Source organism: Oryzias latipes, chromosome 4 (assembly GCF_002234675.1).
Source record: "Oryzias latipes chromosome 4, ASM223467v1".
NCBI lineage: Eukaryota > Metazoa > Chordata > Actinopteri > Beloniformes > Adrianichthyidae > Oryzias > Oryzias latipes.
Window position 1 is genome coordinate 21,816,711 of NC_019862.2, and position 136,351 is coordinate 21,953,061.

A 136,351-nucleotide genomic window follows, 5' to 3' on the forward strand; every position below is an offset into this window, starting at 1 on the left:
TCACTAAAGGAGCCTGAGTCTTGGTGTGCGCACTCCATGTTCCCACCGTCTGATCTTTCCACAGACGGAAAGCCAATTACGTTTGTAAAACGCTTCCACAGCAGCCCAGAGGTACCTGCTTCAGCAGATATAATTGGGTTCAACTGAATATTCAGCTAAAAATAAACCCAGTTCAACCACCTGATTAAGACAAAATGCTCGATTGTTCTGGTTTAACAATTAAAACCACACTCATTGTGCTTGTGAGGCATCTAATTATGTAATCATAATTTGTCTGTGTTGAGTTTTATCCTGTTGGAAAATTACATCCTCTGTTTAGACGTATGCTCACACTCATTATCAAATTAATAAGTGCTTCACAACATAGTTATTATTTTATTACTAGCAACGTGCCATAAACCCAACAATCTTCCTCAGACCTGTTTGTTTATTCAAAGGCCAACCAGCCAACATGCATCACCTGACATTTCCACCTTTTGACATTTGGGGCAGACAGGAGGCGAGACTGGTGTCGTCTTTCCTGTCGGCTGACACCAGAAGAAAAGATTGCTGGCTTAGAGCCTCGCCGTTTTGAGCTTAGACAGAACGCGACGCTCCAGATTCTGTGCTGTTTTTCTCCCTCTCATTTAAGAGGTTCTTACATTACCCAGGGTGCAAATCAGTTTAGCTCACACAGATTTTAATCACGGTGACGGGGACCTTGGATGATGGCGGCAACAAATCGCTACTAACTGAGTTCTCGGGAGAAATCGTTGAATAAACCTGAGCACCAGAACACGGTGAAGCTGTTCTTTCCATTATTCCAAATGATATTACAGCAGGAATGCTCCTTTAGGTTTGGATGCTTTACTTGTATGTAAACAACGCAGAGACTTAAGTTAGAGGAAACAAGCAGCACCAAATTTTTGCTGCACTCATGGGCGTTGAAGGTGATATGTGATGCACGCAGGAGTGCACGCAAACAAACAATGCTCGCCCCCCTGGGCAGTACGCAGGGGTTAGGAGGGTTGAAAAAATAAAAAATCTGCATCTCATGTACCTCATCCTTACTTACCCTTTTGTGTTGTATACGGGTTGACTACGAACTGTCACTTGCAGCATGCCCATAGGAAAAATATGTGTGAAGATGTTTCTTTTTTTTTTTACTGAGCAGACTACAAACTTTATATTTCACATATGTGCCCCATGCAGTTATGCCCATTTTTCACCCGCAGACAGCCCGTATCCCCCCATTAGGGTTGTTACTAAAGCTATAGCAACATAGGTCTCGAGCTAAAGTTGCCCAGGTTGATTGCACAAGTCATTTCCTTGGTGTGACTGTGACACTGGCCAAATGTTAACAGGGCATCCTTGACAATAAGAGTTCACTCTCCCTGTGTAAATAAATATAAACTAAAAAGGTAATGAGAGAAATATTATTACATTAAATTGTGTCAAAATTGCTTGTAAAGAAAAAAACTGTTCAAAAATGTTTTAGATCTCAAACACTGTTTGCACATGTGTCCAAATATTTTTTACAAAGCAGAGAACAGCTCTGCTTTGTAAAAACGATTCCCTCCACCACACACTCAAATACAGAATAGAAAATGTAAACAAGCTAAAAATTCAATGCAATAACATTTTAGTTTTAATTCAACGGAAAAAAGGAAAATGTAGGAACAATTACAAAACAAACTTTAAATAACGGTTTATAGGTGATGATTGCGACTGACTGCGACAGACTGGCGAACTGTCCAGGGTGTACCCTGGCTTCGCCCACAAGTGGCCGGGATAGGCTCCTGCAGCCCCGTGACCCCGAAATGGATTAAACGGCAGAAGATGAGGAAGATGAAGATGTGTTGATTTCTTCTTTTCTTCATACCGGGCATGTCACATTGGTTCTTGACTGCGCATTTAACCAATGGTGTTCACGCTAACCAATTACAGAGGGGCTTTATTTTCTTTTGCTACTGTTTACCAGTTTATTACTACAGTTGGAAGAGGCTTGGTGTTAAATTTCAAAGCTGTGCAAATCTTGTGAATTTTGCTCCAGGCTTTTATTTCACAACTCTATACACTATAACACCAAATAATTCCCTCACCCATCCAAATGATCAGAATCAGGTGTCCTGATAACTTGGCCTGGCTACAGGTGCATACAATCAAGCACTCTGGCATGCAGACTGTTTATACAAACATTTGTGAAAGAATGGGCTGCTCTCAGGAGCTCAGTGAATTCCAGCGTGGAATTGTCATAGGACGCCACCTGTGCAACAAATCCAGTTGTGAAATTTCCTCACTCCTAAATATTCCACAGTCAACTGTCAGCTCTATCATAACAAAATAGAAGAGTTTGGGAACAACAGCAACTCAGCCATGAAGTGGTAAGCCACGTAAACTGACGGAGAGAGGACCACGGATTCTGAAACGCGTAGTGAAAGGAAGTCGCAGAGTTTCTTCACAGTCGGTTTCTACAGAGCTCCAAACTTCACGTGACCTTCAGATTAGCCCAAGTACAGTACACAGTGAGCTTCATGGAATGGGTTTCCATGGCCGAGCAGCCGCATCCAACCCACATCACCAAGTGAAATGCAAAACGTTGGATGCAGTGGTGAAAAGCACACCGCCACTGGACTCCAGAGCAGTGAAGATGCCTTTTCTGGAGTGATGACTCAAGCATTTCCATCTGGCAATCTGATGGACAAATCTGGGTTTGGAGGTTGCCCGGAGAACTCTACATTTCTGACTGAATTGTGCCGAGTGTGAAATTTGGTGGAGGAGTTGTTATGGTGTGGGGTTGCTTGAGGCCAAGCTCAGGACTTGAGCTTGGCCCCTTAGTTCCAGTGAAAAGAACTCTGAATGCTTCAGAATACCAAAACATTTTGGAAAATTCCATGCTCGCAACCTTGTAGGAACAGTTTGGAGCGGGCCCCTTCCTCTTTCTCCACTAGTGCACATAGCAAGGTCCATAAAAATATGGAACTTGATTGGCCTGATAGAACACCTTTGGGGTAATCTAGAGTGGGAGAATTTAGACTTTTAATCAAATGATGGTACTTGAACGCACATAGCCAAAGGTGGTGTGACGGTAGCTTTAGAGTCCACTTTTCTTCATGTAAAATGGGATGAATCTAGCACATATTACTTTCAATTCAGTCAAAGATCTAGGCTTTTATCGATTCATTGACTATATTGCCAAGGGAAACACTTAAAAACATCAAGCTCATAAAAAAAAAAAACTTTGTCATAGAAAACCTAAAACTTCTTATCATTATAATTTTTTGTGTGTAATATGGTGCAATTTCAAATATGAATGAATGGTTTATTGTTCATCCCGTTTAAAAGGGAAACATACAACATTAGCTATTAAATTAAACTGTTTGTAATTTAGTTTTGTGAGACAACATGTGAGGGTTTTGCAACCTTTGAAACTTAATTCCATCAGATTGGAAGCCATATAATAAAGGTTAAAGACATTTGGATGTTGGGCAAGAGTGGAGTTATTCTGTCTTTCTCACAACTTTTAGAAACAAATAAGAAAGGTCTTTAAAGTGCTCACCTTTTTGTTGGATTTGTTATGAATCCGTCTTAAACATGTTATTAATCTGTCCAAGATGAAAAATTACTTTTGCATTTCATCTGCTTCCCTTAAAAGTTGCCAGAAAGAATCATGTGCATATATCTAATCCTATCCTCTGCATTTTCTTGGTTCACACCAACTACCATGATGTCCTCCTTCATCATATATCCATGAACCTCCAGCTCCAACTGCAGCATCTTTTTACCAACATCTCAATCTGACTTCCATATATTTATCTTCAAAACCTCTAACATGTGCTGTCCCTCTGATGTACACATTCATCATCCTATCCACCCTTGACACTCCCAAAGAGAACCTCAACATCCTCAGCTCTGCTACATCAAAATTGACCTCTTAAAAAGTTTAGGCCCTCTGAGAGACAGTTTGTCATATTTACTAGATACATTTTACTGTGCATCCAAATATGTGTTTAGTGTGAACACACCTCCACACTGACACTCTGACAGCCTTACAACTAAGATACACGAAGGAATATTCCTTTAGCAATGATACCAATCTAGTTCCCAATCTGCTCTGCTAACAGAACAGATTGGTAGCAGAACAGCTGACATCGCTGACACTGTGACTGTTTAACAGTCCTTCACTATTTTACAGCCTTCACAGGGGCCATTGGAGCATGAGGCACACTAATAGCATTGCAACTGATGGGTCCTGCCAGGGGTAAGGGGGAATTGGCTGAGATCGTAAGGAAGAACACTAGTGATGAGAGAGATTTTAAACATAAAAAAGAAAAAAACAAGTGACATTCCCTGAGAGGAAAAGCTGCTATGAGCCATCATTGCCCTGAGATTGCTTCACCGGACCAAAGAAGACGTGATAAAACGCGAGCATGACTGCCGATTTTGTCAGCTTCTAAATTTGTTGTGACAGATAGTTTTAGAGATTTCTGCTACCCACTCATCCAGCATAAGGAACAAATCAAAGCAAACTCTAGGATGTACAGTGCATCAAGGCAATGTGCGTCAGACCCATGAACCAATATGTGATGAAAATGTGCCTTAAGTTAAACATAAACAGTCCAGCATTTTTATTAAAACTGATCTCCAGGAAGCTAGACAGGCCAGACAGATGAACAAAGACTGCAGCAGGAAGGAGTGCGTCATGCCGTCTCTCCCATAACACAGCAATTTATATATTCTCAGAGGCTATTCGCAGCACTTTTTATGACAGTCACTAACACTAAGATATTAATAAATTCCCATGCCTAAAAGAAACTGTGTCAGCTGACAGTCAATCAAGATCCCTGAACATCCAGATTGGATTAAAACCCACAAATATAAATAGCTCAAGGAAATGGGAAGCAGCAGAGATTAATCTGGCTCATTGAGAGGCGGTTAATGATCCTCTGAAGAGTCTAAAGGTTTGATCTAATGCTACAAAAACTTTAACTTGCACTCAGATGAATCATGAACGAATCATGAAGCATAGCATTAAAAACATTAAAAGTTGTCCAATGCCAGAATTGGATTGACCAGTTTGTGTGGTTGTAGGGATGGCTATTATTCTACTTTGAGCTTGGAGCAATCAGAGTTGATGTGGCCCGACATATTAAATTGGTCCCCCCCTTTTTTGAAAAAGATGTGGAGAAGTTTTTTCCCCACTTTGAGCGAGTGGTTACCATGTCTATCAAGCACTGCACATCTTCAGCCTATCATCCCAATTCCCAAGGGGCCCTTGAGCTGTTTCATCAAACATTAAAGACAGTTTTGATAGTTTATTGTCAGGAGTTTGGGAAGGAATGGGATGATGGGGTCCCACTGCTACTGTTTGCAGCTAGGGAAGTAACTCAGGAGTCTCTGGGTTTCAGTCCGGCTGAGATGGTGTTTGGTCATACAGTTCGGGGCCCTTTGAAGCTATTGAAACAAGGTGGTTGGAGGAGCCAGTACAGTGGGCTTTTCACGATTGTGCACAAAATCAGTGATATTGATTACATTTTTGGGGAGAAGGGTCGGGAGATGCAACACCCACCCACTGAGCCTAGATGTAACAGCCACCATGACTATTGCCATGACTATGTAAAGACACATACAGTAAAATAATTGTAATTATAAGCTGAATTCCATGCAAATAAAATGTTATCATAATAAGCATGCAGACTACACGGGAAAGCCATGATGTATCTCTGGATGACAGAAAACAAAACAAAACAAAACGCCACCTACTGCACTGGCCAACATAGTTACTGTGCATGATGGCCTCATTCTGGCTTGTTTTCCAACATTCTCTGGTCTATCTTGTTCTGATTGGCTAGACACTTGATCCAGTTAATCAGCTGTGAGTAGTGCAAAGACATCTGAAAACATGCAGACACACCGGCCTTTGAGGCTTTGAGTTGCCCGGCTTTGGACTAGACACTAATGGCCAACTCTGGTCCCAAAGAGCCACAACCTTCCCTATTTTTGAGCTATCCCTGGAGTACTTGATGCTGACAAAATCAGGTGTGTTCAGTCAATCAAGATTTGGAATCACCTGAGTCAGCTAATCAGGAGCAAGCTGGGACGGGGGAACTGGAAAACAGGCAGGGTAGAGGCTCGTGAGGACCTGACTTGGCCAGCCCTGCGTTAATGGTACAGCAATCAATCAACTCCATGTAGTATTTACAGCACATCTAGGTACAGAGTGTGTACCATCTATAGAGTGATTAATGCTGCAGACCAAACCAGTAAATATAAATGTTTCCACTGTCTTCTGTTGGTCAGCTATAGGAAAGCTTTTATAAAAAAAACTTAAAATGTAGAAGTTTGTCTTCTTTAACATGGCATAAAATTTTAAGTAACAACATTTTGATTAACAAGTCATCTCTAAAACAGTTCCAAAAAAGCCTGCTTGCTCCAACAATGTTTTTATATATATAGAAAATATATATTATAATATAATATATATATGATAAATATAAAAATATGCAATATATAAAAAATTATACTGCATTTATGCCACAATGGGAAATTTGTCCTCCGCATTTGACCCATCCCCAGGGGGAGCAGTGAGCTGAAGCCGAGCCGCGCTTGGGAGGCAGTAGCGTTAAGGGTCTTGCCTAAGGGCCCTCACTGGGTGATGTTAATTGCTTGCCATTGATATTGGAATTGCCCCATTCCCATTGTTCATTCCCCTCCGGGAATCGAAGCCTGGTTCACTGCGTGATAGTCTTTTCATGTTACCAACCGAGCTACCCAGCTGCTATTTTCCCACATATTCATACAAAAATGATAACAATAGATGAGTTATTCTCACCATAAAGTTTTGAAAATGAGCGCAACCGTTCCACCAAAAGAGGTATGGAGATTTTTCTTCATCTTTGGCTTTAAGGCAGTTGGCACTCAACTTTTTGGTGCATTTACCGCCACCTACTCGAATGGAGTGTGGACTGAGATGCATCTACCTCACAACTGACTGATCTGTTGTGTATTACTAAGAAATCTCAATAAAAATAATAACTGTGCATATGCCATAAAATGTCTTTTTTGTCCCAGGTTATGGGACAAAAAATTGACACTGTAATACAACTCTGTGTGTATTATATGTCATGCAATGTAACAACATATGTTTGAATGTTTCCTTGTCACTGCAAAGTCCACCATTGATACGTTTTCCAATGATAAACAGGTTGTAGTTCAGTTGTGTATAACTAAGTCTAATCCTGGTTAATACTTATTTCCCCAATCTAGTCCCTCCCACAAACCCCATTTTTTCCCACTACTCTATGTATCCTATAGAGCCATCTTCCCTTTCTCTCCCCTTCCAATTTTTTTTGCAATAAAATCCAAACTCTTTCTTTAGTTATAATTTGAGTTTTTGAGATTTCATGGAGGCAGCCATTTTGAAATGACCAGGAAAAGTCTATCCTCTGCATTCTCTTGGTTCACACCAACTACCTTGATGTCCTCCTTCATTATATATCCATGAACCTCCAGCTCCAACCTCTTGGAACTTGAAATGACCAGGAAAAGCCATTCTACTGCCTCTAGTGGAACAATGAAGAACTACAGGGCAGAAAACATAGACCAGGGGTCGGCAACCTTTTTTACTCAAAGAGCCATTTGGGACCGCCCCTAATAAAAAAGTAAGCTCCCGGAGTCACAACCCATTTTGACATCGTTATATATATTATGCATGCATATATTATTCAAAGGTGCTCATTACGTCGATCGTGATCTACCGGTCGATCTTCAATGACATGAGTGTAGATCGCGGGCCAGAAAAGAACTTCTTTAAAATCCACCAGCCAATCAAAATCCTCACTGAGAAGTACGGGACTTGATTGACATGGAGATTGGCCAATCGGAGAACGTCTGAAGCATGCACCGCTGCATATGCACATTATGTTCTTTAAAGGATGATACCGCGGCCGCGTTGGGAGGAGTTACTGGTTCTGGTCTGATCGCTGCATGGAGCAATGTGTTTATCAATGCATGGTAGACACTGAGAATGTGGAGAGATCAGGATTATTATTTTGAAGAGTTCTACTTGGTAATCATGTTTCCATGTTTGGGTTTATAAAATCATCCCAGAGAAAGTCTCTGCTTCAACTCCTGCAGGGAAAGCTGCGTCTGAATCTGACGCCCGTGTTTCCATCTCTCTGACAGAGTTTGAAGCCAAAGCCCCTCCTCCGCCTCTCCACCTGCTTTTCCTCTCTACCTGTTCACCTGTTCATATCCTCTGCAGCTGAGATTTGTTTCCCCCGCGCTCCTCAGTCTGTTCTACACAGAGAGCGCAAAATACGATAGTCGGGCGCTCCAGCGCCACAAAAGGATGAAAGAGCCGGACGCAGGTTATAGCGGGGATAGAGCAGGTTAAGCAAATGAATGGAAGAAGGCGCTCCGCTGAAGAAATATTCAATATTGTACACATTTTATTTTTAGTCTGAACTATCTTTTATTTAGAAAAATCTTTTATTTTATCAGTCCAGTATGAAAAAAAAACATCAACAAAAGCTGTGTTGGGCGGTTTTTGGCTGGGTCTGGCGGTTTTCAGAAGACTTTTCGGCTGGAAACCTGTGACTCTATCTGGCAACGCTGGTGCGAACTCTCAGTCTGTCATCAGCGAGTTGCTCTCTGCCCCGCGGTACGTCAAGTTCCCGGCAGAAGATCGGAGTGTTTATTGAAGCCGCCCCACGTGCCTCTCCCTGCCATCAGCTCTGCAGGTCTCGCCCGATAAATACGAGCTCATTACGAAGCTGTTTTTTTACGTGGCTCGTGCTTCGTGCGGAGCCAGCAGCGCCTTTGAAATGCCATGAAAAATGAAAAAACTAAAATAAAATTTAATTATTATAAAATACTCATTATTTTCCAAAGTCACAGGGAGCCACAACAGATGGATGAAAGAGCCACATGTGGCTCCGGAGCCATGGGTTGCCGACCCCTGACATAGACCAAGTGATATACCATGGGATTTTAGGGAAAATGTTAATCATACTGATGAGATAGGAGTCTCTGAAATGTGTTTAGCAAATACGATATGAATGGTTTTCGGTTTAAATAATCATTCTGTGACAACTAATACTTCGTCCATCTGTATAGTGTTTTAATTTTTGAATATTTTGTGTAGAATTAAACAAAACTTGCTGATTAAAAAATGGGAAGAATGTAAATATAAAAAAAAAAAATAATGAAAAACATCCAAGTTACAAGTCAAATTGAACTCAAGCTTTCACTGAGAGTTTGTGCAGCATTTCTGCAGAACCATGCAAAAAATTTCAACCAAGAGTTGTACTTGTTTATGTTAATCTTTTGGTCGCTTCTTATTTGTGCAGGTTGACAAAACATACTTCATAGGAGAACTTGGTGTTTTAGTTTCTTAATTGTACCCGAGTGGGACATCACTTGGATCTAAAGCTGCTAATTACAAGCTCAGCACTGTCCCACTGTGGGTTGTTTTTCCACGAATGTGTGTCCAATTTGTATCAAGTAGCCGCAACTTAGGGCATACAAGCACAGACAGCCTCGATGAGAGTGAACTTTTACTTTAGACACCCAAACATTTGCTGTCAAATCATGATTTCATCCTATATGTTGCTCCTGAACATGCTTATCGAGCCAGACTATCGGTTCTCTGCAAACCCTCCTCTCCACTTCTCCTCCCACTTGTCAGGCCTCTTCACTGATTGTGAAAAGAGAAGAAGAGTCTGTGGAGTTCTCACCCCTCCTCTGCCCCAGATTGATTTTACGAGGCGTTCCAAGAGGCGAGCAGGATAATGAGATCACAGCATGCATTTTTCATGGACAGGATGAAAGCCCAATAGACACGGCTCAAGATTTACATTTCAAATAAACTACAGCCCCATGTCTGGCCTGGCAGAACCTTTGGATCTGAAAATGAACTCATCGCTCAGGTTTCGACTGCTAAAGCAAGGACAAAAATCCTATCAAACGGCTCGATAAATGATCCTCGTTGTGGAGTGGCTGGATCGGAGGGTTTAAAGGAAGCAACAACAAAACAATCGGCCTGACAAATGAAGATTTGCAGCCGACCAAGAACTCCACCAATGCTGAAAGTTTCATTCATCAACCTGGTATCGAAGTAATGTCCTTAGCGTTTTTGAAGGCTCCGACATGTGTGCTTGTTCAAACAGAAGGGTTGAACTGTTGACAGCAAACTGCAGGGAGCCTGAAAATAGACTTGCAGCCATTTCCTCTGGCTGTGTGACAGTGACAAGGGAGAAAGCACAATAACAGTGATTACACTCTGATAAAGGCAGTCATTTTATTGCAACAGCTGACACGAGCGTCCAACACAGAGCTGAGAGTTCTTCCACTGGCAGCTGTGTGACTGTGAAAGCATGTTTCAGCTCAGTGAAACGCTGGCATTCAGTTAAAAAGTTGACAGGTCTCTATAACTGTTGAACACATTGCTGGTGTAAATTTGTGAGCTAGGACTAAGCCCTGAGTGGGACCGTACTGTTTTAACGGGGTATCAGATTCACATTTGCTCATGGTATAAAGAGAAGGCTGTTTCTGCAGGACAAATGTTACCAAATAAATTGTAGACTTGTTGCTTGCGCAATTCAACATCACATATACAAGGTTTCTACCTGTGGTTGTCGCCTAAGACAGTAGACACATAAATGGTACAGAAATGCATCATTGGCCTCCTCTGCCCATTTCTGCCCTATATGCCATCAGGTCAGATGTATTGGGGTTTGCTTTTACATTCATTTAAATATCAGTAGTTTATGATCTAAGTGTTTTGGTGTTTCTGAATTTTTACTGATTTGCAGAGGTGGTTTGGTAGAGATTTTTATGCCAGATGCTCTTCTTGCCCAGGCCCCACACTGGATGAAGCTCATTGCACCTCAAGGGAATCGAACCCTGGTTTTCCATGTGCCAGTCCTACGCTTAAAGAACTGGAAACAACTTAAATTCAGTCAATTTCAATCTAGGCTCTTATCAGTATGTGCTTAAAACCTGATTTAAACTGTATGGAGGTTTGTACAGCCCCACGCAAGACAAAATGTAGGAACTTTGTAGTCCTTTCTTAAGTAACACTGCAGACGATTCATTCATTGTACCATCCCAGCTGCAGTCAACCTTGAACCGTATATGAGTATTTCTGTTGTCTGTCAGTTCTTGTTTGGGATGTATTGAAGTGTATTTTCGTGCACCAGTGAAAGCTGTCCATAAGACCAATCAAAATCATTGAACCTTGTGAGAATGAATGAAATGTTGCCCTACTGGATAAAGATGTGTTGACGTACGATAAAGTGGTCAACAACATGTCCATCCATCCATACCATCTTCAAAAACCACTCCCAGTCTCTTCAGCTTGAAGATGGGGTACACCCAGTACAGTTTGCTAGTCTATCCCAGGGCCATGTAAAGACAGACTCCCATACCTTTCCAATGAACAATTTCGAGTCAAACTGTGAAACATGTTTTTGGACTGCTCTGCATTTTTCTTGCTTCATTGTTTCTGTTCTGCAACACTTTACTTTAATAGTAGAGTTAGATGGTTGTGGTTGCTGGTACTTCACTTAGACTGGGGGTTGCTATTGTTATGGTGTGTTTATGAAGTAATGCAATACAGATCCAGACAATGAATAAACAACTATGTAAGATAAATGAGAAATCCGCTGTAAGGTAATCAACAAAGACAAACTGGGGAGACACAACACATCTGGCACAAAAATCCAAACTAAAAGAGGAATTGCGAAAGTTTTAGTACCAGAGACAAAGTCAGGGGCTGTTCTGGAAGCGGTTCCAAAGAAAAAACAAAGGACCAACTGGGACACAGATGTTAGAAAATTGTCAAAATATAAACCTTTAAAGTACATTTGAGAAGAAATGTGAACTGTACACTGAAAAAGGGAAACATGGACTTTTTAAATTGATTAAAATTAAGCCAGTATATACAACGCAATGTATTGACGTAACATAACGTAATATAAATAAATAAATATTGTGTGATGAAATAAATTGTTAAACATGCTCGTTTCTATCATGTTGACTGAAAGTGATTCAATCCAAAAAGTAAATTTGATGTAATAAATTTTTCCCAAAACCAGAAAAGAGAGTCCATTAAAAAGGCAAAGGAACTGGCCAAAATCCAGTAGAAGAAGAAATATCTGTGGAGCGGGAACTTCGGCTGGCCCAGTGTCTCTTCAGTGGCCCTAAACAAGATGAAGATACAAAACTTACAAGAATCGTCTTACTATTTTATCTACCAGTCTTTTGACTGAAGACGCAGAAAAAAAGTTGACTACGGTATTTACATTTAACCAAAGAACAAAGATCTAGTGTCTCTCAGTGGCCCTAAACAAGACCTAAAAAGTGAAAAGGTAAGTTTATTAATGTTGTTATGACTTTTGGAATATTGACATTCGGGTTGATATATAATTCATCCTTTGTTAACTACTTAATTTGCTAGCTAACCACAACAAAAGATGTTGCAAGCTATATTGACTGTATTGACTTTTATTTTGAGTTATAATACATAAATGCTTCCATAGGTGACAATATTTGGAGTGATCAAAGCAAGCTTAATCCCTGTGATTTCAATTTGAAAGCTTTTGTAAAATTTCAGAAAACCAGTCTTTAACCACAGAGACTGGTTTTGAAAGCTCTCAAATATCACAGATTTGCCAGTGTTAGTGTTACATTAGCATTGGTGTGTCAGTGAGGTGGAAACATATACTACTCATTCCTCCAACACTCTGCTTTTTCATATTCTCATCCAGCTGTTCTCATTGGTAAATTGGCAGCAGTTTGGGAGCAATACATGTAGGTGCAATTTAAGCAATTACTGTGATGATGGGTGAGGGCCGTGTCTCATTTCCAACTGTAATGGGCTAAAGTGAGCACACCTCAGCAAACGGTCTGCAAACTGGAAGCACATTTGTGATTTCACCCCATGTTTATGTGAGTACAGGTTCAGAAGCTGGATGTTTTGGGTTTTAGGCATCCCTGGTTAAGTCCAACCATGGCTTCCACAGGACACATCTTACAAGGTTTAAGTAAGTGATCCACACTTTTGGGGATCATTTGTTTACCCTAACAGCCTGAAGAGGCCTGAAGAGATTTTAATTCAGTTAGGGATCAAAAACACTAAAACAATGCTCATCCACTGATGTTCCAATACAGCAGGGCTAGTTAATTACAAATGTAATTGGGCCTGATCTTCAAACCTCAAAATTTTACAGGATTTAACTAATGTCACTGTAAAAACAGGATATGACCATCACAGTACTGGGTGGATCCATGATATATTTAATTGTTAATAAAATACTAATAGACTCTTACTTTTTTTTAGTGCACTTAGTTCAGTGTTTTGCCGAGTTCCAGCCAAAGGCACACAATATAATGGCAGGCAGAACCTGACATATTTGCTGGGTTTGATTGAAGCTAATAGAAATATAATAAAGCACAGAATTCTGGGTCAGTGTTGGTTGTGTTAACTGGTGTTATTTAGCTGCAAAAACCTTTAAATTGACATGAATGGTTTTCTGCCACTTTTATTTTGAAGGATTAAACTGAGTACAATGTCACCAATAGAAAATGACTTGGGTCTGGTTCAGACAAAATCAAGCTAATTCAGTCGCCATCTTTTTGCCTTACGGACGTCGCCATGTTGAGGGCAGAAATCCATAATAAGCAGTGATTGGTCTGAGTCAGCATTTCTATGGTAACCACTCTCACTATTCAAGAGTAAATTTGATGGAAGGCCACAACCCTACCTCGGAAAGCGGGCTTGGGAGAATCTGTCAAACATTTTGAACGTTCAACATGAGACCACATCCTGTTATTGAGGCATCTGACTGGCTAGTTTATAACTTGAATAACTAGTGCAATAGCAAAAAAATATCCCAGAAATAAAAAATTCAGATTAGCACTGTAGCTGTTACATTTGGATATCTTAGACAGCAGAAACCATCTTTACGTGTGCTTCATAGTAAAAAAAATTTCGTTCTTCCTTTTATGTAATTTCTTTTCTTGCACTTTCTTGAACAGTAAAAATATAAAGTACAAACCACAAAAAATACTTTTCAAGGGCATGAACACGTCCTAACTATGACAATAACATGTTCTAATCACTTTCTAAACACATTCTAAACATGGTCTAAGATCACTGTGCTGCCATGCTTCCCAAGTTCAAAATCCAAAAAGCAAATGCCAATAAAAGACATGGTAGCTCCCAAAATACACCCAACCAATAGGAAGCCAGAACAGCTGCATGGCCAAGGAATGACAGGCGCATGCATGAAATCTAATAAATAACCTAAATTCAGCCAAATGGCTCCAACAAGCACGTTAAAAAGAAGGCATCAGAGCAAGAATGGTTCTTCTGATGGATTTAACCCTTGTGCTATAGGCACTTTGACATTGGGAGTGGGGTCATCTAGACCCCACAAGACAGTGCGCTGAACTTTTTTCTTCAATGATTTGTGATCTTCACTGGTTTCCATGGATTACACAAAATCCTCTCCACCTTTATCCACCTTTGTCATGGTAGGAATAACACGCCAATGGTCATCTTGACCCCATAGGATAGCACAAGGGATAAAGAATGTGTAATAGCTGTTTATTTTCATATAGGTCTATTGGATTTTGGCTTTTTGGGACAAGTACTTCATATTTGGAACGCAAGGGGGAAGGATCAATCAGTCCAGTTCTTATTTACAGAAATAACCTGCAAACTGTGTCATGTTAATATGATGGGCGTAAATAGAATGGTATACCCTAACCATAATATTAACTCCAAATTATTTTATTTAACTTTTACGTTCATATATTAATGATATTGCTTTTAAAAGTTTACTAAAGTGTTAAATATTTTTTATGATATTGCAAATTGACTGATTTGTCTTGGGGAATGTTCTGGGATTGATTAGTTATGACTTCACCCACCACAAGGGGGAGTCACGCTGTTTCCCTTCATTGCAATAAACACCTGCATGAGCAACACGAATAAAATCACTCTTCTGATTTTTTCTCCCTGTTCTCAGGTAATGATGACCAAATATTAATGTTTTTGTCCAGAATATCGTAATGAAATGTGTATTGGTTAGCTTAGAGTCACTTTTAGAGTTTTGAAAAGTTTGGCAGTTTTATTTGTGATGGGATTTGATGGAGCATTTATTATTTATTGGTTTATTTTGGGTTTTGTGATCTCTTTTCTCAAATTGTGACACTTACTCAAAGAATGTGTTTAAATGTTTTTGTTTTTTTTTCATTTTTGTTAATATTTTGATTGCAAAAAACACCTGCATGAGGAACACTCATAAAACCCTCGTGATTCTTTCTCCTCATGTTGTCAGGATTGGCCTGTTCCTACTGGACGCAAACAACTCCAGCGCCAATTTTTACAGGCGCTTCATCAGAGGCTTCAGTGGCGTTGCTGCACACCTCCATAAACTCACATCAGCGAAGTTACGTTTTATCTGGAATGAGGGGGCCGATAAGGCGTTTACTGAGCTGAAGAGACATTTCTCTACAGCCCCTATTCTTACTCAGCCTGATCCCTCCAAACAATTTATTGTGGAGGTTGATGCATCAGAGTCTGGGGTAGGGGCTGTTTTGTCTCAGAGAGCTTCCGATAGTAAGGTCCATCCCTTCGCGTGTGTCTCCTGCAAGCTCACTCCTGCAGAGAGAAACTACGACATTGAGAACAGAAAACTGCTAGCAGTTAAACTAGCTTTGGAGGAGTGGCATCATTGGTTGGAGGGGCCTGAGCAGCCGTTTTTGGTTTGGACTGACCATAAAGATCTGGAGTACATCCGGACTGCCAAGTGTCTCAACCCTCGCCAGGCGAGGTGGGTTTTGTTTTTCGACAGGTTAAACTTTTCTCTGTCCTACCGACCAGGGAGCAAAAACATCAAGTCTGACACCCTCCACCATTATTTCTCCACAACTGGTTTTGGGAACCACTCACTGGACTCTGGAGCGCAAAGTTAAGGCGACAGTTCCCGATCTAGCCTCCATACCTGCTGGCTGTCCTGAAGGGCGGTTGTTTGTGCCGCCATCCTTGCGCACTCTAGTGTTAAAGTGGGGTCATTCCTCCTGACTTGCCTGTCATCCCGGAGTGACCAGGACCAGTTTTCTGTTGGCCCAGCATTTTTGGTGGCCCTCTATGTCATCCGACATTAGGGCCTTTGTGGCTGCTTTTCCCGTGTGTGCCAGTGTCAAGACCCCCAAGACCCCGCCTGCTAGTATGCTTCACCCTCTACCTGTGCCATCTAGACCTTGGTCCCACGTTGCTATGGATTTTATTACTGGTCTACCCATCTCGAGAGGTAAGACGGTCATACGTACAATCATTGACCATTTTTCGAAACTGGTGCATGCCATACCTCTGCAGAAACTTCCCTCAGCCAAAGAACTAGCCGTACTTGTTTCCCAGCATCTGTTTCGTCTATATGAATTACCTTAGAACATCACCTCCGAACCCGAGGTCTGGAAGGAGTTTTGCAACCTCCTTTGGATCAAGGTTAGTCTGAGTTCAGGGTTCCATCCTCAGACTAACGGCCAGGTAAAGAGGTACAACCAGGATCTGGAGACGACGTTACAAGCCATGTGCAGCGAATACTCAGCTTTCTTGGGCTGAGTATTCGCATAACTCACTCATCAACTCCTCCGGATACTCACCCTTCCAAACAGCCTATGGTCATCAGCCACCTCTGTTTCCTCGCCGCTTCCGCTTCCAGTCCTGCTGCGTTTGTGAGTCGGCGTCGTCGAACCAGGAGCAGGTACAGGCTCGAGCTGCTGCGGAACCAAGAACGACTCTCGGCTGTGGCCAATTGTCGGAGGTCCGCTTCTCCGCAGTACAAGGTGGGAGACAGGGTGTGGCTGTCCTCCACAGATGTCCCCTTAAAAGGAGGGTCCAAAAAGCTGCTTCCCCATTACGTTGGTCCATGTTCCATCTCCAAAATGATCAACCCTGTGGCTGTGAGATTCTAACTACCTCGCTCTCTGCGTATCCACCCAGTGTTCCACGTCAGCAAACTAAATCTTGCCAGAGTCTCTCCTCTTCAACCCACTCCAGCATCCCCACCAGCCCCTGGTATCATGGATGGAGGTCCTGTGTACACCGTCAAGACCCTCCTTGCTTGGGTGGGACGAGGTTGACAATACCTGGTCAACTGGGAGGGATAAGGTCCGACAGATTGCCAGTGGGTCCCTGACCGTTTCATCGTTGACCGATCCCTAGTCTCATGTTTCCATCGTGAGCACCCTGATCAACCTCATCGTCGTCCGTCTGGTAGCTAGACATAGGGGAGGGGTTATGTCATGAAGAACCATGACTTTGCCTCTGCTGTGATCTCCTGGAGGCCCTCCCCTTCCTGAGGTCTCCTGCGAGTCACAGGTGTTCGGAATTATGTTGATTATGTTTGTCTATTTACATGGTGTCTGTTCTTGTTTCTGGGTCGGAGCGTCTTTTTCATCTATGCTCCTGGTTTCAGTTGTGGTTTTGGCATTAAAGCCTTTTTCTAGTTGGAAACTGAATCTGGGTCATTTCTTCCTGCTGCTGGGTCTCCTCCCTTTAATTAGCCGTAACAGTTTTGCTTTTGGACTTTTACTGTCCCTGTGCAAACCAGTCAAAAACCGGTAACCAACCATGTATAGTAAAAGGTGTTTGGCTATCCTAAAGGAAATGTTGATCTCCACTAACATGGATGAGCTGCTGGGTGAAATGGGGGGACGCACCTAGCAGGTCAAGAGATTCTTTTTGCTACCTCTGAACTTTGAACGCCGTCGGTTCATGTTTCCGTGTGTGCCTCAGGGACCTTTACAAACCACTGCATGTCTCTGACAAGTTGTAGCAAATCTGCTTACTGGAGTCTCCATGGCAATTGCAGAGCGAAGTAGAAGAGCGAGGCAGTTTGTGAGTAGTCATGTGGAGATGTCTATTGATCTGGAGCTGAAGAGGATGATTCACTCGTCTAAGAAAACAAGAGCACAGAGGAGTGAGAAAATATAGGGGACCCAAGCTTTTTTGGAAAGAGCCTTGCCTTTGTGAAAAAATAAAACTGAATTTTTAACTGAAGATATGCTACGGATGGTGAAAGCTTTAAAAAAAAGAACAATTTAGTTCCTCAAAAAGCATTTGCAGCATATTTGTTTCATTTACTTGTTTATGTAATGTTTATTTGACATGAACTCACTTAAAACTGAATACTTTCAACTAAATAAATTTCAGAGAATAAAAACTTTTGAAAGTTTCCAAATTGTTATTTAGTACATGGAAGGAGTGAAAGACAAATATCGGTAATTTAAAAAAGAAAGTGTTGCTGCCTATTGTTAATCTTTTTAATGCAAATATTTTACTGCAACATATTAATTTCACTTAAGATAATTGGGTTCCGCAATGCTTCCTGTATGAAAAAAAAATGGGTGTTGCATGTGTCATGCTCCCTGATCTCTCCTGCCTCTTTGGCGCTCCAGGTTTTCCAAACCATTCTTTGATGCAATCAAGCCTGAGTATTTCTTGGCCTGTCTGCTCAAAAGTCCCAGTTAGTAGATTGTGATCATTTTCGTGTATGGTCCACCCTGCGTCTATGTGCACACTGGTCTCGACAACCCACATCAAATGCAAAGTAAACGCACACATATGTGTGTTTGGGGCTTTTTAAATCAATTTTCGAGCTTTAAGTACGCCCATATTTTGTTCGCAGACAAAGTTAAAGCCTCTGAACTTGTCTCCTCTGTGGAATTGCCAGATCTTGACTGTCTTTACAAATTATGCTCTAGGATTGCTCTTATTTGATTCCGTCAGCCTGCCAAGTTGAGAGCCGTTCCTGCTACTCCGACCAGGATTCATAGCCTGCTTCTTCAGACTTCAACATTCAGTAAAATCAATAACTTTCCTCCGGCTTTCTTGTTCATTGTCCATCAGAAAAATCTCAGTGTAAAGGGAGCTGAACCAAAACAGAAAGAAGAAGGACCTCGGTTCTGAACAAAAGGCCAGTGACAGTCACGAAAATGATGATGACTGTCTATGGTTAACTTACTAAGGCAGAGGTGGGCAGGTGTGTGCCGACAAAAGAGTCAGTATTTAAAAAAAAACTGACACAGATTCCACCAGACAAACTGGAAAATGAAACAAAATCCTCAAAGACCCACTCTGATGAAAACTGTGCTTTTTACATGTTCTTGTAGCATTTTTCTGATGATAAAGGACACATATGAAGAAAATTAAGCTTAAAATTGTATATCTGGTTTAGAACTGTATGGCTGCATAGTTCCAATATTGCACACCATTTTTGTTGCACAATGTTTGGTTGGGGTTGTGAAGGGCCGTAAGCTGGCTGGGCAGCGTGTAAAAAGCTCTCCCTTATGGATGACAGGAAGGGGCGAAGGGGTTTTTCCACTCTAATGTCCCACACACAACTCAGAGGGAAATTTCGAATGAACAACTGCTGCTCTGCAGAAACGATGTCCTAGAAAACAACACAATTGTAAGAATGTCACAAAATCATACTTAAAAGACAATTGGGAATGCTTGGAAAATAGATCAAAAGATGAGTGGGATTTTAAAGGAACAAAACTTAGAGGGAGCCCTGGCGCCCACATAACCAGGTTTGCCTTTAGGTGAGGATACCAACCTCAACAATATTCTACAAAATAAGCAGGGATCTAGTTTTTGGAATAAACAAACAGGAATGCAGTGGTAAGCTGTGGTATTTGGGGCATTTCCAAAACAGTTAAAAAAACTGCTGTCTGGAAATAAATCCTCAAGAGTCACTGGCTTTAATTCATGCCATTATTGAAGGACTATATGAGGATCACAGTGCATGTGTTTAACTGGAAATGGAGAAGGACGGTCCTGATCCTTTCATTGTTTAAGGAAATGTCGCCATTCTTTCCCACAGCTTCATAAATCATGCTGCGTTATGAGCGGCCTCAGAATCTTTTTCTCATTCTCTTTGTTTTTCTCCAGTTTCTTCCCTGCCTGGCATTCAAGTAGAAACTCTGTTGCCATAGTGATCTCAATTGCCGTTATTGCTTCGGCCTGATTAGGAGAACCTGCTCCCAGTGAGGGAGATGCATTGTGTTTACATTCCTGTACGTTCACAGAGGACATACGGGTCTGCTCCTTTCCCTGGGAATGCAGCATTGCCCATCATACGCTTAACAGTGTGGAAGGCAGGATTCATACGTTCATCTCTTCTGTGAGCCATTAAGACATAACACCTTGTGAGGTGTTTCTTCATACTGCTTTCTGGGCAGGATTCCAGGCTCTGCAGTGTAGCTGATCTTTCTGCATGTCAAAAGCAATTAACGTAAAATTAGTGGAAAGTTAAGATTCATATCAAAATGTATGATTTCTTTATAGATAAGTTACTTGTTGTATAAATCCTTTGAATACCTATAATAAATTTGCCATTTAAATTTGGGGAATGGTCCAAAGACAAAAAGAGTTCCTTTCCATAGAGGTTTCAGGATGATTTGGTGGCAAAACAATGGTATGGAGGTATTAGGGGCAGTGGTATACCAGCTGGTTGGCGTTGGTTTTGGCCAGCCTGCACTTGATGCACCAGCAGAAATCCACTGAACTTCAGCCGCATGTGAGAGTGGCTGACTCGCCAGTATCAGCTAATTTTTTTGATGTAAAATAAAGGCATTAAAAGCTTATTTCTCTGAAAACTCCATTCACATGTTTTACTGCTGTCTTTGTAAAAATAGCATGTAAATGTTTTTTTTCACAACCAAAACAACATTTTTTAGCTCTGAGTCACAAAATTGTTATTAAAAAAAATCATAATCGTTTGGCAGCAGGTTAAAATTGAAAAGTAGCTTAGTCAAAGCACTGCTGAATGTTCTTATGTTACCTTTGAGTATCCACTTCATGCGAAGCTACGCAAATTTCTACAACCGTTTAGTACACACAAATAACGTACATTGAAAGTTCAAGCAGTTAAACTTTGATTACCTAATCAGTTGGATTTGGTAGTGACTTATGGATAGTGTCCCTTTTCATTCACAGAAATGCCAACCGTTTGAAAAAATTCAAGAAGGACAAATTAATAATTAAAGATAAATTTAACTTTAGTCATATTGTTTAAAACAAACAAAATGTAAAATAAATAAATAAATAAAATGAATACACAAACAGAGCCTTTTTTTTTTTACAGGTTTACACAACGCACACACTTCCAAAACAGTCTTCACAAGCTTAAACAAAACAATTACTTGGTTGTTTTTTTAAGTGATTTTTCCCATGGATGTGTTTGACCCATAGATTGATTCATGTGAGTGAAAATCCGGAGACCGATCTGAGTCTATCTCTGTTCTAGTCTTTGGTGGAGAACTTTCTTTCTTTCTTTTTGTCTCCATACCTGGAAAAAGTGAAGACGACGCAGAGTTTTTGCTTCACACTGATGCATCATAACACCCAGTGAAGCCCTGTTTCCACCCCAGCATCCCAATTTACCCCGGAGCCTCCAGCTCTCCACATCCCCCCTTGCGCTGAAATGGGCCAGTTTCCATGGCAACACTATGCAGGAGCATATTATTCCCCACTCAGACTTCAAAAAAATGATCAATTAGGAATGACGTCATTACATCAAGAGGAACACTGATTGTTTCAGAGAAGCGGCCTGAAATTGCGCCGCTATTCACGACAAAATATTCTGATCCCTATGGGTTCCATGAGAAAAAGTGAGCCAGGATTGTTTCTGTTTAGCATCTGCGGGTTGGAAGATAAAGGCAGACTTGAGGTGCTTGAGTCACTGCTGCATTCTGTGTGGGAGGGTTGGATGACAGCAGGATGAAGAGTAAGAGGAGATTGAAATTCACAGATTTCAGCTTGGATGGAAAAAAAAGAGGGAAAAACACAGATGCTGCATTTTCAGGGGAGTTTGGTCCGGAGTTCTCTGCAGGATTCCAGTGGAAAACGAAAAGATGCATCAAACACATCAGACCTTGCCCTGCCTTTTCTGCTGCAGTGCAAATTCAGGAAATAATCCAGCTCATACTTCTACAAGCCAGCCGGAAATCTCTCAAAATATCCTAACCTCTAACAGAAGGGCAAGGGGGCGTCATTTTGCTCCTACAGCTTTGACAGGTTTTCGTTTCTTAGTATTCCAACATTTATTCTTGGTTGTACATCAATTGCGAGTCTCGCCCACGCACCAGCTACTAAAAATATGAGCTTCCTGACAGCTCTCTGATCTAAAGTGTATGTTGACTGAAAAGTGGAAATTCCAAACCAACACCAGGATTAAGTAAGGTTAATGGAGGTGTAGTTCCTTGGAGACCCAGCTGAAACCCTCATTGGCCATCTGGGACATCACCAGAAGGGATGAACAGACACAAATCTCTGATGTTGTGACTGTGCAGACCTCTGTTTGCTATAATCTGCAAATTTACAAATCTATTTTGCTTAATAGCTTCACAAAGCCCTCTATGTTTATTATAATAACATTTCATTGATGGATTGTTGGATGTAGTGCGGTTGTAAAACAGCGCAATGAGGTGGGGTTGCAATGGTTTTATCAGGGATACGATTTCTGCCAAATAAAGTCCACAAAATCCACGTGTTCATAAAGACAGGGATGGGAAGAGCTTATAGAATCTTGTTTTGTGTTGATTTGAATTTCCTGCCTACTCTACTAGAAAACTACATAGTGCAAGAATATCAAGTGGATTTTAAAAGGAACTTGGATAACACACTCATGACTTATTTTTAAAGGCCAAACATGACATCACAGATATTACAAGGTAAAATCCTAGTTAGTATGAACATTTTATGATGACTATTTACGAACCTATTATATTCTGATGATAAAAACTTGTGTGGTTTATGAAAAATAAATGTAAATATATTTTTTTTCACGTGAAAAATCATTCAAATGCAATGCGTTGTGGTCTATATTTACCAGTCTAGTGAGCATCGATGCACACTAGTTTTCTCAGAGACGACACTGGATTTTGGAATTGTAGATCTGGACACTAATCATGCATTAAGTGGTGAGTAGTAAAGGAATTTGGACACAACTGGTGACGGGGCAATTGACGTCGATGGATCATTCCCATTGTAAACTTAGATGTTTCAAACTCTTTTCTTTACTTGTTCTTTCCTACAACTATGATTAAAAGGTTTTACATCAAAAGAGTGTTGAGAATCAAAAAAAGTTGGAAAACAGAGTTTAGAAATTGGTTGCATTAATCTCTTTTTCAAACATACAGTCAATAGTAATTTTACAGTTGTTGGGATTTATGGCCAAAACCACATGGCAAAATACTGCCCTAAATGTTGACATGCATTGGTATGCATTACGCATTCTGTATTATTTAGTTCTCATGATTGTGATTCCAAGTGCAAAAACCAAAACCTTTTAATTTTAAAAGACGTTAAGGCCCAGATGCAGCCACAAAGTTGTGCTATATGACATAGGCAGAGCATTTGGATCTGTTTCCAGGTCTGAGCGCCATCTATTGGTCAGGAGAGTTTACCTAAAGATACAGTTTGATTGCATTTCTGTAAACTACCGTAACGAAGCACCTGTGATGCATTAATATAGAAATCTGATCCACAAATTAGCCCCAATGATTTGAGAAGCATTCAGACCAAAATGCAGAAGCAGCGAGTCTTTAATGCTTCAAAAAGGGGGTGCAGCACCATTTATAAAAATGGTGGAACCACTAAATTCATAAAACGACGTGTACAAATAAAAACAAGAATGTTGGCCAGAAAGACTTTATCCAACTGTAAATCATTCCTAAAGACATTTCAAACATTGATTTTGTTTAAATGCCATTACCACAGAATTGGTTTGTGTGGGGATAAGGGTATCCCTGAGGGCGGCAGTGGCTCAGGCGGTTGAGCGCGTCGTTCAATGATCGAAGGGTCGGCGGTTTGATCCCTGCTCCCCCCAGCCAACTGTCGTTGTGTCCTTGGGCAAGACACTTCACCCTCCTTGCCTCCAGTGTGGCTCCACTGCTGTGTGAATGGGTATGAATGTCCCGGTGATGGTCAGAGTGGCCATAGGCGCGAACTGGCAGCCTGACAGTCTGCCCCAGGGCAGCTGTGGCTACAACAGTAACTTACCATCACCAAGTATGAATGAGCAGTGAATGAATAATGGACACAATGTAAGCACTTTGAGTGACTTGAAAAGCGCAGATAAATCCAATCTATTATTATAAGTGTTCAGCGTTGCAGCAGATTGAAGAAGCCTCTTACTGAAGGCGTTCTGCTGTTGTTTTGTCATTAGGGAGATTCTCAAGATATTTCATAATAGTTTTCAGCTTAAGCTTATATTGTGTTTTGGTCAAAAGTGATGTTTTTGTTAAAACGATTCAATTTTGACCCAAACACAATAAAAGGATTAAAAAGCAGAACTTGGATCAGCCCTTAATCAGTTTGCTAAACATCTTCAAGTCACTTGCTCCGATGATGTCACACCAGATGTGATAACACTTTCAGCAACTGACTTCTGACAATAAGGAAGCTTCTGCTGCAAACACTGAAGGACTTAACCCATTCATGCCCCAAATTGATTTCCAAGTATTACAAAAAAAATTATTCAGTGTTTAAATGGTTCTTTACAAATAAGCAACATACAATGCAAAGAGGTTAAGTTTTCTTTTTCCTAAAATTGTCTTTTTCCATGGTGCTAGGTGCATTTTGTCTGGTGTGCTTTGTGTAGCTCTGCAATAACAGGCCTGCTAGAAATAGGTCAAAGGTTCTTCAAGTTCTTCAAAAAGTTTTTCAACAAAAAAAAGGGGGGGACCAAGAATTCTTATTTTAAGAAAAAAAATCTAGTCAATGAGACATACAGTATTTTCTTAAACTAAGATAATTTTGCTATTGGGATCAATAGTGTATTAGCTGTCCTGGCTAAATTGGTCCCGATGTGGTTATATTGGTCCCACATATGCTCCACACTGTAAAAACTCAATTTTAAAAAAGTGGACAGCCTTTTGTTTCAAGAAAAAAAGTCTTATTTTCTGTCTTGCAGGAAAAATAATCTTTTCAATTAAGTTTTTCACTAATCCTAGTTTAATAAAACGTGTCTAGGGTCTCTAGAATGTTTTTACCCATTGGAAAAAAAACATTCTTATTAAAGTTTTCAAACTTTAAGAATTTTAAACTCATTTCCAGGGGCTCTGTTTTTGCAGAACTGGTATTTTTTCGTTTGTGTGCTATGATATAATTTTTTAAAAACATTATTTGACATTGGTTCTGCACCTGTGTCTGTCTGCTCTACTTGCACTAACAAACACGGACTAACAAACCTGCTGTTGTCAACAGTTCCATCAACAGACTAGTGGACAGGGGTATGAAACATGTTCATTCCTTGAGTAAAGCACCAATAGAACTTCATCAAATCTACTGTTTTAGTTGCAATCAGCCAGGCCCTCTGAAGAAAAAGGTTTTGTACGTTAAAGAACACCTTTTGGCCCTGGTGTTGTACTACATGTGAGTCAACAGATCAAAAACAGCTTCCAAAGAAGGAAAATTCGTCATGTTTGAATGTTTTTCATGATTTTCTGATCATCCTCTTATTGATTTATTCATTTTTAGCAAAAGCCTCAAAGTTTGTGAGTTTTTAAAGGTATTTATAGAAAAAAAAAACATCATTAAGTCAGCCTCAATCCTGTTGAGAGACTGGACCAGAGAAAGTTCTTTTACTAAAGGTCAGTACTCCATCAGAACCAAAGGGACCAGCCGGCCACTCAAGTTTGATTAAGATGGTGGTCCCAGGACCTCACACCCCACCGTTCCACGTTGAATCTGGATTATTTACCCTTCCATCTATCAGGCTAGATTGGATTTGTGCCTGCCTGTGCGCATTGTCAGCGCGCATGAGTGTCGATGAGAGAAAGGGAGCCAGCGGGAGAGGGGGGCTTAGTTGAAATGCGCTGCGCATTCTTGTGTGGAGGGCGAAACGATCAGGCATCTGCAGGACGGCGAGCCATCGCAGCTCAACTCTTCCTCACGCAGGACGCACGTCTCCCTCAGCATCCTCATTGATTCTGCTGCTTTCTTTCATTTATCAGGAAAAAGAAACAGTTTATATCAGCCGGAAATTGAGCCGGACGGAACCCTCGGGGAATTTCGCGCACACTGCCGCAGAACCGGAATTTTTCTTGGAGGATTTGAGGGAAATGGTAAGATTTTGAAAGAGTGCATGAATGAAAAAAGCTTCATCTCGAACCGTGTTGCACGGAGGGGCGTGAGTGTCAGGGAGGGAAACAAAAACGTGCAGGATCCTGTCAGTGAGGAGCCGCCTATCCATCAGCGGCTGCGCCCTGCTCTGTTGTCACCCCTATAGTAATAGATACATGAGTAAACGTTAGAAATTATATCAACTTTGAGGCTTTACATTCATTTACGTTTAAATTTGAATTAAAATCAATTAAGTTCTCATTTACCGCCAAAAATCAATTAATCTCAATTGTCATGGATTGATATTTGCTGAAATTCAGGTCCTTGGGGTGAGGTGTATGACCTTGCACGCATCCCGTGTCACTGAATCACAACTGCTGCTCTTCTCTGCTTCACACAGAACTGAAAACCCCTCAACCGGAGCCACCCCATCATCTACTCTCCTCTGTCCGTTCTGTCAGCACCTCATGCTCATAAATATTTAGATGAAGAAAAAAAGCAGTGAGTGTGGGTGTACTCCAACATCTTTGTGATCCCTCTAGTTTGATAAACACACACACACACACACACACACACACACACACACACACACACACACACACATATATATATATATATATATATATATATATATATATATATAGTGCTCAGTGCTCAGCTGCCTCATTCAGACCTGGGTGATGAATGAGTCCTGCATCCGCTTCATGCATCCTCACTCAAGACTCAAGGCCAAACAGGTGTTATAGGAACCACTATGCCAAAAAGGGAAAGAGAAAACACAGCAGACGTCTTTGAGTATACTCACGCTGCTGAATGTGTGCAAACAGTTTGTGTACCGGGACTGCTTAACTGTGACTGTGGCGACTCATGCTTTATTTGTTTAATTTAGCACTTCACATCTGGTCTAGAACATTTGTTAAACTGTAAAATCCTGTTTATGCTGGCCTGACGTATAAGACAAACACATCCGTGGGACGACAAGAATGAAATGTATGGGGAGTAACTGCACAGCTGTGGATGTAGAGCTTCCATTTGTCTCCCAGATCCTGAGTGATCTATTGGTCTTGCGTTGGCTGCAGATGAGACAGACAGTGAAGGAGGAGGAAAGGATGTCAGACGTCAGAGCCAGCCTCTGCAAAAAAAACAACAACATTGTAACACACCCAGGATTGTGCATGAGAATCATTCAGTCATATCAATGAGACTCAGATGATGCAAAAAGCTGCAAGGCCCCGAGATCACACATTTTTATCTCTAAGCTGCACATTTGAGGCGATTTAAAAAGAAGTTATTTCGAATTAAAAGCAAAATGTGTATCTAAAGGCAAACATATGGTGATAGCAAACTGTGTTGTTAAAAAATCACCATCTATTAACAGTATTAAGAACTCCAAATTACCAGTGTATATTAATGTATTTCTGTCATTTAGAATCAAGCAGCAAACAACTATGATGGTAAGTTATTGATCCTCTTATCGGTTATTTCATCAACCCCATTCTTGGTTTATTCATGTAGGGATATTTAAGGCTTACTTTTTAGAGCAATACCAATTCTTTGGGTTAAAGTAGTTTCAGTTTGACCCAACTAGAGGTATTTTTACTATGAAGTTTTTAATGTACGGGGGGCTCTCAGACAGACTTGTGGAGAGTTTACTCGCCTAAGAGTGGCCCATAGTGACCAAAACATCTATTTAAAAAGATGTAGCATATGGGGGGATGCCCAGAACTCCTGGGTGGTAATGAGGTGCTCGTCTGGGGCTGTGGGGACTCTTCTGGGGCCTGCGTTGGGCCCTCCCAGCGCGGCAGGGAGGCTGCTCCCCTGGTCTGGCTGGAACTGCACTCTCTGTCCCCCCATGCCTCCCTGCTCTCTGGTTTTGGGGGCCCCCGTGGCAATCCTACTGGCCCTGGCCTGGGTGGCGGATGTCATTGCCCGGGGGGCGGTTGTACTCTATCTTCAACCACTGCAGGTGTTGGGGGGTTCTGGCTGCCGCTGCTGCTGCGGCGGGGGTCTTGGTGTTGGGATGACTGGGCACTCTCCTTCCTTCTTTTTACATTCCATCATCCATTTTAGAAGAACATAAACACTCACTTGAGCACAGGTGTTAGCTCACCTTTGCACTAATATTTTGCGTGATTGAATGAAATATTTAATACTAGTCGGTTTGAAGGCATAAGTATGTGTGTGTGAACAGCATCTGTATTGTGTACATATTGACATGTGAACATTTTTGGAGCCAATAGGTGTGTTTATAACATTTGAGTGTGTGTGTGGACAGGCCCCGGCCTTAAAGACGTGGATTACATCTGAACCTCACTGTAATGAGTATGACCATCCAGCAACTTGTTGCTTTATGCTGCTTCATGGTTTCACCCCCCCCCCCCCCCCTTCTATAATCACCCCCCCTAATATCCTTCTCTCTTCTTCCGTCCTTTCATTTTCCGTCCGGTCCAACACCAAAGATTTTCAAATATGATTAAAATGAATAAAGTTTGGCCTTGATTCCAAAAGGGGTTTATTCAGACATACCTCTGATTTGTCAGAAGATTCATAACCCCTATTGTTACAATAAAATATGTCCAACACAAGAGGCCTTCAGCTCTCATCTGTTTGCCCAGCTGCTGGACAGGACAAGTAAAAAAAAAAAAAAAGATGTAGCATAAAATAGGACAGATGTTGAAGTTTACTTCTATATGGATATGTCGCCAAAAAATGGGTAAATAGGCGGTACCATCAACATAATGGTTTATATTTATCGGGTTGCACCCATTGGACCAACTGCTTTACAATGAAGGAAACTCATTCTTAATTATACATGAACTTACGATAATGACAAATTGATTGGAGAAAATTGTTTAAAAAAAAAAAAAGTTTGTGACACCATTCGTTGTTTTTTGTGTAACCTCAAAAATTTTCCACATTTGTGGCAGTTGACCAGCTCAGTGGCTCTCCGGTAAAAGGTACCAACTGAGTCCGTGTCCTTTCTTCCTTCTTGCATATGTTTGATAAATGTTGGTTTATCTCTAGATCTGACAGAATGCAAAGGCTTAAACATGATGTCAATGACTCTAAATTGAGCCACGAGATTAGAGATTAGTTTGTAACACGAGAGGTTCCATAATAAATTTTTGGGGAAATATGTCTATCAGTGACTGACGGGAAGTCAGTAAATAAAGGAAAAAGATGAGCAATGTGCTCTATCTTCTGCTCCTCATGAGATGTATGACAGTTTTTCTTATAGAAGTTTAGTTTCTGGAGGCTCTTGTTGGAGAACTCCATGAGGAGGGCATGGCAGTCGTCCAGTTTGAGGGTGAAATGTGTTAAATCAGCTGAGCGGAATCTGAACACGTCATTGATAGAGTGAAACTTTGCACATGTGTTGAGTAAGCTTGGAGGGTAAGTTGCAGATCAAATCAAAGATTTGCGATGAGATGTTGCATGTTGTGGCCTAAGAAAGTCATGCAGCAACGGAGGATGATTGAATCTGGTGGGGTGCTCAGTTGTTTTCAGATGTAGAGCTTATTAGGTGGAGATAGTTTTCTTGCATCTGTGAAATTTTTGCCTCCAGGGAGGGTATTAACCCGAAGATGAAGGATTGATGCCTATAATGTAATAGATGTTATGGTCCATTTAAGCGAATGGACCAATAGAGGAATGACATTCTAGTGTTTCTAATGATTCAACCAAAGCGATGCATGCTGGCGATAAAATTGATAGAATGCTGCTGATAAATCCAGGAGACTGAGGAGAAATGGTGAACTAGTTGCTCGATAACAGTTTCTGTATAAAGAGGAAACAAGGTTGACGTTTCAGAGATTGTTTGAGTGTTTTTGGCAGAAAGCATTTGACATATTTTTCCATGGCCCCATCAACAATGTCAGATCTGCTGCTTATCCCAGAATGTAATTTCCTTCCAAAAGTAGAACTATGAGAAAAAGAAGAAAAAAAAGGCTTTTTAAAAGTTCTAAATTTTCAAAGCCTTTATTAAAAATGAAAAATATAAATAATTAAGTATAATCAATGTTATATAAGTATAAAAATGAAATAATGTGCTGAGTTTATTAAAAAAGACAAGATTGCAGTTTCAACAACGTTTTAGCTGCTAACTTGTGGGAAGTTAATAGATGAAATAGAGAAAGGTTTGCAGAAAGTCAACTTTTTTCCTTAGCTTTTTCCATGTAATGGGGTTTTGGTGAACAAAATAGTCAAGGGAAACCCAATTTGTTAAATATGGTCAAACTAAATCTCAAAACCACACAAATTAAACTGAACTAAACTAAACTAAAGAAAACCTTGACAGAGTGAAAAAGAGGTGGTGATTGATGCATCGATCTAGCAATTTATAAAAAACCACTGAGGGTGTTCAACAACAATAACAACAACAACAAAAACAACAAAAAAGATTAGTGACTAAAATCTTGAGTGAACACGATAGGTGATTGACTAAAAGAATCAAATCACAGAATCAAAAGTAGCAAATAAAATGTTGACCCAACCATGATTAAAACAGTATAGGAAGGGTATAAACATGAAAAACAAAACCACAGACCTTCACTTCTTTTCTGGAAGGGGAAGTCTTAGATCTAGCCTTACACATAGAAATGGTGTCTTCCACTGGAAGAAAGTAAAAAGTGAAAGTAGAAATTCTAGGCTCAGTCATCTGAAGAAGAGCTGGAATCTTGCAGAAATAAAATGAAGTTTATGGAAGAATTGAGTCTTGAAGATATATTAGAGCTAGAATATGAGCTTTTTCATCAATATTTATTTCCTTAATATAAAAAACAAAACAAAACAGAAAAATGAGAAAAATATAAACCATTTGACAATTTTGGACTACCTACAGGGACAGCCTGCCATGAAATTGCAGTGGTACACACAAAGTCTCTTAAGCATAGACTGGTTTCTGTGCATGACAGGATGCTCCTGATTTTTGGAACATTATGTAGCTGGAACTAAGTAGCTTGAAAAACTTGATAAATGTGCCAGCTCACAGACATGTCCTGGTTAAACTTTATTCAATTTCTCAAAGTAGTTCTGGGTACCTAACGCAATGAAAAGTCAATTTCTGAGGCACTGAGGTACAAGAACCTCAACAACTCAGATTATAATTAAGAGGAAGAAAATTTAAATTCAACCAGGTTTTTATGTTTTGTTCAAGATTGCAGTAGATTAAAATTGTACTCTTTCACTAAGATGCATTTGTTGTCATAGCAACACAAAATGATGAAAAGAGTCATCCCTAAATTATTCTTTTGTAATAACTGAAACATTTGATGCCCTTAAGTGTCTAAATGAATGAAACATTCAGACACGAGGTTTGCAATTTTTTTACGCTAAATGTTATACATTGACTCAAGGTCGGAGGTCAAGAGGTCAGAGGTCATGGACACAGGTGTTTTTTTCCAAGGTCCTGACCAGTTTATTAGTCAGTCTTTGTGACAATATGTAAATTTAAGACATGTTTTCAGGTCTTTTGGAAATTTGAATAGTGTGTTTGTTGCCACTGCAACAGTTTCAGATTGCTGAGAGAGATCAGAACTGTTTCAGTTGAAGTTTAGAAATACTAAAGAGGACAGATTTGGATTTTGTTAAAATAATATAAAGGTGGGAGATGGATCGGAGCAACTAAAATGAATTTTATTCTGAAGAATCAGTGTAAAGGAACACAAGTTCCCTACAGGAGTTCAGTTTCACTAGCAACAAGATTGTTTGGTGAAAAACAATTGTGAGCCACTCAAATGATTCTGTTATTGTGAGACTTGAATTTTTTCTGTTGGTCTAAGAAGGCTGTGCAGGGTCAGCATTGATAGGGATGGAAGCAATGCTTCGGAGGGAACCAAGCACAAACATTACATTTGAATCCTTTAAATAAAACATCATATTTTAATTTAAAAGAGTAATAAATAAAAGCAGACGAAAACACATTTTGCAACTTTGTACTAAACCCGTTTTTTCTTGTTCATGTGTCGGTCCATTATGAGCTCACAGAAATGACACTGGCACCATCTCCTCCACATTGATGTCATCTGAGGTCAATTGTCTGCCCCCACGTGCTTCATCACATTCATTTTAATCATCTCCTGGCAGCTGTGCTTAGTGTTTTTTTCCTTCCAGTTAAAGTTCACTTTAATGTTTATATTTACAGTATTATTTGCCGTTAAAGCATTGCAAAAGGGTGGGAATGCTCAGGAGAACATTCGTTTGTACAGTTGTTTGTACGTAATATATTTTACACATCTCATATTTTTTTAGATCAATATGTAACATTTGCTGATTGTTGTTTTAAATATTTTTATATATTTGAAAAGAAAAAGTGTGATATGTATATATAAATGATGTATTGGCATTTGACAGGCCAGGAAATGTTCAGAAGGCAGCATAGAAAAAACATTTTTACATTGGCTTAATATCTTTAAATAAATATACCCAAAACACAGCAAAATGTTTTGTAACTCATCAAATAGAGTAACACTACCTTTCTAATAAATTTCTTTTACAATAATAATAACAATCATAATAATATACCTTGCTATATATTGATCTATCTCGCTCTCTCTATTAATATGTTCACTTTTTTTTGTTCAAATGGGTTTTTGGTCAATGGACCTTTTATGACAGGATAACGTCAGTAACTCTGAAAGTCAGCTGGTTGTTCTGTTTCAGTTCATTTACTCTCAGATTTTATACACAGCTGGTTTGATCACAGAGGTGTGAACATCGGCCAACCTCATCCCAGGTCATGCATTCGAATCAGTGCTGGCAGATCACCGACCAAAACCAGAATCTGTTCAGGGGAAGCTGCAGCCTCTGCTGTTTTCTCATTTGAATTTTCTATGTGACTGCACAAAAGTGCCTGGAATTCCTCCTTATGGGAGGTAAGAGGCTATTATGTAAAGTCCTGAGCTCACAGATGTGGCCTGGACCTTATCACACCTGCTTTGACCAATTTTACACTTTCATTACTGTGAACATGTGGTAGAAAAGAATGATAGAGCTCCTTTTCTGTCGAAGGGTAGTGATGTTGTGTAGGATACAAAATGTCCACCAAAATAGGAGCAGTTGTCTTCAAACACAGCTACTTGACTGGAAAACATTGTCTTTGACATATGTCGTTTTTTTTTAGTTATTGACTAGAATAGACTTTTTTCAAACTTCTTATATCAGCGGCACAAAATAAACTAAATAAAAACCAAAAAGGCAGTAAATAAAAGACTTAAACAGGAGTGAGCAGGGAATCATACAATTGTCAATAAGGATTATTTTAAATCATTTCATTTGTCTTTGAAATGCACTTTTTTTACTGGAGTAAAAGCAGAGAATTTTGTCAATTGTTAGATACGGACTGTAGTGCTACTTTTTTTCTATTTCAGGTTCACATTGTAAGTTGTGATTATGTTATAACAGTGCAACCCATTCTTTAGACTAAGCAGTGAATTCCATACATTGGTCAATCAAGGCTGAAACATTTCACAGTTTTTGTAAAGCCTAAGTCAAAATAAGGTTTAAACCGTAGAATTGCTGCTGTCTCAATATGTTGTAATGAATAATAAACTCAATCGATGAATGGATTTATGTTCTCTGAGTCACACTGGTTGAGGTTTTGGCTAAAGATGTCCTGAATCAATTTTAGGTTTGTGAATCGGATTGTTCAAAATGAACAAATATCGACTATGAATCGAATCGGCAACTACAATTTATAGAAATAGAATTGTTGTACAAATGGATTGTTTCTTCCCTAAGTTTACCAGCTGTATTCCTAGACATATTAAAAAAATTTGGGGGTAATTGTATATTTTAGAGTTTCCTAGCTATAAAGGGGCATGACAAACACTTTTTGGTGCAGTTTTAGCCGAAACAATGGTCATACATGCTATACATGAGGGAGTTTTAAAGCATGAATGTCAACAGGACTATGAAGACATCTGATAATTGGCTGTGACTCTCCATAGAGTCACAGGATCATATGGCCAGTACTGCCTCTAGATTTTTAACTCTATGCCTTAAAGAGCAACTTGCTGAAATTACTATGATTATGGAAGGCAGCAAAACAGTTTTTGATAATGTAAAACATCCAAAATTGCTGTCAATAGAACATTGTGAAATCCGGCATTAAATCAGGAAAGATAAATCATTAGAAATCACAACTTTAATTTTGGTTATAATAGCTAAACAGACATTTGTGAAACAAAGTAGATTTTATCCTTGTCATCGTGTATGTGATTTTTCTACATAAATATTATTATTTAGTAAATCCTAAGTATTGTCCTGTTTTTTTTTTGTGTGTTTTTGTCCCAATCTGTAGTATCTCTGAGTACAGCCTTTTTAATGTCCCTTTCCTACTTGGAAAATGGCAGGGCTTGAAGAAAACATTAAGCGCTGATGTTGATTCAGGACTTTACCTTGAACAACACAGTTTCCAGTGGCAACCAGAACTAAATGTCACATCTGCCATAGAGACTATGAATTACTGGAGCATCAAGCACCACGGACTGTAATTATAGAAATGTTAGGGAACAATTTGTTCTGTTTCTAATGTTTTTTTTTAATATACTTTGTATTTAAAATTAAAAAGACCCTTACTTTAAGAAAACTAGTCCTATTTTCTGTATTGTGAGTAAATTAATTTAATTAAAAAATAATTTTGAGTAGCAAAATCAATAGTAGGTTATTTACCCCTTGAAATAAAAATTCTCTGCTCCATGCCCCATAGGCAGGATTTGATTATTTTTGCTAAACCACCAAATGGTTCCTGAGAGCGGCTGTGTCTGCAGCTCTCATATTCAGTGAATGGTTTTTACATCATCTATTCACAACCAACAGCAACATTTTTTGGGGGTTGCAGTCTTAGGGGACAGAGATCAGATGGATTCCATCGTTTTCAGCTTTTAGAAACTTTCATATGGATGTGAACGTAGTCATTATTTTTGATTCAGCAATTTACAGTTTTTCTCAGTCACTTTAGTACAATTCTCAGATCAGGATTGAAGTTTGCAAATACGTGTTTAAATTTCTCAAAACAATTTGTACATACAGCAAAACACTATGGATTTCTTGCAAAAGCCTGTAACTTGCTCAAAACCTTTAGTTCATCTCTCAAAACTAAGTCTTTATGTCATTTAACATGTCAGTGCCATCAGAATGTCAAGTCCTTGTGTCATTGTCTACGAACAAGACAGTCAAATTACTTAGTCATGTTGTCAATGTAACTGTGTACTTTAGAGGGAGGTTCTGATGTAAACTATGGCTAAAGTTTTGATGACAATTATTGTTGTAAAATGTAAGTTACACCTTTTTTGTTTGATTGCAAGAGACTGGACAAGATTCACATTTACACTTTTATTGTTCATATTGTAATTTGTTGACAGATCATGTCATACCAAAATAGAAAAAACCCACTGCAAACAGTAACACAAAGGGAAAAAAAAGATAGGACAATATTCTGTACAACAGTACAGGCAGTGCAGTAGGAATTGGTGTGGTCTTCCTACACCTCTTGTCATTCCTGTATGATTCTCATTCACACAAATTCTCATCCACATCACAGCGAATATCCTCTCTTGCAATGCAGCGAAATTTGTTTGTCTCATTATGACAACTTGGTCAACCATTTTGCAGTTAATGACTTATACGATGAACTAATGACTAGGTGTTTTAAGGAGTAAGACTATTGCACAGTGAACTATATAATACATTTTGATCAACATGACATAAACAATTGATAATGTAGCAAAGAGCAGAGAATTGTACATAATCATTTGCATGGATGTACCAAAGCAATTGCAACTTGTTCAAAGAAGTGAGAAACTGTTTATATGATGTGCACAAGTGACATCATGATGTGAAGATTGAACAAGTAGTTTTGGGAATTTCTGAGAATTGTACTAAAGCGACTGAGAAAAACTGTATTATTGAAGTCTTTATATGTGGGTGCAGTCCTTTGCCCCTGTAGATCCCCATCTCTCCCCCATTCTATCAAAAGGGTTACATAAATAGAAAATACAAAAAATAAGTTAAAGCTAAGCAAAATAAAAAATAAAAATGAATTCATGTATTTGATTAAAAAAATATACATTGTCTAATTTTAACTTCCCCAATGTTCATTTGAGTCAATTTAATATCAGATGTTGCTGTTTTAGACTTTATTATATGCTGATGACATGCTGCTTCATTGTCCATTTGAATTAAATGAAATTTCAAAGCTACTGGACAGACATTTAGCAGCGACTAACAGATAATTAACTCCACTTAGGTTCACAGAGGGCCAAATGTCAGGGTAATATTCCTGTTGGTGTGATTCCACACTTCAGGCAGCAAATTGGCTCTCCCGGGTCCACTGTCCACTCGAGCCTGACAAATATAGATGTGTTTAATTAATTAATGTCTTCAGAGAGTATTTTAATGAATTCTACTGGTCAAAGTTTTACTTCTTGGAGATAATTACAAATAAAAAAAAGATTGTCTTTTATGTCAGGAATTTTTGTCATCTAAACTATTGTAATTAACTGTTTATTGAGGATGACTATGTAAATGTAAGAAAAATGTGGAATTAAAAAAAAAAAAAACTTTACAAAACATATTTTAGAGTTGAGGAAAAGTACGTCATTAAATTGTTTCACAGCAGAGAAAATGTGCTTAATACTGTAGCTTATCAGCTGTGGAGACACTCTTGGTTTTCCTGTCTCCTGGGATATTGCAATGTTATTTTTATTACTCCTCTATTTTCGCTTCAAAGTGTCTTTGTCTCTGACTTGTGATGGCACAGCTCCCAAATGATTTGTGGGAAAAATGGGACGTAATGGGAGCAAGAAACCAGGACAGTTCTCCTAGTCTCCATCTCCCTCTACCTCTGCAAAATAATGAAGTCTGTCTGCTTGTATTAATTCCTCCCATAATTCTTTAGGCTAATTATAGAGTCAGAGATGTGAGCGAATTTCAATGTTATTCAGATGGAATTAGACAGTCCATTGCTTGATTATAACACAACAGTTGATGTCTTGAAGAACTGATGTAATGTCAAAAAGGGCTCAGCATCTCTTCAGAAGCAGAGGGTGATGCAATGGCCTTTACTCTGCAAGCTCCAGCGGCTGTCAAAATCTGACCAGAACATGTCGTGGGGGAGTTAAGTGCTCCCACTTAAAACAAAAGTGGTTGACTTCTTGCTGCTGTCGCTCAGCCTTCTTCGCAGTCTAATGATGCCCCTCCATGCTGCGCTTTTCAAAGAGACTGAAAGCTTTGCTCGTTTTTTTCTGCTTTTCTCCTCTAGAAAAATAACTTTTTTCCTTTCAAGCTTTCTTTTACACAAGCACACACATTTTTGAAAACCTTTTTCTGCTTTTTTCTGTCTGGTGTAACTTTATGCAAGTATTTCAGAAAAACCTGAAGTCCAAAAGGTTTTGATTAAAGGATGAACATGCTTGAATGCGTTGTGTACATTATGATGGAGCCTCATAAATTGCAGACACACACACATACTCAGGCTGACTGTGTTGCACATAAAAGCCGCTGAGACTCATTAAACCAGTGATTACAGCTTGAGGAAGATGGTTGTGAGCAGTCGCTCAGTTAAAACACACCGACAAAAACATACAGGGATATTTTTAGTTCTTTCTAAAGCTGTGTGTAATTAAGGAACAGAACTGGGACTTAAGGAATTAATTACAAAAACACTCTTTGAGTTATTTAGGTAATTGAAGCTCTAAATGCTAGAAAATAATCCTCAAAATTCTTGAAGCCAAATTTAGAATCTAAAATGGGACATTTTTTAGACATCTTGAAACTTGGTATATTGGTTGATTTGATTTTAACCCTTGTACTATCTTAGACGTCCCCACTGACATTGACGTGTTCTTCCTGCCATGACAAAGGTGGATAAAGGTGGAAAATTTCATGTAATCCATGGACACCAGTGAAGATCACAAATCATCGAAGAAAAAAGGTTCAGCGCACTGTCTAGTGGGTAGATAGATAGATAGATAGATAGATAGATAGATAGATAGATAGATAGATAGATAGATAGATAGATAGATAGATAGATAGATAGATAGATAGATAGATAGATAGATAGATAGATAGATAGATAGATAGATAGATAGATAGATAGATAGATAGATAGATAGATAGATAGATAGATAGATAGATAGAGTACTTTATCAATCCCGAGGGAACTTGCATATCCATCCATTGCTCCTCAAATGGACTTATTATTAAGCAATTTATACAAAAGGAAAAAGCAAGATTATTATAAATAAGTAAAATCTATTAGGGATATTAGTTCATAAATGATTTATAAGCTGAAAGAACAATATGATTGACAGCATAATTGCTACAAATCATAAATAGGCACTTATTTATGCAGTACACACACGTGACACATGGAATTTATTTTATATAATCAAGTAATTGCTTAAAAGGAATTGGGAAGAAACAAATTGATATAATCTCAATCATAGTATTTTTTACTTTCCCCATAGTTACTATAACCTGGTTCTTAACATCTTTTTAAAGAAATTCTTACTTTTTCAATGCAAATGCAGATTGTTAATCAAGTAACAAAGATGAAGTTCCCTTTGAAAACATATTCATACGCTATTGCAGAAATCATCAATGCACACTATGTAACAAAAGCAGAATGCTTGATTATTTTCAAGTAACAAAGTGGAGTGTCTATTGATTTCATTTGGGATTTAAAAATGTGAACTCTGACTGCATTGTCAACAAACTTGTTTAAAGGGAACATGCTAATAATTAAAGCCTTCAATGCCGACTTCACAGAGAAAGTAAAAATGAGATTTTTGCAGCTGCCTTTAAGTCAATCTGATCATACCCGACAGACCATTTGCAATGAGAGTCATGGTTCAGCTCTTTGACATGATAAGAAGAATCCTTTGATGTTCTTTGAAGTGTTTGGAGCAAAAAATGTGCAAGAAGTCCCATTTTAGGTTGTAACCAGCATCTTCTGTGCTGTTTAATTCACAGAATTTCATGTTAGGGTCTGATGATAATGTATAGCCCTTTCTATGTTTCTGTTTTCAAGTAAATATTCTAATTTCTCATTGCAACTAAGCTTTACTCTTCCAAATGAGAACACTGAATGACATACTAATTTATGCAATTTAGGACACTCTTAACCCTTTTTAATGTTGCAGGGAAGTCTATGCTGCTTACAATGGTTTCCCCTCTAACCATAAAGCTGTTGTCTTTGTAAAGCTGTGTTCACACCAAACACGATTCACGCGGCAGTGCCTGTGTTAAGTCAATGCACAGACCCAATCAGAGGTCCTGTGGCGTGTTTTGAGCGTTGGGCCACGAGATGAAGTGAGGTTGGCCTTCACACATTTTTATTGCACCAAATCTGGCCATCTTTGCAAACGATTAGCAGTGTAGTGGTGTTCACTAATCCTAAAAGTCCTATCACTGGTCTAATCTAAACAACCAACGTGCTTTAGAAAGTCAAGTAGTGGCACATAAAGCTGTTAATAACCTGGTGGCCATATTTTCAACAGCTAGTTTACCAGTTTGGAAAATGGTAAAACATTCAATATAATTGGTGCAGCAAAATACTTCTCTAAATAAAATACCTCAGGCTTGGGTACCCTTGTGGCTACATAGTTAGGCAGTAGCGCGAAGGGTCTTGCCTAAGGACGCGCACTGGGTGAAGCCCATTGCACCCCATGTTGCTATAACACCTTCCAATTGCACCTAAAGGTGTTGGTGCATGATTTCATTTGTTTATACCAAGTCTCTCAAATATCCTTTTTTCTGCATGCTATGAAATTCTTGATTGTGTTGTTTGGGGAGGAATGTTCCCAAAGTAAACCTCACCTCTTCTGTGATCTTACACTTAATAATTAAAGATAGACCCAGCAGTGATGCATGAACAAAAAAAGTGTTTCTGCAGTTTCTGACTGAATTACATGATTGTTGCAACAAAACAAAACAACTGTAGACCAGTGCGCTGATGTTCCCACAGAGAGCAATGCAAGTGTTATGATTCTTTTCAAGCCCACAAGTTGTGTTTCTGTGATTTATGATGGGGCTTAATTGTCTTCAGAAATGGATTCCTTGGATTTCAGGCTTCAGCACACATGAAAGCTTTTCCATGGAAGATCATATTCATTACAGTCAACTAAACATTTTCAAGTGGAAGGGGGGTTCCTGTGATCCTTGTGGAATATGTCAGCGAAGGTCAGATGCGTTAGTGAAAATCATTGAATCCGAGTGAGTCTATTTACAGCAGAGAAAGAGGCAGGAGGAGGTTCCAGATCCACGTGGTTCATTTCAGATCCAAACTCTGCGGCTCGCTCAGCTGTTGCCCCTGACAACGCTTTCTGCTGGCAGGATTCTGATGGAGTGGGAATGCCAGACTGCCAAGTTCTCCCCGTGGGACGAGGCCGAGTGCTCGTCCTAATACTTGGCTGAATCCAAGCAAAGCGGTCTGGCCTGCAGAGCCACAGTGCATTCAACAGAACACAGACATGCATGCAGCAGACTCAGTGACAACATTCATATGTTGGCTCATCAATGCGTTTAAAAAGGACACTTCCAAAAACCGTTGATTGCAAATCCTGGCTTTGAGTACATGACACTATGGAAGCTTTTTAGCACAGAGGAATCTCATTAAAAGGCTGAAATAGCTTTTGCAACCTGCTGTGTTATTTTCTGTTAATTTTATGTTTGTTAAACTGAAGTAAAAAATAACAAATTCATTCAGGACATATTGATTTATGTTGCTCTTAACATTTTCCTTTAAGGTGAGGTACCACAATTACAAGGTAGTTTCAGGTTTATGACACTTGTGAAGACCTGAGGATGGAGATGGTAATGTGTCTGTTAACCGGATGAGCTGGCGAGGACGAAACATTCCTGATTATCCCACTGTCTCTTACAGATACCGAGGTGAGCCGGTGTCTTCGCTCTGTGCTTCCGTTTGAGCTCCGTGTTCAGAGGAAATCCTTCACAAGAATCTCAAGATGTCTACCGGCATCATCCGCCTGCTGATCCTCACCCTGCTCCTCCTTTTGCCTTTGGTAAGTTTGCTTTGTCTGATTCTAGTTTTGTACACCATTCTTTTTTAAAACGTAAATTTCCGTGAAAAAAGGAAAAAATAAATATAAATTGCTGTGTAGAAGTTTTGACTATATTATTCTTTCTGATCAGCATGTCTGCTTGACAAACTTAGATACATGTTAAAATGCTATTAATTCATCTTTGAATGGACAAAGATTTTTTTATTGACAAAATAATACAACATAAACCATTTGCTCAAATATTTATTGATCATTGTCTATAATCTATAAATCAGGCTTTGATTTCCCTTTTAAAATCCCAATGTAACTGTAGATGTAGACAACATTCAGGAATATAGGATTATTTTCCCTTTTATTCCATTTTGAACTTGATTGTAACACAATCTTTGGGGGTAAAAAAAGCAAATGCAGGAGCTCTTGGTAAATCTTTCTCAATATTTTTCTGGAAGTTGCAATGTTCCAACAAAACTGCTGTACAATTTTCACATTGTGATTTACAGAAACCTTAGACTCTGAAGAGATTATTTTAAGAAAGACCTATTTTGAGCCACTAATGAGGTTGGTGTGGACAGTTGGGATGCAGTGAAGGCTCACACAACTCTGTTCCAATGTTTACAACTAGTAAATATTTAAGATAAGCAGAAAAAAAAAACTAGACTTGGGCTGTACAGTGGTAAAATGGTTAGCGCTCTCACCTCAAAGTAAGAATGTTCTGGTTTGAATCCCAACTGGGTTCTTTCTGTGTGGAGTTTGCATGTTTTCCCCATGTCTGTCCTCCCACGATCCAAAAAAGGTAAATTGGTGATTCTAAATCACCCATAGGATTGCATGTGCGTGTGGCCGGGCAACAGACTGGTGACCTGTTCAGGGTGTAACCCCCCTTCACCAAACAGGAGCTGGAACAGCCTCCAGCAACCACAATAGATAGATGAATGGATGGATAGGAGACAAGATTTAGAGATGAGTTCATTGAAAGCTGATTCAGGTTAACACTCTGATTGACTAGCATTCATGTGTTAGGGGCCCTGTGAGGAATTAGCAGGATGGATGGATGGATGGATGGATGGATGGATGGATGGATGGATGAATGGATGGATGGATGGATGGCATTAATTTAGAAGTTATCTTTTAGACTTTTTTTAAGATGATCTTTTAGATGTTATTGTAACAGCATTCGGCCAGGCCATTTTGTAAATGACAACTTGTTCTTAAACATCTCTACCTGGATAAATAAAGGTCCTACTATCACTAATACTACTTACTGTGACATTTAACTATTTTAAATGGACCTGCTGTGATGCCTTTCTTTACTTTCTGGCGAATCGTTCTACTGAGCCTTTTATCCTATTTGACGGTTCCAGCTTCACAAAAGAAAATCTTGAGGGTGCCAGAACTTCTATGTCCAATTGGATGCTTCTTAGCTTTACACAAATCTACTTTAGCACAAAACTACAGCTTAAAAGCTATGATCACCTCTTAATCCTGGGAGTATTTCAGTTTCCTCCTGATAAGTTAAACTGTCTGCTTTACAACATTCACCCATTCACTGCGGAGCAGAAAGAGTCCTGAAAAATCAATAAACCGCAGCAACAGGTGGACACCTTAAATTAATTCAAACAAGGATTGATTTTCATCGAAACCTTAGGGAAAGTTTCCATCAATTATGCATCGATCAGCGTGTGTCAGAACCAATGGGTAAGAATCTTATCATTAATTCATTGTTCTACATTGTTCCTGTCTGTTAACTGTGAAAGGGACAAGAAGTCCTTCCAAGAACAGCTTCAAGTAAAAGAAGCTGGGATTGAAGCTAAATCTGAAAAGCACTATATGAAAAATATTATTCATTTTCATGGAATTTAGTAAAGCATTCACACACTTTTTAGCCAAATCATTGACTTTGGGTGTTTTGATCACTTCTATGGCCACAGATGAATAGAATTATGCATCCAGGCATGGAGACGGCATCTGCAAATGTTTGTGGCTCACTGGGCGACTCTTAGGAGCTCAGTGAATTCCTGCCTGGTACTGTGATAGGATACTGCCTGTGCAACTAACCCATGTGCTATCCAAGGCACATTAATGATGGGAGTGGGGTCATCAGGAACCCACAAGACAGCACATGGGCTAGACCAGTCATGAAATTTCCACTTTGCTGAAGATTAGTCATTTGTCTGTGGTTAAACCAAAATTTATTTTATTCGACCACAAAGTTTTAAACTATGTATACTGACAGTGGGTTGAGTGGATGCAAAGTGTAAAGTATGCCACTGCTGGACTCTATAAAGCTGCTACAGGACTGTCTTTCCTGAGACTTCAAATCCATGGCTCATATCAAAGACTGAGAGCCAATGCCTCCCTACTTGATGCTTCGCATTTTGGGTTGGATTAAGGTGTTTACCCACCAAATAGTCACTGATCCTTGTTGTGACAGCAGCTTACTGCTCCCCTGAGTGATGAGTTAAATGTGGAGAACATATTTTTGTGTGATGGCTTAAGGGACTTTAACCGGGCTTTAAGCGCAGATTAGCGGAGACAAATTCTGTGGAGCCACAAATCATGCTTCTCCATCTGTTAGGGGTGTGACCAATAATTGACTTAATCGATAAAGCAACGTATATTCCTAAAATCCAACTAGATCCATCTGTCTGAAGTAAGTTTTTAATCAAATTGCCCAACTCTTTATAAAATTTCAAAAGTCGATTATAATCAAAATTGGAAAATACCATTTGGATTGAGGCATTATAGGTTTATTTTACTATAGCATAAAAACGACCAAGGGTCATCAAGGGTCATCATCAGTTCAATCCTAAAGGATTAAAAATAGACTATTAGTGTGCATCCCAGATAGTAAAAAAGGGGATTTTAGTTTTTTGAGCAATACAACAACTAGAAGAGCAAAGTTTGGAACTGCCAAAGTCTTTCAAATGTTTTGTTAGCAACCAGTTGATGGTTTGCTCCTGTGCTCAGTGTAACATCTATTAGTCATGATAGTACAGCAGTTACAAGAATCAATACAGTTGTATCTTTGTGTGAAGCCAATCCTCCTGGGCTTTCTCAATTTGAACTATTGACATTCAGTGAAGTCATTCAAGATAGATCTAATATAATTATGGTTCCTTTAACTGAAGCTTACGATCATGACATCAGAGATAAAAGCAGATGAGTTGTAAAGAAATAATATGTCTTTTTAGATAACAGACTAGCTCATATTTTTTATTTGGCGATAAGTATTCTAAAAAAAAAAAAGATAAAAGGAACAAAACGAGCAGGATAAGTAAACAGCAAAGTAGATGTGGCAGGGGGTAAATTTAAAAAAGTTAAGAAAATAACAGAAAATTACAAAAACATTTATTTCATCTCTTAAATGGGGGGAAAACCAACTAGTTTTAGACATAACAAGTTTTATAAGTCTTGCAAACATTTGTCCAACAAATGTCGAGATTGTCAAATTTTGAATAAATCTGAGTTCCATCCATCCATGTTTTATTTGTTATTATGAATCTCCAGTGGATTCTGTCCACAGCTGATAAAAGAAAATGCTTTGAGTTCACAATTAAACTCACATTCTGTCATGACTGTTGTCTGTGGGGCTTCATTGTCTGAACCAAGTGGCTGAGATGAAGTATGTTTGTATAATTTCCCCATTGATCCATGAAGTTGTCTTCTTTAAGACCAATGAGATGAGGTCAGAGACAATAAAGTGAGAAGGCTGAGAGAAGTGCATCTATTCTTCTAATTAACAGACATTCATCTCGTTTATGATAGATTTAAAGACCCCCATCTAACATTTCTCGTCAGTTTTTCTTTGTTTTTATGCTGCAGTCATTCATTTATTCATTCATTCATTTTCTGTACCGCTTTGTCCCTTTCGGGGTCACGGGGCTGCCGGAGCCTATCCCGGCTACTTGGGCGTAGGCAGGGGATGCCCTGGACAGGTCGCCAGTCTGTCGCAGGGTAGAACGTCCACAATCACACACCCATGCACTCTCACACTCACACCTATGGACAATTTAGAGTTGCCAATTAACCTATGAAGCATGTTTTTGGACAGTGGGAGGAAGCCGGAGATCCCGGAGAGAACCCACGCATACACGGGGAGAACATGCAAACTCCTATGCTGCAGTCATTTGATAAAATTTTTGTTCTTTTTTTTAAGATTTAAATTATTCAAATTAGAAGAAGAGAACCCGTAGATTCCGAATGGTACTGAACAGCTTTCAGGAGGAAGCCAACTCTCATTAAGTCCTGTGTTAAATTGAATAAAAAACGCATCTACAGACATTATTTTTAAATCAAGAGTTTTGATTTTATTGGACTGCAAAGTTCAGCTGCATGGTGGTGAAGTGGGTAGCGCTCTCGCCTCACTGTGACGAGGCACTGGTTTGAATCTTTCTTTGTACAGTTTGCGTGTTCTCCTCATGCATGCGTGGTTTTTTTTCTGGGCACTCCGGCTTCCTACCACAGTCAGAAAACAGGCTTCATAGGTTGACTGGTTGACTGACCCTTAAGTGTGCATGTGTGAGTGGAGTGCAGGAGCGATTGTTTGCCCTGCCACAGACCGGCAACCTGTCCAGGGTGTACCCTGCCTTGGCCCAGCGGTAGCTAGGACATGCTCTGGCAACCCTTGACCCCGATAGGGATACATTGGGTTAAGAAAATGGATTGATGGATAGAGTTTAAACCTATTGCATGATTAAAGTGTTCCAGGGTTTTTTTTTTTTGATCGGCTGGTGCCATTCCCATGGATCCCAATGGACTGAAATATCTCACACTTTATCTTTTCTTGCCCAATGCCCCATTTTTAGTGTTTTTGAACTGAGTGGAGTAAACTCCAGTAAGTGTGTCTAACCATTTCATGGCAAGCTTTTGCCGTTCAGGATCACACTGGTGACGTCAAAGATTACTTTTTGAAAACACTGACCATTACTTCAGGAAAACTTTAGAACCCCTTCCCCAAATCCCACCATCGACAAACCAAAGTGACCATATGGGGCTTTTGTGAAAAAAGAATTTGACATCAGTGAAGGCCACTCATGGGCGATAAAGTATCAAGCTGGATAAGCCAAGTTCAATGTTCTGTCCGGAGGCTGCAGCGGATTCTGCTGTCTTCTTTTCAGACAGAGAGCAGTTTAGAAATCATCCAGAATTGTGGAAACACTCACTCAGCATTGAGCCTCCCACTGAGAAAGTGCTTCCATCCATCAACTGAATCAATTGTGAAGCAGAGTGACTATGATGGATGCTCCCCCAGCTGTGACTGATCATATCACCATCCTAATCCTCATGCCCCTCCTTTGTGATCTGTCACCCTATTTGTTGTGCCACTTTTCCTTTTTTTCCTACTGTTGGGAAAGATAATGTCTGAAAGCCTTTTCTGTTTGGGTTCAATCAGAGAAATGACCTTCCTTTGGGTCGCTGAGCATGGGGATGCCAGCAGCTCTGCAGAGCTGCAGGCAGAGCTTTGAGTCGTTCATTCATGATGACACTTTCTCTGGTTTGTTTCCTCTTGCAGGGTTCAAATCAGCAGGTGCCCTCCAATTGCGTGATCAAGAGGGAGCAGGAGAAATGCATGGAGATGATGGCGCTGCACGATCCCAACTCTGAATTCGGTTGGCTTTTTTTTAACCCTTAGACTTTAATCATTTCCTGTTTATATTTGCAATAATGGTCAGATGAATTGATTAAAAAATAAGAAAGGAACACACACAAAAAACTGTAACATCTTGAGAGTCTTCACAGTAATGATCTGGAAATTGTTCTACAAACTGCAGATGCCTGTCTGCAAAAACAGATCATTGGAGGATTTTACAGCTTGGTTCTGCGCTTTATTGTGACACAGAATAATCACATATTGACGGAGTAATTCAGCACTCTTAATCAAGTCTGCCGGATGACTGTGTGTCTTCACTGAGACATTTTCAGTGTGGTGAGCATTGCGGAAAATTCAAGTTGACTAGAGAGATGATGGATGAAATTAAGTTTAGAGATGCTCAGTTAAGGCTCTCTTTCAAACTAAAAAGATGTTTTGTTTTGTTTCTTTACCTCATTGTGCAAATTGAGGTTTTATTTTCTTGACTGGTTGGTTTAGATCTTTAAAAACGTGTCTAAATTTCATTACTGTTCGACTGCCCACTTAATATTTTATCTTAATTGAAACTATAATAAAACATAGGAGGATTCATTTAAAAGAGTGTAAAATGCACTAATTTGTAAGCGTATCAAAATTGACCTCTTTGGTTTGCTTCAGATTTCCTGGGAGCTTTAAAGTCCCACTCCAAACATCTCTTGATCTATTTTCTTTATTTACATTTTTTCATTTATTTGTTTTCACCTCTGCGTTGTGGGTGGGACTTTTGGCTCGGGAGCAACCCCACCCGCACTTCCCATCACCCGTCTGTTTACACGTTTTCCCGCTAACTTGCAGCCACACCTTTAAGCGTAATTTTCTTTATAGCCTATATGCCCTCCATCATCAGACAAATACCACAAGAATATGTTTAAAACACAAAAAACAGAATCGTCTTTGGAGTGGGTCTTTAACAATTCACCAACTAAGCTGATTATCTATAGAAATTCCTCTAGTAATGACTAAACAACCTAATTGGAAAACGCTCTAAAAAGGTTTTCTTAAGACTGCATCACCAAAATGATTCAAAGTGTGACGGTGGCTGCAGCGTGGGCTGCAGCAGAAGAACGTTTTATTTAGAACTCCTTACAGCCTTGTTACATTTTATCCTTCAGGAACCAAACAAATATCTACAAAAATGCTAGCCAGTGTGATTCTTATGGTTGTGTTTTTTTCCCGCCTAGACTGTCCATGGTTTTGGGACAACCTTACGTGTTGGCAGCCAGCAAAGGTTGGCGACGTCATCGAGGTTAACTGTCCTGAACTCTTCTCGCAGTTCATGAGTGAGGAAGACTATGGTCAGTGTCTGGTGATTCTTTGAACATAGTTTCCATAAAATCCTGCTTCTGTTATGACATTCTAGCATTGAATGTGCAGAATGACATGCACTTTAGGCACATACTGGTTTTTTTTCAAAATTTGCTTTAGCCCATGTTGGTCTCTTGAAAAAAAAAAGTGGGTTTTTGAAATAAACACGAGTGTTTAATAGGTTTTTACAAAAGTCTCAATTTCATTATCTCTAATAACCATGTATCAGCAGTTTTTGAACTTATGTCATATATACGCCGCACTGTACTACAAGTAACTTTAAGTGAGAAAAAACATTTTGCATTCACAGTAATTTTAGAACTTGTTTGTAACACGCTACATGTTAGCCTTGTAGAAGGGTTAAATGGTGCGGTCACACAGCTGGGCGGCCACAGGGCATCAGCCACATCTCCGGCTGTCAGCTGCCCGGTACCCTGCGGGTATATAAAAGGCGGGCCATTTTGCACCACTGGTCATTCGCAACTCAGATTAGGAGCATACATTATAATCTTGTCAGTTTAGAATTTTTTAGACATCATATTTTCCAAGAAACCCAGCGAAGGCAAAGCTCCGGTGCCCAGGAAAACCAATATCCAAACGGTCCAACCACAAGAGGAGTCTTCGGATAAAGAGTATCAATGCATCAATGCATCATCAATGCCATCTCCTCATTTGGTGGCTAGGATTGCCAGATTGTCATCTGGTCATTGCCGGGCCCCAGGCCCATGTCAACAGCCCTTGTTGAGTGGTACGGCAGCACAGGGGCAGGGGGGTGGCTGGAAATCAGCCAATCTTCAGAAGATCTTGGGGACCTTGGAGACCCTCTCATCAGTCAATTATCGCGCTGCCGCCTTCCTGCCACCCTCTTGTTACTGGACTGCAATCACGCAACCTTGAAAGGTGCCTGTGTGGCCACTGACCGACGTCAAAAATTGTTCCTAAAAAAAAAAAAAAATCCTAAAACCTCTACTGCGTTGCGTGTAAAATGTGACTTCCGCCTCCCGATTACAAATGCAGCCGCATGGCCAACAGCCAAATATCCTGAAAAACTTGCATCTAGGTCGGAAAGCAGTGTCATTTCAGGATATGATAGTCTTAGCGTACTTACAATATCTGTATACCTCCCAACCTTGTTTGCAAAATGCAAAAAAACATACTGATACCAATAAAACAAACGTCACCGTGACTATGCTAACTATATACTGTATATATATATATAATCAGACAGTAATACATATTAGCTGCATAGCATATTCACAATAATAACCAAACAAATGTTTTGACAGAGTGCCATTTAACTCTCAAAATATCTTTAACATCAGTAAAAAAAACAAAAACAGATCTAATCCATATATAACGCGCAGTGTTATTTTGTTTTTCTTGTTAACATGTAGTCTTACGAAGTGTTGCTTGTCCACAGAGCTGGGAAAAGTGAGCCGCAATTGCACTGAGTTTGGCTGGTCAGAGACTTTCCCCCATTATGTCGACGCCTGCCTGGTTGAGGAAGGAAACAGCAGCCACCCGGTGAGTTTGCCTCCCCCATCTGCAGCTGCATCACAGTAGACATTTCACCTCGTCACACACAAATCTATTCATCCATTCCCATCAGGACATGTACTTCGTGTCGGTGAAGGCCCTCTACACTGTCGGCTACAGCACCTCTCTGGTGTCTCTCACCACAGCTATGGTCATACTCTGCAGGTTCAGGTAAGACTCAAATGAAACTACCAAGTTATCTTAAAACTTTTTAAAAATATATCACTTTAATCCCTTGACGCTTATTGATGCAAATATATTCATTTAGCATTTACTTGAAAGCAAAAACATAAGGGATTTTTTTTTTATAGCTGGAAATAAATCCAGGCGTTAAGGCGTTCATATTTGTTTCCCTGCATTGCCTGCTGAGTTAGGGGAAATTTGAAAGGCTGCCGTAAGCTGAGGTTACCGTTAGCTGCAAATGATTCCCATGAACACTGTGGAAGCATCAATAGATCTTTGTGTCAGAGATGTTATGTAGTTATTGGATGAAAGAAACAAACAAAAAAATTCCTGGCTTTGTAAAAGATGACAAATGTTAAAGACCCACTCCTGATAGTGGAGGAAATATATTAATAAAATTAAGCTAAAAATTGCCTTTTCTGAGTAGTTCTTTATTCAAATTGTTATAAATCAGGAGCAGACGTGTAAATGCTGTTTGAAAAACCTTTTACCTGTGTCATAAACACATAGATGTGTATGTAGGGGTTTGCTTACTTCACAGCAACAGTCCTGCCCACAATTCAGAGGTGAATTTCTAAATAACCCCCGCCGCTTTGCAGAAACTATGTCCTAGAAAACAACAGTTTTATTTTTATTTTGGCTAAAAACGGCACAATCATAATTAAAGGACCTCTGAGAAGGCTTTTATAATAGATCAAAAGATGATCAGAGTACATTTGATGTCCAAATTTACTTTAATTTGAGTATATGTTATGTTTGAGTCCACACGTTTGAAGCCTTTTTTTGTTTTTTTACTGAACAGGAAGCTGCATTGTACCAGGAACTTCATCCACATGAACCTGTTTGTGTCTTTCATCTTGAGAGCCATTTCTGTCTTCATCAAAGACGGCGTGCTGTACGCCGAAGAGGACAGCGACCACTGTTTCATACACACTGTGGGTAACACACACACACACACACTCAGAAAAGCAGCCTGCCTCATCTTTTCAATGCTGTAGCCCGCTTTCCTGTTTTTGTGCAGCTGGAGTGTCGAGCCGTGATGATTTTTTTCCACTACTGCGTCCTCTCCAACTACTTCTGGCTCTTCATCGAGGGTCTGTACCTCTTCACTTTGCTGGTGGAGACCTTCTTCCCTGAGAGGAGGTATTTCTACTGGTACATCATCATTGGCTGGGGTGAGGCGTGGTCACACACATGCAGGCAGATGAATCAGAGCTCTGTGATCACCATGGTGCTAACCAGACGATGCACGTGTCTCAACAGGAACGCCAACAGTGTGCGTGACCATCTGGGCTGTACTGAGGCTACACTTTGATGACTTCGGGTTTGTTTTGAATAAGTGATGAGCCCCACGTAGAGGTCTGCTCAATCAGGCATTGACTGCTGCTTTTTTTTTATTCTCTCAGTTGTTGGGACACAAATGACAACGCTGCCATCTGGTGGGTGATTAAAGGACCTGTGCTGGCTTCGATTATGGTAAAAGAAAAATTATTATTCCTTTTAGTCTATACAAACTCATTGATTGTTACAATTAATAGTATGCTCTTTGTCTGCAGGTCAACTTTGTGCTCTTCATTGGCATCATCGTCATTCTGGTCCAAAAGCTTCAGTCTCCAGATATTGGTGGAAATGAATCCAGTATTTACCTGTAAGTGCTTCTGTCTGACATGTCCTACCTACCTTCTGTGAACCCTTAACTAAAATAAAAGATTTTTTATGTTAAACAAGCTTGCAGCATAGTCAATTGCTAAATCCTTTAACCCAGTAGAGCCTACTACATCAAAAATTGAGAGATTTCTTTTTTTCTCTCTAGATTTAAGATGTTTTTAATCCTTTTAATGAAGTCGACAAAAAATTTGCTCTATCCCTTTATTTTTTATGAGATATTGATCGTTTCGATCATGAAATGTTACCGAATTTCGGTAAATATTTGCTCTAACGATGTTAGTTTAAGTGTTAAGTAAAAAATCACCTCATTTAACCACTGGTGCAAATTTGATCCACACATTTTTTGCATGCTGTAACTGTATTATAGAACATTTAAAATCAACACATTTTCAGTTTTTTGCAATACAGAAAGTAGTCATTTCAAAAAATGGTATTTTCACCTTAAAGGTATTCTCACCATAAAGTTAAAAAAATTAGCAAAACCTTTTCCCGCCAAAAGGACTTTTGAGATTACACGGAAGCAGCCATTTTGAAATGAGCAGGAAAGGCCTTTCTACTGCCCCCTAGTGGAATAATGATGGACTACAGGACACAAAACGTGAAGGAAGTTCTTAACAGTGTGTTTTTATGGAAAGTTTGGATAAGGCAAATGAAAAAGGGTCCATGAAATATTTTATATATATATTAATAGTTATATAGGGTTGTTATTTAGTTTTAAGTTTGAAATTTGAAATTTTACATGTTTTGATTAATGTTATAAGCAAAAAAAGTAAAAAATAAAAAATAAAAATAAAAAAATAAAAATTATATATATATATATATATATATATATATATATATATATATATATATATATATATATATATATATATATATATATATATATTACAGGATGGTTTATATTTTTGATCAAAGTGCATAATGTGGTTTCAAATTAATTTAGAATATTTTATTTTACATTTAAACATTTTTTACTTCAACTTTGGTCTTACTTGTTGTATTGTTTATTTACTTGTCAATTGATTTAACCAACACATTTTTGTTTCTGAATTACTTATTTATTTAGTTGTATTCAGAATTTATTATATCAAAGGGGTTAGGTAAATGTAATCATTTGTAAAGGAAGCTGCATACAATGAAAGATACAGTAAAAGACTGAATTGGAAGATATCAGGCACAGACAGGGTGATAAGTTTGGAGTTTCAGTTGGTAAAATCACAGAACAGAAAGGATCAACCTATTTATGTGTTATTGTGCAGGAGACTGGCCCGCTCCACTCTGCTGCTGATCCCGCTCTTTGGGATCCACTACACCGTGTTCGCCTTTTCTCCAGAGAACGTCAGCAAAAGGGAGCGTTTGGTGTTTGAACTCGGCCTCGGTTCTTTTCAGGTAATAGATCGCACATAAGTGCTTCACCTGCAAAAGCATCAGCCCGTGTCAATGGGCTGCGGACAATGTCTTGACAGTTTGCTCTTTAAATTTTAAGAATTTTTGTTACCGTGTCTGAGGGCCTTTTCAAAATAAAAGAACCAGTCGGACTCATTTTGATTGCTGTAGACAGATGTACTTTCACACTGCAGTCTTGAGAGTGGATCAAATTGTCAGACAACATATCTCAGTTATAGCAACTGCAGAAAGAGAGTGAGAACCAAATTTAAGGGGTAAGAAAAAGTAAAAAAAAAACAAGGATGAGTAACAAAGAAAATAGCATTTGACATCGAAGACACAAAAAAGCAATTTAGCACACAGGCAAGTTTTTCCGATTTTGGAAATAATGGGGTGTTAAGCAACATGAAGTTGAGAAACATGTTTCTTTTACTGACTTTTTGACAAACCTAAATGTTCCAGAAAGCACTAAAAGCTGCTTTACTAATCAACAATAACAATTAAAACAGAAGGGCAAAAAATAAATAACAAAAACACCTAAGCAAGTCGTGCTTGTTTTGAATAAAAATTTTTTTTTTCAATTTTACAAGCACAACATTTTAAAACACTTTTAAAATGTGCTTCTGTTCAGGTGTATGCTCTTATTTCTTTATAAATATATAGACCAAGATTTTCTCTTTCTTTTTTAAAGAAGTATATTTATTTGCAATCACGCTCTGCTTTCTTTTACATATTTTGTCATTTGTTTGTTTATACCTTAGATTATTGATAGTAGATACTTTATTGATCCCAAAGGAAATTATATGGCAGTTTGTAGCTCAAGATCATTCACACTAATCAAATTGGCTTTTAAATAAATAAATACATAAATAATTAAACAAATCTACCTCAGGGTATATTTTACAACAGAATAGCAGCAGTAACATGCTAATGTTGCAATGTTGAGCTTTGTCTCCCTCCTGTGGGCAAAAAAGGGAAATGCACGATCAAATTTTGACTGATTCTTGATGCAGACAACCTGCTTTTGTTGTTTTCACTCCTCGCTACCGCTACTGTTTACTGCACCAGTTCAGCAGCAGCAGAGCATGAATGACTCAAAAGTGAACTGATGTAAAACTCTGTAAACTGTGAGATGCAGAGTAAACACTGATGGATTCTGTCAGTGTGAAGAGACGGGCTGTTAAAGGCTTTACAGACAACAGTTGAAGTTGATTTTCTTTGATAGGTTTGATTCTTTTCACTTCGATTGTTGATTCAGTGCAACATAAAAATTCCTGTAATTCCTGCAGAAAGTGTGTTTGAAAATCATTTTTGACCATTTTTGTTTTTCTTCAGGGCTTTGTGGTGGCTGTCCTGTATTGCTTCCTGAATGGAGAGGTAATTCTCATTTTATACTATATCAAAGTACTCTCATATTTAGTGCTTTGTTCCAAAACAGGCCTGATATGGAAGGTATATGGTGTCCAATATAAATAAAATTTAAAAAAAAATCTTTTCAAATTAGCTTTTAAAAAGAAGACATAAAACACACAAATATATTTACTTAAGTTGTTTATTCATAAATTAGATTGTTGGATTGTTTAATTATTTCAGATTTTCTTTCATTTATTAGTTGGTGCTTTTAAAAGAATTATAAATCAGACTCAAACAATCATTAAAGTAGTTCTTTATATGATACTCTTATTTATTTAAAAAAATCTTTCAAAAAAGCATTTACTAAAGAGAAAGAAAAACAACAACAACAGGCATGTAATACCTGTTCAATACAAGAGCTTTAAAGTCACAATTTAAAGTACACACATTCTCAAATTATCTTAATATCAGCTTTTTTTTAAAAATAGCTGTTGACTCTTTTTCATTAACAAAATTAATCATAACATTGCTGTTACATTTTTTGAGCGTTCATGATGCAGATTTTTGTTTTGGTGTGGTTTCAATCAAGACTCCAAACAATTATTTTAATTAAACATTGTTTTTTTTAATTTATGCCAAGCTTTAGATCGTATTTGTTGTTTTACCAAAACACATTTTTGTCCAAATCATTACCTGTACTAACACGCATTACAATTATTGCTAGTCTTCTTGAGCGGGGTTTTCTAATAAAACCTGGTCCTCAAGAGCCACTCCATTCTGTTCTCCACTTCCTATTGCCCAGCTTACTGCTGATTAGCTGACTCAGGTGATTCCACTTCCTGATTGACTGCACACACCTGATAAAGTCAGTCAGCATCAAGCAGTTCAGGGACAGCTGGAAAAGTCATGGCAACCCTTTTCTAGAGCATGTTTTCCAGCTCCTTGGTGCAGCTTTGCTCATGGCAGTCAAAGTGTATTTATTTATTTATGGGACGGGGGCTTAGATCAAAAAGGTTTTTCTTTCAGCACAAGTCATCAAAGCAAACCACAGAATCTTATTTTACCGATGTGTCCTTGACCACAACATTTGGCTTTCTCATATATAGACCCTGAAGTCTTAGATAAACCTCTGTCTGTATTTCTCTGGGTGTTTCCTTAGCAGAACGCAGTACACATTTTCTAAGTATACTACAGACCATGTACACGTTCTGTAGGCAGTGTACTAATTACTAATACTTCTAAGTTTCATATTAGTTTCATATGTAAAATAAGGAGCTCAGAGACACGTTTGGGTGAGGAGGGCCGCTACTTTATTCTGCCTTTTTATTCACATAGCCAGAAGTCCATTTGTCACCTCACGTCATGCGCAGGAGAAACACCAAAGCGGAAGGAAAACGGTGCAACATACACCCCGTCCTCCGTATGAAACATCCCGATTGAACACAAACAACACAGAGGAATTAAAATAGCCTGTTATTTTAGCATAAAAACGTTCAAAATGCCTCTTCAGAGGGAAGCATCACACAGACCTGAAGGAGATCCTGTCTTTGGTGGAGGAAGAAAGAATTGAAAGTGGACAGTTGTAGTGATATTGACAGGCTGCAGAGATCCTGCAAGCCACCAATCAATGAATAAAACATTAATAAAACTGTAAATCAAACAAATGAGCTTCCAATCATTTGTAATATCATCATCACATGTCAGGTAAAAAAAGACAGAAGCTTATAGTTGCATATACCATAAAATTCATAGAATGGTCATAGAAAATGTTTTCTGGATTCTGCAATTATTGCTTGAATCCTGAAAGGGAGCAGATTCTCCTGAGATCCTGCCGTATTTGTTTTGACTGTGAAGTTCTTTATGAAAGTTTGGTTTCTCTGTAGTGTGATGGGAGTTTTTTCTGTCACAGAAAAATGTGGATAAAGTTGCAGATTTTGTGAAAGTGTTGTGTAGAAACTGAGTTTATCTCCTTCCAGCGAGGTTCATTAATAATGACCTTGTGAAGTATATCCCTCAAGGTGCAATCGGAGATCAAGAGGAAATGGCGCAGCTGGACGGTGAACAGGTACTTTGCTGTGGACCTGAAGCACCGGCATCCTTCGCTGGCGAGCAGTGGGGTGAACGGGGGCACGCAGCTGTCAATCCTCAGCAAGAGCAGCTCGCAGATCCGCATGTCCAGCCTACAGGCCGAGACCCCGGCCACCTGAGCGGCTCCGGCGTGGATGCAGCGTCCGCAGACCCATCCGGACCGGAGAAACCCACCGTGCCCACTCTCATCCCGATGACCAGCCTTACCAACCCGTTCCTCGACTCATACCCGGATGATATCACCATGGAAACACAGCTGAGCTCGAGCGACCCAGAGCAACCTCTCGTCTAAACCCGGATGTGCCAAATGAGGAGCTGCCGGGGATTTGGCAGGATGGAGGAATCCGATGGGATCTGTATATATTGTGTTTAAATGTGGTGCTACAGGACACAAGGGGTCCGCTCGTGTCTCTCTCATCATTCCAGTCCGTCCAACACATTTCTGCATTCTCACTGCATTCCCCTCTGAGTCCAGACGTCTGCAGGTCCAAGCGCAGAAAGACACTCTGATAGTGTAAATACTTTATTGTCGGCTGCTGTTTAACCAGTGAACACATACAAGTCTCCTGCAGCTTGGGAGAGGGGTTTTTTCAACATATGATTGTGTTGCATCATGGGAAATGTAGTAGCTGAAAAAATGCTGGCTCCTTACTCCACCTCAAAGTCCCTGCAGCGACCCTTTAAGAGGTTACAAGAGTCTTTGAAAGACGGGAGCGTTCAGTGTTATCGATCAAGCTGTGGCACAGTCAGAGGTGGAGGTGAAGGGCAATATTTATTTTAAAGAAAGGATTTTCTACAGTTCTGTGAAACTCAAAAAATTGTGAAGTGGAAAAAGAAAAATTAAGTTGGCAGCCATTAGTACAAAAAATGTCAATGAACTTAAAAAGTTGCATGAGTTTTCTGTCTACTTTCATTTATCACAGATTTCAATATTTTCCTTTTTATGTTTTTTCTAGTTTCTAACTTTTTGTTTAAGTAATAGGAAAAACCCAAATTCCTGTCTTATTCATCCTTTTTTCTGCAGCTAGTGTGTCAGTGATGTCTGGCCTCTTCACTCTAAAAAGCAAGCACACAGATTTCAGCCTTTCATTTGAGGAGAATTCTTCCAAAGATGAGTTTTTCTTTTTGCACAGCCGTTTCACACTGCAGCTGATGTCAAGTCTCCTACCGATCCAGACGACTTTACTCTGCTACCTCCAGAAGTGCCTTTCAGCACTAAACGTATTGGATGATTTTTAAACGTAATTTGGAAAAACAAACCCGCAGAATACAGAAAAAAATGAGGTTCTGAAAGTGCTTCTCTGATGCTGGAGAGGAAATCTGTTTTTAAAACCTGGAGGCCTTCTGAGTACTAACTCAGTTTATAAAGATGAGCAAAACATACGACCAAATCAAGCCCAAAAAGGACAAGTTTCTGTGTATTGACGTCGGTCTAAACAGATCAAGAAGACTCACATATCAAGAAAATGTCCCCTTTTGTGAAGCAACACTCATACCCGCGTGAAATTGTAAACACCCATTCTTGAACAAGCACGGTGTTCACACTGGTCTGTCACTACACGGTACTAGCGCGTGTCCGCGTGTTGGAAGAGGTTCGGTGCGAAATCTTGAAGCGGTGCAAATCTCGAAAATCAGGCTTTCTCTTTCACAGCTCTGTTGTCATATAATTCCATCCACAACAAACAGCAATTATTAATTTCTCAAGTTGGCACTTCCGTGAATTAAAAGGGAAGCCATCCACACGTCACAACTGATTGGGTAAAATTCAAAATGGTTAAACTTTCAACGCACATTCGATGGTCGTTTGGTTTGAACGTAGAGCCCGAAAACGGTCTTAAAATGTGTGTAGCTATGTGTGAACGTGAGAGTTTTGAACGCGCAAGGGGCGCCATCCATACGTCACAATCAAATCCACGTCACTGACTGGTCAAAATTTGAACTGGTTAAATGTTCAACGCATTTTGAATGTAGATCACGAAAATGATTATAAAAATGTGCGTAACTCCACGTAAACGAGAGTTTTGAACGCAGAAGCCTGAAACGCAGATTTACGGACGTTTATATAGACTTTTCATTGAAGTTGGTCACTTGAATGCATGTTAGCGAGGGCGGTGTGAACGTAGCTTAAAACAACTTTCTTTAACCCTTTAACACCACAGCTGTTGCCTGTAACAGCTAAAGACAAAAACAAACTCTTTGATGTGCCGTAACTCTGATTCAGACGCAGAGAAAATTGGTATTTCATTTCACATTTGCTAACGTGGAGCACAACCACTTTTCTTCAAGGCTGAATCAGCTGGACATGCATTGATTGCACTTCACTACTATAAAGTGTCACGTATCAGTAAAAGACTGGTTTTCTTCTCTTCAGAATCTGCTGAAATTACGTTAATTGCGTAAAAGTTGCAATAGCCGAAATAATGTCAACACTGAAGCTAAAGCTCTGGTGTTCAAAGGTTACATTAGTTTGTGCATGTTAACCTTTTTACCCTCACATTGGACATAAAAACTGAATTTATTCAACCCTGACACATTAAACATGAAATGTCCTTATTCGGAGGTCCATGCCAGTCTCGGGGAGAGATGGGCTGACCAGACACGGTCCTGACCTGCTTGTTATGCCATGCGTGTGTGTATGTGTGTGTGTCTGTGCTGCAGTAATAGCAGAGCAGAACCAACAGCAGCCATAAGGGGGCCCTGTTGCTTTCGGGAAAGGGCTGGACAATCAGCACAACTGCTCTAGTTCATCCACAACGTGCATCACACACATCCGGACAATCCCGCTTTCTCTTTCTTCTCCTTCTGATCCCTTTGTGAGGAATCGCTTTTTTTGGTGTTTTAATATCGGAGTTGGAGCCTTATAACGCCAGTACTATGTTGATGTCACGCAAAGTTGTTGCTATTACTATGACAAATAAATATTCATTTGAAACAGCTGTCCTGAACCATGAAGTATAGTGAGTAGTTTAAAGGTTGTGTAAAGAAATAAAACCTGTGACTAAATGAACTGCAGTTTCAGTGTGTGAAACAGAAACAAACTGCCAACACTTGTAACTTGTGAAGCTAAAGTTTTCTGTGGTTCTAAGTGAAATAGTTGCATTCAATGAGTTTTGTGCTCATGGTTTTTTTTCTTCTTTTACAAATGTTCTTCTTTACAGTGATAATTGTGTCTGCTAAAGCCTCAGCTCTCCAGCAGAGACGCGTGCATGCCCGTCCAATGCTTTTCCTTTGAGTGTTTTTTCTTCACAGACACGAAGAAAATCACAGTGCCATCAGTAGCTAGTCTGCATGATGTTTAATGGTTTACTGAATTTGCTTGTTTAAAAAAGTCTGACCACACAATGGCTGAATGTAATTCGATTTTAATGCAACAGTTTTGTCTTTTTTCTGTCTGTGCACATTTTTGTAAGCTATGAAACTATCGAGAATAAATGTTTTTAACTTGTTGGCTCTAGTTTGGTTGTTGACTTTAGGACTTTCCTAGGTCAAAAACATGTCACCCCCTTCATGTAATACAACTATTGACTGTACATGACAACACGACTGAGTGACCCCTCCCCTTTCACATTCTAAATAGGGAGTATCTGCTGGTTCCAAGAAGCCAAAATCCCATAGACTTCCATAGAGAAATAAACAGCTAGTATTCAGTCATTCTAATTGTCAGAATTTTTTTTTTTTTTTAAGTTATAAAATGGCCAATCTGATGTCTAAATAAGTTTACGTTGAAAACATTTGATAGACAGATTGCCCTGAGCTTGGGGTGGCAGGGGTGTGGACTTCCAACAAGCTCACTCCTTATTGGCGAGAATGGTTGCCATAGAAGTGTTTACTCGCCTGACTTTGACCAATCACTGCTTATTTATTTTGATTGGCTCCAAAACTGGTGACTGATCTGACTTTATTTGGTTGGAGTAAGCCATTTTCTATGGGTCACATCCACTCGGTCCAGTTCTCTTATACAGTCAATGAATGCAACACATCTCATTGAATACATGCAAATACACATTAGGCCAAGAAACACAGACTGAGGGTGGGAATTAATACAATTTTTTTTTGCCACTTTTTTTGAGCACTTTATCATTTTCTGTTTATCGTATTTAGTTACTTGTAATTATTTTTATTTTTATTTGAAAATAAAAAAGAAATTAATCAATCGATCAATCAATACGTATGTGTCCCATTTATGAAATATACAGGAGTCTGTTTGTGAAATATTTACAACAAACTACTTATTACAAAGAGAAAATCAAACACTTTCACACGTCACATGTAATTGTTAAAGGTTAAAAATCTACATTACAAAGTCCACAACATACAAACTCATCCAAGCAGAATCAGATGATACATTTGTAATTGCAGTGCAACAGAAGGGTAGACCACCACAGCTGTATAAAATAAGCTTTATTATGCCACATAATTTACATTTACACAAACAGTACAACAATATTCCAACCCTATCCCACATTAAGTCACATTTAAGAAGAACTTGTTAGCAGATGGTTTGATCGTTTTGTATTAAAAAATCTAGTGTAAATGAGCAGATTAAAAACAACAGGGATAATTGTGTTTTCTGACAATGTTATGGAACCTGCTGTGAAAAATGTCTGTCTGAATATCTTTGTCTTTTTTTTTACTTTTGACTAAACTCTGAGTGATTATGAAATCAACAACAAGCTACCAAGCTCAATCGCTGCACTTATAAAAAGCTTTTTTTTGGTGTATTATTCAACTTAAATGGCTAAAGTAAAGCTCTTATTTACAGTAATATTACAAAATTAGCCATGATGCCTTTCAATCTCCATGTTTTGAAAACGATGTCTTTGATTAAATAAAAAAAAGAGATTTATTGAAAGAAAGCTTTTAACAGTGATGTCATCAGCCACTGGTATTTTATAATGTTAAATGTAGGAGCACAGTGTGGTGTGAATAGAACTAATGCCGTGTATTTGTTTTCTGGTCATTTTCTGAGTGATATATTGGTGGATGACTTCAAGATTCAAATAATTCATTCTAAGCAATTATTTATTATCTAGTTTGTTTGTTTTAACAAACAAAACAAAACCTAACAATTTTTATAAAATTTTTTATTATTTGTTTCTCTTGCTCTATGTACAAAATGCATGGCCATCAAACACATACTGAAAGTTAAACCAGTTCAATTTTGACCAATCAGGGACTGAGATTTGGTAGTGATGTATGGATGGTGTCCTTTTTAATTCACAGAAGCCAACCACTTGAAAATTGATCATGAAGGAGAAATTAATAATTGCAGTTTGTGTCTGGCTGGGATTATATGACGTCAAGTATTTCATCTATCGGAATAGAGCTGTGAAAGAAAAAGCCTGGAGTAAAATTTGTGAGATTTGCTTTGACATTTCACACCTCTTCCAACTACACCAACAGCATGTGCTAGTATCAGGTAGCAACACTCCAGTGTGAACACCTTACGCTAAGCGCTTTACACATCCTCGGTGTAAACGTAACATTAGGCTTGTTCCTTCCACTTTCGGCTTCTCCCATCAGGGGTCGCCACAGCGAACAAGTCGCATGGTAAATTTGGCAATGTTTTACGCCGGATGCCCTTCCTGACGCAACCTTCTCAAACTGGGCTTGGAACCGGCCGAGGTAGAGAAGGGAACAGGGAGCAGCCCGGAGTCGAACCCGGGTTTCACGGACGGAAGGCGCCGCAAACCAGCACGAGCTAAACTGGCTCCAACATTAGGCTTGTTAACTCCTTATAATATTCAGGTCCTATGGAGGGGTTAAAAACAAACATGTACACTGTTCAAACATAAAAAATGAAGCGCGAGGTTCACTCAGAATATTTTATCTGTGAGTCCAAACGTTACAAGACAATATGGCTTCTCCAAGTAAGGGTTTAGTGGCCGACAAAGTGTGCATTATCAGAAATCAACGCACGCCTGAACTGTGCGACGCGAATCGGAGTGGTCACTAACCCGCTTATACCATGGTCACTTACAAAAGAAATTAATATTCAATCAGTTTTTAGTACTTTATTCTTGCTATTTTTTCGGTTTAGATTGCTTCTTTCACAAAAAGCAGACTATTTGTTATCTGGTGCGGTGCGTTGTCACGGGAACATAACTTTCGCGCCCCTTAGCTGGGTGAGCCGGCGCAGACCTCAAGTGCAGCAGCGAAGGAAAGCAATAAATATGCTGATCGTCACAATGTGTTAAATAAAGCATCAGTCCAGAGAGAAAGTTCACCTCTTCAGATGATGAAGCAAAAGTTCTTTGTAAAGAAGCCAGCGCGGTGATATAGAACATTTATGCTATGTGACGGAACTTCTTTTTTAGACGTGCAGTTTTCACTGTGTTATATCACTTTTTTAATGCACACTCAGCAGCCAATCAGAATAGAGAATTCACCCGAACCATGATACAAAGGATATTATCTCATAACTAGGGTGATTACGGCAATGGTTCAAGTGGACTTTTTACGTATTTCATAACTTCATTCTGGTGAGGGAAATCATAAACACGGATGTTATTATATATTTTTCTAGAAACACACCTTTTCAAAACAGGTTTTGGAAAAATGATGCACATGTACACAAAGGTTAAGGACTACAAATAGATTTAACTCACATAAATGGTAACTAAACACTGATGTATCCTGTATTGTAGAAAGGCACTGCAGTGACCCAAAGCTGAGTACTAATCTAAAACTTATTTAGAAAGTTAGGAGCTATACATCTGTACATGTTTAGTACACTCTTCGCTGTACATGCATGCAAAATGGATGAAATGAAAATGCCAAAAGACAGGTGACCACAGCATTAACACACAGATTATACATAATCCTGATTATTGATCAGGTTATATTACAACATCTTGTTATTGTACAAAAATTAAACAGCCATTTTACTCTACAAAAATATGTGGCATTTAAACACGCACTAGGCAAAGATTCCTACACCAAAATGTTCCTTAATTCGAACTCTACAAAACAACTCTGCTTTGTGTCAACTTACATTCACACTAGCAACGAAATAATCTGCTGATTAAATAGCTTTTACAGTCTAGTGCTCCAGATGTGCGCTAATGCGCTGTGCAAGATGTTGCAGGCAGAACCACTGATAACAAGACGGACGGTTTCCCATGAACTCCAATGTATCGTGATCACACAGGAATGCCAACAAACCAGATGGCTCTGAGTTGGTAATACAACACAGACGTCACACACAGTTAAGGATTAACGTACTATAAGATAAAGATGAACAAAATTAAATAATGATTTGCCAAACACTAGGGAAAAGAATGTCCTTTAGCAATGGAACAACTGGCTCAGGACACCTGGCTCTGTTCAACCCTTTAACACCGGAGCTGTCACTCACGACATCTAACAACTCATACTCATGACATCACATGGTACACTTTGGCAGCGTGCTTGCATCTTCACCCCCACGTGCACACTGTGACACTGCAAATATACACCCTGGTTATCCGAAGATACATAACCTCTTTTTGTAATAGTAAACCCGGTCCAACACAAAAGGCTTTCAGGTCTTATCTATTCGCTCAGTTGTTGGACAGAACAAGTAAAAAAAAAAAAAAAAACAACTCTTTAAATATGTGACCATTTACACGATCAACATAAATCAGCAGATTCTCACAAGGAGAAAAGCAGCTTCTCATATCAGCTTTGCGCCAAAATCCAACACTTTACTAATGTAAAGTGTTGCATAACAGCGCCAAGCTGCTTTTTCCCCCAACAGAATCAGCTGATTTACGTTGATTGCGTAAGGTCTTCACTGCTGTTAAGTGTTGCATAACAGCAAAAGGCTGCTTTTCTCTTCTTCAGAATCAGCTGGAAATACGTCAATTGCATAAATGGTGGAAGAGTTATGGTAGTTGAAAGAATGAAAATACTAGAGCTAAAGCTCTAGTATTAAAGGGTTAATCAGCCTGAACTCGTGTTCAGTTTATTAAAACTCATCGTATGAGCTGAGACAGATAATATAAGAAAAGCCTTGTTTCTTGCTAACTGAAACTGTTTATATATGACATGAGCAAAGCATAACAGCCTTTTTGGTGTCCAGTAAACATGAAAATATATATATTTAAAAAGAAAAAGAAAAATCAAAGGTTTTAAAATGTATGTGAAAAACGAATATGACATTAAAAATAAAAGCTTTAACTAAATAAAAAAAATTGTTTTGAGTTTTGCAGCAATGACTCATTCAAATCATATGACTAAAAGAAGATCTTTCAAACTTTCTAAACCAGAATTTAGAGAAAATTGAGTTGGTTGCACATAGCATTAAACCCAAACATTACACAGTTTTTATTTTAATTAGCATTGAATGAGAAACTTATTCCTGTAATCCAACTTAAGCTATAACTATATTTTCTTTTGGAAATTTAAAATCCAGAATTTTCTCCCATTATAAATTAAGGCTTTGTATCCATCCATTTTCAACACTTGCTTTATCCTGTGTGAGATCATTGAGGTTGCTGGAGCCTATCCCAGTTATGGCAAAGGCAGGGCAAAACCGTAGACATGCAGCTAGTCCATCAAAGGGCCACAAACACACACACACACGCACAGGATCACCAATTGACCTATAAATGAGGCATTCTCAAAAATGACTGGACTGATCACAAAGAAAGTTTTCATCCAACATTTTGTTTGGTTGGAGCATAGCTATCACCATGAAAGTTCCAGCTCAGAAAAAGTTTTTGAAAAGTTAAAAGAATTTAAATAGAATGACAAAGAACATGAATTGTGTCTGCCTTCATGGGCAATGTTAATTTTTTAACTCCTTATTTTGACATGAGTTATGCTTTCATTTTTTGTGTGTGCATCTATGTGGTCAATTGACAGGCTAAGGAGCTCCTTTTCATATACAGCATGCCTTAAAAATGTTTCCTAGAGCTACAACTCTACATGTTAACAGTAAAAACAATCTGGGGCTTAAACAAGCAGATTATCGTATCTGTTGTCGAAAAGAAATCATATAAATTACCATCATAAGGCATTTTCTAAATCTAAACTGTGCACATTGAATCAAAAAGAAATCCATCCATTGTTACATAACTTTCTTAAATGAAAGTGTTGTTTTGCTATATTACGGTTAACTTTTTGGAGGCTTGCATATCTTTTGTTTGTTTATTTATACAGGGAACTGTTTGCTGCATCCTGATTGGCTGTAAAACTTGCCAATCAATCTCCTCACTTCAGTTCGCCAAATCTGCATAAATCTTAAATTGCAATCAGATCTTTGTTTTCATTCCACAATACAAATTTTTCAATAAAGGTTAGAACTTTGACAGTTTAAACAACAAAGAAACGTTTGAAATGTTCATGTCTGTCAAAGAAAAGTGTATGAAGTGTGTAGTTAGGAGTCTATTGCAGGTTAGTTTTAGAATCTATCCCCAGCAATTGATGAAGGAACACTGTACCTCTTCTGGCATATGCCAGGATATTTTTTTAAACTGTAATTGCAATGTGTTGTTCATGTTAAATGTGGTTCTTGTAAAACTTTCAAATATTTATGTAATGAAACTCAAAATCATTGACATCTTTCAAAGTCTTCTGCAGCTTGGTCAGTGCTTTTTCCAGCAAACCTTTTCTTAGATTCTATGAATTAACGGACAGCTACTGGATGCCCATGAGTTGAGAGTCAAAGTCAAAGACTTTATTCAACTGTGTAAACTACATTGTGTCTTATGTAAAGGTTCCATGTTGTGTTTTGTGATGTGGAGCTGGCGCTAAACTGGTCCAGTTTTCACAATTTAAAAAAAAGAAATCTCCAATGCAAATATATAAATGCATTAAAGTCTTTAAACATCCTGAAAACTTTAGTTTTATTTGTGCTAATCTTTTTCCCTTTTAATTATGTTAGCATGAAATGTGAACAAAATACCACAAACACGTATTAGTGCTACATTCACACCGCCCTCGGGAATGTACGTTCAAGTGCCCACTTCCAATAAACGGTTTATTTAAATGCATATATAAGCGCATTTCAGGCTTTTGCATTCAAAACTCTCACGTTCACGCTTAGCTGCACAAGTCTCTGTGACCGTTTTTGTACAAAACTCTGCCATTAAACGCACGTTGAGTGTTAAACCAGGTAAACTTTGACCATTCATGGACTCGGATTGATTTATATACGGAATTGCCAACTGTTCAAAATCAATCATGAAGGAGAAATTATTGATTGCAGTTTTGTCCGGCTGTAATTATTTGACACCAAGTCTTTCATATATCAGAATCGAGCTGTGAAAGAAAAAGTCTGGTGCCAAATGTCACCGCTTAAACATTTTACACCAAGCCTCTTCCAACTGTAGTTACACGCGCTAGTATCGGGTAGCAATAGTCAAAGTGGGAACACAATTTGCTAAAAGTTCATTTAAGAACTTGCTTTTAATGCATTCTTGAATGCACGTTACATACCCGGTGTGTACGTAGCATGAGAGGGATACAAGTTAGAGCAAGTATTTGTCAATATTTATGAGACTAAGCACAAACCATAACAAAATCCGTTTTTAAAATTAAACTGTTAAGTAATTCTCAATGAATTATCCCCAAAACAACAAAGATACAAGATATGATTTGTCACTGAATCACACATTGAGTTGTTAAGTGAGGGAGCTACTGACTTCTTTCTAAGCATTTATGTCTCATTGTTTTCAGTAATAAATTCCTAGAAACATATGAAGTACCTTCTACATTCAAGCTTTGTGGTTTAGTCATTGCTCAGGTCCAAAGATCAATCAGGCTCCCAGAAAAGTACTTGAGTACCAGCTGCAGTCAGATGATTTTTCTTTGGGGGGGGGGTTCACACAGTAGAAACGTTGCTCGGTGTGAGTGCCTGTGCTTCTGAGCCCAGCTGCTCTTTGGGACTGGATTTGTCCAGGACAGATATTTGAGTGATGGTGCTGCTTTCGTTGAAAAATGTACGCCGTCGTTTACTGTAGCTGAGATAACTCTGAGTCTGCCACTTCCAGAACCGCTTCTTCAGCTCCGCCTGCACCTGAAAAACAAGTCAACATTAGTTCTATTACATCCACTTTGGCTGTTTTACTCTTTATTTGAACATGCTTAAGAATATCCCGTAAAATTGATTCCAAAAATGGTTTTGTTAGGGGGAAAAATAGACATCCATCAATCATTTACCATTTCTCCAGGAAGCAGGGAAGCGAGTATAGGGAGGCTTTTGGCTCTAACCAAGTCACCCTTTGTCTCAGCTCAATTTGACTGCCTTGCCATTTAGTTATTAAGAATTTGTGTCTCTCCAATAGAACAGTTCCAGCCCGAGCCCTTAATCCATTTGCCAATATTTTGCTTTGCTGTGACTACACTCAGTAACAAGAGGTGCACATAAGTCCAAAGCATCCACAAGATGCAGATTATTCAGAATGAAAGCCATGGTAATAATTTAGACTAATCTTTGACATACATAAAAAATTATTCCATCCCACTCAACAAGAGATGCATTAAAAGGCAGATCCTGCTTCCCCAACTATTTTCTGAACATCTTGGATAATGCAACATATTCCAGCAGAGGCCACTGTAACACAGACAGAGCTTCTTTAGCAGTAGCTTGCTCAAGCGCATCATGGTTATACAAACCGAGATAGCAAATACCTCCATCCTGTCTGCCGATTCAAGCATCATCAGGTGAGAATTAAACACCCTCCCTTTGACTGACAATTTTATGTTTGCTTTATGTTTGCAAGCTACTTATTTTATCATTTTTTTTTTTTTTAGCTTTCGGCTTCTCCTGTTAGGGGTTGCCACAGCAAATCAGCTTTCACTGGAATCAGCTTTCATTAGAATTGGCTTTCACTGTTCCACACAGGTGGCTTGGCAGAGTCTTTCTGCCCTTCCTGACACAGCCCTGTTTTTTCAAGGGACAAGGATACTCAGATAGGCAGATTCATGCCTAAGCTCTACACCCAGCCAACTAAAAGTGATAAAGCAATTACGGGACGGGACTTTTCCAAAATACAGCCGGAGTTGCAGCTGAATCGCGGTACGTCATTCTTATCAAAATGTCTTTAATAAAATAAAATAAACGCAAAGAAAAAGTATTTTACGATCTTTTATATTCCTAACTCCTCAGTGTTTTATCAGGGCCTGTTTGGATGAACAGAGAGCTGAAATCCTGGAGATGGGAAATGTTTAATTTTTCAGTTAATGAGGGCAATTTCCCACGGCACACTTGACCATCTCCCACGGCACACTAGTGTGCCGCGGCACACTGGTTGAAAAACACTGATCTAGACCCACTAGACAGTGCTCTGAACCTTTTTTCTTCAATGATTTGTGAACCTCACTGGTGTCCATGGATTACATGAAATCTTTCCACCTTTATCCACCTTTTTCATGGTAGGGAAAAGACATCAATGCAAGGGTGGGGTCATCTAAGATAGCACAAGGGTTAAAAGGAAGTACTTAATTCAGTCCCACCAGCATTTTCCAACCACACTTATTGGTTTTAAAAGTCCCATGATTATGTTGTTTTTAGATAAAAAAAAAGAAAAATCTGTCCTTTTTTAGGACATAGTTTCTGCAGAGCAGAAGTTAATGTAGAACCGCCACACTTAATAACTGATGCAAAAAGAAAACTTAACAGAGACAATCCCTAGATGCCTTTTATTACTGTTTATTAATTCAGTTTATTTTAGAATTTTAAACATTTTTTGATTTGACAGTTTTCTTTGCTGTTTTCTTAATTTTTCTTTTAGATTATAAAAGTCAAATCTCCTTTTTTATTGTTATTTCATCAATATTTTCATTTTTGTGCTATTTTATGTAACTGATATTGTTTTTATTATTAGAATTTAATCTAGTTGATGTAGTTTATTTTTAGTTTTTCTAGAAAAACAACATTTTCTTCTTCCTAACTACGAGATGTTGTGCTCATATTCTGTACTTAATGCATGCTAGCCTAACATTTATATGTGGTTCCTTTTCTTATTCCTGATTTTTACTCATCAGGCTGTTGCAGAACAACAAATTACTGTCAAAACAAAGTAGACTTCACCCAAACTCTGCCCTGCAGCTGCAGTTATAGAGCAATTGAGTAGTTTTCTTACGGCTGCGGACTAGACTTCATTAAACGGACCTTGAATAAACTGGAACTAAGACCTCAGGCTTCTCAAAATCTATTTCGTTTTCTCATTATTGTTTCTGCCTGCAGCTTTTTTCACAAGATGAGAGCAAAACCACAAAACCACATCAGTCCCAAGTTTTAGCTTTTTTTGTAAAGTAAATGTTAAGCAGTACAAAAAGATGTAAATCGCATAAAAAACTATGCCGTGTTTCCTTACCTCACCATTCAGGAAACAATACAGTAACGCCACAACAAAGCCCTGCAGGAACAAAAAAACATTAAATGCAGCTGAGGTGTGATCATTTCTTTTCTTTGCATGTGTGTCTGCTGCTGCACCTGGAAGGATCCCAGTCCCAGCTCGATAAAGATTCGGGCTTCAGCTCCTGTGTTTTCTGGCAGGAAGGCGAACACCATGTAGTGCATCCCAAACAGGGGAATGAGCAGCAGGGTGGATTTGGCCAATCTCCTGCATAAATGTGCAGCACACATGTGTGGACTCAAGCTTTATTTGTGCAAAATGTTGACAGGAATGCTGCGTCTTACTTAAAGTGGCTGGTGTCGTTGCCACCAACTCCGGGAGACCTGAGCTTCTGGACCAGAATCCGGATCACATTGATGAAGATGATGAAGTTTACCTGTGTGAAACAAACTCTTAGCCCCAATATATTGGTTTGAAAGCACTTCAAACTGTTATTCATAAAAGCAAAGTTTCAAACTTTGATGCAACTGTATCCATTTCCAACAATCTTTGTGTAAAAAGGAATCAGATTTTCTTGATTAAATTCCAGGATGGAAGACTCTTCAGGTCCTTCCATTTTCAGGGATTCATACTCACCAGCAGTGATATGGTTATTGGGGCTTTTATGATCCACCAGATGAAGGCCACATCTGTGTCATCCCAACACCTGACGCACAAAACCAATAACGACATAAACAAGATAGTCTCAAAGCTACAGTTTGTTTGTTTCATCACAGAAGACGCAATAAAGAAAAGAGACAAAATGTCCTCCTAAAAATAAAAGCCATGACTGAGTACTTTTATATCTGACTCAGATGCAACTTGTGATTCACGACCATCAGGAAGAACACTGAATATAACCAGCTCGGTTAGTTTAAATAGAACCAAATACACAGGTCTAAAAAAGACAGGTTAGAAAGAATTGTTTTATCTTAACCCTGTAAAGCCCACTACATCAAAGAATTGACAGAAATTCCAAATCTTTTGGGATTAGGATGTTTTTTCAAGCCCTTTGATGAAAACACACATTGTTATTTTTTTAAATGAGATATAGATGGTATAAATTATAATATGTTGGGTGATTTGGTACGTTTTTATTCACAACAATGTTAATTTAAAAAACATTGGCTTGAGTGTTCAGGTAAAAAAGCAGATATTTGAACTCTGGAAGCACCGCGACGCCCAGAACACGATGCAGAGCCACTGATCGCGTCTGTACAACGACTTACTATTGAAACTGGATGCCCCTGATGCAGGAATTGTGTTTGGTGTTAATGTAGCTTAAAAGTGACACCCGAAAGCCGTCCCAGCTGGAAGTAGTGCTGGGGGAGGAAGGTCTTCCAGTAAAAACAGAATTCAAGTTTTCCTTAAAATCTTTCTTTGGACTGTTTGTCATTAGTGTTACAGTGTGGTCAAATTAAAAACAACCAACTTGGAGTATGACATGGATGTATTTGAAGAGATATACAATAAACAGTTTGCCAGTTATATCTTGGTTGATTGCATACTTTTTTAAGTTTTCTTCTTTATTTATGTTTACACTTTCTTAAGTTTTCTCCAAGTTATTTGGTGTTTTCTCTAAATATCTCCAAGCAGCAGCTCACCCCCTGTTATCGTAGAAGTTTCGAGTTAGGATCCAGGCTGTTATGATGGTGGTTGGGAGACCTGGGATGAACAAACACAGTGACCTGGTCATTAGGAAGGAGGAACAAAGGAGCTCTAACAAGGAGTACAGACTCACAGAGGGGAAGAAAACTGTCAGAGGGGAGACGTATCCTAACAAGAGATATACTCACCCCAGCCTATGAGTATATACCACCAGAAGTACTTCTTCTGGAAGACAAATGTGAGAGCCAGCAGTGTCTGCAGGTACATGCCCTCCACCAGCAGCCAGAAGTAGTTGGCCAGGATGCTGAACTGGAAGAAGGCCACAGCAGACTTACAGGATGTCTGTCAATCAAACAAACAAACAAACAAACAAACATGGATCAGTCTGGGAACCTTGTTCATGTGGAAGGTTGGAGTGATGACAGCTTTTCCGTGATATAAAACATTAGAACGAAAAGGTTGGATGAAAATTGTGTTTTGGGTGTTTTTATCATTTTAATCTTTAATCTTGATAAAGGACGTATACAGTATAAAGAAAGTTAAGCTTAAAATTGCATTTCTAAGTATGTCTTTATATAAATCGTGAATCAATATCAGACAAAAAAATTGCCATTGGTAAAAGCTTGTACAGGCCGCAAGCTTTCTGTTCTGCTCGATTCTGATGAATCAGGTTGTAGACGACCAGATCCATTTACATCTGGCTCAAAACTGTACGGCTGGATAGCACCAATAACGCTCACCATTTCCTCACCGGTAATGTTAGTTTGGCGGCATGAGGGGCTGTAAATTAGCAGATGGACGTGTAAACAGATGATGTTGGTCAGTAGGGCTGGGCTTTCTTTGCGCCAATTGGCTTACTTACAGCTCAGAGTTTAATTTCTGCAGGAAATACGGCCTAGAATACGGCTAAAAATGGCATAATTTTAATTAAAATATTATAATTATAATTGAAAGACTAGGAAAGCTTTTACAATCAATCAAAAGATGATCAGAACGGGTTTTTAGGCAGGACTAAGAATTTTGAAGAATTTTTACCTTTTTTAAAAACCTTTTGTTGTCTTTTTTCTTTTTCTTTTTTTTTTTTTTACTTGTTCTGTTCAACAACTGAGCAAACAGATTAGAGCTGAAGGCCTTTTGTGTTGGACAGGTTTTACTATCACAAAAAGAGGTAATATATCTTCGAAAACCAGAGTGTAAATTTGTAGAAACCCTTTTTTGTTTTTTATTATTTTTATGTATTTGTTACATTTAGTGTGTGGGGGGAGGGAGAGGGGAAGAACGTGGGGGTAGGGGGTGGAATCGAATAAAAGGAATAGAGGTGGAGAATGTGGGGGATACAAACGCTGATTTAAATAAGTTATTATTTTAAGCTGTGTAACAATTATACCGGATCTGCTGAGACGACAAATTTTACATCTGAAGGTGAAACGAAGATGAGCGGAAGACATCTGTCCATCAATACCCTTTGGGTTACGAGGAGGGATGAAACAGACAGGGAGCAGTTTGGAAGTGTGCATGTGCAAGTGGGGGTGGAGATACATGCATGCTGCCGAAGTGAACCGCGTGTTTATCAGGGGAACCAGATCCTACCCAGCCCGACCAGCCAGACCAGGACAGGGGGGACCCAAGCCAGGAGCACCCCCGGCGTCTGGGACCCAGGCGCCGGACACCGAGAAGCGGCCCTCTGGGCCCTGGCCCAGCCATGAGCCGCCCACCACCCAGCCGGCGCCCTGTCTCCGCAGGCCAGCCCCGGCACCCGACCCAAGCAACCCAGAGATCACCGCGCAACCACAGCTCCACCCCCCCCCACATACTTTTTGTTTTCTAATGATGGGATTTCCTCAGCTTCCATTGGATTTCTGAGATTGCAAGATTTCAGATATGATCGCAGCAGTCTAAAAGTTTTAGGAAGTACAAATCAAATATTTTATGCAAAATGCTAACAATGACCTAATAACTTTATGGGATATGTAATTTAACAATTTTGTTCATTTGTCAAAACTGTGTTTTTTTCCCAAAAAAGCTTTTCCTTCTGGCTTTGATGGAGCAGGAGGGCTTTGTGTTCTTGAATCACTGACTGTCTCTGCCTCACTTCCTCTGCAAATGAGTCACAGAGTGCTGACGCTGATCTCTCGCAGACACAAGAGGGACTCTTACCTTCAGCACAGCAGCTTTATCAGCAGAAAGGTACGAAGAGAAAGACTCATCATTAATGCTCTCCATCATTCCCTACATTGTACTGCAGTAAAAAAAATAAAAATTCCAGCCGACCTTTTAAATCTGTTTGTGATTGAGACCGTTTAGACCCCATGACGGAGCAGAGGCGCTGCAGACTCACTGTGGACATGAAGCAGTGATCCAGGTTTTCATCAGAGAACAGAACGGCGTCTTTGATGAAAACGGCACTCGCTCTCAGGATGAAGGAGAAGAACAGGTTAATGTGGATGTAGTTCCTGGTGCAGTGAAACTTCCTAGAGAGACAAACTTTACTTGAAAGACTCCTTTTGTATCAAATGTGTCTCCATGGGGAGGGGGTAAATCACAATTTCACAAACCAAAATAGGAATAGTGAGTGTTACCTAAAGGCAGTGAAGACAAAAATAGCCGATATGAGAGAGATGAGGGAGGTAGCGTAGCCGGCAGTGTACACCTGCTTGAAGTTGGAGAAGTATGTTGTCTGAAAAAACACATTGGATAATGTTAGTTTGAATCAATCACCATCTCTGCAACAAATGAGGCTTAAAAAAGGACTATTTTCAACTTAAATTACTTTGCTTATTGATTTACCTATAATAAGCTTATCTATTGGCATGCATTGCCCATGAATAAAAGGAATGAGACATGCTTCTACACCAGTCTTGAAATACTCAAGTTGCTGCACAGGACTAATTATCACCTTTCCAGCACATTTAAAATAAAACTCTTTTATTTAGCCTGCCTGTCTGTGGCCTCTCGTAGAGCAGAAGTTGATTTTCTTGGAATGAGATGCATAGACTGCAGTGCACTGCATATAAAATAACTCACTATGTGGTTATGAACAAAAAATGTGTGACGGTTCCTTGAATGTGCAAAAGTGGTGTAGTCTATTAATAACTGAAAATTGTGAATGTGTTAAGTCTGGCAGCACAGACACATTGCAGTAATTACACTCAAATATTATAAATAAAATGCCCACCTCTGGTTCTGCATCTTCAACTTCTGTGAACTCGCAGGCTTCCTCGTAGGACGGGTAGGGGTCTGACCATCCCTCCTCGGTGCAATTCCTGTAAATGTAACCTGGAAGCAGAAAAAGTGGTCTCTGCAGTAAACTGTAACTGACAGAATGGAAAGACATTAAAGACACACTACAATGAAAATGGTGCTTTTTGTCCTTTTAACATGATCTTGTAGCATTTTTCTGATGGTGGAGGACATATATAAAGATAATTAAGCGCATTTCATTTCTGAGTATTTATTTAAATTGTTGTGAATCCGGAGGAGACAAAAAAATGACGTTTAAAAATGATTACATTTGTTATATAGAAATTATGATTGGCAGGCCATAAGCTCCGCTCCGCTCCATTCTGATGCACCCTTCTAAAAAACTAGATCCGTGTCTTTGTTTTCCTCATTGAAGCTGGCATCTCGCTCGCATGAGGTAATGTTAGGTTGGGGTTGTGAGAGTTTGCGCTGAATCTTTTTTCTTCAATGATTTTTTATCTTCACTGCTGTCCATAGTTTACATGAAATCCTCTCCACCTTTATCCACCTGTGTCATAGAAGGGATAACACGTCAATGGTCATCTTGACCCCATAGGACAGCACAAGGGTTAAGTGTGTTTGCTGTTTTTGTTGGAGAGGGCAACATATTGGGTTCTTGTATTAATCAAGAAATTTGTTTATGGCTCTGAATAATGAGATCAGTGGCTCTCATCCCCAAATGTTAATAGCAGGGAGCAGTGGATGCAGTTGTTTTTCATGAACAGAACACAACTGTGAGATTTGAGTTTTTTAATGTATTAAATTACCGTACACAGAATAGTTTTGAAACAAAAATTTAAATTAAGCTAAATTTGTCATTAAGCTCCTTCCTAAATAAGGAAATGTCTGCATTTGTCAAGGGGCTGCCTAAAAAGTAATGAATCTAGTGCCAGACCCTTTCTCTGTCCTCATATAAAACATTGCTTTGCAGGTCATTACCCCATGGCCTCCAAAGAAACAGCTCCACATTGAAAAGCTGCTTTTATGTCTTCTATTGTCGAGGTAATGCTCCACACTGGGCTGTCTGCTTCATACAAACATATTTGGAACATTTTAAATCTGGGGCTGTGAATAGTCAGTCAAATAATAAACATTCAGCATTCAGTTAGCCGTTAGATTGTTGTTGTTGAATGGGGCAGCTGTCGTGCAGAGGTGGGGTGGTTGACCTATGAAAAGGCAAAGGTTCGGTTCCCACTCCGAGTGTCCTTGGGCAAGACACTGAGCCGCACATTGCTCCTGGTGGTCTGGTTGGCATCTTGCATGGCAGCTCTGTCGCCATCAGTGTGTGAATGTGTGTCAGTGGCTGAATGGGACTGTTACTGTAAAGCACTTTGGGCCTTAATCAAGGTGGAAAACCGATAAATAAGTACATTATACACCATTTACCATCAGCCAGAAGACACCTGGTCTTGACATAAATGAAACATCACTCAAAAGTTTTATGTAAGAAAGTGGGAGATGGATAAACTACACACATGATTAGGCGCCATAAATGAATTACAGACAAATTAGTGGTTTTTTTTATTGTGTTAATCAAATTTGTAATGTATAACTTTTATCTATTATGTAAGTGAGAGTGCCTGACTGGGTGTCCCCTGTCATGAAATGATGGGATACAGGGAGGGCTGATCACATTTTGGTCATTATCCTGCTCATATCATGGTTACTTACAAAATAAATACTTATTCAATCAATTATTAGTACTTTAATCTTGCTATTTTTCTAGGTTTAAATGTTTTTTTGCAATAAGCGGATTATTCGATAAGTGCTGCAACGTGTTATCATGGTAACGGCTGCCAATCCCGCACCAACCTGCACTTCAGCAGTGAAGGGAAGTGGTATATATTCTGAACATTATGATAAGTTAAACAAAGCATCATTTCAAAGGGAAAAAGCCCCTTTTCCTGCTTGTCTAAAATGTTCAATTCCTCCAGTGTAACCTCTTTTGGCATCTCAACATATATATTCCGATGTTAATGCTCAGGTATCAAAGTTTGTGGTCGATATTTTTCGGATTCCTCAAAAAAGTATACTGTTTGTTATGGTGTATTAAATTAGAGCACCTTATGTGTTTTTGTATTTTTTTTCCTCGTTGTTCGAGATTAAAAAATAGTCTTTGGTGGTGTAAAAGTAAAGATTGGAAAGAAGTCTTATAATATGAAACTTCATAAAGCCACTTTTTTAGTTGTATTTTGATCTTTTACTGTGCTATATCGTCACAAATTTCAATGAAAATACCTCAAAATTAAGTTTTTCACAGCAATTATGAGGTTAAATTAAACATAGATTAATTTGATTAAATAATTACAGGTCATAAGTTATTAATCGCTTGAAAAATTAATTGCATGACAGCACTACACAATCAATTTACAAAGAACAAAAACGTGTTGCTTTGATGCAGAAATTTAAGTAAAGGCTTGTGTAATTAATAACAAATACACATCATAGCGGTGGGTCAGGCGGTTGAGCAGGTCGTCCAATGATGGAAGGGTCGGCAGTTTCCCCCCAGCCAACTGTCGTTGTGTCCTTGGGCAAGACACTTCACACTCCTTGCCTCCAGTGTGGCTCCACTGCAGTGTGAATGCGTATGAATGTCCTGGTGATGGTCCGAGGGGCCGTAGGTGTGAAATGGCAGCCACGCCTCTGTCAGTCTGCCCCAGGCAGCTGTGGCTACATCAGTAGCTTACCATCACCAAGTATGAATGAGGAGTGAATGAATAATGGACACAATGTAAGCGCTTTGAGCGTCTGGAAAAGCGCAGATAAATCTAATCCATTATTATTATTATTATTATTATTATTATTATTATTATTATTATTATATTCTTTTAGTTTTGGTTGCTCTTTTTAAAGTTTTCCACAATGAATCACCCATCTCCATGTAATTCTAGTCCGCCTTGACTACATCCATGAAGCTCCTCCTTAGTCTCCATCTCTGCCTCTTTCTAAGTAGCTTCAATGTCAGCATCCTTTTATCAACATTATCTGTTCCTCCTCTCAGTGTGTCCAAACCATCTCAGTCTTCCTTTCTGCATTAATCTTCAAAACACCTAACATGAGCAGTCCCTCTGATGGATTCATTCCTGATCTCATCCTCCCTCGTCACTCCCAAAGAGAGCATCAACATCTTTAGTTCTCTCAGAACCACAGCCTGCAACACCTCTGTTTCAATCTTGCTGACACTCTTTTGTCACAAACCACACCTGAAACCTTCTTCCACTCAGGTAAAGCTGCTCACACACTTGGTTTGAAAAAAACAGCATATTACATTTAAAACTTTTTTGATGATTTGGGGGCATTTTAGAAATGTTTAAGTGGCGTCATAATAAATGCAAGTGAATTGAGTGGATTTTTTTTTCTTGGAGACACTTCAATCTGCTGGCACCAAAACAGTCTCAAATGAAACACTTGGTGGTTTTTCTCATCTTTTTCCAAAAAACTTTATGAATTATTTTCAGTATAACCCTGAGCAGTCGTTTCACTGCAAAAACTGAATCTTCAGAAAGCAAAAAGACAATTGTTAAAAAAAAAGTCTTATTTTCAGTCTTGCAAGAAAATTAATCCTATAGAGAAAGCTTTTCAATAACAACTAATTTTACTCTAAGAAAACATGTTTTAGTGGCTAGATTGATTTTTCTTAAAATAAGAATTCTTTTTTTTTACCCCACTGGCAGATGCTTATTTATTTATTTATTTTGTTTGTCTAAAGAAAAGTTTTCAAACATTACAAATTTTTTTCCATACTTCTAGTGGGCCTATTTTTGCAGTGTTAGTAGCTTGGTCATCTCTTGTACAATCCCAAAACAGATCACATAAATGTAGCTGCATGAGACAAAATTACTCTTACCTCAAAAAAAATCTGTTTTAAAATTATTTTTGAATCCATTCTACTGCTTATTTACTTTTCTCAGATTCCATCTTCTAGACTCGTTTTATTCCCATCTAGGGTCATGGGGTCCCTGGAGCTTACGCAGCTACACCCTGGATCGTTTGTTAGTCGATTGCAGGGCAAGCAGACAGACACACAGACACAACAACCACACACTCACATTTTGTCTCAGATTCTGAAAGTAGTTTTGCTGTTGGCTTGTCCACTATTCCTAAAGATGTGTCCATGTAAAAAATAAAAAAATAAAAACATTAGCAGTAGTTGCTTTTATCGAAAGCTCACCAGCCCCATGCTACTACAACCTGGACAAGTCGCCAGTCTGTCACAGGGCCACAATCACGCACCCATGCACACACACATTCACATCTAGGGACAACTTAGAGTCATCAATTAACCTAAAAAGCATGTTTTTGGGCCGTGGGAGGTAGCTGGAGTGCCCAGAGAAAACACTCATATTCATGCGGCGAACACGCAAACTCCACATAGAAAGCCCCCACTGGCACTTGAACCTGGGCCTTCTTGCTGTGAGGTAAGTGATAAATATATAAATATATAAATAAATAAATAAATAAATAAATAAATAAATAAATACTAATGTCTAAATTTATTTCCTCAAAAAACTTGTAGGTAAATACTTGTGATTTTTTATTGATTTTTTTTAAGTCGATGCAGCAAACTTGGCTGAACTCAGAACTTTTTTTTTATATTTTGGAATAAATTATCAGGTACGTAAAGTAAAGATTTTTTTAGTGATACATGCTCAAAGTTAGCAGCAAAATCAGTGTTTCATGAAGTCAAATAGTTGCATGCGGGGGTCGAGTTGTGGGTGGCTTCACCGATATCCTTGTGCATTAGCCTGAGCTGAGAGTAACATGCAGAGCCTGCAGGCCTGCGGCCGCAGCAAACGCTTGAATGTGAATGCAAGTTTGAAGGCCGAGACTCTTGGGAAGGGACTAAAGCTTATACTGCCATGCTTATCAGGCAATGCCAACTCCTCTACACAAGCCCCGTGGCTCCTCGGTGAACTCTTTGATTTTCCAATTCATTATTTTCTGTGCATGTTGAGTCCCATTGGAAAGGCAGGATGAGCAGCACAGCTAAATTTATGAGTTATGAGGTCATCTGCACCAACCTCCGCCTCCTAATCCCTCCACACAATGTTGGTTTTCTATCTGATTGTTCTTCTTCTGTGTTATCCAAGGTTTCTGTTGAAAAGCAGTAAGCTGCATCACGTGACCAAGCAAACACACATCTTCAAATGAGTGACAGTTCTATCGATTTGCACCGACGTTCAATCATAAACAGGTAGACAGAGAGTAAAATTTCTCTAAATTTGATTGTGAGATCCCTGTGTTATTATGTACATCATGGCACTGGGAAAAGGGGGAAAACAAAGAGTTATAATCCTTGTCACCAATATTTACTAGGGGTGTAGCAATTCCTTTCAACAGCGGTTTGATTCATATCGCAACTTGAGGTTATTGTTATGAGTTATATTCAATATTTGTTCCATTTGAGCGATCTGATTCAATCCGATTCACTGACCTACAATTGATCCAGAGAGTTTTTAGCCCAAAAGGTTTGACTCAGAGAAAAATACCTGGGTACTGAAAATTACAAACAAATAATAACATTCTAGCACACTGTATAGTGACATATCTTTGCAAAATTCAAAGCGTTTCCACACATTGGATTGTAATGATGACTTGATCATTTTTTGCTGCCATCACATGTGTTTTCTGCTGTGATCGCACTTGGTCGTTTTTACGTTATTATAAAATAAACCTCAATCCAAATGGTAGTTTCCAATATCTATAAGCCATTTGTTTCATTTTGAAATAGTTTTATGATGGTATGGGTCAAATCGATGACTAATTTGCCTCAGACAGATTAATCTGGTTGGATCATAGGAATAAAAATCCATCAATTGATTAAGTCGATTAATCGTTACACCCCATATATTTACCACGATCAGTTCCCTTGACTCTTCCTCAAACCCATAAATCGCGATGATGGATATGCGGCAGCTTTTCCCTGAAAAGTTGCTGCTGATGGTATTCCAAACTATTTACATTAGCATAAAGGATTCTTTCTTTCTGTTGCCTTTCACTGCATCATAATCTCCTTCTTATAGCTATGACTGCAGATAAATGTGCAAAAAGCTGCGTCGGACTGGATCTGCCTCTCAAATAATGGGCAAAATATAGACACAAAACAGCAGCAGTTATTGCAAAGCTTACTGTGGGATTCAATTGAATCTATTTGAAGCAACGCTTCCAAGTTTTGTGTACATTCTGGCAGAAACTTTCATATTCAATAAATCATCTGTTACTTATTTTTGCTCCCACTGTCAAGTTTGAACGTGTTCTTTTTAAACACATGGTAAACTGAACCCTTTATCTGATTTACACAACAGCCCAAAAGCTGTAGGTTCCCCAAACACAAAAATCCATTATGCTCTTTAATGTCATATTTACTTGAAAGTAGACACACAGAAATCAAAACATATTCACTAATTCATCAGCTTGAGACATGAAAAGATGCTAAAATGGACTTGTTATCTGTCCAAAAAAAAAAGAAAATCACTTCAATATTTGTGCACACCTGAAGCCCACCTGTTTTTGGGGAAATCACAGTTCATGAGCCACAGGGGGTATAATGAGGGGTGAAAGCCATTCAATGCACTGAATCCCTTAAGACTCTGTCTAATTACAAATAAACTGTTATGATATAAAGCACTAAATACTGATGTATCTCTGTTTTCTTACATGGATCCAGCAGACGTTGAGGTAAGCCTCGCTGTGGAGACAAAGCTGTGAATACAACTGCCTCGGAGAGCAGGAGGTTTTGATCTGTAGACTTTATTTTCAAGAAAATAATGTATTCCCACAAAGTTAATCTGTTAATCCAACTATTGAAGGATTACAGAGAGATTTTATGAGGATTATCACCAGATAACCATTGCCAACCATTTTTACAGTTTTCTCTTTTTGCTCAAACTACAATTTGTCATCTGTGTCTTCATCCTTGATGCGTCTTGACAGCTCGGGGAGAACATTTAGTATTTTTAAGACTGGCCAGCTGCAGGGACAGGGGGGCAGAGAGGTTAGTTGGGGAGGGAGGTCATGTAAACAAACAGAGAAAAATGCCTGATCTCATAGTCACATGCTGGCTCTGCTGCACTGGAACACAAAGATGGATGTTCTAAGCTTATTTACCTGTTTGAGGATTTTGGAAAACAAATTCATGAAAAACACCTGCTTTGGTGAACACAAGACAGAGAAGTGCCGGAGGACCATCAGGGGCAGAACCAGAGCAGGGATAAAAAGAGGATCAGCATGACTGATGGGAGGATTATTAATCACTTCTCTGTTCACATCAAGCTGATGTGAGCCTTTCAGTTGAGACACAAAAATAGAATTTCCATGTTTGAGTATCTTGAGCTCTGAGTATCACCCAGAGCTTTAAAAACAGTACACCATTGCAGAAAAGTATATCTTCCATTTTATCTTCAAGAAACCATTAACGACTCATTTCAGTCATCATTTGATCGATCATAAACGCATTTCCAATGGTCTTTTAATGATGATTATACAGGTTTTAGAAAAAGGTTAAAAATGTGTCTTTTTTTCAAGGACATATAGTTTCTTCAGAGCAGCAGTAGTTCATTAGGAATTCCCCTCTGAGGTGTAGGCAGAACTGATGGCACAGAGCAACGATGCCCCCACTTCCCATCACTCATCTGTTTACACGCTCTACTGCTAGATTGTAACACCTCACAACCCCAACCTGGCATTACCGGGGGGACAAAAATGGAGCGTAATGTTGGAGATACCCAGCTGTACGGTTTAGATCCAGATTCCAGCTCAAACGAGGAAAACAAAGACGTACATGGATCTATTTGTCTGCAAGTGGATGCATCAGATTGAGCGGAGCAGGGAGTTTGTAGCCTGCCCACTGTATTTTCTACATCACAACTACATTATTTTCAAGCCGCATTTTTTCAGCATGTGTGTGTAAAGTGCAACACAATTTTGAGCTTAAATTTCTTTATATACTGTGTTTCCGCCATCATCAGAAAAAACGCTACAAGAACATGTTAAAAACAGCTAAAAAACACTTTCGTTTTTTTTTTTTGTTTTTATAAATTTGAAGACATGCTTTGCCTGCAGGCAACAAATGTTTTGTTTCAGCTGTGGCCTATTGTTTTGAAGATGGAAGAAAGAAATTTACCTTGATTGTTGCTGAACAGCTGGGAGACATTTGCACACGAGACGCTGATCACCTGTCCCACCTCAACACCCTGCCAGCAGCAAATGTTGTCCCAAGTCGTCGGACAGCCTGAGACAAGAAAAAAAGTTTTATTTAATCAGTAAAAATAAAGCTGTGAAGTTAGTGCTTCCATTTAAAAAATGCATCAAAGCGTTTTTTAAGTGATAAAACTGAATTATAAATACACCCGAGTTCCTAAAACTGCTATCGTCTTCTAGGTTGGAGAGCTATGTCTTATGGCAGTAGAGAATAACAAATGTGTGATTTATAAACTGAAAAAGACAACAGACACCTGACTCACACAAACTTACAGAGAACTAAACATTTTTAATTTAACTTTTTTGTAAACTGAGGGTTCCAAAGTTGCCAAAAAATGTCCTTGACTCTTTATTGTATCCCAAATGTGTTCAGTTTATATGATATATCATATTTCTAATAAATATAACTTTTTTTGAAATGCAAACATGAATTGTTGTATTTTTATTATGTAAGCATATTTGATGGCCCTGCAACTGATTGGCCGCCTGTTTATGGTTTAATCCCTTGACCCCTAGCCTTAGCCCAGCAGCAGCTAGGATAGGCTCCAGCAACTCTGCAATCCCAAAATGGATTAAGCAGGCTTGAAGGATGGAATGATGTGTGTTGCATTTGATAAAAAAACAAAGCATTCATCATCTTCTTAACCTTTCGGGGTCACAGGGTTGCCGGAGCCTATCCCGGCCACTTGGGCGTATAGGCAAGGGATGCCCTGGACTGGTTGCCAGTCTGCCGCAGGGTGGAATATCGTCAATCACACATCCATTCACTCTCACACTCACACTCACACCTATGGACAATTTAGAGTTGCCAATCAACCTATGAAGCATGTTTTTGGATGGTGGGAGGAAGCTGGAGATCCCGGAGAAAACCCACGCATGCACGGGGAGAACATGCAAACTCCACACAGAAAGGCCCCCAAATGTTGTGTTTTACATGTCCCCCAGCCGGGACTTGAACCGGAGGCTGTGAGGCAAGAGCGCTAACCACTGCGCCACCGTGCAGCCCCTGCACAAAGCAGTACACTAAAAACAGAAAATATAAGTAATCTAGTTCAATAATGTTCATAGTGTCTATATTGTTAACTGACTTATTAGGTTCTTTTGTTATCAGACATGGTTTTCTTTATTTGGCATACCTGATGTGTTTTGAAGGATGTCTTCCTTCTTCGACGAAGACGCAACTTTGTCTGATAACCTAAGAAGTCATACAGTAACCTAAAAAAGAGCTAAACCTGCTTTAAAAAATTTGGCTCCAGGATACAAATATTTGTTGAGCAGGGTAAAGTGATAGCTTTTTGATGTTGACCTAAAATATCCAGTTGAAAGGTCAGCTCTGGCATGAAAAGGAAATCTATAGCACATGTTGTGGGCTGCCAAAGAAGAAGTAGAAGCTGGGAGGAAGAACCTTAAACTCTTAAGGTACATTAACACCACCTTCTGCATTGGTGTTAAAACTACCACTATCAATGAAAAGTCTGTGTGAATGCACATTTCCGGCTACCGCATTAAAAACTCTTGCATTCAAGCGTAGCCATGCAACCTTTACAAGGGTTTTCGGGTTCTATGTACAGAATGCACGTCCATTGAATGAAAGTTAAACCAAGTCAGACTTTGACCAACCAGGGAATCGGCTGGAATTCTATAGATTTCTTTCATAAATCAGAATAGAGCTATGAAAGAAAAAGGAAGAAGAATCAAGATTTACAAATTTTACACTGCATTGACATTTTGCACCAAGCCTCTTGCAAATGTAAGTGGTGGAAATATGCTAGTACTGAATGTGAATATAATATCCTAAACCACTGTCACATGCTAGATGTGAACGTAGCCTCGGTGAAGTATGACATCTAAAAAGCTCTTTAAAAACAAGCATGGCAAACTGTTATTAGCTGCAAAAACAATAAATACAAGTCAAAAAGGAAGTACCGGTAAAATAATTTTCAGTTTAAAAGAAGGAGTACAGCTGCCTTTTGGGTAAGTGAGGAATGGAAAATTGGTTTAACCTCGGCAGAGAATATCTGAACTTTAAATGTGACATGATGAGCATATTTTCAAAAAGGTTAAGGTTTACACTCAACAAGAAGTCTCAGATGGTAAAAGTCACTCCTAACCACAGAACTAATCTGCTGCTCTCATTAAATACAGTTATTTATGGTTACTCTACAGGATTTGTTTAACAAGCTCAGAGGACCTACAGCGCTGTCAGATAGAATTTAACAATCATGACCCACACAAAGTAATTATTTTGCACTTACTCTGATTTAAATTGAGGAAGGTCAAAGTCTTTCAAGTTTTTGCATAATTCAGGGATTTAATCAAGGGTGAACCAATCAAATTTCATTTTTGACAAAAAATATAAAAATTCCACTTAGTCTAGCTCTTGATTTGGTTGTCTGGATTTGAGTTTAAACCCCATGCCTCTACACTATTGTTGCAGATACAAAGGGGGAGATACAATATCTTTTCTTTCTGCATATTGAATTTCAAATGCAGACCTGAGAAGTTAGCTTGAATTTTTTTCATAGGATGTCTGTCAGTTTGCCGCCTTTATATACAAGAGTCAACCCAGTAGTTGATCCTCATCAAACGTGTTTGACCTTGAACGCTCATCAAATTGCTCATTGACTTTGAGAATGTTTTTTTGGGGGGGTTTCCTCCTCAGCCTGGGACAATGATTTTGTGACGTGCTCATCCCTCCCTTCATCCCCTGCCTCATCTACGTGGCTCTCCTCGCTAGCTGACACGCTCTCCCTGCAGCTTCCCAATGAAAGGCGGCTGGTGTTTGCGCGCGTGTGATGAGAGGGCGCGGTAATGAGGCACCCGTCTCCCTCCGCCATCACAACGCCGCGTACATCAAAGCTGCTCGGCCTTGTGTCAATTAAAACAGCCGCGCACAGGGACACTCCAGGACTCATTCATAATAAAACACAGCTTCTGGCTACTGCTGCAGGTCCTGATGCCATTGCTGCATGCAGACAGACATCTCGCTGGATAACTGCAGCTTTGAACTCCTATTCATGCTTATTGTTTTTAACCCAACACTATTTTCAGTCAAACAACATTATCTTAAAAGCCTTAATGACCCTCAAAGTGATGAAGGACACAAACAGACCGAGAGACTAAAAGCAGGTAGAGTTTTAATTGTATCATCTCTAAAGATGAGGATGAGGTAAATGAGCTACATTACAGGGTCACTGGTGACCTTGTGGATACGAGAAAGGATGGACGAATGACCTCGCGACCTTCCCATCATTCAGTGTGCGGCATTTTGACGACATCGCTCAAGAATCCGAACCCCACAGGATTCCTGCAATGAGCCGCCGTGTAACGAGTTCACACAGGCAAGTTTTTATATAACATAAGAGATCTGCTGCAACACTTTACTAAACAACTGTAAGCTCCTATCTATGACTGTCACAAATGATGCTTCGTGAAAATGACACTGATCCTTTTAAGGCTTCACCTAAAGTAATAGATTATATTTTCTTATACTGTGAAGAGCTTTAAAAAAATAAAGTTGGCATTATGCTTAGTTTTTAAAAATAAAATATGTGACGACATTCCATTACAAATCAAGAATTCATGAGATGCAAATTTAGGAGTGACACAGAGGCAACCAAACCAAAGTGCATCGACATCCCGAAGCAGCATGAGGACAACTTTAAAAACACTAAGGAATCCTGCAAGTGCAGGCAGATGTTTGCAGAGAGACGAGCACGCAAATCAAAACAAAAAAACACACAAAAGCCCCCAAACTGGGACCAAACAAACCTTTTGTGGTGCATGTTGTCTTTTGAAAGTACATCTATCATTTAAAATGACTTATTAGATTGCTAATGTTGCTGTAAGCTGCAAAAGGTCAAACCTGGCTCTTCGGTTTGAGTCATGTCCTTGATATACCTGCCTTAATCAAGAATTCATCCCTTTAACGTTTTTGTGCAACCGAGTACTAACGTTGAGGCAGACTTATGAAGAAACTTTGTCATTCCCGCGGACAGCGACAGAGGAAGGAGCAGAATTAGATTGATCAACTGTCCTTCTGAACGTATGTCCTTTATTTCTTTTTCCCTCCTCAGACTATCTTAATGTTTTCCTTTTTCTTCTCCAACAGTTTTGCCTCTTGCTCCTCTATTCTATTCCCTTTCTTGATGGTTCAATAAAGCACAAGCACACAGCTGCTTTTGTAATATTGCTACAACTGTTATCAGAGAAGGAGGCTCTGCTGGGACAAATTCTACCAAAACTGCCCTTTATTCTCCTTGTTACGCGATCAAAGAGAAACAGAGGGAGGATAATCTAACAGAAAAAATGACTTCAATGTAAACTCAGTCTGTCATTTGTGTAGTCTGAGTCCAAAGATGTACAAATGTTAGCTCTACACAGATCTCTGATATAAAATGTTCATCTAATCTGCCTCCAGGCCAAGATAAACAACATTTTTATTTATTTTTTCTACTGCACACAGTGTGGGAATAATCAGATGAAAAAGACAAAGACATTTAAATTAACTGCATAATACAATTCAGTCACTGCTCACAAATTCTAATGATGTGTCAAACTTGAGCTTGAAGAGAAAACCTCAAGATGATGAAAAAAGGAAGTCAAATAAAAACTGACAAAAGTAAAATAAAAATTAAAAGTGTGTATATATATTTATATACATATATGCTTTTTCACGCAAAGCTGACCTTGTCTTTCAACCAATCTGGGGTAATCATCCATACTCAGACGCTGTGGCAGCTTTAAGATTTACTGTGTAAATACTCAATTACCCAGAAGAGTTATTCTCAGTTCTCTTTCTCTGTCGTTCTGGACATGCAATGATGTGACTCAAAATGGGTTTCATCGGGTTTTAAAGTGAATCTGAAAAATGCAATCACAAACCATTTCCCTGATGACAAAAAGTAAGAAATAGACGAAGATTAAACATCAAAAGGATGATACTGAATTAACATGGTGGAAAATGTAAAATTCATTTAAAAGTTATTACATGCAGTTCATCATTAGATTTTTTATAATTGTAAAAAAAGCAAAACAATAAAATCTTCAAGTTGCACAACAAAACAATTATCATGTATCTTCAGTGATAATGTGTAGGGTAATATAATCAAAGCTGTGACTAAACCTTCTATGAAACCACAAAGGAAATCACAAGGCAAGTCTGTGATAGGGTTATGCCAGCATCATGTAAGGTAAAATCTTGAATATTAGGTAATATATATAAGGTAATATATATAGTTAAAATATTGTTGTTGTTTTTTAACAAAGGAAAATATTAAATGTTTTTGTATAAGAAGCAAAGTCAAATTAAAAACAGTAAGATTAATTAAAATGCAAACACTTTTTGTAGAACAGAGTTTCTGCTCTCATCCAGCAGTTCAGGCTAAGGATTAAAAAATTCACTGCAATCCCAAAAGTCAGATGTGCCTAGAAAGGAGGTCCTCAACCCTTGTGCTATCCTTGGCACTTTAACATTGGGAGTTGGGTCATCTAGACCCCACTAGACAGTGCTCTGAACCTTTTTCTTCAATGATTTGTGATCTTCACTGGTGTCCATGGACAACAGGAAATCCTCTCCACCTTTATCCACCTTTGTCATGGTAGGAATAACACGTCAATGGTCATCTTGACCCCATTGGATAGCACAAGGGTTAAAGATCCACTCCAATAAAAAAATCATGTTTTTAACATGATCTTAAAACTGTGTTTTAATCTTAAACTGAGTATTTTTTCTTCTAATTATGTTGTAACAGGAGCACATAAAAACCCTCCCTGCTTCGCTCGATTTTGATGCATCTACTTTCAGATGACTAGATCCATTATGGTTTTCGTTTCCCTCGCCTGATCTGCCATCCGGCTCAAAACTGTGAAAAACTGCTATGACTTGATAGCTGTGATATTGCCCTCCATTTTTCTTGCTAGCTAATGTTAGTTGGGGTTGTAAGGGTCTATTAGCTAGCAGGAGAGAGTGTAAACAAAGGGATGATGGGATATCAGCGGCGCAAACTGTCGGCCCACAACTCAGAGGTGAATTTTTCATGAACTACTGCCGCTCTGAAGAAACTATGTCCTAGAAAATGACACAGGCTTTATGATTTTGACAGAAAACTGCATAATCATAAATAAAAGACCACTGGGAATGCTTTTACAATAGATAAAAATAAACTTACAGTAGGACTTTAAACTGTTGAGCTAAATAAAAATCTCTGTTTTCATAAATACATTGTATAAGACATCAAAGCTGGCATGTTTCAACAGCGTAATTGCAAATTAATGCATGTTTTTTTTTCCAAGAAGAAAAAACTGTTATCTTTAGTGGTCAACTGCTGATTTTGTACATGTCCAAGCGCTCAGAGATTTCTTCATACATTTCTTAAACTTTGAGATTTTAATCAATGTAAAGGACAGGAAAGCTATTTCATCACTTTTTTTAGAGGGTTTTACAGATTAATTGCGCTTAATTTTGAGAGATTCTGTTTCTTGTTAGAACTCTGTTCATACCATGAACTGCTGCAAATTTACGTTCATAGTTCTGCGAAGCTGGTGCAGGTTTTGCTTTGAAAGCAGAACCAGTTTATTGTTGCCTGTGTTCAAACTTTTCTGCCATCAATTTTCAAATGCCCTGATGCTTTTATATAAAAATAATAAATAAATAAGTGTCCAAATTTGTAAGATAATGTTTTCCTTTATCAACCGAATATGGTTAAGAGGCAAAAATTTGTTTTAGTCCCACTAAACACAGCAACCTAGTGTTGTCCAACTCCACACAGCCATTCACATTTTTTTTACTTTGCAAAACCATTTACCATAGTTTGCAAAGTTCCTCGCAGAATAATTAGTTCTGAAAAGTGTGGAGAGTAAGAAAAGGGCAGGACGCCAACGCTGTGTGATAATGTGAGAAAATGCCGGCAGCACAACGTGACAGCCATGTGCAAACAGCAGCAACACACCAACCCTTGTTTTAGTACAATTCAGAGTAATAAGAGTATCAACATAGGAATAACAATTTCTTCTCCTGCCATTTTTCTGTGCCATTGGAATATTCAGGACTAAGTCAAGCAAAAAAAGTCTATTAAGTCAATTACTGATTTTCACTTTCACATAAGCACTAATCATTAATATAAGGCCACTACATCATATTTCAAGAAATATTGAATAGCAAACATAACCTAATGTGTATCTTTCTTTTTGTCTTTGGTAATTTTAGTTCTTAAGCATGGAGTATTGAGGTAGTTTTTTTGCACAATTTGGTTATTTAATAATATTCTGGGTAATTTTTTAAATGCTTCTGTGATAAGAAGTAACAATAATTATTCTAATGGTGCGATCCAACAGTTGTGATATTCTTCTTGTGGACATTTTATCCCAATTTCTTTCCAGATCATTTTGTGACCAACCCACCCTGCTAATAATCATGCTAATAATAATTCATTTTATTTAGGAGTGCCATTCAAGAGATTCTAAATTACTGCACGGTAACATTTCTTTACTCTGGTTCCGGGGCACATTGCACAGAATTTTTTTAATCCTACCCTGCTCAAACACACCTGCCATGACTGCCATTATCAGGCTTCTGCAGAGCTTGATGATGAGTTCCATCAAGTGTGATCAAGCAGGACATCATGAAAGAAAGAAACATTTGTTGAAGCCTTAGTCACATGTTCCTGTATGGGAGTTGCTGCAAGAAAATGGAAAGTATCATTGTTCTGCATGTGGTAGGTGTGTTACACGTGACATGCAAGTGATGCCCACACAAACTACTCTCTGATTGTCTAATTTCCTTATTTCTAACACCAGGCTGCACAGCAAGGAGCCTGCACTTGTCATGTGAAAGGCAATCATGAGCGCCTAGTGCAGTTTGCAGGATTTTGGGGTAAAAAAGGGAAAAATCATTACGTCTGCATCTCACCTAACCTATACCCTTACTTACCCTTGCGTGTGGTGTAAGTGTTCACTGCTACCTTAATGAGCTTAATTAAAGCAGCGGAACTTTGAAAATTACTGTTATCCCCTTTGTGGTGAGCCGAACAGAGAGAACTGTGATGGAGAAGGATGATCTAAGAAAACCAAGAGGAAATGGAGATGTGAAGAAGATTGGGGAGATATGGGGGGGGGGGGGGGGGGTGATTTTGAAAACACATAGAAAGATCTTGGAATCATTCTTGGTGGGTAGAAGGGGTCTAAGTAGCTAAGTTTGGAACCAGTAGAAGCCTATTGAAGTTTTAATGGGGGAAACTGAAGAGAATTTTAAAAATCTATACTGGAGTTGACAAAGGTGTGAACTAGACTAGGCAGAAGGGGGGAGGGGGCATTGATGTTACAGCTGAGAAAATATACTGACAGCGCAAGGTTATTGACGTCAAAGTGGAATGTTAAAAGGGATAGAACAGGGAGTAGTTGTGAAATTATGCTTACTGGCTGTTGTCAGCATAACAGTGAAGACATATACTATATTTAAGGAAGATATTGCTAAGTGGGGTAAGCAATGTAGAGCTTAGTACAACTGGTTCCTTTAAGAGAAAAAAATGTTTCCTAAACTGTATCAGAATCAGTGGAGTGGTGCATTGCAAGAATTCTTTGAGTTCATTATTCCCTTCAGGGAAATTAAATGATCGCGTTTGTCCCAGTCTGGGAACATATGATCTGACCAGCTTCCACAGACAGTAGTGGGCAGCTTCATGAGGAATATCCAGGGAGCAATTAGTGGTTGGCCTTATTTAAGGGTATTTCAGCTGGTATGCAGGACTGGGGAAAAACCCATTAACATTATCAAGTCCCTGGGAATCGAAACTGGAATCCTTCCTGGCACAGATTTCTTAACTTTTAACATGTGCATGTCTTTTTTTTCTCTTCCTTTTCTTCTTTCTGTGCAACCGACTGTCAAATATTCTGTCACCAGTCAGATCTAATCAACTCTTTAAAAATTCTACTTTGTTGACATGTCACAAAGCTCACTTTGCAATAGCAAAACACGCAATTAGAAAGACATTTTTACTTTTAGCCATTAGGCAGATGCTTTTATCTAAAGCGCAGAGCACACGACAACATCTTTCAATAAATCGGAATGAACAAGACAATTTTACTTGGTTTGATCCGTTTAGCTATTTTTGTGCAGCATCTTTGTTGTAAAGCAGCTCTTCGTAAATTAACTCAATTGTAGCTGTAAAGTAACTTATTCATTAAGGATGGTTCCATAGCACCAAAAAATCCATTTGGACCCAGTTTTTTTAGTTGAAGATGTTTCCCATCTTGAATGAGTGATCTCTAACTTAAAAATGCAAATTCCAGGTGGTTTAAAAAAAAAAACTTAATTGAACTAAACAGATGAGTCAGTATTGTCAGTGGCGGCATTCTGCCAAAAGCCAATGTTTTGAAAGTTGGACTAACTTCTGTTTTTTTCAAGATCACATGAGTGAGATGTGTTGGGAGATGCATAACGAAGAAAATCCCCCGAAAAGCATTTATTCATTTCAAATCATAATTATCATATTCCACTTTATCTCAAAGACATAATATTCCTAAAATAATCATAAAAAATATATACCATGACAATTGTAATGTTTTAAAAATGTTACTTAAACCATATTATTATTGTTGTTTAATCAAAATAAATTCTACCAACATTACAAATCTTCTACGTGTTCATTGTGGCAGCTCACCAATTAAATAATTCACAAACCCAATTCAAGCACTCAATTTAAATAATTTTTTAACACCGTGTTTATTTACACGAGGGGTTTTAAGATGCACGCTGTTCACATTCACAGCTGGGAGCTGCCAAACCCTGACTTGTCTGTTGTTGCAACTGAGGTCAAGGGCCTTGCTCAAGGGCACCACCAGGAGATCCATGATGGTAGGCATAAAACTCTAATCTATAGGAATGGCAGTTTGAGCGGAAAACTGTAAACAAATTAAAAAATCTAAAAATCAATGTAAGGTCTTTAAAAGTGAATAAAATGTTTTCCACTACCTTCAGTCTGTGACCCTCAAAACCCAAAAGCCTCTCCTCTAGACAGATGAAACCGGGATGAATATTTATGTCTCCAAACCTCATTAAAGGTGTTTTTTATGTGTTAATATATGTGTGTGTGTGTGTGTCTGTGTGAACAGCTCTTTAATGATGAACCACTTTTTGTTTCAGATTAGCTGTCACCTGCAGAGATTAATGTGCACTCTTTTATTGTCTTGGCTTTTTTCATCACTTTCCCTACTTTGTGGATGCAGGACTTTTCTGTGTTGCTACTTTTCTTGTGTTGACAGCAACTGCGACCATGAAAATCTCCATGTTGGATCTTAAAAAAGGCTCATCACGAATAAATTCAGTAAAACTGTTTTTGTAACAAAATTAGAGAAAAAAGCAGCTTAAACTGTTTTCCCTAATAGTGCAAACTATTACAGAAATGACAGTCATGTGTGAGGAAAATGACGTAAAGTACTAGTTTTTTTGTCTGTCTTTGACGCCTAATTTGTTTATGCAATATTTTCTCAGCTTTGCTGCAAAAATCTAGTTTCAGAAAAAGAATTATAATGAATTTTTGAATATCCTGAAATATTGAAAGCTGAATTTATTTGAATACAATTTGGTCTCCACAGCTATAGAAATGTAAGCCACATCTCTCTGTTCCTGCAGCTTTGTCTCAGCAGAACCAGCAGGTTTTGCTTCCTCTTTAGCTTGAAATCTGTGCCATAAATAAAATATTAAGAAATAGAATGCATCCAAGCCTGACTTGTATTTTTGACAAAAAACAGCTCTTTGATGATGGTCCCGTTGAGGTTCCTATTTTTTTCCACATTTTTATATATATAGTGTATGTCACCCAATCAGATGCCTCGATAAAAGTATGCGGTCTCATGTCCAACTTTCGAAACATTTGTTTGAGAGATTCCCCCCAGCCTTTTAAGTGGTAAGGGTGTGAACTTCAAATGAGCTCACTCCTGATTGGCTAAAGATGTTGCCATAGCAATGTTTACTCAGAACAACTCTGACCAATCATTACTTACTGAAGATTTCTGGTTCCATATGCCAAAAAATTGGCAACTGAATTTCCATCAATTTATTGGAACCGGAAGCAAGACATTTTTTATGTGTGGCTTTACACTTACTCGCTCCAGTTCTCATATACAGTCAATGGATGGTGCATGGATTTATAGCTGAAACAATGATTGATGGATTGATAAAGATGGATGGATTGATGGACTGATTGATTGATTGATTGACTGTCCAGCAAATTAAATGATGGGCATGTTTTGCTTTTAAAATCTCCAACACTCTTTCAAGTGCCTTAATATCAAGCTGAACTGAAGCTGACCTTTATTTATTCAGTTTTAGTTGTCACACAGGATGAGAGGTTGGAAGAAAATAGTACCGATAATGGCCTGAAGGATAAACCCTGTATTTTTTTGATCATCAGATTTCTGAAGTATATAATAACCCATCAGATCTACAGATAATCTGATTATTCCCACTGATCAAATTGTATAGTCATATCAATAGGCTGGGTGCATGGTGGCGCAGTGGTTAGTGCTCTTGTCTCACAGCAAGACGGACCCGGCTGGGGGGGACCTAAAACAGAACAACAGTGGGGGACCTTTCTGTGTGGAGTTTGCTTGTTGGTTTTTCTCTGGGGGCTCCGGCTTCCTCCCACCATCCAAAAACATGCTTCATCACTCCAAATTATCCATAGATGTGAGTGTGCATGGGTGTGTGATATGTGTGACCCTGTGACGGACTGACGACCTGTCCAGGGTGTCCCCTGCCTTCGCCCATAAGTGGCCAGGATAGGCTCCAACAGCCCCATGACCCCAAAAGGAACAAACGGAAGGAGATGAATGAATGAATATCAATAGGCTGATATGCAGATGTAAAAGAACAAAGAGAGTCACATAAATGGGTATTCATACAGGAAGAAACTTTTTCCCTTTTTTTGTTTCACAATTTGAGTAAATAGCACCCAGATCATTTGTTTGAATGTTTTATGTTCTGCTCATTTTTCTCTCAGTGGTCACTTCATAGTAATAGCCGGCTCCATGTTGTTTTTATTGCCTTCTTTCATTTTTTGGAGCTTTGCATGATCCCGCAGCGTCTTTGTTGTTTTGTTCTTTTCAGTACACAGTAAAATGATTTTTTTCTCTCCACCTTCATGGCTTCCCTCTGTCAGCTTTTGTGCCTTTTATTTCTCAGGTTTCTTATAACACATGGACACACCTTCTTTGGCGCATTTCACGGACAGCCTCTTTAGCGTGCTGCTGATTTAATTATGCAGGCTTGTTTCAATCATGCACAAAGCACGCGTCAGACAGCGGTCAGCAAAAAAAATTTTTTTTAAAAATACATAAGACACAGTTTCAAAAGTGTTCAAACAGGAAAAGCCCCTTCTGCAGGTCGAGTTGCACTTTCCAAGAGTCTATGTAAACGTGACTGTTTTCTGTCGCTACGTACAAAGCGCGTCGCCACTGAATGCAGGTTGCAAACTAAACCAGGTCAGACCTTGACTTATCAGGGACTCCGATTTGGCAGTGATGTATGTTTACTATACTTTAGTTACTGTACTTTAGTTAACGGAAGTGTCAGCCGTTTGTAAATTGATCATGGGGGAGAAATTAAGAACTGCGGTTTGTACCCGGCTGGAATTATATGTCATCAAGTCATATAATTCAATTTTTTTCATATATCGGAATAAAGCTGTGAAAGAAAAATCCTGGAGCAAGATTCCCCAGATTTGCACCACTTCAACATTTCGATATTTTGCACCAGACATGGCAGACATGTGCTAGTAAACAGTAAAGAAAAAAAGAATCCCCTCCCTGCTTGTCCAATGTGAACGCCATGGACTAAACACATGCCTGGAGTGTCCATAGCTTCACACATCTACATAAACACCTTCAACTATTGATTCTTGTTAGAAATACTTTTGCAGATGATGCATATTTCCAGCTATATTTAAACGTTTTCCCACCTTAAGTCACTAAAGATAAACTTATACAGGTGAAGCTTAGCATGAAATAATTTGGTTAAACCTCCAGGGAAGCTGCCTCATTTGAATCACGATGTTCTCATTCAATGTTCAACACATACTCAGATCAGCTCAGGCCTCTTATTCATATTCAAACTGTCAGATCTTTTGTTTTGGACAAACACTGGAAAGGTGGCAAATGATGCAATTAATTGTGGGTGACAACAGGCTCTCGGAAGCCGATGACTGTCTCATTGTGTGAGTTACACCAAAAGATAGGGGGGAGCAGGCCTGACTGGAGAGACCTTGTGGTGTAATAACCCACTTCAGAAGAGAAAGGATCCATCTTTGAAACTTAATCAACCATCCCGCAGATGTAATCTGAGATGGAAATTGAAGGACGAGCTGCTCAAGTGTTTTGTTTTTACAAAGGAAGTGGGATTCATTGTCCACTCGGCGCCCCAGAAGCAGACGTTAGAAAGAATTTTCACCTCCTTCGAAGCACCAGAAATCATGCATCTTTCATTTAAATAACCATCTTAAATAAAGTTTGATTTGATTTGATAAATGTTTTCTCAGATCGATATGCTGTTTACTATATGGTGTAAATTAATGCTAATGCTTCACCAAACCAAGCATGTGCATTAAAGCTGAAACAGATCAACAGAATCCTAATACTGATTTCTTTTTTTTTTGGCATTATTGCTCTGGAAATACAAACATTTTGACACCATAGTGGTTATTTTAAGCAGACAAGTACATCTGCTTTTGCTTTTCCTTAATTTATAGCTCTTTCAATATTTTGTACTTCAACAGTAGTAAAAAATCTTGGGGGAAAGATTCACATCCCACTCTTTATTTCTCTTTTGGTTTCGTTCTTTGCAAAGGACCACACTCAGTTTGCATTCAAGCACTAAATGATTCTAGTTTCCAAGGTTTAACCTTTTAATATGATTTTTGCCAATAAATTTAGTAAAGCATCTTTTGGAATTATGAAACTTTTAAAAAAAAAATTGTTAAAGAAAATGTTCTCTTTGAGCATTCCCATTTAGTGCTGAAATTACAAGATTAACAAGGTTTCAAGTCCTACTTATTTAAAGACTCACTGTTGAAAATGGTGTTTTGATTTTTTAACATGTTCTCATGGCATTTTTTTGATGACAGAGGATGTAAAAGTGGAAAGTTAAGCTTAAAAATGCATTTCTGAGTATTTCTTTAGGCCATTTCAAAAAGTTTGCAGTTGTTACAATTGATAGGCCAAAAGCCCCCTTCCCCATTCCCCATTCTTATGGACGAATAAATCCATGTACAACTTAGTTTTTCTCTGAGCTGGGATTTGGCACAAAACTGTACAGCTGGATAGCTCCAACATTGCTCGCCATTTTTGTTGCATGACTTCTTAGGGGTGTGAGGGGCTGTGAGCTACAGGGAGAGACTGCAAACTGTAGACTCTGGGAACTGTGAGACACTACACCTGAGTATCTGAGGACTCTGGAAGTTTCATAAAGTGTATCCAGTTCTGTTCCATTGGAAGGTCCAAGGTAGTTAAAATATTTATGAACCAAAAAATCAATAAAAATCACAAAAAGTATCCTAAAGCTGACTGGAAGACACTTCCAAGACACTTCCAAACTGGTGCCATGTGCAGCTTCTGAATTCTATCCAAGCTGTAGTTTGTTTTCTGTCTTTTTCATGAAGCTGAAAGAATAGCATCGCAATCATGAATTCTGGATGTAATGTAAATGCAGAAGTTTGTGTTGCTGTACTGCTTCTTGGGCAATATTTTTAAAATGTTAAAACGCAGTCTTTGCTATGGTGTTAACATCCTGAGGTTCAAGCAAGTTTGGAAAGCTCTGGATCAGCGAATACAAAAGCATGTTCCAGTTCCTGCCAAAACTTTGCACAGCCATTGAAGAGGAGTGGACCTACATTCCACAGGCCACAATCCACAACCTGATCGACTCTATGCCAAGAAGATGCAGTTGTGCAATAATCATTCTATCTTATCGACATATTGATATGGCATACCTGTGAGGTGAAATGGATTATCTCAGCAAAGGACGAGAGTTCACTATCACAGATTTAGAAATTTTTTTCAACAATTTTTAAAAGAACTGATTATTGTGTGCTTGTAGAAACTGTTTCAGATCTTTGAGTTCATCTCATGAAAGTTAAAAAAAAAAGTGTTGCCTTTATGTTTTCCTCAGTGTGAGGAAAATGAATGATTGCATTCAGTATTTACAATTTCTATCTACCACCTCCAAAGCATCTCCATTTTCTATTCATATCCTCTAAGACCATCGCGCACACTGACCAGTCCTGGCAGAGTGGTTCCTCTCCTCCAGCTTCATTATCAGGTCACATTCTTCCTCAGCCTTCATCAGCTGCAAAACCAAAGCACAGTCAGGGTGCATGGCTTCCACCTGGAGAACAAAGAAGAAATACAGTTTTACACCTTTGCTTCAGCTTCTAAATGAAAGTTTATCCAGTTGTGCACCATAACACTGAATTAATGTTTACTACGAGATGTAAAGAAACATTTCTGACTATTTTCATCAGATGACTTAGATTAATTTTTCTGTTATGTTTACGTAACTTAAGGATCTAAATTGCATTAAACCCTCAGTAGTCTCTGAACTCACCATGAGATTCCCAATCATATCGGCTGTTTACAACCACCCAGGAATGACACTGACACCCTCATTTGGAATTGTTTTGATGCAAAATTTAATGTAGACATTTAAAAAAAAAAGTTTTAAGCTTTGAAATGATTGGTTTTAAAAAATCACAACAAGAGGTATGACATAACTGTGACATCCCTTTTGAATAAATCCTTGGAACTTTGAGTGAGAGGTGTTGATTATAAACAAAGATGGACTGATGTAGATGAATAGGTTTTTATTTGGTGACAAAACAGAAGAACAAGATGCTGACAGACAAAGGACCACAATGGAATTAAAAAAACTCACACAGAAGCAACCAAGGACAGTTTTACTGCTTACACTGAAGATGGCAGCAGAAAAGAAAGGAGGTGTGATCCAGAGTTAAAGGTCTTCTTGGAAGAGTATGAGAAAGTCTGCCTGATTTGCAGTTCATGTTGAGACTTTCAATCTATGGAGAATATGGAAGGAGGCGGGAAGAAAACTGTACTCAACATGGGCTTAGACCAAAGGATGATCAAGGAGAGAAGTTTAGTTAGAAACATGGGATTGGACTCAGACATGGTGAATACTTGAACTTGGCCACAAGCTGGATTTAACAGGAAAGCCACAAGGTAAGTGGAGAAACTGCAGGTAATAAAAGCATGGGATGAATTGGACCAGAGAGGGAGACGGAGGAATAGGAGGGACATTAAGGTTGAGAAAGAGCTGCATGATAGATTGCGATTGATAAAAAGCTTTCTCCTGAAGTCCTGTTTTCTCATGTTTTTGTTGATTTTTGGTTTCCTTCACATGGTCTGTACAATAAAGAAATAAACCCAATTAATTATGTTTTGTGCATATACGTAGCTTCCCACAAAGCCTCAGAAGGGAAATTAGATGATTTTAATGGCTGTCAGGTCAGAAATATTCTGAATAATTGGTTTGAGGGTGTTGAGCTGGTTTTCGTTGAGCCACTATTTCAAAAGTAAAAATGATCTCAAAGACACCTGCCTGTGCTGCAAATGGAGACATTGCAGGTTCAAAGATAACACCAGAGGTGTAGCTGTCTGCACAGACATCTCCTGATATGAAGAACTGCATCTATGACAAGACCTGTTTTTCCATCCAACCACATGATGACTTCATGCGGTTGGATGCAGTTTTTACAAGTTATCCAGGACAGTGCACCAGTCTTCTTGTAACTGACCCATGTTCTACTTATGTTCCCAAAATCTTATTTTCAAATGCCAGACCTCAAAAAGTCATTACAGTTCCACTACGATCATCTTTTCATCTATTGCAAAATTGTTCCCAGTGGTCTTTTAATTATGACAATGCTGTTTTTAGAAATAATCAAAAACCTGTGTCATTTTCTAGGACTTAGTTTCTGCAGGAGTTCATAAGGAATTCATCTCTGAGCTGTGGGTGGGACTGTTGGCGCGTAGTAACCCTGACCTCATTTCCTCATGATCCCTTTGTTTACATGCTCTTCCGCTAACTTACTGCCCTTCACAACCCCAACCTAACATTACCGGTGTACCAAATATGGCGAGCAGTATTAGAGTTATCCAGTAGTATAGTTTTGACCCAGATACCCCTTCGGACGAGGAAAACAAAGGCATACATGGATCTATTTGTCCACAAGTGTCATATTCACAAATGCAGTTTCAAACTGAATTTTCTTTATACATGTCCTCCATCATCAGAAAAGGGCCACAAGCATATGTTAAAACACCAAAAACACAGTTTTGATTGGAGTAGGTCTTTAAGTCTATTGTCTGCAGTAGAAAGTCTTGTTAAGAAGTAAATAGAAACTTGTAAATGCCTAGAAATAGAACTAAAAGGATGAATTTTCTAGCTAGAAGATGGCCACGCCAGGTGGCACTGTACAGTGCAAGGAGAGAAAACTTTTCTGGCAAAAAACATGCATATCTTGTTCTGTCTTTTTGTATATAGGAACTCCATTAATAATAAAGTATATTTATCTAAGCATTTTCTGCTATTTCCAGTATGGCTTCATCATGGCCACTTGCTGTGACAATAATGGCACCTTTGCCATTCTTTAGTCTTTCAGCTAATAACAGATCAAGATCAAGTATGTTACTGCCAACTTTATAGAAAAATAGGATTGATGTTTTCCTAAAAGGTTAACCTTACAACACATCTTTGTGCAAAATTGAGGCAATTGAAAACGCTCCACCTGGAAAGACATGGAACCCCAAATTGTTCATAATTAAAAAAATAAATATAAAAAATAAATATAACCTTGTGCAATCACACAATCAACCAACACATCTGTCATAAACATATAAAAAGATCATGGAATTGTGAAAAACCTGCACACAGATTTTAAATTAACCATTATATTATTAAATATATATTTCATTTTTGCTTTAAAAACCTGTTCATTATTTTAAAACAGCATTTGAAAATGTTCAATTTTAATCATGTTGAGTATTATTGTAATTCAATGGATTTTTTTTTGAAACTCTGATGTCAAAATAAATATTTTTCAAAGAAGCTTTGTTTTTATTTCACACACTGATATTTCCGTCACCTGGCACTGCCACATCCACCACAACGGGCTTTTCTCTGTTCTTTATCCAGTATTGCAATTTCTGGTTGGTTCGCCATTACCATCCTATCAGTCTGGATCTGGAAGTCCCACAGGATCTTTGCCCTCTCATTCTCTACCAGCTTGGAGGTGTTTCCCATTTTGACCTTGGGGTTTCCAGTCCATATTCTGCACACATGTTCCTGTATATTATTCCAGCCATTGATTGTGGCGCTCCATGTATGCTTTCCCTGCCAGCATCTTACACCCTGCAGTTATGTGCTGGATTGTTTCAGGCGCTTCTTTGCACAGCCTACATCTTGGGTCTTGTCTGGTGTGGTAGATCTGAGCCTCTATTGCTCTGGTGCTCAGGGCTTGTTCCTGACCTGCCATGATGAGTGCCTCAGTGCTGTCCTGTAGGCCAGCCCTTTCTGGCCATTGGTAGAACTTCTTGATATAAAAATGGAAACTGTCAATTTAGCTATGGATACAACCTGCGCCCAACATTAGAAGCTGATGAACGCTAAAAATACTGGACTAATGTGCTAAGTTAAAAATGTTTACTGAAATGTTTTTGACAAAAAGCCAATTAAATATCCAGGAAAGCTATGTTGTACTGCATCTAACGTTTAAGTCTTATTAGTTGTCACACACCTAGGTCCCAAGGTGCGACTGTGGATGGATGAGTGTTTGCCCTGCAATAGGCTGGTGACTTGTTCAGGGTATATCACACCTTCACCTAACGGTAGCAAGGTTAGGTTCTGGCAGCCCCATAGCCCCGAATGGGAACATTCGATGCAAAATAAAAGATAGCAGCCAGTCAGTTGTACTTCTAAAGAAAATGTTGTAATACAACAGTCCATTAAAATCACCTAAACAATCAGCTCCGGAAAAAACAACAACTTTGCATAAAAGAGAAATATTCTAAGTCATAGAAACTGTTAGACAATTACAACATCCGAACCATACATTTTGTTGGCCTGCTGCTCAGAAAAAAAACATTAACTACAAACTAATGTCCTTTAATGGTTGTTTGCACAGTGTTGCAGCTCTGCTGGCTGTAGTCACATCACCAAATGCAAATGCAGAGGGCTACAACTGCCAGCTTTATCAAAACACTGTCAAAGACTATCAGCCCTGCAGCGTGCTCTGATGACCTTTGCCAAAAAAAAAAAGTTTATTTTCTGATATTTTTCCAGCCTATTTGTTGCAGTGAAGAAAGCCTGAGGTTCTAAGCTACCACCTCGTTTGTGGGTGGATGAACCACACTACCTCCAGACTTTTAAGGCTCAGCTTAAAATGTTTTTACTTTATTTTAACATCCCATACCCTGACAAACAAAACATCTGCTTAACTGCAAATGTATGAAAAATTAACATATCGTCAATATGCATGAGTAATTGTTAAAAAGGGAAGGTTTTATATGACTTCTGAAGATATCTTGGTCTACTTTAACTTTCATTAGCATTAAACACTAAAACACTAAAGACTAAAGCAACATTCTCTGTTCATTTATATCCATTTTTGTTTGTGTTTTTGAGGAAAAATCCTTCATATGACATTGTTTGGCTGTAATCGTGCCTTTTCTTGTTTGGATCTTTTTTTTTTTGCTCTCTTACATTCTTTGAAGGCTTGTTTTCTGTCACAGCTTTGTCATTTCTGAAAACATTTTGATATTTTCAGATATGTTTTGATTTAGGGTATTTGTGGACTTTTAGATCTTTTTTCTTATGTTCTAAAAAAATAACAAACTTAAGCTTTATGTAAAGGAATTGCACCACTGATGGTAAATAGCATTAGAATAATATAAGTTAATAAATGTAAATGTTTTTGAAAAATCTATTTTAACAACAATTACACATTTGAAGCTGTATACGTGAAATTTCCTTTTGCTAAGGAATTATTTTAGTAAGAAAATATATAGTAATTTTGTGATACCTGACTTTTTTTTTAAGTCAGCTGAGAGGTTTTATCAGTTTGCATTTTTTAAATTTCAAACTTAACTCAAACTCAAATGTTCCCAATGTTCATACATTGCTAAGCACGTTTTTTAGGTTTATTTCCGGGCTTTGCATACAAAACATGCACCCAATCAACAAGCTTTAAAAGTTCAAACCCATTAAACGACCAATCAGGGACTCGGATTAGGTAGTGATGCATGGGTACTGTCCTTTTTATAAGATAAAGATAAAGATAGAGATATTCTTTATTGATCCCACATTGGGGGAATTCAATTGTTACAGCAGTTCAAAAAGCAGAGAAGAATGACAGCAATGTGCAAAAGAATGAGGGGTGTTCAAAATGTGCAAAAATACAAATACAAAATGTGCAAAAATAGAAAAAGTAAAAAAGTAAGTAATGACTTATGTTACACAGAAGTTTCAACTGTTTTCAATTGTTCCTGGAGGAGAAATTAATAATTGCGGTTTGGCTGGAATTATGTGACACCAAGTCTTTCGTATATTGGAATAGCGCTGTGAAAAAAAAAGCCTGAAGCAAGATTTTCCAGACACTTTGACATTTCACACCAAGCTTCTTCCGGCTGTGAGTACATGCACCAGTATCGGGTAGCGACAGCGACAGTACAGACTGAACACGCTAAATGCGTGTTCAAGGATACTGCTCTTTTACGTGCAACGCATGTTGTGTACAAAGCTAAAGTTAGTGACTTTCTAAAGAAAATTTAATAAAATAGATCTCCTGCAGTGTGTTTCCATTACACTAACTTAGAATAAACGTTCACATGCTTCCATTGTATTTGATAAAAGGAAAAATATAAATCTAAAAATAAAGGGGAAAACTTAATGTTTCTAAAATACTGCAAACTGAGATGTGTTCTTAATAATACTGATAAAACGTTTCAAATCTTTGTCTATTAAAAAAGCTAAATGTTTAAGCAATATCTTTCAAATGGGTGGCCTGTAAACCTCCCATCAGGTACAGTTTGTGTCAACGTGAGCTACAAGCGAGTTGGAAAACCTCAGTTTAGTCATGCAGCCTCACTGTGACACATCACAGGAAGGTCATATCTGCCCTGCAGGTTTATGGAAAAAACTTCTTTTAAACAAGGCAGATAGTAAGGGGGGATACGTTGACTTCAGGCCACACAATGTGTCATCCTACACTTAAGTAATGGGCCACAATCTGTATAAACGCCTGTGAGGAGTAGCAGACACTGTCAGATTGTTTCATACCTTCAGCAGATGCAGATTAAAAACAAAAAAAAAACAACCTGAATGTGTGTTACAAAGAAGGTGAACATCACTTCAGCAGGCACTTTATTTATGGGAAGCCCTGATGGTTTTTGTGGCTGTGGCGTCATTTAAATTCAATCACCACCTTAATGGGGTCATTATTGCAGGGCGGCGGTCGCCTCCGGCCGTCACACAGTGAAGCGCCATCATTTATGTTCAAAGTTTGATCGTGCTGCAAAGTACACAAAACCACAGGTCAACATCGGTGTTTAAAAGTGTATGTTGTTAGACATTAACACATTTACAAGTTTAATAATTTGTGAATTTCAACTTGCTTGTGCACATGTAAACTAGGTAGCTAAAGCCTTCTGAATTCTAATTATTGTCTCAAGCTACAATAAACTGTTTTTTTTGTGACTCTCAGAAGAGTCACTTCTTACAAAGTATATCCTGATAATTAAGTGGTGAAGTAGTTATGCACCATGTGAACAGTCAAAACTGAGCTAGGATTGGTCATCTCAAGCTATGTTCACACCGTCCTCAGCAATGTCACCACTTGTGAAGTGGCTACTTCCACCTACAAGTCTTTGCTAGCGCGCCTAAATGCATGTTTCGGGCTTCTGCGTTCAAAACTTTCACATTCACACATAGCTACACAAGATTCTATGACCGTTTTCGGGCTATACAAACAAAACGTGTAGCCATTGAATGTGCAGAGAAAGTTAAACCACGTCAAACTTTGACCAATTGGGGACTCGGATTTGAAAGTGGATGGCATCCCTTTTATTCACAGAAGTGCCATCCGTTTGAAAATTGATCATGGAAGAGAAATGAATAATTGTGTTTTATAACCAGCCAGAATTATATACTATTATACTGCATATTCATGGTTCACTATACATGGTTTTACGTATTCGCAGATTTTTTTTTTTAGTCATGTGACTCCTCCGGTTCATCATAAAAACTCAGTTCAAGATGCTTGTATGAGACTTTCATTTGTATGAGACTCATTTGGACTTTCACGTCCAAATGAGGTGTTGTGGAGAGGAAGGAGGGCACACTGGCCCGTCGGCTTCCTTGTTGGTTGCTAAGAAATATTTCACAGCTGGTTCTACCAGTTCCTGAATCGCTACCAACCGAAGTTTGTGCTCCTGCATGGAGAAATGGCATCAGCTGACTCAGAAGCGGCTGGAAAATATCCTGATAAACTGAGGAAGATAATGGCGGAGAATAATTATCATCCAGAGCAGGTGTTTAATATGGATGAAACCCTCTCTCACTTAACTTAACAGAGTGACAGAGTGATCCTAATTGCATTATGAAGTACACTACAGTTCAGTCTATTTCTCTGAATAAAAAAGGAACTTTTTTTTGAGCAATAGTCTAAAGTTTTTTGATAAATGTTTTAAAAAGCATCAGAAATGATACAAAACAAGAAACTCTGTCCTGGACTAACCCTTGTGCTATCCTAGGCACTTTAACATTGGGAGTTGGGTCATCTAGACCCACTAGACAGTGCCCTGAACCTTTTTTCTTCAATGATTTGTGATCTTCACTGGTGTCCATGGATTACATGAAATCTTTCCACCTTTATCCACCTTTGTCATGGTAGGGAGAACACGTCAATGTAAGGGTGGGGTCATCTAAGATAGCACAAGGGATAAACGATCAAATTCATGCAGCTGGATGTTAGCATGCATAAAGAAACTAAATCAAATGTTATAAGCCGTTGAAACCTTAAAGAAATTGCATTTTATTTTCAACTAAACCAGTCAGGAAAAGGCACGTACCAGGACTGTAGTTTATGATTCTGTTTATTAATGATATGTTGCATATTTTGTGCATAAATGTCCTGCAAACACTGATGCTGGTTTGTTAAATGCCACACACATGCTTCTCCAGCAGATATTTGTTTTAAAGTGTTAAACCTGTGGAGTATAAATACATCTGCTAAAATATTTGTGGATTTTTAGACTATAAAAAGGCAATTGATATTTTGAAATAAACTGTAGTTGAGAGAAAGGATATGCTGAATTAGAGATATGTTCAGAGGGATTATGTTGAGCAAAAATAGACACTTATGATGGACCTAAATGAGTTCTTTTTGCCCCTGATCCATCTGCATCCCTCCCTTCCCTGGTTTTCTTCCATCCCCCCTCCAGTAGAAGGCCCATCCACCAAGTGATTATCTATCCCTGCATCAACAACTTCCTTGAACATTGTTAAGGGAAAGGATGGCAGGACCTTCTAAGTGCATTTAGTTTTGTTTTCATTTTTTATTTATTGGCGTATTCTTGTTTTTTTATTAAAATATTTTTTACTTTTATACTCTCATTTATTTACCTGACATCTCAGAGGCTTTTTATTTTATTTAATTTTTTGGATTTCTGAAGTTCTTTTGGAAAGATGATAATAGAAAATCAAAGGCAAAGCTGTGAACCATGTTTTATTGTGATGGTCACAGATGTTAAAAGTGTGAGGAAAGACACTTCCTGTCTTTCCAAATCTCAAACTTTGTGTGTTATTTGGGGATGTTAATTCAAGCTTACTGTAACAGTTAGACATGTAAGAAGCTGCCAATCTCCTCATTAAATCTTGGTTTCAAAGTCATCTCCCTTTTCCTTTTTTAATTGATCACTTTGTTACCATGGAAAAAGAAAGGAAAAGGGCCACAAACAGATGTTATAAACTGAAAAGCTATTGAAAACTACATGAACGCTTTACTTCACTTGTTTTTGTGGTGGAAAACTAGCAATATGAATTTGATCTAAAAGAAATGTGCAAAGCTTTAAATAAACTACTCATTTTTGTCACAAAAAAAGTAAGACTGGCACTTTTCACACTTTAGAATACGGGCAAAAATTAATTCAATTATGTTTCAGGAATGCCTTTTTTGAATTTATCATCTACCGTTTAAAAAGGCACTGACATGTTGGGATAAATGAAAAGATCATGTAACATAATATATGACGATTCCACAGGCCTAGTTTCTCCTGAATTTCTTGTCTTTTTCCTTTCTTTTTGTTTGTTGGCTCTGACAGTTAAAAAGTAGGTCAGGATGGGTTAAATGTGATTTAGTTTTAGAAATGCATTTAGTGGGACCCCCTAAGATGCACTTATTCAGTTTTTCATTGAAAACTATTTTTTTTCTGGGTTTGGTACAATCCAGGGTTTACTTGTAGACTGATAAATAGGAAATCCTTTAATTAGGCGTTATTCACTAAGAACTGCAATGACTCGTTATTGCATGACTTCTTTGGATTCATCGCAAAATTTGGCCCAATATGTGCGAGTTGAGTGCTTCTGCTGTGTGTGATATTCGTGTGTCCCCTCCAGTCATTCATAATCAAGTGTGATTAGATCATAACAGTCGAGCAAATCCAATTTTGCGGATGATGTAGCATTCAAGAGAAGTTGTGCTTTTTAAACTTTTAATTATTTTTGTAATTTTGCTAAATTACTGTAATTTTCCATGATAATGCAAAACATCAACTGCATAATTTGCGTGAACTTAGTGAATGACCATACTGTATAAAGATCTTGAATTTCTGGACTATCTGCAGAATGGTGACTTGGTGGACAGAAACCTTGATATTTTTTTAAATAAACATTTGAGGGTTCGTTGAATAAGTTGGAAACCAAACTTAGGTTTTTCTGGATTTGTCCTGGTATTTTCAGCTAAAGCCTTAGTCACATGCACCCATACGGAGGTTGATGCGTACGGGTGCTGGAGGTTTTTCAGTTTGCCGGGCCGGTGGAGGGCCATAGACAGGAGGGGCTTCTTCTACTTCACCCTTACTTACCTTTACATGTTGTTTAAGTGTTCTCTCTCTATGACCTGTCGCCCATAGAAAAATGTGAATTAACATATTTTCTCGGGCTAACCGACTGGTCTACCAGTTGATATTTCCTGCAGGCCATTTGTGTTCCGTGTACAGGTTTGTCCATTTTTCACCCACAGACAGCCCATAACCACCCATAAGGGCAGTTGTGACTAAGGCATAAGATCTAAGTACCCCAACGAGGTCAAAGAAAAAGACCCAGTATATGTGTCAATACAAGCCCTCCCCAATTTAAAGCTATCAGATGTTGCAGGTCCTTAGTTGACAACAGGAAGGACTGGTTTCAGCAGAGCACAATTTCCCCAATCTTAAAAAGTTCGCCTTTGCACCATAAATCCATATATTTCTTTTTGTATTTATTCCTAAAAAGGATTTTATTTTAGTAGAAAATTATCTTTAAAGGAGCTCAAATCTGTGAATTATTGAAGAGAGAGAAGTGGGGCGTTAATCTGACCAATTGATGAGCTTAATAAAATGTTATCATTTGGCATGTGGCTAATATTTAACAGGGTACATTTAAGTAAATAGATCCAGAGTCTTATGGCTCCCATCAGATACTATCTGTTGAGAGCACATATAGTATGTCTATGGCCATTATACCTAAACGGACACCCTCTGGTGACACTGGAACAGTCTAAATGGGTTATAAATCAACCATCAGACTTTACTAAATGTATTGAACATTTTTCCATCAATACAGTCACCTATCAAATTGCTTGTTTGAATCAGACTCTCAATAAACGTTGCCATGTTCAAGCAACAGTTACTTTTACAGTGTTTCTTTTCATTTAAATAAAATTATATTCTGTGATTTTGTAGCTTTTGACTGTAATATTTCATCAGAGATATTTATGAAAGCCTCACTGTGAATGTTTTTTTCTGGTAATCCTGATTACCGTACCTTTGCTGCAGAACACATTACATTCTCTTAGTCAAAGATTACAGACTGCTGTGTGAAGCTCTGCAGTCAAAGTGTGCATTTTATGTTTTCATAGTATCAGCATGAAATAGCAGAACACCTTTTCTCATCTGTAAAGATGAATCTCTTGTCTGATTGTACCCTTTCTGCCTTTGTAACATGAGTTACTGTCATTTATTATTTGTCCAAAAAAATCAATTGCCCCACTTTTGTGTGAACACACAAACACACATGAACACACAGCAAAAAATGAAGCAGGCGACTCTCAGGATACAGAAAATAAATTACAGCACATTCCTTCATTTTAGCCTCCCTGGACCGATTATCTGTGGCCTTTAGAGTCGACTTTAAGGTTGTGAAGACTTGTTTTGAAAGCAGTCTGCCTCAGGCTGGAGACAGACGGTGGGTCATTTCATGTCAATTATTACCGGTAGGTCTGGAAATGTCCAGAAACCAGAAAAAGAAAAAGCACAGGTTTTTATGACAAAATAGCACTTAATACAAATGAATTAAGAATAAAAATTCAATAATAGTTAAATATAAAAAAAGTTAACAGTCCTACATTTTGGTCCAAAAATATTAATTACAAATGTGGAAATAAATATCCAAGTGTCAACACATGTCTTTATATTTGAGTTTAATACTTTTGTATAAAATTATGCCAAATAAGTTATAATCAAATGTCGTATTTTTACAAATAGTCTTAGTTTACAATGATTCTCTGGTGTTCATAACAAAGTAAAATTAGCTGTGATTACATTTCATTAAAGCCAGATTGTCTTAAAACCATAATAACACGTAGTAGATGGAAGAACATCGCTGGAGCATCTGTTATAAGACAAGAGACATAAATCAGGAATTTTCTAACCAATGAGAATGAAGCAGATGAGCACAAAGTCACTGAATATCTGATATAAGACAAAGGAAATTGATTACTAACTGCAAGGGGTGAGAAAACGCGATGAAGATGGGAAAATTTTAATATCCTAAAACATCTGTTATAAAACCAAAAAGAAATAAGGAGAAGGAAAACTACTGTTCATGTGTTAGAGATATGTTAGTTACTGCAACAACAAGAATGCAGGACGAAGATCGACAAACTCAATGTCACTAATATCTCTGACAAAAGACACAACAACAGAAATTAGAAAAAGGAGACAGACACAAAACACTGGAACATCTGATAGAAAACAAGAAACAATTTAGTATCTCTCACAATTTTGTTCCAACGATACATTTTTTGCTTAGGTAGAAAATAGTAAGAACAAATAGAATGTTCAGTTGCTATGATGTGCTCTAAAAGTCCAGTTGAGTTGACTCAACTGCGTGGAAAATGCCAAAACTTTTTACTCACTTCAAACGGTTTGGTTTGCTCTCCCACTTGAGTGCATCAAGGTGACCTGAAAACACCTCGTAGGTTATAGTCAGAGTTCAGGCGAGCTTTAAGGCCTGCCCAAAAAAATAAAAATCCAGCAACTCATGAAAACGAGTGGTGCTGTTCAGATCTGCCAAAGAGAATGACTTTCAATGTGCATTATTGCTGCTGCCACTACATGACTTTGTATTTATGTAATAGGTATGCGGTGGTCATAAAACATCTATAAAGATTTTCAGAAAAATCACTTTTGTCTTTAAAGTATTAGAAAGTATCAAGTTAACTAAAACAAAGGATGTTTTTTTAAGGACCACAAGTGGCCTTGTAGTGTAAGGTCGTGAGTTCAAATCCAGGCCTAGTCATACCAAAGACTCCAAAAATGGGACCATTGCCTTACTGCTTGACACTCAGCATTAAGGAGTTGGATGTCTTATAATTATGAATATGCCGGTTTTAGCCAAAATAAAAAAACATGACATAGTTTCAGCAGAGCCGTTGGAATTCCGTAGAAATTTGGCTTGGCGCAGACCAACCCCGCCCCCTTCCCATCACATCCCTTAACTGAGAGCTTTTCGTTTACTCGAAGGATCTAAAATTGATCTAAAAGTGGATGTAGATAAAGAGCACACTGACGGACCGGTGAGCTCTTCATCTTTGTAACCCTTCTTCAGTAATTCCCGCAGCACCTCCCTCAGATGCAAAAGTCTCATATAAGCGTCTTGGTTGTCTGAGGTTTTGTGATGAACCCATAGACTGTAAAAACAATGGACGAATCGATGTGTGACGTCACCCACAGAAAATCCCTGACCTCCAGCTCTCACGAAATGAGGCAAAATCCCTCACCTACTTCCTGATCAGTGGCGATTTCTTTAAGAATGCAAAGGAAGCTCGGCTTCCCTTATAATGTCACAAAATTAATGGTCAAATATGTACTATTGTATTGTATTGTATTGTATTAACATTTTATTGACCAAAAATGCGTTAGAAAACGTTCATCTCAAAGACCATTTCGTTCAGAATCAGTTACATATAGCAGGTCGGCTGACTCGATTTTCTTCTCATACATTTCCGCAGCGTCACAGTACATTTCCCTATGGAAGCCCAGCGTCCATTGACTTCAATGGGGCTGCTTTGAAGGTTTTTTTTCAGCGCTTCGAAACTAGATAAACGCTGCGATTATGTCCCGCCCACGGACGCTCAGCGTCTCTGGGGGTAAATGGGGAGTGGGCTGGCCCGGACTCCGAGCTTCTGCGTGATGATTGAAGGGTCTGTCAAAAGACTGCATCTCCTTTTGACTGACAGTGATTCTGTACTATAAGGAATCACTAAAGCTATTCGCTCAGTCCCATCGCGGATTTCTCAAGTTCAGTCAAAATAAAAACTGCTGCAACCTATTTCTTTGATATTTGCTTGGCGAAATTGCTTGATTCTCATCATACATTTCACACAATTATACACCACATTTCTTGTTTCAGTTTTACAGAGTTTAATTTTTTTTTTTGATCGTTCATTCTTCACTTTGATTCAGGAAGACTGATGTCAGAACTTCAAGTTGTGTTTACAGATCAGTACTTGCAGGGTAACAGGGGAAAGCTGTGTGATAACTTGGTGTTCCTTAAAGACATGGAGTGGGACAGTGCAATGCCTCAGCTTTACAAACTGTTCTCAAAAGTGGCAACAATTGAAGCTAGATCTGCAGGTGTAGAAAGGAGCCAATCCTGTTTAAAGCAACTCAAGTCCTACACCCAAAACACAATGGGCCAAGGCCGTTTAAGCAGCCTAGCTCTGCTGGCCATTGAGAGGATACTGGTCAAGTCACTTGAAAAGGTACGACAGGGTCACAGACCATTTTCTTGAAAAGGAACGTAGGGCAGAATTTACTTTTAAATAAATAAAAAATTTTATGATGTAGGCCGAAAATGAGCTTCCCCTCTCTGACAGACCAGTAGCCGCCACTGTTCCTGATACGGGCGCCACCTTGTTGAAACCAGTCAACAGCAATTGAATCTGTTAGTTCAAAAGGGGCCCTAGTCCATAATTTTTCAAAATAGAGATATTATATGTTCAATGGTCTTCAAAGGAAAAGCTATCTGATTATGTGCAAAAAAAAAAAAGTCCCAATTCCGTTGTAATGTATTGACCATGCTTTGACATTTAAAATGCATTTAGTGCAAAATTCCTGGACTTGGGCCTCTCTTGCATGGGTTTTGCTTTATCCCATAGAAAGCAGCACTAGTTATCCAATATGGCAGCGCCCCTGTTTAATTCTAGAAGGGCCGAAGCCCAAAGACTTTAGTTTGCTAGTCCTCTGAAATTATAAAAGTGAGGTGCTTCATATTATAGCATTTGTAAGCTATGAACTGGTGCCAAATCTGGGTAAAGTATTAATCATTTGGTGTAGCCTCCCTTTAAGCTGTGCAATTAAAATCATTTCCTGGAAAAACAAACCTCTTGGACTTGGGCCCCTTTTGAACTAACCAATTCAATTGGTCCGAGTCACTCTGAGTCATCTCATGTATGGAGATGGTGACAGTAGTTGCCATAGATACGATGACCCAGACAGAGCAACTCGGACCAATAACTGTCGACTGGTTTTAACATGGCGGCACCTGTATCAAGATGGTACATCGTATTTGAGAACACGAGAGGGGAGGGGTTGAGCTGTCCATTGTTTTTACAGTCAATGGAGGAACAGGAGGAGTCACATGACTAAAAAGAAATCCTGTGAATACCGTAAATCACAAATATTGAAATGTGAATAAGCAGGGGAACACTGTATTTGTAACCCTTCAACTCATTTTCCCCCCTAATTTCTTTTCCCTCCTTTTTTGACTGATTTTTGAGGCATGTCTTCTCTACCTCACACACTGTGGCCCTGTCTGTCAAAAACCACGTGGCTGCACTTCCTGCGAAAGTTCAATCCAGTCAGACTGAACCATTAAATAAATATGGGGTGTGGAAGGGGGGCCTGCAGAAGTTGATGTTTCCAAAACAAAACAAAAATATTGTAACCATGACTTTGAAAATAAAATATTTGTGATTATGGTTGATGACTTTTTTCTGTTTTTATTATAACATCATTGTTTGGGGCCTCTTTGAACACCCCTTTAGTCTGGGCCCCTCAGAATAAGTCACCTTTAACCCCCCCCCCCTTTTTTTTCTGAACCTCAGGCTTGTGGCCTGCCATTGTAGCTTTCACATGACAAATAAGCTCTTTAGCTCTTTTTCAAACAACATTAACTTGTCTGCTCCTGGTTCACGATGATTTGAATAAGGAAATACTCAGAAATGCAATTTTAAGCCTAATTTTCTTCATATATGCCCTCCATTATCAGAAAAACACCACAGGAACATGTTCAAAACACAATTAAATAATTTTCATTGGAGTGGCTCTTTAAAGCATTAAAGAAATATGGGAACAGAAGAATAAATCATAGCAAAAAAAACGAATAATCTATCATTTTTTATGTAATTTAGAAGTGAAATGTCCTTATATAGAATTTTAATATACATTCAATGTTTTTTTTTGAGTTTTCCATAGTATGTGACCTCATACATCAGCTAAACCTGTGTTTTCAGCTATAACACAACTTCTGCTCCTCTAATATGAAAACACTGGAAACGTGGAGATGATGTAAAGTAATGAAACAAGCTACTGAGAGCCAACTTCAGAGATTGTCAACAGGAAGCAGCAGGAGGAGACACAGCAAACTGCTGTAATGATTCAGCAGGTCCACAAGTGACCGCAAAAAAACTCATCTGACAGTCATCAATCGGAAAACATGAAGGGATGCCTGCACCGACGCTAACGAGTGATTAAAATGGCCTGAAATGTGGGCACAATGTTTCACAATAACGTGTATTATTCAATTTTCAGAATACATGCAGAATATGAGGGAAAAATATTAATGCTTTCTCTTTGCTCTTGTCTTTTTGCGAAGTGAGCGCCCGGTGGTAATAGATCCACCAGAGATACAGATCTTTCTTCTTTTCGCTCTTTTTAATTTTTTTTTAGGTTCACCTGTTTGTGTCATGGAAAGAATAAAATCTCTGGAATAAACAATTCCCACATCTTCATGTTTAGGCTCAGGCAACATTATTTTAAAAGACTGATGAGAAAGAATCTGATTTACTCATAGATAAATAGATATGCAAAAAACAAAGGGATGTAAATGCAGGAGGTAAAGGAAAAGAAGATTCACTGCCAAATTACTGAAAGCTCGAAATTTAAGGATTTTTTTTTAAATTCAGTATCAACATAAAATCCATTTCCACTACTAACTATTTTTTTCTTGGTTCTGGAAATAAAAATCCTCAAATTTCAACTAAATGAATGCATAACTTTCAGAACTAAAAATGGTTACTTCTTATGTAACAAATGTATTAAACGGAAATGGGTTTAATGAGACATTGAAATGGGGACACAGTTTTTGTAAATCACTATTGCATTTTTTCATAAAATTCATATTAAAATAAAGAATTCGTTTCCAAAGGGTTGCATGGACACAAATTAAGGTTGCCTTAAAAAATATTGTTTTGTGTTGTTTTCCTAAGTCAAAACACAGATTGTATACTGTTTAAAACAGGTAGTTCATATTAAGATATTAATATTTATATCAAAATGTTGGATAAATGCTGTCATTAATGAAGAAATAGGTCTAATTACTAAAGAAGCTTTTGATTTATGCAAAATAATCTACTTCTTATGGTTTGTGCTGCTCAATCTTCATGCCTGATGCACAGAGATGGGAATTCTAGAGCAGAAATGGAACAAATGTGTCATCAGCCTAAAAATTATGATCCTAATAAACAAAGGGCACAAATGCTGATAAGAGCTGGTCATAAATCCACATAAATGTTTCAGACTCTGTGAGAATATGGCAACTTCAGCGTGTGTGGCAGAATATTAGCCAAACAGCTGAAATTGGAAGCAAGAAAACAAATCAAAACATGATTTTAAAAATATGGTTAATAGGTGTAACATGAAAGACATTTTTGTTGAGTCCCCCATCCCAGTGACGTGCAGTGCTCTACCCCCCTGAAAACAGCCACATCTCTTCACTCACCGCCTTCCTCACAACCAGCTGTAGAAACAGCTGCAGCAGCGCGTGCGTCCTCCACGAGCTTCCATAAGCCGGTTGCTTGTGCACGCGCATGTTTCAAGGGGCAGGAAAGTTCGCGCGCAAAAGTTAAGCACGTAGGTGTTCCGGGATGATGGACGGAAAATAAAGGAAAATAAAAGTGCTTTGCTGGGAACGATCCATGAACGGCGCGCGGTCTGCCGGCGCGAGGGGGTCCGTTAGAGTGTCCGCGTGCGGCGCGGAGAAGCGTATGCTCATGTGAGTAGCGCGAGGAGCTCTCCGGTTGAAGAGAGGAGGAGGAGGAGAGAGAGGAGGGGTAGTGTGTGCGCCCGCGTGCGCCACTCCTGCTTTCATCAGCGTTTCCAAAATTTAAGGGGATCACTTGTTTGTTCAGAAAAATGTAATACACTAATATAAATGTAATACACCATTCTGATTTTTATTCTTTTTAATATAACACTGAAGAAGTAATTCCCAACATTCGAGGTTACCCACTGTGACTGAATGTATAATTTTTTTAAATGATAAAAAAAATGTTTATTAAACTCTCGAAAAACCCATAAAAATTCAAAATTATAATTTTAATGATATATGTAGATTATAATGCGTTGAGTTATTTGATAGATTTTTGCTCACGTTAGTTTAAGATACACAAATATTGACATAAGTGTTCAGTGGAAAAAACACATCATTTACCCACTGTCTCAAATTAGATCCACGCATTTTTTTTACTGAATTATAAAATAATTAAATATCAACCAAGTTTGCATGAAATTTCAGAAAATATTTTGAAGGAAAAAAAAGCATTCTTAATTTATTTTATAAGCATGAACAACATTAGGAGTTAGCTGCATAAAAAGGTAATCATCGGCATTGACCAATATGATATTCTTCCCAACAAGTCTCACTGATATAGATTTGTTGAATCCCCTAAAGGTCCGATGACTGTGAACGCATCAGCTCACTTGCACTAAGCTCCAGCTGAATCTGATTCTTTACTTGTGAGGAGGAGTTTTTGCACGTCTCAACATGAAGTAAACCACTTAAATTTAGCTTCAAAACTTGTATTGCTATGCTGTGTGAGTCCCCTGACAGGATGTTGTGTCTTCAGATTTGAGTTCTGTAACCTCAAACCTACAGTTGACCTCTTTTCCATGTTTGTCCAGATTCTTCCCTCTGTGGATCACTGCTGAGCTCAAAGGAACGACTTTCTTTTGGCCTGTGTTTATGTTTGTGTCGTCAAAGTCCGGCTGTTTGCAGCTGCACGTCCTCATGAAGGTCTCAGAGTCTAGGTCTGCATAGAGGAGCCTGCAGGGAGCGACTTTTCAAGATGTGTCATGTAGCATCATGTCACTATGGAACTTCATGACTGCTTGCATGTGTGGAAAAAGAAAGAGGAGCCTTTGAGTTAATATTAGGAGTTACAAAGAGACATTTTTTTTATCATCTGCTTGAAGACAAACGTTTTTCTCCAATCTTTTGACTTCATGCAGCAGATAAGGTATTAGCTCTTTTGTAAATGTTGTGAATTTCTTAAAAAGACAAAAATTCCATAAAGTCCACTGTCTGTGGAGTGGTGGATGCATTTTTTTAATACATTTTTTGAATGTCTGAAATTGACATCAATGATCAGTGTTATCAGTGCAGATTTGCTCTGGGGTCTACTTCCTATAATGCTAAAAGAGCAACTTGGGCCACTTTCTTCCTGACCTAAACCCAGTGAGAGCTGCAAAGTTCAGAAATTAATTGTCATGATTTCAAGGCAGGGCGAACCCAGATGCTGGAACCCAGAAAGAGGTCCGGGACGTGGCAGGTAAGAAGGGTTTATTATTTTCTTTGAGGCTGGCAAAGAGGGTTGGTGAGAGGTGATCCAGATGGATAGTCTGTGGCACGGCTGGAGGTGCGGACGCGGCAGTTCTCTGATCCTTCCTGACAGCAGGCTGGAGACTGTGCTGACGTCACTCTTGGACAGGATTCCTGGGACAAGGAAACAAGATTAAGTGCTAGAACTAGAAATTCAACCAGATGTACTAGAGCTAGACGAGACCAGGCTAGTCACCATAATGGGCAACGATCTGGCGCTGATTATTGGCGTTGGGTCTCCTTTTAAGCAGCAGAGGTTGATGAGTTGAGTAACGGCAGCTGGAGAATAATCAGGAGCAGAGTGGAGCCAAGCTGGAGGGGGAGGAGTCTGACAGAGGCACCATGACAGTACCCCCCCCTCAACGACCGCCTCCAGGCGGTCCCGGACGCCGATCCGGGTGGGCACGATAGAAGTCAGAGATCAGGGAAGGGTCCAGGATGAGGGAACGGGAGACCCAAGAGCGTTCCTCCGGACCGTAACCCTCCCAATCCACCAGAAACTGGTGGCCACGACCCCGGCGTCGGACGTCCAGAATGCGGCTGACCGTATAGGCAGGCGCACCATCAATGAGCCGGGCGGGCGGTGGGGACGCGGAAGGCGGGCAAAGCGTGCTGTCCTGAACAGGCTTGAGCTGAGACACATGGAACGTAGGGTGAATCTTGAGAGCCGCAGGTAATCGTAGCCGGACACAGGAGGGACTGATGACCTTCTCGATGGTGTAGGGACCAATAAAACGAGGAGCAAGCTTCCGAGAGGTGGCATGAATGGGTATGTTCCGTGAGGACAACCAGACCCTCTGACCTGGCTGGTAGGTAGGGCCCACCACCCTGCGACGATTGGCTGTCCGGCAGTTGCTCTCCTTGGTGCGGAGGAGAGCAGCCCTGGTTAGATGCCAGATGTCTTGGCATCTCTTGAGGTGGTCCTGAACCGAGGGCACTGCCAAGTCTAGTTCATGAGAGGGAAACAGCGGTGGTGGGTACCCGAGGGCCGCCTCAAACGGAGACAGACCTGTGGCGGAGGAAGGGTGAGTATTATGCGCATATTCAGCCCAAACTAAGTACCTTGACCAGTCCGTAGAATTACGGTCAACGAGGCAGCGCAGGGAGGCCTCGAGCTCCTGATTGACACGCTCAGCCTGCCCGTTAGATTGGGGATGGTATCCGGAAGTAAGGCTGATGGTGGCGCCCAAGGCTGTGCAGAAGGCCTTCCAGACCTGAGACACGAACTGGGGTCCGCGGTCTGAGACGATGTCCAATGGCAGCCCGTGATGGCGAAACACGTTGTGAACCAGAGCGTCAGCAGTTTCTGTGGCTGTAGGCAACTGAGGGAGGGGAATGAAATGCACGAACTTGGAGAAACGATCAATGACAGTCAAGATTACAGTGTTACCCTGAGAGACGGGAAGGCCAGTGACAAAGTCGACAGCTATGTGGGACCAAGGACGGCTGGGAGTGGACAGTGGATGGAGCAAACCGGATGGAGGACGGTTGGAAGTTTTTGAGCGGGCGCAGGTCGGACAGGCAGCCACGTACTCTTTGACGTCCTTGGCCATGGAAGGCCAGTAGAAGCGTCGACGGAGAAGATGTAGTGTTCTGGCTACACCACCATGACAGGCGATGCGAGACGCATGAGCCCAGGTAATAGTGTCGGACCTTAAAGATCGAGGCACATACAAGGTACCAGGAGGAGGATCAGGATGGTCGGTATCCTCACCTTGAGCCTGAATGACTTTAGTCTCGATGTCCCAGGTGAGTGCCCCAATTATGTATGTGGAGGGGATGATGTTGGTAGCGGAGTCGGGATCGTCGGAGGAGCTGTATTTGCGGGAAAGGGCGTCTGGTTTTATGTTGCGACTGCCTGGTCTGTAGGTAATGGAAAAATTAAAACGGTCAAAAAACAAACACCAGCGGGCTTGACGAGAGTTTAATCTTTTAGCAGTACGGAGGTATGCCAGATTCTTGTGATCCGTCCAGACTATAAATGGTTGTGCCGCTCCCTCCAGCCAGTGCCGCCACTCCTCCAAAGCAAGTTTGATAGCGAGTAGTTCTCGGTTTCCCACGTCGTAATTTCTTTCTGTGGGGGTGAGTTTCTTAGAATAAAAAGCACAGGGTTTGAGCTTCCCGGTTTTCTCCTCCCGCTGGGACAGGACCGCCCCAACCCCAGTGTCCGAAGCGTCGACCTCTACCACAAACTGCCTGGTAGGATCAGGTTGTATTAGAATGGGAGCAGACACAAAAAGTTTCTTGAGGGTGTCAAAAGCATGCTGGGCCATGGTGTTCCATTGAAAAGATCTGGTGGTAGATGTGAGCTGGGTGAGTGGAGCGGCGATACTACTATAATTCCTAATGAAACGACGGTAAAAGTTTGCGAATCCGAGAAATTGCTGTAGTTTTCTGCGTGTGGTGGGGGGTTCCCACTGGGAAACTGCTTCAATCTTAGCTGGATCTGGACGGATACCGCCTGCCTCGAAAATATACCCTAAAAATGGAATGACGGATGAGTGGAACTGGCATTTCTCGGCCTTGACGAATAGCTGATTCTCTAAGAGCCTTTGCAGAACCTGACGAACATGAGCTGGGTGTTGACTGGGGTCTTTGGAGTAGATGAGAATGTCATCGAGATAGACAAACACGAAACGGTTGATAAAGTCGCGGAGAACGTCATTGACAAGACGCTGAAAAACTGCGGGGGCGTTAGTAAGGCCGAAGGGCATGACAAGATACTCAAAATGACCCAGGGGAGTACTAAACGCGGTTTTCCATTCGTCCCCCTCCTTAATCCGGACCAGATGATAAGCGTTACGCAAGTCAAGTTTGGAAAAGATGCGGGCCTCCTGGATGGAGTCGAAAACGGAACTAATGAGAGGGAGAGAGTACTTGTCTTTGATGGTTATTTGATTAAGTTCACGATAGTCGATACAGGGCCTGAGAGATTTGTCTTTTTTCTGTACAAAAAAAAACCCGGCACCGACGGGGGAAGATGAGGGACGAATGTGACCAGAGGTGAGGGCCTCCTGTATGTAACTTTCCATGGCGGCCTTTTCGGGCCCGGAAAGATTAAATAGTCGACCCTTAGGAAGGGGGGCGCCTTCCAGTAAGTTGATGGTACAGTCATACGGCCTGTGGGGGGGAAGCGAACTGGCTTTGGATTTGCTAAAGACAGTGCGTAAATCGTGGTAACATTCAGGGACGTTAGAAAGATCAATCTGCTCAGAAGTAATCACCGGGGTGACGTCCACTGAAGGAATGGCAGAGAGCATACAGTTAGCGAGGCAGAATTTGCTCCAATCAGTAAGCCGGTGATTACTCCAATCAAACTGAGGATTATGACGTTGTAACCACGAAAACCCCAATACGACTGGGTTCTGAGGGGAGTGGGTAACAAAAAACTGGATGGACTCACGATGGTTGCCGGAGGTGACGAGAAGTACGGGTTTGGTACGGTGAGTGATGATAGACAGATGCTGACCACCCAAACCAGCGGTTTTGACCGGGACTTGAAGTTCTTCTGTGGGCAGAGACAGCCGAGAAACAAGGCTTTGGTCTATGAGACTCTGTTCAGCTCCAGAGTCAATGAGGGCCTGGGACTCAACAATCTTGGATGCATGACATAACTTGACAGGAACATAGAGGAAGTGCTTGGAAACAGGGGATCTATCACCCGCCCGCGGCCTGTCGTCTAGCGGGGGGCTGCAAAGTTTAAACGTGCTGCACACTTATTGATAAGATGTCCAGTTTTACCGCAATAGAAGCACGCACCTTCAGCTCGACGTCTCTGCCGCTCCTCGGAAGAGAGCTTGGAGTGCCCGATCTGCATGGGTTCCTCAGGAGGACTGCTGGAATGTTCAGACGTGTGAGCAGGTGAAGAGTGCGGCGCATTACCTTGGGCTGAACGCACGGGACTTTTGCGGGGATTTGAAGTCCGTTCATGACGTCTCTCTTTTAGGCGGGTGTCTGAGCGCAGGGCAGCGGTGACCAGATCCTCAAACGAGTGCGTCTCCGGTTGCGTACATAGATGGTCCTTTATGTCATCATTCAGGGATTGATAGAACACTCCTCGTAACGCGGGATCGGTCCATCCTGCCTCCACTGCCAGGATCCTGAAATCTATGACATGGTCGCTGACGGACCGGTTACGTTGTTTCAGGGTTAGCAGCTTACGTGTGGCCTCTTCCTGCTTTTTAGGATGATCAAAAACCAGCTGAAACTCCCGTATGAAATGTTCAAAAGAGAGGTGAGAAGTAGGGTTGACTGCTAAGAACGCCTGAGCCCACTGTAAGGCTTTGTTGCGAAGAGAATTAACAACCAAGGTTATTTTGCTAAGGTCGGACTGATAATAACTAGGAGCTTGTTGGAATAACAAACGACACTGGAGTAGGAAGCCACCACATGCCTCTACGTTGCCGAAGAATGGCTCAGGTTGCAACCGGAAGTTTTCCGGACTTGGAGAGGAAACGGAAGTGACGGCGTTACTAGGAGCCGGAAGTGTAGCCGTAGCAGCGGGGCTAGCTACCCGACCAGATAAATCCATTAAAGTCTGCGTTAAACTATCCAGGCGCTGAAACAGTTCCTGCTGGGCGGACGCAACTTGAGAGAGGGCGTCGGCTTGACGCCCTAACGCGATACCTTGCTGGCTGACCGCGTAGCGGAGTCCCTCCGGGTCAGCTGGGTCCGGGGTTGGGCCAGATCGTTCTGTCATGATTTCAAGGCAGGGCGAACCCAGATGCTGGAACCCAGAAAGAGGTCCGGGACGTGGCAGGTAAGAAGGGTTTATTATTTTCTTTGAGGCTGGCAAAGAGGGTTGGTGAGAGGTGATCCAGATGGATAGTCTGTGGCACGGCTGGAGGTGCGGACGCGGCAGTTCTCTGATCCTTCCTGACAGCAGGCTGGAGACTGTGCTGACGTCACTCTTGGACAGGATTCCTGGGACAAGGAAACAAGATTAAGTGCTAGAACTAGAAATTCAACCAGATGTACTAGAGCTAGACGAGACCAGGCTAGTCACCATAATGGGCAACGATCTGGCGCTGATTATTGGCGTTGGGTCTCCTTTTAAGCAGCAGAGGTTGATGAGTTGAGTAACGGCAGCTGGAGAATAATCAGGAGCAGAGTGGAGCCAAGCTGGAGGGGGAGGAGTCTGACAGAGGCACCATGACATTAATGTTTTAGAGGCCATTTAACCCTTTTATTTATGAAAAATCTGTTTTTGCAATCATTGAATTATAGCAGTGTTATATTTTTCCACAAATAACTTTTTTTTGACAGCAGCAATAAAATGTTCCCTCTGCAGGAGATTTTTTAAAATAAAAAACTGAAAGAAAGTCAAACATGACCTTTTTTACCATTTTGACTTAGATGCAAATTCATCCTTTTTATATTTTTATTATTGAAAATAAATATGAAAGCAGTGGTGTAGAATGCAATGTAAAATAATACATGCATTTAAATGAAATTGTGTACTTTAAGAACTTAGCCTGCAGGAACAGTAACTTTTACCAACATTTTGCTCAGTTTATCTGACTTGTCACCATTGACTGTATATGTGACCCGGACAGAGTGAGTGTGATGTCACCTATGGAAATTGACCTGCTTCCACCTCCAATGAAATGAAGTCAATCCAGTTGCCATTTTTTGGCTATACAGACGTCACCGTGTTGAACACAGACAACGTCAGTAAGTGACTGGCTTGAATTGGTCCGAGCTATCACTTCTATGGCAACCCTTCTCAACTATCAGGGGTGAGCTTGTTGGAAGTCCACAACCCTACCGCTTGAAAGCAGGCTTGGGAGAATCTGTCAATCAAACGCTTCAAACGTTCAACGTGATTTGTCTTTGAGGCATCTGATTGGTCAGTCCTTTTATCTCCTCCCATTCTCATTGACTTTCTCATTGCTGACTCCAGCACTTTTAAACATTGTCTTTTCGACTTACCAAAATTTTGCGAAAATTTGAAATAATGCAACCTCTCTGTTTTATTATATTAATAATGTTTATATGAAGATTTTGTAATTTCAGCGGATGAATTCGCCTTTTAATGCACTTCAGCAAGTGAGCATTACTGTGATTTACTGTGACTTTTATCATTGAATGCTCAAAGTCTGAATATTTTTTCAACATTTATTTACTGTAACTAATGCAGAATGTGGAGCGGCGGGCTATGATATGGGAGAGACGCAAAAGTGGAACAACCAACACTGGTGTCAGTGAAGCATTGAAGCCACAGTGCTAAACACCAGTGTTAAGGTCAGATTGGGGCTATAGAGGAAGTCTGTAATAAAAGAAGACATGTGATCAAAGAAACATTCTTTTTTGAATTCCTGTGAGCACATATAATGCACATCCTCTCAGACCCTTAAGACTCCCTTTTCCTGGATTTTACTAACTTGTGCTCATTATTATTCAAGGAAGGAAACACTATCACCAACTACACCTCGTGCATCTATGGGTCTTTATTATCTATGCTGCTGTAAAGTTTTTAACCTTTTACTACATTTTCTTTGATATCCATTGAAATCACGAGAAAAATTCTTAAAAAGATGTGGGAATATTTGAATGTACAATGACTGATAATATAATTTGTACTTGCCACAAAGTCAAAAAATTATAAAAACTCAAAAAAACTTGCATGGTGTTTATTCCAGAAGTTACCGCTCCAGCTTAATGACTAATCCTTTTGTCCTTTTAAAAACTTGTCATTAAAACTGTGATTCATTATTTTTCACCATTGTGTTCCTGTAAATTTTGTTTTCTAATACTATTAATTAAAGATTTTTATTTATTTTTTGTACAAAAAGACTGTTGACAGTTTTCTGACAACATCCGCTTCGCTAAACTGCCTTCACCAGAAGATGGAAAAATGTATAAACCCCACCTCAAAGCACTTGAACTTGTGTAAGAAATCCTTCACTTTATCGCCCATTAAAAAACACGAGGGAAACTCCCCCTTACAGTGATGTGGCGTGGTGGAAGTAATGGCCATTAAAAAATAATGTCAGCGATAAAAGGAACTAAAAAAATAATGTGCACAGCTAAAAAAAAAGCCTTAATGTACCTGATCCAGGCACATCCTTCACTGTTCATGACATTTGGGGTTTCAATTTATTCATTTTCTAAACCTGCTTAATCCCTTTTGGTGTCATGGAGTTGCTGGAGCCTATCCCAGGCTGTCCCAGAACATGCAAACTCCATACTGAAAGGACCCTGTTGGAATTTACATCAAGGTTTTGCAGTGAGGTGAGAGTGCTAACCACTGTGCATCAGTGGTAGGTTAAAAGGTTTCAAAGTTTTCATTGCTCTTTTCATGAGGGCGAGTTCATTTGCATTACATGACATAAGGTACCATGTTTATCCTCATGGAAAGCAGAAAAAAAAGCTACTGTACTTTAGCATGATATTTTTGTGCGTCATGCAATGACATTTTCTTCAAATACTTTTTCAAATATATTTTCAAATATTTCTTGAGTGCCGTAGAAACTTCTCCATGAAAATTCAGTGTGGATTGATGGTCACTAGATGTCCCAATCCTCTCACTCACATTTTCTAGTCAGGCATTTTGAAACCAGTGTAAGATCCAGTACAGACGTATGACCAGACTGTACATCAAACTGTGGAGCTGTCTCATTATTGAGGTACTCACCGTCTTATGACATGTGCTCAATCATTTTACCTTTTGAATCCCCCCCTCTTCCCCAATTAGAATCTCCCCCTCTTCCCCAATTAGAATCCTCTCCCTAAATAAATGAGTCCTGCAAGTAGTTCCTCCATGCATTTTCTTATCCCGCTGAATCCCTTTCGGGGTCACGGGCTGCTGGAGCCTGTCCTGGCTACTGTTGAGAAAAGGCGGGGTACACCCAGATCAGATCGCCAGTCTGCTGCAGGGCCACACAATCCCAAACTCAGACACACCTGAGGACAATTCAGAGTCATCAATCAACCTATGAAGCATGTTTTTGGACTGTGGGAGGAAACCAGAGTCCCTGGAAAGGATCCACGCATGCACGGGAAAAAACATGCAAACTCCACGCAGAGAGGTCCCAGCCAGGATTTGAACCAGGGCCTTCTCCCTGTGAGAGAGCAACCCACTGTGCAACCATGCAGTATAGTGCAAGAACTAAATCACGATTCTTGCAAAGGTTGTATTTGTTTACACAGTACCAACTTGTGGACAGATCTGATGTTTTTCTCCACCTTAGACCATTTATTTTTCTGCATATAATTATTCTTAAACACTTTTTATTTAAAAATCTCCAAATCAAAAAGTGATACTTTCAGATGATCGCTGTAATGCGGCATAGTTTAGTGCCGGGGTCAGCAACCTGGGGCACGGGTGCCAACTGTAGCACGCAGAAGGAAAGACTGTGGCACGTGGGAATGTGACAACAATACGTTCATGAACTGTCTTTGTTTATGTCTTTCGGATTTCAAGGGGGAAAAAAATCGGACTTGAGTGACAATCTCTTCTCACAATCACCCCCCTGCCCCCCCCATGGGATCATTCACGCAGCGCTGGTACTTTGACCCCACCCACCTCTATAAATATGGCCACTTTTCCGCGTCGGCTCATGAATCCGCAATTTCTAATAATGCGCACCGTAGGAAAAAAGTTTGCCACGGTGAAATAAAAACGTAATAATGACCCTCTGTTTTGAAACTGTGAGATGACAGGTGGGGTGACATGAGCGAGAGTATGAGCGAACGTGAGCACGTGCGTGAGTGGGAAAAGCGTAAAGCTGATTTGCCAGCTGTGGCACATGTTCATGATTGCACAGCTGGTTTTTTTGGTCATGTTTTTGGCGTTGCAGCAGCTGAAATTTATGAAATTACAATAACAACCGAGCAAGGTCAGACTTTCTTTCTGTTCTGCAAAATGTCAACTTGAAATGTGACCAAGTTTTAAAATGCATATTTCAGCTGATCGCCACTCCATTACTGGAGGTGAAAAAAATACATATTGACGCTGTCCAATGGAGGAAAATGTATAAGACTATTAGTGGCAAACTAACAAAAGATGAATAAGCCAAAAGCATACTCTTACTTTTTTTCATGTTAATGATTGTAAAGTTCCTAAAAGAAATAGTGATGGTATTTTGTTTTGACGTATCCAATCCTATTGCTGTAGGTATGACAAACCTTATGTTTATTAACATGTCGATGACAGAGCAATGGTATGGAAAGCTGAAAAAACATTGAAGAGATATGAAAATTAGAGAGAGACTGCAATTAGAAAAAAAAAAATATATATATATATATATATATATATATATATATATATATATATATATATAAGCATGAAAATAGTCAGAAAATATGAACTGTCACATCAGTGCACAGCTAATGAAGCTTTTAAAAATGCTTCTGTTCATCCTATTTTGGGTGGTCACAGATGAGTCAACATTTAGTTGATCATTTACTCACTAATGTGATGTTCCTCAGTTATAAAAAAATAAAATAAAATAAAATAAAATAAAATGACCTGCATTATGGTTACAACATGTTTGAGAAAATAAAGCAAAAAAGTCAAAGAAAGACAATTTCATTTGACAATTTTTATTTGAAAGTAGCTAATAACAAAAAAAAAACTACATTGAGAATATGTATTAATATGACTAATATAATCAGGTGTGCTAATGGTAAACTAAGTATGACCCAAACCCATGGGTCATACTTTTAAAATAAAACAGGAAATACATCTCCATAAAGTCAATCAAAACAGTCTGTCATGGTGCCTCTGTCAGACTCCTCCCCCTCCAGCTTGGCTCCACTCTGCTCCTGATTACTCCCCAGCTGCCGCCTCTCCACTCATCAACCTCTGCTGCTTAAAAGGAGACCCAACGCCAGAAATCAATGCCAGATCGTTGCCCATTATGGTGACTAGCCTGGTCTTGTCTTAGTCCTAGCACTTCTTGTCTAGTTTATAGTGCTTTTTTTTTTTTTTTTTACTTGTCCTGTCCAACAGCTAGGCAGGCACATGAAAGCTGAGGGCCTCTTGTGTTGGACATATTTTACTTTAACAAGGGGGGTTATTAATCTTCAGACAAACCAAAGGTATGACTGAATAAACCCCTTTTGTAATTGAGGCCAAACTTTATTAATTTCAACCATGTTTGAAAATCTTTGGTGTTGGACCGGACGGAAAAGGAAAGAAGGGAAGAAGAGGGAGGGATGTCAGGGGGGGGGGGGGGGGGGGGGTGATAGTGAGGGGGGTGGTAAGACCTTGAAGCAGCATAGAGCAGACAGGTTTACTGGTTGCTTATCATTACGGTACGGTTCAAATGTAGTACAAAAAGGGCGGGGCCTGTTCACACACACTCAAATATTATCAACACACCTGCTAGCTGCAAAAAATGTTCACATGTCAACATGTACACAAAACAGATAGTGTTCGAGAACGCATACTTATGCCTTTAAACCAACTAGTGTGAAATCTTTCATTCATTCAATCATGCAAACTATTAGTGCAAAGGTGAGCTAACACCTGTGCTCAGGTGAGTGTTTATGTTCTTCTAAAATGGATGGTGGAATGTGAAAAGAAGGAGGAGGAGCGCCCAGCCACCCCCACACCCAGACCCCCGGCGCAGCAGCAGTGGCAGCCGGAATTCCCCCAACGCCACACGGGAACAGGCAGGGAACAACCGCCCCCCGGGCGACCAAGACCGCCACCCAGGCCAGGGCCAGCAGGACCGCCGCGAGGCCCCCAGAGCCAGAGAGCAGGGAGGCGTGGAGGGAAAGAGAGCGCCGCCCCAGCCCAGCCAGGAAAGCAGCCCCCCCGCCGCGCCGAAAGAGCCCAACGCAGGACCCCACCGGAGAAGGACGCCCACAGCCCCAGACGAGCACCCCACCACCACCCAGGAGTTCCGGGCATCCCCCCGCCCCAACCCCAGGTACGAGCCAGGACCCTCCAAGGGAGACCCGCTCCGCACTCCAGGCAGCCACCCACCCGGCCCACGGTTGGTCCAGGGAGGAGCAAGGCAGGGGCCCGCCGCCCCCGCCCAGGAGGGGGGAACCCCAGGGAAAAAAGGGTGGCCCACAAGGGGTGTTATAAATATGGCCCGACCAGGCTCGGCCATGTTGGAAGTTTGGCGGGGCCCAGCGCTCAGGGGCAAGGACCAGGACCCACCCCCCAGGGACACGAACACCCCCGGCTCAGGTGTAATATGAACCCCCCCACCGTGCGGAGAGAGCACCGCCGGGCCCAGGGAGCCGGCACCCAAGGGACACGGCCGCCGTCACCAAGGGGCCCGCACCCCCCACCAGGAAGGGGGTAGGGGACAGATGGACCCAGGTCCCACCTTCCTTGCAAAATGTGTGTGCGTGTATGTGTGTTTGAGAGGGTGTGTGTGTGCATGTGTGTGTGTTTATGTTGGAATGTATATATTGAAGGGGGAGGGGTGTGTGTACTAAGGGGGGTGCAGTTAAAATTGGCGAGTAGGGCACTAAGGGGACATCTCCTGATTACTCACAGTGATGTCCCCTCACCCTCCCTACCAAGGGGCCCTAAATGTCTGAGGTGCGGTTAAAATTGGCGGGTAGGGTGCCAGGAGGACATCTGCTGCTTGCTTGCAGTGATGTCCAAGCTTATAAACCAAGTTTATAGTTCTGCTCTAAATCTGTCATGGTGCCTCTGTCAGACTCCTCCCCCTCCAGCTTGGCTCCACTCTGCTCCTGATTACTCCCCAGCTGCCGTCTCTCCACTCATCAACCTCTGCTGCTTAAAAGGAGACCCAACGCCAGAAATCAATGCCAGATCGTTGCCCATTATGGTGACTAGCCTGGTCTTGTCTTAGTCCTAGCACTTCTTGTCTAGTTTATAGTTCTGCTCTAAATCTTGTCTCCTTGTCCCAGGAATCCTGCTCAAGAGTGACATCAGCGCAGCCACCAAAGCCCGCTGTCCGGAAGAACCCGAGGACCGCCGCGTCTGTACCTCCAGCCGTGCCACAGCCTATCACCTTCTGGATCAACTCTCGCCTACTCTCTTTACCAGCCTCGAAGAAATTAATAAATCCTTCTTACCTGCCACGTCCCGGTCCTCTTTCTGGGTTCCAGCATCTGGGTTCGCTCGCTTTGAAATCATGACAGAACGATCTGGCCAAACCCCGGACCCAGCTGACCCGGAGGGACTCCGCTACGCCGTCAGTCAACAAGGTATCGCGCTGGGGCGTCAAGCCGACGCGCTCACTCAAATAGCGTCCGCCCAGCAGGAACTATTTCAACGCCTGGATGGTTTAACACAAACTTTAATGAATTTATCTGGTCAAATGGTTAGCCCCGCTGCTACCGCTACGCTTCCGGCTCCTAGTAACGTCATCACTTCCGTTTCCTCTCCAAGTCCGGAAAACTTCCGGCTGCAACCTGAGCCATTCTTCGGCGACGTCGAGGCATGTGGTGGGTTCCTACTCCAGTGTCGTTTATTATTTCAACAAGCTCCAAGGTATTATCAGTCCGACCTTAGTAAAATAACCTTGGTTGTTAATTCTCTTCGTGACAAAGCTTTACAGTGGGCTCAGGCGTTCTTAGCGGCCAACCCAATATCTCATCTTTCCTTTGAACATTTCATACGGGAGTTTCAGCTGGTGTTTGATCATCCTAAGAAGCAGGAGGAGGCCACACGTAATCTGCTAACCCTGAAACAACGTAACCGGTCAGTCAGCGACCATGTCATAGATTTCAGGATCCTGGCTGTGGAGGCAGGATGGACTGATCCCGCGTTACGAGGAGTGTTCTATCAATCCCTGAATGATAACATTAAGGACCATCTATGCACGCAACCTGAGACCCACTCGTTTGAGGATCTCGTCACCGCTGCCCTGCGCTCGGACACCCGCCTAAGAGAGAGACATCATGAAAGGACTTCACATCCCCGCAAAAGCCCCGTGCGCTCAGCCCAAGGTACAGCACAATACTCTTCACCTGCTCACACGTCTGAACATTCCAGCAGTTCTCCTGAGGAACCCATGCAGATCGGGCACTCCAAGCTCTCCTCCAAGGAGCGGCAGCGACGTCGGGCTGAAGGTGCGTGCTTCTATTGCAGTAAAACTGGACATCTTGTCAATCAGTGTGCAGCACGTTTAAACTTTGCAGACCCCCGCTAGACGACAGGCCGTGGGCAGGTGAAAAATCCCCTGTTTCCAAGCACTTCCTCTATGTTCCTGTCAAGTTATGTCACGTATCCAAGATTGTTGAGAAATCTTGCTGCAGAAAACTACAGCAATTTCTCGGATTCGCAAACTTTTACCGTCGTTTCATTAGGAATTATAGTAGTATTGCTGCTCCACTCACCCAGCTCACATCTACCATCAGATCTTTTCAATGGAACCCCATGGCCCAGCATGCTTTTGACACCCTCAAGAAACTTTTTATGTCTGCTCCCATCCTAATTCAACCTGATCCTACCAGGCAGCTCGTGGTGGCAGTTGATGCTTCGGACTCTGGGGTTGGGGCCGTCCTTTCCCAGCGGGAGGAGAGGTCTGGGAAGCTCAAACCCTGTGCTTTCTATTCTAAGAAACTCTCCCCCGCAGAAAGAAATTATGACGTGGGAAACCGTGAACTACTCGCCATCAAACTTGCTCTGGAAGAGTGGCGGCACTGGCTGGAGGGAGCGGCACAACCATTCATAGTCTGGACGGATCACAAAAACCTTGCATATCTCCGTACTGCTAAAAGATTGAACTCCTGTCAAGCCCGCTGGTGTTTGATTTTGACTGTTTTAATTTTTCCATTACCTACAGACCAGGCAGTCGCAACATAAAACCAGACGCCCTTTCCCGCAAATACTGCTCCGACGACGACCCGGACTCCGCCACCAACATCATCCCCTCCACATGCATAATTGGGGCCCTCACCTGGGACATCGAGACTAAAGTCATTCAGGCCCAAGGTGAAGATACCGACCATCCTGATCCTCCTCCTGGTACCCTGTATGTGCCTCAATCTTTAAGGTCCGACGCTATTACCTGGGTTCATGCTTCTCGTATCGCCTGTCATGGTGGAGTAGCCAGAACTCTTCATCTCCTCCGTCGACGCTTCTACTGGCCCTCTATGGCCAAAGACGTCAAAGAGTATGTGGCTGCCTGTTCAACCTGCGCCCGTTCCAAAAACTCCAACCATCCTCCATCCGGTTTACTCCATCCATTGTCCACTCCCAACCGCCCTTGGTCCCACATAGCTGTCGACTTTGTCACCGGCCTTCCCGTCTCTCAGGGTAACACAGTAATCTTGACTGTCATTGATCGCTTCTCCAAATTTGTACATTTCATTTCCCTCCCGCAGTTGCCTACGGCCACTGAAACCGCTGACGCCCTGGTTCACAACGTGTTTCGCCATCACGGACTGCCTTCAGACATTGTCTCAGACCGCGGACCCCAGTTCGTGTCCCAAGTCTGGAAGGCTTTCTGCACAGCCTTGGGCGCTACCATCAGTCTTACTTCCGGATACCATCCCCAATCTAACGGGCAAGCTGAGCGTGCCAATCAGGAGCTCGAGGCCTCCCTTCGCTGCCTCGTTGACCGCAATTCTACGGACTGGTCAAGGTACTTAGTTTGGGCTGAATATGCGCATAATACTGACCCTTCCTCCGCTACAGGTCTGTCTCCGTTTGAGGCCGCCCTCGGGTACCCACCACCGCTATTTCCCTCTCATGAACTGGACTTGGCAGTGCCCTCGGTTCAAGACCACCTCAGGAAATGCCAAGACATCTGGCATCAAACCAGGGCTGCTCTCCTCCGCACCAAGGAGAGCAACTGCCGTACAGCCAATCGTTACAGGGTGGTGGGCCCTACTTACCAGCCAGGACAGAGGGTTTGGTTGTCCTCACGGAACATACCCATTCATGCCACCTCTTGAAAGCTCGCTCCCCGTTATATTGGTCCCTACACCATCGAGAAGGTTATCAATCCTTCCTGTGTCCGGCTGCACTTACCTGCGGCTCTCAAGGTTCACCCTTCGTTCCATGTGTCTCAGCTCAAGCCTGTTCAGGACAGCTCGCTTTGCCCGCCTTCCGCATCCCCACCACCCGCCCGGCTCATCGATGGTGCGCCTGCCTGTACGGTCAGCCGCGTTCTGGACGTCCGACGCCGGGGTCGTGGCCACCAATTCCTGGTGGATTGGGAGGGTTACGGTCCAGAGGAACGCTCCTGGGTCTCCCGTTCCCTCATCCTGGACCGTTCCCTCATCTCTGACTTCTATCGTGCCCACCCGGATCGGCGTCCTGGACCGCCTGGAGGCGGTCGTTGAGGGGGGGGTACTGTCATGGTGCCTCTGTCAGACTCCTCCCCCTCCAGCTTGACTCCACTCTGCTCCTGATTACTCCCCAGCTGCCGTCTCTCCACTCATCAACCTCTGCTGCTTAAAAGGAGACCCAACGCCAGAAATCAATGCCAGATCGTTACCCATTATGGTGACTAGCCTGGTCTTGTCTTAGTCCTAGCACTTCTTGTCTAGTTTATAGTTCTGCTCTAAATCTTGTCTCCTTGTCCCAGGAATCCTGCTCAAGAGTGACGTCAGCGCAGCCACCAAAGCCCGCTGTCCGGAAGAACCCGAGGACCGCCGCGTCTGTACCTCCAGCCATGCCACAGCCTATCACCATCTGGATCGCCTCTCGCCTACTCTCTTTACCAGCCTCGAAGAAATTAATAAATCCTTCTTACCTGCCACGTCCCGGTCCTCTTTCTGGGTTCCAGCATCTGGGTTCGCTCGCCTTGAAATCATGACACAGTCAAACAGAGAAGAAAAAATATGTATTCATGCATATTTAATGACAAAAATATGATGTGGCACTATGGCCACCATGAAATAAAAAATAAATACATTTATGAGAATAAATTAGTAAAATCATGAGGAAAAAAATAATTTTATGAGAATACAGTTGTACATTGATGAAAAAACACTTGTAATCTAATGTGAAGAAAGTAATACATTTACGGTAATAATAATTTTACAAAAATAAAACCGTAAAATCATGAGGAAAAAACTAATACTCTTGGACAGAAATATCCAACTGTATTTTCAAAAACAGAAAAAACATGGAGGTAAGCTTCCATCCATAAATTTCTTCTGAAAATCTTCTGCAAATTCTTTTCTATGTCCTTTTACTTACAAGAGGTCAATATTGACTCACTAAATACAACATATTTCCTTATTTCTGAAAGCAGTGCTGACAAGGCGTTCAATGTCTCTCATACTGAAGTAAGATATTAGTTCATTTTCGTTGTTGTTTGTATTATCTTATCAGATAGAGCTTTGCCTCAGAGACTTGTAAATTCTCAACCTATAACTTATGAAATTATAACTTTATTATCGTAAAATATTCTCTTTTTTACAGCTGAGTAGCAATTTTACAAGAATAAATTTGTAAAACCATAATTTTACGAGATTATTCTGGTAAAATAAAAACTTTTTTCTCATGATTTTAAGACTTTATTCTAATACATTTTTGACTTTTTTCCACACAACGACCTTATTTTGTTACATTACAACTTTGTTCTCATAACTTTACAATTCTCATAAATGTATTCATTTTTTTATTTTACACCGCCGTACAAAAATGTTCACGCAGTAATACCGGTTAACAATTTTTGAAAAAGAAATAAATAAAAACAAAGAACATAATTTGTTTAACTTATTTAACTCTTCCAGCTTCTTTTGTAACTTTAAAAATCATTGTTTTCAGCAAAGAAAAAACAAAAACAAAACAACAATAACAATATATATTAAAACCCTAAATTATTAAAAGTCTTGGATGCTCTCTCCTACACAAGCATGACCTCTGGACAAGCATTAAAAGGATTTCATCTTAAATACATTGCTGGGTGCTTATTACTCAACCCAAAACCAGGTTTTCTGTTTACGTGCTGCTCCTTTATAGAAGTAAGAATTCTGAAAAATCACAGCTACTATAGGGTTCCAAAGGTCTCTGTTTAATCAAAAAGGAGAGATGAGCTGCACACTCTTCCTCTTTCCGGTGATCTTGCACTAATTGCACACTCAAAAAGCCTTGCATTCATTACCATTACGGCTCAAGTGCATAGGCGTTGCCTCTTTCATTTAAAGGGGGAGCCATCCATGAAGCTAATTTTCTGTTTAAGGCAAAACCTGTTATGCAAATGCATCATATATTAAAGCACCAAACAATGTTGATTAGCTTTCCATTACTTTTTCTTCAGCAAATTTTCTTTCTATAAAGCACTTTTACCCACTTCTCTTAATTATACTTCTGTGCAACTTTGCATTTCATAATTTGGTCTTTAACAGTTTGCTCTACGATTATAAGGTGCTAACATAAATTATTTAGATATTGTAAGCATGTTTCTCAAGCATTGGGGTTGCTGAACAGCAAGAGGGCACTGAAGTGTAGAGAATTTAAGCTTTAACCTGGGCAGAGAGGGGTCCCTCGCACACTCTGTGTCAGGACCCTCAAAAACCACACAACTCCAAGTGAGCTGCTCATAACGTCCCAGGATTTCTGAGTGTCCATTGTCACCGCCCCTTGAAGCAGACTAGAGCTACCGAGTAGGTTATTCCAAACAGGCTGCCAGAACAGGGCAGGGGCAAAGGCAGACCCCAATCTGGGAACTGTGTGCATGTGGTAAGCCCCCGTCCCAAACAGGAGGACAAGCCAAAGCACACCAGGCCTTGTTGTCATGCAATGGTGGAGTTGTCCAACTATTGACTGTTTACAAGAGCTGGACTGAGCGACCCTTCCCCCTCACCCCTTGTTATAAGCTGACCAACCAAAAGCCAAAATAATAGTATGTCGAACGTTTGAATGACAGATTTGATGCAGGCTGTTTTTAAGTAATAGGGGTTTAGCCTTCCAACAAACTTACTCCTGATTGGTAAGAGCAGTTGCCATACAAATATTGACTCAGACTGACTATAACCAATTGCTGCTTATTGACATGGTTTGGTTCCAACATGGCGATGTCTGTATTACAAAAAATTGGGAACTGACTGTTGTACATCCTTTCAGGAGTCGCCATGGTGAATTAGCTTTCACTAATTCCCACAGGTGCTTTGGCAGAGATTTTTCTGCCAGATGCCCTTCTTGACACGACCCTGTATTTTATCCAGGCTGGGGGCCGGCACAGGGGGACCCAGCATTGGGCCTCCTTGTGGCTACATAGTCAGGCTGTCGTGTAAGGGGTCTTGCCCAAGGACCCACACTGGATGAAGCTCATTATGCCCCCTGGGAATCAAACATGGGTTTCCCATGCACAAGACCTACACGCAGACCTACACACAGCCAACTGAAGCAACCCAGCTGCTGAAAAAATGGCGACTGAATTGACTTCATTTTGTTGGAGGCAGAAGTATGCCATTTTCTAACGATGACCTCACACTCACTCAGTCCAGGTCTCATATACAGTCAACATACAGTTGACTGCCAAGTGAATGCATTTATTATTAGAACAGTTGCATTAAAACCCAATTATAAAGGTGCTCCTATGCTTAGCTTCTAACACATTGTGTTTTTATAAATCAATTTTGTATGCAAGTTAGCATTTTTATTTTTGTGCTGCAGTAGGATTTTGCATTCACACCTAAATTAAAATAACTGTAAAATTTTCCAGTTTTATTCTTACAAATGTTTTCATTAAAAACATAGATTATTATGCCTATGAAACCTCAAGCTTGAGCAACAATATTATCGGCGTGGCCCTTTTTGCGTGAGGTCCTTCCGTTTGTGTCTCCTTCGTGGCGATATTTGGCTGATGTTGCACACGAGATTCATTTTAATTTCAGATTTCTTTCAAAGTACAGTTCAGAGAAATTCCATCTTTTATTGGGCGAATCCAGCATATCTGTTGTTGTGCCAGTGCTATTTTTGCAAATCAGTGAGTGTGGCACCCTCGCGACACATTAAATCAGAGATTAACGCAAAGTCACCAGCTGCACAGAAAACCTGTGGGAGATCGATCTGCGGTTTCTCACTAAAAGCCACGTCTCACAGCCCCATTAGGGGTAAACTCATCTCTCTGTTTATTGTAATGGATAAATCAGCTGCCACTCGCTGAGCAGCTTCTCTTTTTTCAAAAGAAATATATAAACAAGCAACCGCCCTATTGACGATCCTCTGTCTTAACTGTGTTTTCTAGTTATTTTTTTACACCTGAGATTTCCACATGATTATGTCAGCTTCTCTTCCGCCACCCATCCCAGCTGTTGTGCCAGGGGGCTGAGGTAAAAACAAAAACAAAAGAAACAAAAAGGAGCCATCTCAGCACAAAGGGAGAGTATTTAAAGTTGCAAATGAGATGGAATTAACCTTTC

General features: G+C 39.8%; 2 protein-coding genes across 3 annotated transcripts; one reads left to right on the forward strand and one right to left on the reverse strand.

Annotated features, from left to right (window-relative positions):
• Positions 1-25,836: 25,836 nt before the first annotated feature.
• On the forward strand, positions 25,837-59,741 carry LOC101163161 (pituitary adenylate cyclase-activating polypeptide type I receptor). 2 transcript variants are annotated; one of them, XM_011474272.3, is made up of 14 exons: positions 25,837-26,124; positions 41,007-41,145; positions 46,658-46,754; positions 47,956-48,069; positions 49,500-49,603; positions 49,689-49,786; positions 50,601-50,733; positions 50,820-50,973; positions 51,062-51,122; positions 51,205-51,274; positions 51,355-51,446; positions 52,726-52,855; positions 54,188-54,229; positions 56,211-59,741. In XM_011474272.3, exons 2-14 carry the CDS (start codon positions 41,089-41,091, stop codon positions 56,583-56,585), a joined length of 1,527 nt encoding a protein of 508 aa, XP_011472574.1. In that variant the 5' UTR covers positions 25,837-26,124; positions 41,007-41,088; the 3' UTR covers positions 56,586-59,741. The 2 variants fall into 2 exon arrangements, with proteins under 2 accessions (XP_011472574.1, XP_004068178.1); XM_004068130.4 differs by having other exon boundaries at positions 25,840-26,124; positions 56,224-56,602.
• A 2,363-nt stretch (positions 59,742-62,104) lies between these two features.
• On the reverse strand, positions 62,105-115,494 carry LOC101168197 (pituitary adenylate cyclase-activating polypeptide type I receptor-like). The gene is made up of 13 exons (XM_011474273.2): positions 115,211-115,494; positions 97,933-98,041; positions 82,589-82,696; positions 74,402-74,502; positions 73,806-73,903; positions 73,565-73,697; positions 71,415-71,568; positions 71,223-71,283; positions 70,216-70,285; positions 69,924-70,015; positions 69,717-69,846; positions 69,598-69,639; positions 62,105-67,295 (listed from the first exon to the last, which is right to left on the reverse strand). The coding sequence occupies exons 1-13, from the start codon at positions 115,298-115,300 to the stop codon at positions 67,101-67,103; spliced, it is 1,383 nt and encodes a 460-aa protein (XP_011472575.1). The 5' UTR covers positions 115,301-115,494; the 3' UTR covers positions 62,105-67,100.
• Positions 115,495-136,351: the final 20,857 nt, after the last annotated feature.

Coding starts and splice junctions, on each gene's coding strand:
- LOC101163161 (XM_011474272.3), top strand. CDS start 41,089: ATGTCTACCGGCATCATCCGCCTGCTGATCCTCACCCTGCTCCTCCTT. Junction 41,146..46,657: donor TGCTCCTCCTTTTGCCTTTG/GTAAGTTTGCTT, acceptor TTCCTCTTGCAG/GGTTCAAATCAGCAGGTGCC. Junction 46,755..47,955: donor CGATCCCAACTCTGAATTCG/GTTGGCTTTTTT, acceptor TTTCCCGCCTAG/ACTGTCCATGGTTTTGGGAC.
- LOC101168197 (XM_011474273.2), bottom strand. CDS start 115,300: ATGCGCGTGCACAAGCAACCGGCTTATGGAAGCTCGTGGAGGACGCAC. Junction 98,042..115,210: donor AGCTGGTTGTGAGGAAGGCG/GTGAGTGAAGAG, acceptor TTTGTTCTCCAG/GTGGAAGCCATGCACCCTGA. Junction 73,698..73,805: donor TTTGTCTTCACTGCCTTTAG/GTAACACTCACT, acceptor TTGTCTCTCTAG/GAAGTTTCACTGCACCAGGA.